Raw genomic sequence first — 142,105 nt, 5'->3', positions numbered from 1 at the left:
TGACAGCACCCTAATAATCACTAATCGTGTTTTTACTCACTTGAAATAGCACCCAGTTCTGCACTTAGGCATGTTAGAGGCACAATGGATCACATCTTTTCCACTTCTTCTTCATACCTCCCCCATAATTACAACAGCAGCTCATATGACACTGCATTGCATCTCCTTTATTTAAAGGCACTTTATCATGCTGCCTTGTAGGTGAGTGTAGTTACTGTCCATATTCTACCAATGTGAGTGCGGTCAAGAGGGCATTTAATCCTGTATTAAACATAAATAAGATGAATACTGGAGAGCTTGATATGCTTTTTCCCTTGATTGGAACTTTACAAAGCTTTTTTTATGCTTGAGTCTCACTCTTACTACACTTTATTGAGGTATTTCCTCTCCTTGGGGGAAGAATTGGCCAGTGAGCAATGTTATCAGTCATTACCATGCTGTGTCATGGTGACCACCTTCCCTGCCAGACCACAAATGTAATTACACCTACCTATAGTGATAGCTTTACTGATTTATCTTGCCTACAGTTGCCTATTGTGCATCTGCAAGCTGCTTTGCAACCCACCTGCACCTCATCTCCTTGTTTTCATGTTGTGCCTGACTGAATAAAACCAATCTGTTATCAGTGATGCCTGCTTTGTTCTGTATGGTGTCACTCATGTTAAAATACCCTTTTCTTTGAAAGACCTCTTTACTATGTTTGGAGCTTTGAAATGTGATTATTTGATATATAGTGTAGCTTTCTTGGACGTTACTGGTTAAAGAATAGCGCTTTCTAACCAAGCTGGCTAACTTTGGCTGATAACTCGAAATCTTGTCCAAATATGGTAGCTTCTGACTCTGACCATCTTAAACAGCTGGCAAATAAAGGAGGCCAAAATGCTAACGTTAAGGTTTCAAAATGGAAAGTTCAAAATAATAGGGTCATGTGATTATAGTGGATGAATTCATCTTTATCTGTGTTTGGATCAAGCATTTAGTGCAGAGATGGCGAAGTGTGGATGCAGTGTATACATCACAAACCTTTGAAGTTACAAAACTGACTTAAAAAATAGTGTCTACATAATAATGTTAAAGTCATGTTTGCTGAAATTAAGGCTAACAAGCAAGGCTGTGAACCTGTGTACTCATTGGTTAATGGCTTGTCAATAATTGTAACCTGGATGTCCCACCTTTCTGACACTAGGAATGACCAGAATTTTCAAAATGGACTTAATTTTTTATAAGTATGACCCAAAACTAGTGACTGTGCCATTAAACTCACTGGAAAAGTGTTTTCTTTGCTTAGGGAAAAGGGCTGGGTTGTTTTTTTTTTGTTTGTTTTTTTTGTAGGCTTCTGTTTTGCAGCCAAAGCTATCGCACCCTGGAGGCCTCTAAAAAGAATGCAGTTTAAGGCACTGCAATGACTTCACTTTTCAGTCCCAGAAGCTACACCCATCTTTTATATTGTCTATCCTTGCAATACAATGGCCTCAGCTGTGTGATGTCAAGATGCAAGATACAGCTGCACTCCACCTTTTCATTCAAGTATGGGCACTATACTGGATCCGAAAAACTAACATAACAGCGCGGAAAATACACAGTCCAAAACCGGTGGGTGACGTCACCGCGGTATGTCCATCATTTATACAGTCTGTGCTTTAGGCAGGCCTTTTTGTCGCTCTGCTGGGGACCCCATTTCCCATAATTCATCTATAGCTCACCTTTGCTCCCATCCATCCATCCCCATAGGCCTGGCCCTCTACTTCCCATGTATGGAGTGTTACATCATTGGCACAGACACCCACCTTTTCCAGTGATGACGCAGCCCGGGAAGAGTGTGTGTGTGTGTGTGTGTGTGTGTGTGTGTGTGTGTGTGTGTGTGTGTGTGTGTGTGTGTGTGTGTGTGTGAGGAGGAGGAGGAGGGGGGGGGAGAAGGAGGAGGAAAGGCAGGGAGGGAGGGAGCGAGGAGAGAGGAGAGGGTGTCCCGTCTGCACGGAGCTCAGACAGACAGCAGGGAACAGCTGCAGCATTAGGTTCGCGTAGGATTTCACTGCATTGCGATTTAAAATTTAAGTAATTTCTTTCCCCAAACTTCACGTAGAGCAGCTCGACAAAGCAACCAAACATCATCTAAAAAATGGTTGATCGCGAGCAGCTGGTGCAGAAAGCCAGGCTGGCTGAACAGGCTGAGAGATATGATGACATGGCAGCTGCTATGAAATCGGTAAGTCAATTCAAAATAACAGTAAAATACAACAAAAGAAAGATGATAACTGTGGCTTACATGTGCGTGAATATCGGTGTAAAGCTGCTGCGTTTGCGTAAAGGCTCGCCCTGCGTAAAGGCTCGCAGCTGTAAAGCTGCGGTTACAACTGGCTCTCGATATTACAGCACTACATCTGGGGGTCATTCTGAAATAACGTTCATTGTGTTTATTGTGCTGTCGCCAGTTCACTGACAGCTCAGAGGCTTTTTTTCTGATTCCCGTCCAAATCGGCTCCTCCTTGGGCGGTGCCTTTCTATCGGCCGTGCCGCTCATTGAGGGCGCGTTACAATGAAACGCATGCAGGCCCGAGCTTTCACTCTCAGGCTAAGAAGAGACTCGAATCGTGGAACGGCTCTGCTCTGACACATTTGCTGATTTCCTTTTTTCTCTCCCCTTCTTTCACCACCACACCTCCCATTCCTCCAATTTGCTGAATTTCTAAGAGCTTCTGCTGCTGGGAGCCATGTGAGGTTGCTCAGGAAAAAGCCTATCAACTGCTCTTGCCCCCCCTTCTCCTCGTCCTCTTCTCCTCCCACTCCTCCTCCGCCGCCTCCTCTCCTCTCTCTTTGTCACATAAATTAAAACAATAAGAATGATGGCGATCATTTTAATGTTTCTACTCGAGGCTTGGAGGATAAATTGGAGCATGATTGCTTTGGACAAAGAAAAAGCTTTCATAAACTAAACGCTCTCCTCCAAACAAACGTAGGAGGCAGCAGAATCTCTCTAGAATATTCTTTGTCATATTGCAGTGAGTCAGTGTGGTCAGATTTGATTACAGGAATTTCCTTCCTATTTATTACTTTATTTGTCAGATATCACCTTCTGTGCATGCTGCTTGTGTATCAAGGGCTGATATCTGGTAGCATTTTAATGCCATTTTTGGTTAATGACCCTGGTTAATGGTGTAATATTTGATGTGAAGAAGATGACATGCTGGCCTGCCTCACTGTAGCTTTCTCAGCTCTTAATGGATGGTGCTGAGGACAGAGCCTTTGTCTGCCTTTTTTTTTTTTGTTTCTCTGGCCCCTTAAGAAATTCTGGGAAGTGGATTCAGTAACAGGTTTTTTTTTTTTTTTAAAAACTGCTGTGTCACACCAGCTCATACTGGAACCAGCAACATCCCGGTAGTCTCAGCACAGCGTCCGTGAGCTCACACACGGATTAAAATCATCCCACACTTTTTAAAACGAGGAACATTTTGCCTTATGCGAGATGGGTTGAGCCCCCGTGGAGCACTTGTCATCGAGGGTTTCTGGTTGCAGGAGGTGGGATGATGTGCGTGCAGGGGAGGGATTCCTTTCTCTTTAAGCAATCTGCCATGTCAGTGCGGTCCAAAGTGGGCCCTTTTGCAGGGGTGTGTACTCTCCCTCTCTAATCAAAGGGAATCCCTTGCCGTTGCAGCCAGAGAAGACAAATGATAGGCTGTCACCGTTGTGTTCCTCGTGAAAAATGTAGGCAGAAATGTGAATAATTACAAGAAATGCCCTTCAAAAGTTTCCCAACCAGTGCTGATAGACAGCCCAAAAGACAGAACTGGCACAGAACTCTTTTCACAGCTGATCTGATTTTTGCCTGATAAAACATTTAAACGACTGATTGATAACTCTGTATCAACCTCAGTCGTTCTTGTCTTGTTTTATGACCATGTTATCAGCAATGAGGTATTTGTTTTATTTTGTACATATATAATAGTATAACTATACTTATATATAGTGTACTAGTGTAGTTCCAGTTGGAAGCATCACAATAATTAGAGCAGTGACCTGTTTCCTTTCTTTTTACAACAAAACCCCCCCACATAGGTTGAGTCATCAGATTAGCAGTAATCTACCTCATTTGACTGTTTTGTGTGTTTTTCATCTGCAGTCTGATGGTATCACTGGGTTTGTGTGACAGTTTTGAACAAGCAGAGCAAAGGCCACTCAATCCCTATGAGTTGAGAGCTTTGCTCTCCATCGCTGTGACATCAGCGAGTCTGCGCCATGTTTGTGCTCCTCTGCCTGAGCAGAGAATGTCAGACCTGCTCAGGAGAAATGTTTGCACAAAACGAAAAGCTTTTTGAGTAAAACCTGCAAAAAAATTGCAATAAGCTCTTTCTTCTTTTCTTGGTGAAAGGTTATGATAAGCCTAAGCACCATGTTTCGTACCGATTATTGATCTGCAAGAGTCCATGTACCGGCACAAACTACGTTTCCAATATAAAAGCCTCGAGTTACATAACCCAGTCTCTTTGAGGACTGCCTGGCCAGCATTCGGATTCATCAAAATCTCAAATTAACAGCCTAACTCAGAGTGATGTCACCGTGTGGTGTTTTAGACAGGTAAAAAGGTCAGTTTCAGTTGGGGAGAAGGTCACTGGGACATGTGAACCGCCTGAGCAGTGATGGTTTTCATTTACAGTGCAGCTGCCCCCGAGTGCTCGTGGGAACATTTTAGCCATCTCCAGTCCTCCTTTCCTCTCCCAACCCCCCACTGCTGCCAACTATCTTGAATATCATTTCTCACTAACTAGCATTAGCTGTCCACGTGGCAGCTGAAGCTACTGGTGCACTAAATGAATGGATTGCCATGGAAACTGGAATTGCACATGACGTGAAATATTGCTCATCTTCTTTGCTGCGGATGGCCCCATTAACCCAGGTTATTTCATGCAAAAGAAGCCCGAGTTGTGGCAATTAGGACTGCAACTAACAGCTGTTTTTGTTATTGGTTGATCTCTACATTTGTTTAGTCTTTAAAATTAAAAATTTCATGGAGTTCTATGCTTCCATTACAAACCACTAAAGAGCACAAAATCACCCTGTTTTGAGAAGATGCAACCGTTAAACAGCAACAGCCTTGTCATTTTTACTAAATCATATTACTGACTTCTTGAGGTCATTTCTTGGATGAAATGTTCTTGCTTTAACTTTTTTTTTTCCCACAAAGTGAATGTAGTCTGGTGCTGTTATTTAACAGTCCATCTGCTTCTTCTTCTTTTTCTTGTTCTTCCAGGTAACAGAGCTGAACGAAGCCCTGTCCAATGAGGAGAGGAACCTGCTGTCTGTGGCCTACAAGAACGTGGTGGGTGCCCGTCGCTCCTCCTGGAGGGTGATCTCCAGCATTGAGCAGAAGACCTCGGCCGACGGCAATGAGAAAAAGATTGAGATGGTGCGGGCCTACCGGGAGAAGATTGAGAAGGAGCTGGAGGCCGTGTGCCAGGATGTGCTCAACCTCCTGGACAACTTCCTGATCAAGAACTGCAGTGACACGCAGCACGAGAGCAAAGTGTTCTACCTGAAGATGAAGGGCGACTACTACCGATACCTGGCTGAGGTGGCCACGGGAGAGAAGAGGGCCACCGTGGTGGAGTCTTCAGAGAAGGCCTACAACGAGGCTCACGAGATCAGCAAAGAGCACATGCAGCCCACCCACCCCATCCGCCTGGGCTTAGCTCTCAACTACTCTGTGTTTTACTACGAGATTCAAAATGCCCCCGAGCAGGCCTGTCATCTGGCCAAGACCGCCTTCGACGACGCCATCGCTGAGCTCGACACCCTCAACGAGGACTCCTACAAAGACTCCACTCTCATCATGCAGCTGCTCCGAGACAACTTGACACTGTGGACAAGTGACCAGCAGGATGACGAGGGAGGGGAGGGCAACAATTAAAAAGAAACCGCACTTCGAAAAAAAAAATATGAAGGGCCGGTGGACTTTGGCAGCCGCTTTTGCCGATGATACTACCGCAGCAGCAGTTCTTTATTTTTCCATGTGTTAAAAGAAAAGAATCAAAAGAGAGGTGAGAGTGGAGGTTAAATCTTAGTTTAAATATATATAGAAATATATATACAGTTGAAAGGGGCCTCCGTCTTCTTGATTTTCTCTTTGACATTTGCCAAAACCACTGATATGTCAGTCAATCAGCCTGAAGTGGTTGTTGTTGGATTGAAATGGCAGCCTCACACTGGCGTAGGAACTGAACTTGTTCTGTCAAGATAAGCTGCTTAGTTAGGTTTTTGCGTGATAGAGATGCATTTGAGTCACTTGAGAGAGAAAATGCTTGAATGGGAATGCCTCACAAAACTAGTTTGCATTGGTTCCAGTAGTAGTCTACGTAAGAGAAAGAGCCCTGAAAGCCACTGATGCTTTAAACTCACACTAGCAAACAAAGAGAAAGTTTCAAACCAGTCAAGTCCCCCAAATTTTAGAGGTTAAATTAGACGGGAGTGAAAATATCTGAGGATTGGTTAGTTAAATTTAATTCCCCTCGTTCTATTAGTCCGTTTTGTCGCTGGAACCATCGATTCCTTTGGAGGTGAAGATTACTAAAAGGCAGAGACTTAACAAAATAAAACGAAAAAAAAAGACAAAAAATACAAAATAAAAGCAGCTTCAGAGTTTGTGGTTTACTTCTGTGTTTGTTTTATTAAATGCACTTGCCTACTATACTGTTTCTTCAGTGTAAGATGATGACAACAATAATATCGATTATTCAATATTGTGCATGCCGGTGATGTATTTATATACAGTAGCTTGACTTTATTAACTTATACTGTGGGTGTTAAGTATTCATATGATTGAGAAAAACAGGCTTTGTCTGATGTTGATTTCTAATTTATTTCATTTTGTTATGGTTTTTGATTTGCTATACCAAAATGCTGATCGTAAAAATTGACCTGTAATGGGCGTTGCTATAGTGACATGCAATATGTGTATTTTAATTTGTTAATGAAAGAAAAAAAAGGAAGATAAAAACCCACCAGTGATCACCTAATCTTATCAGCTGGTGTTTGTCACATTGAAGTATGATTATGATATATTTTGTTCTTTGAACAGTATTTAAGTACTTTTTTCTGTCATGCTATCCAGTTTTAATAATGGTGAAGTTTCCAAGCTCAATGTTTCTGTTATGAATTCACAGACATGGACCATATTTTATTTCTGACAGTATACATTTTTTTTTGTTTGTTTGTTTTTATACTTTTTAGCTGTTCCTGAGTGACAAAATATCTTGAATGTGAGTCATTATGTAGCAGTTGCACAAGAACCGAAATAATAGCTATGATAATAAAAAAAATATGACTAAATTATACATGCACCATTTCCGTGGTGGTCTAGTGTATTGTTGTATCGTCACCCATAAGTAAATTTGTTCTTAAAGAAAACCATTTCATAGGAAAAAAATGTTTCACTATTGTTTTGTGCCCTGAGTACAGTACTGGCTTCTTTTTGTGCGTGCCTGTATTATTTAAGATGCCTCGTTTGCAAGTTGACCTTTAATGGGGGAAAAAAAAAAGATTTATCTGCCAGTATTTTACTTTCCTGCAAGGATGTGTGAAAGATAATATTTTCCCTTCAGTGTTTTCTCATTTTCACGTTTCTGCTGTCTGTACAGCACATGGGTATGAATAATCATCACCAACAGTCACAGGGAGAGCACAGTCAGTTCGCTAGTGTTGGTTATCGATTAGCGACTACACGTCTTCAGAACAAACTTTAAATAAACACTTAGAAGCTGCTTAAGAGGACAGAAAGCTGCTGAACGGGTTTACAGTCACAATGCTGCTAGTTCTTTAGAGTATTAATATATTCACACAGATGGAAGTTTAGTTTTTTCTTAATGCATGGCAGGTTGGGAGACCTTTTTTATTTCAGATGTGACGACTTGAGAGAGAAACCTAAAGCCTTAAGGTCAGTCATACAACCTTGTTCATGTATGCCGGTTATGTCACCATCATGAGTCAGCCTCCATGAGCTCACACTTTATGTTACAGCTGCTTTGATTTATTTTTAACGCAGTTTAAAAGTTGACGGCGCTGAAAAACTCGCCACTCAAAAAGCATGAAATCCTAATCGGCACAACTGCTCACGCATGTCACCGATATTAAAATGGAGTTCAGTCCTTTGCTTTAATTCTTAAGTGTTGTGTGTGGAAATGAGTAGAAAGGGAATTTTGTCACTTATTTTTGTTTGGATTTTTTTGAAAGACTTTCACTCATTGTCAAGAAAACATGCATTGTGTTCCCTTTTTAAATTAATTTGTTTTATTTTCCCAGTGCTTTGTGTTTTTCTTTTTAAGTTTTCATTATTTGGCAGTTGATCTTTGTTTTTATGACATGAAAACATGCAGAAATTACAGATAAATTACAAATTTGATTAAAAATAAAAGAGCTGAGCTGCTGCAAATTAGTCAGAGTTGGGGGTCAGGGGTTGATTACTGAAAACAGTACAAACTGTATCCTCTAACGAATTTTTGGTTGCCATCTGTTGCCCATTAAAGTTATTTGTTTATCAGTATTATTCTATATTTTTTCTTTTTGTCTGTTACACTCATGCCAAAACCACCACAGCTCATTCTTTTTCATTCCAATACTCAACATTTCTGCCCACACATTAATACAGGAAACCAGTTTGACCTTATATAACCTTTTGTGGGTCACATAACTGGTGCGTGTATGTGGTATGTGCAAGTGTTTGCATCCATATCTTGGTGAGTATGCGTGTGTATGCGTGTGTATGCAACTGTGCTGTTCCATGTGCTGAACTTATGAGATGGAGTCTGTATTAGCTGCAGTGCAGAGATGCTGCCAGCACATACAGCTTACTGCAGTATGTCTTATATGAGGCTCTTTTTCAGGCCGCTTTGCTAATCATTAACTAAATTAGGCCATAGATCAAAGAATATTTCTTGAAAAGACTAGAGGTTTTATGACCGCAGCAATAAAACAAAGTCCTGGATCTAATGTTGGGCAAGGATGGAGAATCACCATCCCTTAGGCTTTTAAATTCACCTCCCAGTTGTATTTTTTGACACCCAAAGGTCGAGTTTATCTGAGCATTTATGCACATCTGTCAACCCAATGTCGCTGATAAAGCTGCTGGCTCGCCCACCCCCGGACTGCAGCCTCTCGCTGCAGCTTGCTGCACTGAACCTTTCATGAGATGAAATTCTCTGCTTTGAAAGGTCCTCTTCACCAGCCAATAGCGGACAAGCTTACTCTCTGCAGTCACCAATCCTATTCCTGTTGCTAGGGCTATAATAAGTACCCCACTAGCAGCCCAGTACCTATTGCATCCTGTAAAAAATGAAAGCTCAGAGCGCACAGGAGGCATTAGGATTCAGCACCAACCTATCTTCATGCTGGTGCTTCAATGCACTCAGTGCCACACTTTCAGGGACACCGGTGTCACAGTTGGTGGTAAATGCTGCTGACATTATGCATCCCAAAACACTCTGGGGCCTGCTGATGGACGTGTAATTGAATCTCCAGTAGCTACAAATTCAATTTAGTACCACTCATGGCAAATTCTTTCAAATCTGAATAAAACTCAATAGTTTTACATGCATACATATACATATAGTTTTCCATACATATATGTTCATTTAAATTAGTTATTTACATTAGGTATTAAAGGCCCTATGCACGGGAAACATTTGTTTAACTGTGCATCACTTCCACATCCACAACAACTGCTTTGTCATTACAGGAAGCATCATTTCCCTGATGAGTCCAGGATGACGATGCAGTTAGGTATCATCGAGCCATTGTCATGCCATCAAAATGTCTTTTAAATCACTGAATCGTTATCATCAACAGAGGGCCACAATTAGATTTCCTGAGACGTTTCTGGTGATACAAAAGAATGTATACCTTTGATGACGGATTAAAAATAAACTTTGGAAGTCAGGCTTGTAGTGATAGGGGCAGGTTATTTTTGTCCTCTCTGAATTTCACAAGCTCTTTCAAGGTTGTAGAGAAGTAGCTGTCTACACACTTATTTAGATTATGTACGTAACGCATAGAAGAGGAAACTGAAAGTACAGACACTGAATTTAAAGACATTTTATAAATATGCTTATATGTCTTATTTCACTATTCTCATCTCTTTCCAGCAAATTAAAGCGAAAGAGTTAGCCTAGCGCTATCTTAAAATAACTAAAACTCCCTGCACTGCACTCCCAGTGTGTCCAGTACCTTGGATATTTTTAGTACATCCTTGTGGTATAGGATTGTTTGCACTGCTTGTGCTGTTGGCCATGAAGTTAAAATAATACAATGCTTTTACAAGGTGCTTTACCTTATAAAAGTAGGCACATAAATGCTTTAAACAGGTGATTTTAGCCCCTCTCTAGGTGGTTGCCAGGCAACCTGATGGCATTATCGTATGTCGTTATATTGCAGGTTTTGTGGATGTAAATCAAATGTTACTGTCATGAAATGAGAAACAATGCAATTCTTTTGTATGTAACATTTTCAGGTAAATAAATACTGACACACATCATTTTAGCCTGATAATATATATGATTGTTGGGAAGCACTAATGCAACAAGGTGTTCGCAGGTTGCCTCTGTGGTGGCCATCTTGTTTTCCCTGTAAAGAGGAGGCCGCCTCAGTTGCAGCTCTTTTATAGGCCAGTCTGAATTGAGAAGGTGTGGTCTCTATTGTATTTAAAGCTGGCAGGAAATGCTGTCTGTATGTGCAAGATATTGGCAAGAGACAATAAAGTAATTACTTCGGTTAAGATAGAGTGATGTCTGATGTTTTCCTCACCACACCTCTCTGCGTAACAATGATATAGATAAGAACCTTGGGTGGCCCAAGATTTACCTGTGTGTCAAGTCTGGTTGCTTAATTCCTGATAGGAGTTAGTGGACAAAGAAACAGACAGACAGACAGAGATTTGGTGTATTATAATAGGAATGCTTGATGGGAACAAGAACAAAACCATTTTTAGACTTAAATGTGTAAAGCAGCAACTTCAGGGGCTAACAAACACAGAAGAGATGCAAATGGCAGCTCTTGGCGTAGACCCTTTGAGGCCAGCTTTAAAACAGACTCAGTCCACACAGACACTCGTGTTAAAATTCCAAATTAACCAGCACTAAATTGCATGTTGGTGATGAGCTTTTTTTTTTTTACCTTATCCATTTGAATATTAATTAAGGCTTAAAGTTAGGGATGTTGACCCTTTTGGTTGACAGGTGTGCTGGCACAGGCTGCTGTAGCCAGTCACTGATTGGTAAGGGTTGCTCTGATAATTCCAGCAATCTAACAGGACAAGAAAAGTCAGGAAATTTGTGAAGCTGTGGTTTTTTTTTTTTTGTTGTTGTTTTTTAATCAGATTTGACTGGTGATTCAGGTTTTTATGTCTGTATATAAATACTGAAACTTAAGTTAATTTAAAAGATAACCTGCTAAACGTGTACCTGGAGGCTGCCAAGTGCAAACACATGCACAGAAGGATTTTTCTAATAATCGTGACTTTTATATTTTTAGTTACTAATGCAATTAAAATATGAATGGGATTAATTGGCAGGTTTTCTTGTTGACAGGAAACTCCAGTCTGTCTTAGCTCAGGTAAGGTTTTACACTACTTTTCTTAAACATCAAGAAAACACCAGTTTCTCAAAATCTAAAATTTTGGCTTTTGATACCTTATGCAAGACTTACGGCCTTGAGAAACAAGACTTTTTTCCGATACTTGCAATTCCATGACTATATTGGCAAAAGAATAAACAGCTGTGTCCCTGGAGACTTCTCGATTGTTAACATCTTCATTGACGCTTATGACTCCGGGAGTAACAAAGCCCTGATAAGTAAACTGTACAAATGTATGACTAAGCTCAAAAGGGACTCGACAATTTACATAAAACAGAAATGGGAAAAAGAAATGGGCATTGAGATTACAGAAGATGGGTGGACACGGATTTGGGAAACACAGTTTACCACAACTAACTCCAACATGTGGCGGGACTTTTGTTGGAAGAACATTATACGCTTTTTCATAAGACCTAAACAAAAGTCGAAATTCAGTGCTACACCTGCGCTTTGTTGGAGAAATTGTGGGGAAGTCATGGCAGATCATGGACACATATTCTGGTCCTGCCCATCCATACGACCCTTCTAGACGGAAGTTGCAAAAATAATCACAAAGGTACTGGGATTCAATGTGACATGTACATTCGTATCATTGTATCTGGGATATTTTGCAGAAGATTTAGTTACAGACGATGTTTATCTCCTGAGAATTTTCTTGGCATCTGCGAAAAAGGCTATAACAAAACGCTGGCTTTGTAAAGACCCTCCCACTATAATACTTTTTACCTCTATAGTGGAAGACATCAAATTGATGGAATGTATGACTTTCACCCTGCGACTCCAGGGAGACTTGGGAAGGAGACGTTGGAGAAAATGGCTGGGCTTTACAAATTGTGGCAGCACTCTTTAATGCATAGAACTTGCAATACCAAAGTATTGATATATGTATGTGTGGATGTACAGCTGTATACAAGGGCATATATTGTCTTCCCATGACCTCATAATATTTTGTCTTTTTTGTTTGTTTTTTTCTGCATAAAAATGTTCCTAAATAAAGAAAAAGTATCAAAAAAAAAGAAAAAGAAAAAAGAAAACACCAGTTTCTAGCCATGCTTGCACAAATGGCATTGTTATTTCATCCACAATTTTGAATGAATGAATATTGGATGGTTTACCATTACATTGGTGCATTTGGTTATTCTTGCTCCCAAGAGGATGAGACATATTTGGTTTGCTGTTCTCTGAATTAGCAAATTATGAAGGCAATTTATACCATCTACCAAATCCTAATCTAACATATTAAACATGGTTAGAAAAAAAAAGAAAGAAAATGTCTGCTAAACAGTAGAGTATTAGCACTTTCACATGCTACCTTGTAGATGTTAGGAAAACAGAGCTATTGTATTAACATTGTATTATTTGAGGCCTCACATCTGTCAGTGACTTTAGTCAAAAGGTCATCACAAAGTCTAAGCTTGGTTGCAGTCTATTGATTTCCTTTCACAGGGCTGCACTCTACACTGAGTGCAGCATTTTCTGCTGTCTGCAAATTTCTGCACTAAAAGGCAGTTAACCTCCTGTAGTCCATGCTTCTCACAGTCATTGTTGACCCATTCATTCATCATCAGCCAAACCCCAAAGCTTTCATGGCTCATTTGAGGACTGTGGGACAGACGTGGCAGCTCTGTGAACCAGCAGCAGCAGCAGCAGCAGCAGCACCATGCTAAAAAATAGCACATCACAAATGTAATTAAAACTTAAGACATTCTCTAAAAGAATAGGGAAAGACTAAGGGTTAAGTGAGACTGAAAGACCATAGCTGAAACCTCTCAGCCCAACACCAATAAATAAAACCTTAGATTAATGCTGAATTGAATCACTTTCCTCCAGCAGCAATGCCAGACACAGTAAGAATATATTTCTGAGCAGTTCACCGCACAGACATGTCAGATTTTGAAAAGTTTATGATCCAGCTCAACGTGATCTGCATCTCAAAAGATGCAAAGAAGATAATAGCTGTACAGCTCCAGAAATACCAACCCATTAGAGGTAGAAAAGGAGGAAGAAAAGAGAGATAGTGAGAAAGAGGGGACTGATGTAGAAGGAGAGAACAGAGACAGATCTATAAATAGGCCTCCCTGCAGCCTGTGAATAGACAGTGAGTAGACCAGAGACATCAGTGTGACAGCCCCTCCGCTGTAGAGACTATCTGCCTCTGTTTTAGTGGTAAGAGTTCATATCCGTGGTTAAAACACTCTGATTCATCAGTTTTACCCCCAACCGAGCAAACTAGAAAACAGCTTGGAAATAACACAGACTATACAAACAATCAGCTCTGATCTGTTTTCTTGAAGTTCATTCCATTGTGCTATTATGTTTTCTGGTGTCATTAAGTTATGATAAGTCACAGAAAGCTACAGACTCTTTTGGGCACAGAGACAGCTGTTATGCATGGCTGCTGCAAAATAAATTATTCAGGCTAACATTTAGACTTTGTATTATTTATCAAAAAGTGCCACAGTGTTCAGCTGAAGGCTTTACGCGACTATTTTAGGGAGCACTCGTCCCCAAACAGTCCGAGATACATTGCACCTCTCCATCTGGCTGCAGAACACAGCGCTCTGCTGTCTGGAGTTTTTAAAAAATTATTTGGTTACAGATGCTTTCCTGCAATTTCTTTTAATACTAAGGCATTATTTCAACCTGCAGAGTATAGCATTATCAACAAAAGTTTGTAAAATTAATCCAGTCCATTTGCTGTCTGCATGTTTGGTTAGGGGCTTAAATTTCAGGAACATTACAGCCATTAACATAACTATTCGCTCAGACTTCCTTATTTAAGCTTTACATTTTATTCTCTTTAACTGCAAAGGGTAGAGTTATAATTTCAATGGATAGTTTTCCCATTTGGACTTTCTCAGGGTGGTGAAATGGTGTGCTGGCACTATGGCAAAAATAATACAGTCCTGCTAATGGAGGAGATGAAGAAGGCTCCTCTAAGTGATTGGAATCAAAAGCAAAACAATGAGGGGCTTTAAGGAGCATCTACACATGAAGCAATTCACTTGCGCATGATGCTTTGTTACTAGTGGATATTCCAGGCTACTGTTGCCTAAGTAACCTCTAATGTATTTACCACTTTGTGAATGGTATCTTTTGCTTTCAGTAGTAGCTGATTCAATTACCTCAAAGTTAAGTAAGGTTTAACTTTGGTTGATCCCACTAAATATCATTGACTTTCTATGGACTCTGGTTGCCACGTCAGTGCTAGTTGATTCCTGTGTGATTGCCCTTTTTGGGACTTGGGAAGATATTCAGTTTGCATTATCTTAAATAGGTCGATCAGTGTTGTGAAACAGAAAGCAATCTGGTCTTTGTGAAAGCAGTGCTGGTGTCTGTTGCCACCTAATGATTTATCCATTGTTTGTTAGCAGAAATACAAATTTATGGGAAGTTAAAATAAAATTTTCACTTCCAATAAAAGCTGTTAAAATTCATTACATGGACAAAAATAATGGACCACCTACACCTATAGGAGCTGCTCAGCCAATGAAACAATCCTGGTGCACAACATTTCCTTTGAACTCTCTGTGCATCCATGTGTTAAGTCTGGTTTAAAAGACGTTTCTGGGTCCAAATGGTCCCAGTGATTTGCCTCAAGTTGGCATTAAAGGAACAGCTTTTAGCTTTTGGCATTTTAGAGCCAGTTTACAGCCACAAGCTTGATCAGCACTTAGCGATTGAATCGTGGCAAAGTAAAAGAGCCTTCAAGTCAGCTCAGGATTCAAAGAAGTGACTGATGGAACTACACAGGTATCATTTCTTTTCTAATTTTTATTTATAGTTGTAGAAACAAATTCAACTTTAATTTTGACGAGTCACCTGTTAATAAGGCTCAAAATAACCTTTATAAAACTGTAGTTATCACAAATTCTTGAGGTGAATTGAATTTGAGGTTTGAATGACAAAACAGTCCCAGATTGTTATGTTGCACTCTGTACTGTGAGTCATATATGTTATAGGTCCACGGCGACAGCAGACACGAGTGTATTTACTGTAATGCTGGGCATAATTAAAATGACAAGTTGATGTGGAGGTGACGCTACAACACCGTTTGCATGCTGTGCACTTTTCACACTGTGAAAAGTGTGACTTTTAAAATGTACAGAATCACTTACATTGATATGACACAAATTTTTCTGTAAAGGCAAAGGTTCTCTGTTTCTGGTTTAGGTAGCATTTTTCAGTTTCACTACCACTAGCTGAGAGGTTTGCAAGCATTTACAAACAAGTATGTGGCAGCTTGCTGGGCACCAAAGCAATCACAGGGAGGTCTTCAGTGCAGCACCCACTTTATTACCAATTTCACCTAATGATTGCCAGCAACCACTTGTCAACCGGGGACTAGATATCATCCTCTATCAACCACTGACTGGTCTTTAAGTTTGTGTGACTGGGGACTAATATGTGCAGATTAGCCACTTAGCTGTATCTTAGCAATGTATGAATAAATGTGTTTAGGGTTATTTGGTAGTTAGCTGTTAGCTGATCTAAATAAAAGCAAGCAATTTAACAGCCAGATCAGCCCAGAAGTTTGGATGAATAAACCAATGTTATCCAAGACAGGAGATATTTGGCTAACAGCTTATGTCACTGTAATGTTGTTAGTAACTACAAAATATAGATCAGTGCTTTGTGGGGGCTGTTTTGTGGACTACTGCCACTGAAAAATGCATGCTAAGTTAATGTTGCCTGTCTGGCCAAGGACAAAAGAGATCCCTCCCTTCTTATTCTCAAGAGTTTGACTTCCTGGTTAATTAAAAGTTGAGCATTGCTCACTGCCACCCTGCAGAGGAGAGAAAAGACTGAAGGCACAAATGGCTGGCAATATTTCATAAAGTCTTTTGACTTCTGCATGCTTTTATAATGTAATTTAGATTGTTTGTTTTTTGTTGTTGTTGTTGTTTTTAAAATATCTGTTTCTGATGTGTCTGCTTATTAGAACAGGTTCTACTCAGCACTGCTTTATTACAATCAGCTCTCCAGGTGCCAAATATTTGGTGCCAAATTTGGCCCACAAACACTGTAAGGTATAATTATACCTTACAGTGTTTGTGGGTCTGTCTGGTGTCTGAGCCAGTGAGTCAGTATGTATGTGGGCTCAGGGGATTCCCCTCGGTGTAGAGAAGTAGAAGAAAACCCCCTCCTTCACGGTGCAGCCTCAAGGGGATGTACAGTTCCACTGACAGCAGGGCAGTGGGGTCAGTTGTGGTGAATAAAAGGCAGAGAGCGTGACGTGGAGCTCCCTGGGTCTAAAGGGGTGAAACATAGCATGGCGATAGGAATAGGAGATTAACGGGGAGAGGGGGCTGAAATGCAGCTGGCTCTGAGTGTGGAAACTAAAGGGAGTGTGGGTGTGGAAGTAGACACTGAAGCAAAGTTTCCCCTGACCAGAAATGAAACAATGACTGTACAGTTACAACCCAAAATACTGGCTCCATTACACTCTGAAACAGACAGAATAGAATAGAATAGAATAGAATAGAATAGAATAGAATAGAATAGAAAAACAGATTACATACATTATTTCTCAGCAGTGGGAGCTGAGGAAGATGAGCAGTCATACAGTGAAGTTACTACTCTGTATGAAAGCAGTATTGTGCTGTTGCATGGCAACAGTTTCCACAGAAATCTTTGCTCAGAAACACTCCTCTTTGGTCTTCACATAACTGCAGCGAGCAGAAAAATGGGCTGACTGCAGGAATACAAATGAACCATTTTAGCTTGCAGGGGCTAAAGAGTTGTTTTTACAGGGAAGCTAAAGCAGAAGATGTAACCTGGAGTCTAGCCTTCTGTTGTATTTCACATCCCAACCATTTCTGTATCATGACTGCACTGTATTAGTGGATACAGTCCACATTGGACATAGGACAAAATGTGCAGTTAGGATAATAGGATAAAATGTGCAGTTTCTACAATGAAGGCAATAATTAAAGAAATGAAACGTTCTTTCTAGACTAAAGGCCCTTCGTTATGAACTTACATAACAGACAGAGAATTTGTAAAGCATTAATTTTATGCCTTGTATACTGACCTGACATTAAGATATACAGTTGTGGTCAGAAGTTTGCACACACTCATAATGAGGATGAATGTTATGGTGATTTGGGGGTTTTACTGATGTCTTGAAACTGTTCTTTTACAGAGTGGAATGACTGTACAGCATTCATCTTTAGTGAGTTTAAAAAACGTGATTTTGGCACACAGGTTTTATTTTCTCTTAGCCATGCTGGACCAAAAGTATATATATAGCCTCAAATATATGCATAAACTCACTGAAATCTTTTAATCAATGGAGATGAAGGTTCTACAGTGTGAAGTCAAGACCTGTTAACTTCTCATTAGTGATCCTGATTAACCGCAACTAGTAGTTTGTCATCGCCAGCAAAAAAGGATTTGTTCGACAGCACTCACTGGATTGACCGATACTCCGAACAATGGGAAAGTCCGAGGGAGATTTAAGGAAAAGTGTTGTAGGCCTCTGAACCCTTACTAAATAACCGAAGATCCCATCATCAGTTCAGACAACCGTATAAAAGTACAAGTTATTTGGATCTGTCACCACTTTGCTAAGATCTAGAAGAAGAGCCAATCTGTCACCCTCAGGTGAGAGGAAATTGGTTAGAAACAACCCAGGAACCACCAAGACTCAAGCATGCCATGAACTGGAAACTGCTGTAGCACCACAGTGCTACCTCTCTGCTCCAAAATCAAAACCTTGAAGCTCGAGTGGAAATTACAGTAAGGGTTCTCAAGTAAGGGTTGCTAGCATTTAGGAAGACTGTTCTTGGTCTGCATTATGATTTTAGATTTAGCTATTGTTTGTTAATATATTAGGAAACCTTAGTTTCAAAGATGTTTAATCATAACTGGAGATGCAATTAAATGGTTTGTTGTTCTACCATCCATACTATTAGTGTGTTTAAGATCACTGTCCCGCTGAAGAATGAATCTGCTGCCAATCAGATGGTTTTTTAGATAGTATTGCATGGTGGATCAAAATCAGATACTTTTCCGTGTTCATAACTCCATCAGTTTTGACAAGATCTCTAACACCACTGACTGAAATGCAGCTCCAATCCATGACAGAGCCTCCACCGTGTTTTACACCTGGCTGTAAACACACGCACTGTTGTATTTTATCCTGACCTCCTCCGTACTGATGACAGTGTAAATCAGAAATTAAAAATTTGGATTTTCCAAGACATCTTGTCTCTGACTTTTATTGCAGTTCTTGTATAATTTGGTGTGCCTTCTTTCTTAAGACTGGCTTGTCTCTTACGGAAATTTTCCTACTCCACTTCTATCAAAGTTTGGATATAATATTCTCAACACTAAGCATTCCTGGGAGGGGCTTAGCTTTGCTGCCAACTTGGCACTTACTGCTAACAGTGGTTTTTGAAAGATCCTGTAGTCAGTGACCACTCTCTATCATGTGTTTAGGGAGTCACCGTCACATGAAAAAAAGTTTCCACAGGACTTTATGCAATCCTGTGTAAAACAAAGTACACCAATGATTCAGTAGGTTGTAGAACCACCTTTAGCAGTGATATCTTGAAGTAATCAGTTTCTGTATGACTTTATCAGTCTCTGTGCATTGTGCAATATGGCCAAACACTTTGGCCTTATCTGTCCAAAGGACATTGTTCCAGAAGTCTTGTGGTTTGTTCAAATGCAGCTTTGCAAATCTCAGGTATGCTTCCATGTTGTTTTCATAGAGAAGCCATACTTCCTCAGTCTGTTTTCTAATTGCAGTTTTATGAACTTTAACATTTAACTTGCTAACTGAGCACTGTAGAGTCTAAGTTTGGATAGTAATAGTTTCTCTGAGTATTGCACAGTCTGAGCTGGAATATCCACATCTTTGAAGATTGTGGGATTGTGTAACACACCTGAATGCTCCAGACCAGCAAACTGACAACATTTCTGCTTTTTTAGAGGTGCTCACTTGCTGAAGACTAATTAATCGAGTGGATTTGATTTTTAGCACCTGGTTGCTACTTACCCTCCTAATACCTCTCGTAGCTGTAAGGATTTCTTTTAACACAGGGTGCTGTGCAGATTCTCTCGTTTACATGGCTGTATATGTTGAGTGCTATACAGGGAGTGCAGAATTATTAGGCAAATGAGTATTTTGTCCACATCATCCTCTTCATGCATGTTGTCTTACTTCAAGCTGTATAGGCTCGAAAGCCTACTACCAATTAAGCATATTAGGTGATGTGCATCTCTGTAATGAGAAGGGGTGTGGTCTAATGACATCAACACCCTATATCAGGTGTGCATAATTATTAGGCAACGTCCTTTCCTTTGGCAAAATGGGTCAAAAGAAGGACTTGACAGGCTCAGAAAAGTCAAAAATAGTGAGATATCTTGCAGAGGGATGCAGCAGTCTCAAAATTGCAAAGCTTCTGAAGCGTGATCATCGAACAATCAAGCGTTTCATTCAAAATAGTCAACAGGGTCGCAAGAAGCGTGTGGAAAAACCAAGGCGCCAAATAACTGCCCATGAACTGAGAAAAGTCAAGCGTGCAGCTGCCAAGATGCCACTTGCCACCAGTTTGGCCATATTTCAGAGCTGCAACATCACTGGAGTGCCCAAAAGCACAAGGTGTGCAATACTCAGAGACATGGCCAAGGTAAGAAAGGCTAAAAGACGACCACCACTGAACAAGACACACAAGCTGAAACGTCAAGACTGGGCCAAGAAATATCTCAAGACTGGTTTTTCTAAGGTTTTATGGACTGATGAAATGAGAGTGAGTCTTGATGGGCCAGATGGATGGGCCCGTGGCTGGATTGGTAAAGGGCAGAGAGCTCCAGTCCGACTCAGACGTCAGCAAGGTGGAGGTGGAGTACTGGTTTGGGCTGGTATCATCAAAGATGAGCTTGTGGGGCCTTTTCGGGTTGAGGATGGAGTCAAGCTCAACTCCCAGTCCTACTGCCAGTTTCTGGAAGACACCTTCTTCAAGCAGTGGTACAGGAAGAAGTCTGCATCCTTCAAGAAAAACATGATTTCCATGCAGGACAATGCTCCATCACACGCGTCCAAGTACTCCACAGCGTGGCTGGCAAGAAAGGGTATAAAAGAAGAAAAACTAATGACATGGCCTCCTTGTTCACCTGATCTGAACCCCATTGAGAACCTGTGGTCCATCATCAAATGTGAGATTTACAAGGAGGGAAAACAGTACACCTCTCTGAACAGTGTCTGGGAGGCTGTGGTTGCTGCTGCACGCAATGTTGATGGTGAACAGATCAAAACACTGACAGAATCCATGGATGGCAGGCTTTTGAGTGTCCTTGCAAAGAAAGGTGGCTATATTGGTCGCTGATTTGTTTTTGTTTTGTTTTTGAATGTCAGAAATGTATATTTGTGAATGTGGAGATGTTATATTGGTTTCACTGGTAGAAATAAATAATTGAAATGGGTATATATTTGTTTTTTGTTAAGTTGCCTAATAATTATGCACAGTAATAGTCACCTGCACACACAGATATCCCCCTAAAATAGCTCAAACTTAAAACAAACTAAAAACTACTTCCAAAAACATTCAGCTTTGATATTAATGAGTTTTTTGGGTTCATTGAGAACATGGTTGTTGTTCAATAATAAAATTATTCCTCAAAAATACAACTTGCCTAATAATTCTGCACTCCCTGTATGGTGAGCTCATAGCTAAACTGAGAAAATACTTTTGACAGTAATGGGACCAGTCTCTCTGTGCCATAATTTATATCACTGCTATTGCATTTTTAAAATGTAACAGATTAGTGTCAGCTAAAAATATATAAAGATTACCATACATTTTTATGAATAACAGGTGATAACAAGGAGTATAAATTGTCATCAAGTGAGCAAAAAGATTAACACGATTAATCGGGCCAGTCTTTCTTTTGGTTACAAACTGAGATTCAGCTGTTTTTTGTTATGTAATATTAAAACAGAGTTACTAAGATTCTGGAGCATTAAAGTATCTTTATTAATTGAAAGAAAAGGGGGTTAATTAGCTTTAGCTGTTCACGCTCTGGTGACAATTTCTCTCTATTATTCTTTAAGATTTAACTCTTATTTATAATGTTGTACTTTAAACTGTGCCACTTTTTTTCTGCAAGTCAGGAAATAGAATAATCCACTTGAAATCAAGCCTATTTAATGGACAATGACAAACTCATCCTGATATTTAATTTTATTATTCTTGTTTTGAAAATGGAACTGTTAATTAGATTTGACACTCATGGCATTATATCACTGTCTGATTTAACTTTTCCTTTGTCTGACTCAAAATAATTGGTGAACATGAATGGGGTTTTATTGAGAAACACGTACAGGAACATCTTTTTTATTTGAAATAAAATATGTTAAAAGATTATCAATAGCTCTGATGTTCATCCTGTAAAACATGGGTGCTAAATCAGGTATTCTACCACAGCAGTGTAGAGGGAGAATAAAGAGATGCGAAGAGTATGTTTTGTCTGATTAACATGGTCAGACAGATGAAGATGAGAGAGACAGATGACTTCATAATCTATTGAAAGAGCCAATGTAACATCTCATCATGTAGTTAGAAGCAAGCAACAACTCATCAAACCCGAGCTCTACACCTTTATCTGGAGCTCCTTTGACAATGTGAGCTCTGTGTTCGAGCTTCTCCACCGCAATCACATGGTACCAGCTCATATCTCTTTTATTGGTCTTTACCTTTTCCTTTTTTTTTTACTCTCTACTTGTTGCCTTTGTATCTTTTCCATATTCTGCTGTTCAGACTATCAGAGATATTGTTCCACCTACTACACGCAACCCCAGAAAAACCTTCAGCCCACCTGTACTACGGTGAAGCCTGCCTCTCTAAATCCAGCTCAGTGCGATAAACTTGAAATCTGTGCTGATCAGGGCGTTGTGCTGTTACTGTGAAGCTGTGATGGTGATTGGCAGTGGCACTCTTGCTCAGGAATTTTAAATTTTGCAGCATCACGCCTCGTCCTCACTACTGAAACATCTATTTTTGCTGCACAAGAAGAGAGGAGGGTTGTGATATAATACACTCCGGATAAAACATCTTAACAGTGGCAAATAAACGTGATTGATCATTTAAGAAAAAATGATTCTCCCTATATTTTTCAGCTTAAGGATATATGTGTGTGTGTGTGTATATATACACACACACACACATATATATATTCACGTTTATGTGTCCATAATAAAGTGTCCAGTTCAGCGCTCATATAACCGTATAAAATTTTAGAAAGCTGTTTTTGAACTACTGTAATGGTGAGGTGGATCTGCGGCTGATTGTTATAGCAGTGTCCATGGTGCTAAATCGTCTATAGCTTAAGGGTCCTTCAGCAGGGCAGGTTGTTGAGTTTGAGTTTGTATAATTGCTGCATAATGCTTCCCTCTACTGGTCAAAAGCATGAAGAGCAGCCGATATACAGAATCATTAGAAATAGTGGTAATGAAGAAGTGTGCATTCATGCGTGCACAGCTGTAGCAGCCACTGATAGTCAACCTAGAAACATTCAAATAAAAGTCATTATGAAATAATAGGTTTTCTCAAGGCTGCCATCTAGTGTTTAATAGTCAACGCAACAAAACTAAACGTGACAGAAGAAACGTGATTCAGTCATTGTTTCAATAGTTTATATTTTGTTATCTTCAACAGCTGTAGGAAAATGTAAAAATATCTTCATCTTCATGGAGTATATTTACTTTTTTAAGCCTGGATGGAAGATAATATCATCTTTTTCTGTATTTTCATGCACTACAAATCTTTACTTGAATATTCAGTAAATTTACAAAATGACCACAATCTTCTCCTCTAATGTCAAAAGCAACAACGAACAAAAGAATTAAGAGAAAAAGACACAAATAAATGTACAAAAACATACTTTCTGTGTTTTAAATCCATGTGAGCCAGATTAATCAGCACTCTCTGTAAAAGCTTCATCTTCATACAAGTCCTCCAACTCTCCTTCTCTGCTTCCCTCTCTGCTGACTTTCCTGCAGGCGACAAACGCTCAGTCATGTCGTTGAAGGTGCAGCACTATGTGAGATTGCATGTGAGGAAGAGGAGGGAGGAGGGGTCACACTAGACTACAAATGTTATGGCGTACTCGTCCTTCACAGCAAAGCTTATCACTTGCCCCCCAACATCAACCTCAATAGGACGCAAGAGGGAGGAAAAGCCAACACAAAGCAGTTGTCAACAACGCCATGTGTCCTTTTATTTTTGGTACAGCTCGTTGCTGAGAGATTTGTGTTGTCTTGTTCCTCCTAAATCCTCTTAAGGTTGAACAAACAACCGATGAGCTCCACTAAGTATGAAGCATCTGAGCTCAGCCTAAATGCTTAAAAATTTACCTCAAGGAAGGATGAAGGTGAGACGAAGACCCCAGTAAGCCCCAAGAACCACTGTAAGAAGGAGATGTGACGTAAGAGGCCTGGTTTTAAAGTTTGTAATGCAGTTTATGACAAACACAAATTTTACTTTAGAAACGCAGCAGTTGGTTGTGGACAGAAATTTTGGGGAAAATTGCTTTTTTGCTTGAGAGTTAGATCAAAAATTTGATGACAGCTATATGTCTGTTTATATTTATGAATGTGAAGCTACAGCCTGATACTGGCTTAGCATAAATACAAGAGAAGTGCAGGAACTGCTGATCTTAATTGTAGCCTTAATCTTTAACAACTCTTTCAATCTGTACAAAAGAGCGTGTTGTGGATTTTGGGTGTGTTATGTGTAGAATGAAAGTCATTCATTTGCAAAGTTTTGTTTTTACATTTCAGTTTTTACATGTATTGTGTTACTGTGTAAGATTGTGAGGTGCTGTTATCCAGATTTTGAGTGATGGTAGCTGTTTTTGCTGCTGGCTAGTGCTTCATATTTTACTGATAGACATGTTCTCTGCAGAAAAAGATCAGTGAGTTCAATTCATTAATTTTGTGGTTATACGTAAATAAGATGAATAAGATCACTTTTTTAAGCTATTTTTGCCCACCAGGTTTTTTTTCCAATGACTGAAAAACTTGAGCGTACAAGCAGTCAAAATAAAATCAAGCAATAGACGAAGAAACAGAATAAATCTACTTCTGTGATCATCCATTAATAATATATTGTAATTTGTGCTGGAATTTTTTTTTAAATGTCTAAAAAAAACAACCCCATTTGTTAGTATTATACTATGATAATGCGTTGGAAGATTAACCTGGCTCAGGCTAAACATGAAGTTAATTCTGACCTGGATCAAAGTGCCGCACTACGTCATCCCTCCAAGAAGATCAATCTAAAAAGTTTTGATCTTCTTTAAGCTGGCTGGAGCGCCAATCAATACCTTTCAGAGTGTGGAATATTTCTGCCTTTAATTTGATTTAAAAAGCGTTGCCATTATTAGCTCAAATGATCAGAAGATTTCAGTATTTACTCATCACATGTGTCAGATGGGCTTCACATATTTTGCTGAGTGGGAGACTGCAGCTCTGTGCTGTAGTACTGCTGGTAGCTGGGTAAGTGTGGAGGAGGATGTAGCTTCTCATCTCTTCTCATGGAGGCGTAATTAGCTGTGCCCCCCACAGACCGTTAATGGAAAACAAAAGCAGCGCAGCCACTACCGCTGCCACCGGGGGCTCCCACTTAGCTTATCAGGAGAGGACAAATGCTTTTACCTGCCTGCTGATCGTTTAAGGACACAACAAATACAGTGTAAGAGCTACTCGGTATTTGAAGATTAATGCTCTTGATATGCTGGAACTGTAGATCTCCTATGTGTAATATGGGAAAGAGACTCTACATATGAACTGATCTATTTTTATCCAAGCATCTGCTCGCTGCTTTGCTTTGTTAGAGGCCTAATCGCAGAGCTGGCAGTCTGGCAGAGCGGCGCAGGCAGGATTTGCAGAGTAGGCTACTTACGTAAGAAGACCTCCAGGGGCAGACATGGACCTCTCCGCCCGTCTGCCCTGACACTCAAAGGGATTACTGAAAGACCGCTTCCTCAGCATGGACTTCACAAGAATCTGAGGGACATCAGAGAGAGTATCAGTGAATTCCCATTTGATTTACATTTTTGGTAAACTGTTGAGCTGCAAATCTTAGTTTTTAATTCTATTATATAATGAAAAAATAATTTAAAAAAATTATCCCATGCAATGTTAAGCATGCAATATGTCTTCTAATGCATGCTTCTGGAGGCAGGAGGTCTGAGCACTTCAAAATCATAATAACCCACTGATTTTTTTAACCATTTTACTGTTACTTTTGTGTTCTTTCTCTCTTTTCTCTTGCGTGGTTTTGAAGCATAAAGGACTGAAGTAATTGAGTTCTACTACCAGATTACCATTTAAAACATGCAGATGAGATGTTTTTGTTTCTTTTCATTGTTGTTGTTGCGTTACTTTAACACATTCAAATTACATTACTTTTTTTTTTTTTTTGCAAAGACCACAGTGCCAGCTGCAGGTACTGTGGTCTTTGCATGATCAATCAGATGTGTGCGACTCACCACAGTGGAGAGGCTGGGGATGAGTTTAATGCTGTTCTGCACCTCCTCCTCAGTGACCTCAACAACCGTGCAGTGCTCCTCCTCCAGAGGGAGAGGATTTGCACCGTTCTCTGTCACCCACGGATGGAGCTGCATCCGGACCACATATGTTCATTATAATTGATGTTGTTTCTGTGATTCTAGGATGTAGATGTGATAGATTTTCCTTCTCACCTTAATTTCTGGGATGGTGATTCTTGTTTCAGGGTTTTTATCCAGCATCCTTTCAATGAGCTCCTTCAGTTCATTACTTATTAATGGCCTGTCAAAATAAAAGAGTCAGAAAAATAAGTGGATAGGAATTAAACACATTTAGGTATGTTAACATGTGACATGAAGCTACTGATGAATAATAATATATTATACAATAATATTAAATATCAAATCATTATAGACTGAATGTCAGTAAGTTCCAAAATGCTAAACAAGTGAGCACAAGTTTATAAAATATTTAAAGCGCCGATGAAAAAAAACAGCTAGCTGACAGAAGATAAATGAATTAAAGTAAAAACACAAATTACTGACTCCTTACCTTTAACTAGATTTGATAAAACACTTATGAATAAAGAAAATAACAAATTATAATCAAATAAATGATCAGAGACCAAAAGCAAATAGATTTGTTCCCATTTTTTGCTTGATCTCAGGAGAAATCTATTCAATGAATCTATAAGAAACTACGATTTTAACCCATACTGGTCCTACTATATTTTAGTCTTATGTATCTACATAGAACATTTACACAAACCTTGAAAGTCAAAATCTGATATTGTCTACTGAACAATCCTACAGTTTGCTTACGTCTCTGGAAACTCCACAGGTTTGTTCTTTATCTTGTTGTGTAGAGAAACTATGTATTCATCATAAAAAGGACACTAAAGCAGGAAAAATAGAAGAAAAGGGATTCAAATGTTAAACGACTGATGTAAAAGTGTATTAATCTACAAGCATCATGCTGCAAACATGCTTACCATCCCAAAGACGAAGCAGTACAGTGTGACTCCCATCGCCCACACGTCTAATGCCTGGCAAATAAACACAAATGATCACCGTGACACCACTGAAAGGCTCTCAGCTGGTTCGCTAAGCATCACTTCTTGATACTTTCTCTCAACTAACACAGCCTGATATGTAAAATCAAAGCATAGTTAAATCACTGATGACCAATAGGGAAAAGATTGTCTCACTTTTCCACTGAAGCTCTGCTCGTGTTCGGTCATCATCTCCGGAGCCATGAAGGCCGGCGTCCCCGCTGTGCTTGACAGAAGGGCGTCTGTCCCCTCAAACTCTTTGCTCACACCAAAGTCTGCTATCTTGACGTGGCCATCATCTCCCAACAGCAGATTAGATGGTTTAATGTCCCTGTGAATAATCCTTTGGTAGTGTACTGCACAAAAAAATATAGATTTAACATTAATTTACATTACATTTACATTTTTCCTGTTAAGTTTATTATTTATGTACAGTTTTATATTCTAAAGTTAAAAAACAGCTTAAAATTAACCTTTGAATATTTTCTCAAATATTTTTCTTTTAAAGTCAAATATTATCCAACAGCTTATCTGACCCAGATCATGGGGCAGCTGTCAAAGCAGAAACACCAGACTTCACTGCCCCAAAGACATCCTCCAGCTTTTCCAGCAGGATACTGAATCATTCCCAAGCTACTGAAGAGACACAATTGAGGACATCCTCCTGTCCAGGGTGTCTTCCTGGATCTGAGACAGATCCTGACTGCTTTTGGTCTCCACACACCTCAGCTTGATATTGTAAAAGCTCATGATGAACATATTTGCAGTTAGTAAAATCAACTTAGTTAAGCTGCTAATCGTTTTGAAATGTGTAGCTGTGACAGGAACGATCATTTGGGCTTAATTTCATATGGAAACAAATTGTAGACACAGATATTCACCCATTCCTGCCTTGAGGCTTATGAGTGAAGTGAATGCAACTGAACAGATATGTAAAATCAGATAGAAATGTGTCAGAAAGTCTGTGTACTTACAGTACTCTATTCCAAGGACAACGTCTCTGAAGTAAAAGCGAGCCTGCTGCTCCGTTAGAGGGTTGTCAGTAGGCACCTCCATCACCGGTCTGACCAACATGAGAGGTGCACAAAAGCAGAAACTTACATTAAATAGTCATGCTGTATCTAATCATCATGGTGGCATCCCCAACTCAATAAAATCCCAATTCAGAGCTCAATAGAATACATGAAAGCACAACAACATACCCTTTTGTCACCAATTCGAAGGCTTGAAGACAGATTAAAATGAGATTTTAATGACTTCTTGCCTTCTTATTGAAAACAGTATTGCAGCAAAATAGATTCATAAATTATAATAAATATAAATTATTGCCTACCCATGTGAAGTCCATCTTCATCAGGATCATCCAGCACCTGGAAGACACAGTAACTGATGTTTATAATAATAGTAATATTATTATTATTATTATTATTATCATTATTATTATCATTATTATTATCATCATTATTACTACTACTACTATTATCATCATCATCATCATCATCATCATCATCATCATCATCATCATTATTAAAATAATAAGTCTTTGGCTCCTTTCCCTTTGCTAGTGGAGAAAGTTTAGTCTTTTTCTAGTCTATCGTTCTGTCCACCACAAGCACATTTTAAGCACAAGGAAGCAGCACAAAGGCCAGTGACACAGTTACAGTGTTTGTTTGTTTTTAAACATCTTTTACAAAGACTGACTCAAACAGGGATAGAAGAAATAGATGGTTTTGGTTTTCTACATTAATACAACCAGGAAGTGTAAATTATCAGATTAATGATGGGATGACACAGGCACAGTTAATCTGGCATGTTTTTCATCGGCAAGAGCAACCAGGGCTCAGGCACAGGGTGAACATGCAAACTCCACACAGAAGAGCGGTCAGTACTCGGGTTTGAACCCACTGCTGTGAGGCAATAGTGCTGCCCTCACCTGGTAACTAGCCTCTGTTAAATCTACACTGTAGGTACGTTTTAACCCCAAGACGCTCTAAAATCTTAAAATGTAACCTGACGTCCAGCGCTCTGAAAATGTACCTACACCTCTCATTGATTCAGGCTGAATTGGCCTATTTTCTACTCCTCCTGTGCATTTCCAGCCTCAGTTTTTGAGTGTATCAGTAAGAAAATAACAACATTGCCTCAGCATAATATGTCCACAATTCTTGAAGGGAGATTTTGAAAAACGATTGACGTGAATGTGAGGGAATGTTCAAAGATGTGGAAAAACCTGAGCAATAGATATGTTTTCCTCCAGAGAAAAAAAAAACACACAAAAAAAAAAAACCTGCCCCACCAGGGAAATACATCAGAGGGTTTTTTTTATTTGTTTCTATTGTGGCTGGCACCACATAAAATACTGGGCCGTGACCACAATGTAATTAACACTACACACAGGGATGCATGCTGGCAACCGCGTCAACCACATACATAGGTTACGTCATAAGCTCTACGAAGATTCACTGCCGAAGTCTAAATCAGCCGTGAGATGTTTCCATCACTGCAGACTGGAGTTGGACCTTACACCAGTCACTAATGCAGAATCATTTCACCCAGCAATGTTTATGGTACCGAACGGAAGACAAAAACCAGATGTGAGCAGATTCTTTTTAGTCCATTGCTGGAGGTTTGAAGCTGCCAACAGCAGGGACAACTTTAGAAGTTGCTCGTTATGTTTTCTAGAAAGAATAAATATCAGTGATTACTACAGAGTGAATCCACTGGGAGAATTCAAGACAAAAGCCTGATATTAACATACATTAGTGTGTACCATTGCGAAGGGGCTTAAACCACCCACCAACACTATCTAATATCTGCCTTTTTCCTGGATCAAATAACAGCTCATGATACGAAGCATGTTGAAGATGTCACTTCTGTGGGGAATCACTCTGTGACTCTGTGTAAGCCACCATTTCCCTGCATCTCTGCTTGAACCTTAATCCAACATATTATCCAATCCAAAGTTGCATTCCGCTCTGTATTAAAAGCAGAAAAAGACTTTTCTATTATAAAGTGTTTATTGCATTCAATATCGTGCATACTTCAGCACAACTTTCATTCAAAGCTGAAATGTTTGTCGTGTTTATTTGTGTTGTTCTAAGCTTCCAATGAGATTGTAAGACTGAGTCCTCGTACCAACCTCGATCAGTTTGACAACATTATGATGGTCCAGTTTCTTCAGGATGGCGATCTCCTTGTACACGCTCTCCAGAGGCAAGGCGGCTTTAGGGAACGGATCCTGCTGTGACTTTGACCCTGAGGTTGGCAGGCGGCCTGGAATGTATACACATACATACACACACATAACCACTAAAACCACAGCAAAAATGCCAAAAGGGAATTAATACTTATGACTAAGAATACTTATTCACTCACGCAAAAATCCACACTGCCTCATCAGCTTCTTCTTTGAAACTACTTTCATTGCCTAAATGAATTAAATAAAGCAAATTGTGGTAATAAAGGCAAACTGACATGTAAATTCTTCAGTATAGTTTAATCTTTTGACTTACATAGTGCTCTTCTGAATCTTCATTATAAGCCAATTTCACTACTCCATACGAACCCTGGAGTGAAACACCAAAGGTAAAAAGGTTCATAAATCGCATTCCCTCACTTCTGTATTACCAGAGTATATGCTATATCATGATTTTAATTTACCTTTCCAATCTCTTCCTTTAGTTTATACTGGTTAAGCTGGATACAGTCCTACATAAGTGAAGGATAGAATTCCATTATCTGATCAGTAAAATATCAAATTATTTAAAAATAATGTGAAAATAATGTAAGAATATCTCACATCAACGCCAGTGATTGACACACGTTTGGTCTCAATGGTTGGCTGTCGGGCCATGCGACTCCCTCTCTCCTGCAGAGACATTTTCCTGTCTGAGAGGCGAATTCGGTTGGTGTTGGTGGTCCTTGGACCACCCGACCTGTAGCCATTAGGAGGGGTTAAACGGTTGGCGGCCACGTTCATGGCTGCCACCAAGTCAGCAAGCTCGCCGTTGTTCTCCAATTCCAGCTCTGGCCTGCTGACGGTGTCAGCGCTCATGGTGGTTAACTCTGACTCACTCACAGCTCAGCGTCCCAGAGATGTTTTGGTGAAGAGCTAGAGGACGCATCATGGTGCTGACAGGTTGAAGCAGAAACAGAGGCATGACGAGATTTTGATACTGAGATCTTTGACTGGAAGAAAGTACTACTGCATAGCCTCTGTCAAATATGTTGCTTCGATTTTTTTTGAGTAGTACTTCTGTGTTGACATTTGCATCAGCTCTGATTCATACAAAAATGTTCTGCTGCATTTTAATACAATATTAACATCTTAATGCATAATATTGCTGGCTGTGACCGCACCAAGAGTCAGTGCATCTACATCTGTGGCGATGAGGTTCAATGTTGCCTCTCATTAAGACACACATTAAAGGAGCAGGTTTTCCAACCTTGTTAGAGTCTGTACAGACAGATTGTGGGATGTTGGCTAACGCCTCAGGGTGACACTGTCACTGTAGATGTAACTATGACCTTCTGACTGTCTTTGTATTTGTTTTTGATAAGACTACAATGCTATGGCATTTCCGAGCATCTGGTTACATTTTTGCCTTAAATTCAATAGAGACAGAAGATTAACTAAAATAATGACTGATTTTTAACATTTATAGTAAATCTTAAAGGAGGCACACAGGTAGGATTAAAACTGTTATCTCTTTATTTGTATGCAAACATTTAATCATATAGTACACCATAATGCAGCCAGGTCACCACAAGATTTATCACCTTTATCACTTTTTTTGAAAAATTTAAAGTTGAACTATTGAAATGTTGGGTTTAATTACTTTGCACAACTGTTCTTAAGTGTTCTGTTATTGAAATATACAAACATGCAATAATATCCAAAAATCTCCTTATATGATTTTTGTGACTTTAAAACAGCAGGATGCCTTGATATTTTTAGATTTATTTCTGCACTAAAGCCGCAGCAACTGTTGCATTGTGGGTAATGTAGGCACCAGAATTTGTGGAATAAAGAAGAAGCCCAGCAATGTTGTTGTTATTTGACTGCATAAGAGTTGAGGGTAAAATATAAACAATCTGATGTTAAAGTGTCACGTGAAGATGTGGTAAATTTGGTCTTCAGTAGTAAAAGGAGAAAAATGCAGTTTCAAGAGTCCAAAGGTGTAAAACAAAATTGGGCTCTTATGATCTGGATGAGGTTTTCAGATCATAAGAGTTAGCGGGAGCCAAAACAGACTTGTTGACAAAGGACAAAAGGAAAGACGTGACTAATTATACAGAGGACTGATTACACAACAAGACAATTAAGACAGGGCGGGCAATCGCAAACAAGGACACTCAGACAGGAGAAGACAAGTCACACATGGAAAAGGAGTGAGTGAAGACGATGAGATAAAGTACAGATGAGTGAGATGAATCACAGGGAGGAGAAACTACCAACGTAAGGCAAGACAGAGAGGAAAAGACAGAAACACTGGGACACTACAAACACAAGAAATGAATAAGAATAAAATCCAACCAGGAACCAGAACCCAGAAACAGAAAGTAATGTTTGTCCTGTAACACTGAAAACACATGAACATTAACTGTCTCAGGAGTCTTTGCAGTCTTAGCAAAAAACTGCCCGTAACCAAAACAAGTGACTGTTTACTTCAGGTCGGTGCAGTGATAACTAATGAGACAGTGAATAATCACAATACTTCAAACTACAGCTCATGTACTGTGAAAGAAAAATCACAATTTCATGGAGGGACAGAAAAAATGAAAAGAGATGTGCTGAAAAGTGAAAGGACAGCTTTTAGCACATCGTGTCAAAATGAGAGTTTCACATCAGTGATTTTGTTTTAATAACTAGCAAAATTAAAATTCACGTGATTGCTCTGAAGCCATACTTCAGAGGACTAACTTTTAAACTTACGTACAAAAAAACTCGAAATATCAACCTAACCTTGTTTGTTAGTTGTTGTTCATCCCCTCCATGCCATAATTATTTCTTATTTACTCACAACATGCAGCAATCACAGACTCACAGGACTCTTTTCACACTTTTTCTGCAAACTTTTGCGAACAATAAAATGTGTTGTGCTTTTTGTGCAAATAGAAAGTCTGGTTAAGAGAAAGGCCCGTTTGTGGTTTGTGAGTTGAAATAATCCTTTGAGGAGTTTGGAGTTATATAAATAATGACTTCTGCAAACTCCAGCACAAGCATAGATAAGATAAGAAGTGATGTGAACAGAAACAAAGGCAAAGACACAGAAAAGGAGAAATCCTAACAATCAGAAGGTGCAGATAACCATTAACTCTTTATGAGCAAGACTTCTGTTGCCCATAATGCAAAACTGAGAACTGCAAAGCTTTTTGTGAAGATCTGTAATATTTCAAGACGACACAATTTGCACATTTAAAAAGTAATGTTGTTATAAATTTTTAAAAAGGAGAAAAGGACCTAAGAAATGCAAAAAAAACCTAAAATAAAACCCTATAACCTCATTAGAGCCGTCTTCAGCATACCACACACACAGTAAAACACATCACTATGCAAAATTTTAAAAAATTAAGTACAAGCAGAATCGCTTCCTCACCCAGTGGACATGTCCTGTGTTCAGAGCTGTGGTGGTAAATCTGAATGTTGTCTGGACATGAAGCGCCTCTCAGTCTCAGTGCAGGACTTTCACTGACGGACGGCAGCGCTGGACTTAAGGATTAACTGAGGCTACATATAGCCTCAGTTATTCTGAGGGCAGCAGTGGTCATGTTGACAGGGTGATCAAGACAGGACAAGGCTAGACAACAGAGACACACAAAACCAAGAATAATCCCACAGTGATAGCGACAATATGTCAACAACACACACTCTCACAATATGCTGTGCACTGCCGTTTTCTTTTCATCCTTTACTGTGATAAATACAGCAGATTTATATAAAAAGTATGCAGTATATAAATACTAAGGTCTTTAATCATTACAAGTTACAATTCTTTTAAATTATTTTGAAATTCTCTAGAACTCATCTTGAACAAATATTAAGCATGGCAAGGAAACTATTTATGTAATTTATTGACAAGAATAAATAACTACCAGCATTATCTTCAAAGGCTTTTTCCCAAGTCTTTGATTCATTAATAGATGATGTGTTTCAGTGATTTTTACACATTCAAACTCAGTTTTAAGACACTCCCAAAGAAAACCACACAGACCTTTTTGTGTGAAAGGTTCACACAAGCTTAAAGAAGCATTTTTACCAATTTAGTTATTGGATATTATTTAACCAATAACTAAAGTTATTATTTAAGTTAAACTAAAACATAAATATGTTTTAGTTTAACTACTTTCGGCAGAAAGTAGCAAAAATTACAAAAAAAAAAAAAAAGCAAAACATTTCTTTCTCCAGGATTTCAAACTTTCAAAGGAAGATTCATGTTTACTTCCACAAGTTCTGCAGTAGTATAACCTCTGACTGTCTTTGAATGCAGCATCAACAGCTCCCGAAGGACGCTTCAGGAGCCAGCAGGTGTTATACTGAGGAGACAGAGAGCATCCAGAGCACGGACGGTCAGCATGTCTCTGCCGGTCCGGTTTCACTTCGGCGTCCGCAGAACCAGAGAGCTGCGAGAGCTGCTGGAAGACGAGGACAAAATAACTCACATGGCCAGGAGCAGTGAAAAGGTGAGTGAAAAAGATGTTTAAACTAACACGAATAAGAAGTATTCGGATTCTTTTAAAAGTGCAGCGCTTAACAAATTCATTAGACCACGTTTCCCAAATTTGAGCCTGCACCCTTGAGATCTCCGAGAAGTAAATAAGTGAAGTAAATAACTGTAATTTGGCATCTTAATAAAAAGAAAAATGTTAATATGCTTTATAATTTGTTACTCCAAATTTATTCCAAAATTGATGGATAAAAACAATAATTATATGTTAAAACTACAAATATAATGTGCACACATGTAAATAAAGACAGGGAGAAAATTATTTTCGTAATTACCAACATGGTTAATTGAGGGCATTGGGTGGTAAATGTGTTAAGTAGGTTACTCTACTTCTGCGAAGTATTAATGACACACAGTAAAATACTCTAAGAAATATTAAAAATATTCATACTTGTTACATAAAAATGGTCCCTGTCAATGTCCTACTATTCGTCAGTGTTATAAAATCATCAACTAATTATTATTATCATCATAAATTCACAGTAGGACCTCTTCCATTTTATAATCTTTGACTATCAAGCATTTAATATTTATTGCTTTAAAAAGAGATTTAAACAAACATTATAATAGCGACTAATACATTCCTCCCAGTTGATTAATCAATCAAACATCTTGGGTCTGCTGTTGTTTACTTTTGCACATATAAGGGAAAAGCACAGCACTAATTCATTTCTTGTTTCTAAAACAAGATGTGGTGCTTTTTTAGTTTCAGAGGCTCCAGCAGGCTGCGCAAAAGACACGGATTTCAAATCAAAACCTGGCCAAAGTCAATCTTAGCCAGAAACCCAAATTTAGAGATGCAAAGCTGCTGCTTGCAGTGAAGTACAAGGAGCTGAAGAAACTCAGAAGCATCATTCAGGCCAAACAAGATCAACTCGGTAAGTGAACGCCCTTCTGGTCTGATTTTCTTTGCCTGTCCAAAAACTATTTAGACAACATGCTGAAACACTTTCATTTCTCATTATAGCAGAAAAATACAGTGTTCATTATGCTCACTGGTGTCTCCTGAACAAGATCAGACATTCAGAGGAGGAGTCTGAGGTGAGGAAACAATGTTTTTGGGTTGTTTTTTTTTAATAATTTGCAGAGCCACTTTGTTGATCTGTGATCAGTGAAGTATTTTCTTTAATAACACACTCAAATACCTTGTTGTTAATAAGACGATAGTAACTAAATCTCACTGCATTACATCAGAAAGATCTGCAGGATCAAGATCTGTAGGAATGAAAGGTTTGCCAAGTAAATAAAAAAAATAAACAAAACACAGGATTCTTTTGTTTTTTTCACATTTATATTAATTCAGGAGTAATATCCCTGCGTTGGCTCAATATGTTCACTCTGTCTGGCAAAGTTGTGGCAAACTATTATCCCATTATAAAAATAGTCCTAAAACACAATAAATATATAGAGTTTGGTCAAAAAGTATTTGGACAGAGACAATGTTTTTCTAATTTTAGTTTTGTACAAAACCACAATTTTTCTATTTTAGCAACTTAAGGATGGCTTGTTTCACCTGCATTGACCCATGTTGTCTGTTCACAGCTAAATCTTCCAAATGCAAGCACCACACCTCAAATCAACTCCAGGCTTTTTATCTGCTTAATTGACAATGACATAATGAAGGAATTGCCCACACCTGCCCTTGAAATAGACTTTGAGTCAATTGTCCAATTACTTTTGGTTCTTTTAAAAAGAGGGTGGCACATGTTAAGGAGCTGAAACTCCTAAACCCTTCATCCAATTTGAATGTTGATACCTTCAAATGAAAGCTAAGAGTCTAGACAGTATGCCCATGTCCATTATATAACTTCCATTGGAATATGTTTCATTAAACAGTTAAAAAAAAAAAAACTTGTGTCAGTTTCCAAATATATATGAACAGCAAGCTACATTTTTCCCACTTTAATACCCACAAACATTTCAGATTGATGCTGGAGCCAAGTTGTGCTCTGCAAAACGCCTTCTGTATGTGTTTCTGTCTCACAGCTACTGTTTCAGAGGTTTACAGATGGAAAGACAGCAATACAAGATTTTTTGGAGCTCTTTGTCAGCTCCCAGAAACTCCACCACATCAGGTTGGTCCTGATGAAGAACCTGCAGGAGATAATCCGAAATGAAACAAAAACAGCACAAAGGCTCAGTGAGGCTCACTATTTGTCTCTGGGCCTTCCTGAGCAGGTCAGTTTGACCACAGCTGCTGTCTTACCTCCATTCCTACTGGTGCTTGGCGCCCACATAAACACTGTCCCCTGTATCCAGCCTTCGCTGTTTTGCTCTGATGAGGATGAGCTCCTTCGAATGGGAGTGCACCTCCGAGGCCGCAAACCCATCAGTCTTCAGCCACTGAACGTGCAGCCGAGGAGGCACCAACCAGCACCGCACTGAAGTCATGGATTTTTAATCAAATTTAGTCTGGATTAATGTGTTTGTTGTAATAAATAAATAAATAAAATGAATATTGAAAAACAGTAAAGCATGGGTAGAAGAATATATTCAGTTATATCAGAAAAAAACTCAGCAGGTTTATTGTTTATTCTGCAGAAAGGGGTTCTTTGGGGACTAGACCATTTATTTAACTGTGCAGGGACCAGAATTAGTTAATTTTCAGCTTGTTTGGACTGATGACTGACCAGCCACTTAAATCACCCTCAACAAACTTAACATGGACATTTTAAAGAAGCTACCAAATGCAAAGTGACTAAAGATAAAGCGCTTCATAGCTCAGAGTTTTATTTATTTTATTTTATTTTATTTTTTTTTTGGGGGGGGGGGATCATCCAACTCCCCTCAGAAACAGTTCCTAATGTATTTACTCTGCTGCTGTACTTTGAGTTACACATTTTTTGAAGCCTCACAACTCTATGAAGACCTTGAAATCTTTGAAAGGTAGCGTTTTCTTTTCTTTTACTGTAAACGCCGTCAGTAATTATAAACTGGTTAGAACACAGTAATGTTTTCTCTGTGGTGAACTTGAACTGCTCACTGACACTCGATACCTGCAGCCATTTATGCCCAGAGACTCCTGCCAAGGTCAGAGAAGGAGCACAAACAACGCTTCCTTCATGATGATGTCCACGCTCAAAGTCTTTTGATAAAAGACCAACGAGTCCATGTCCTGCTTTGGCTCAACATGGACTCGCCTGAGCGGACATTAGGGTTAGCCTGGGTGCCATGTGGTCCACCACACTTTGCCATACCAGTTCAGCCATGGAGATGATTAGCAAGGTGGACCATGTATACGGGCTTTTGTTCCAGCACAGACTTCAGTTTCATCTTTGTCAGCAGCGTCTTTTGTCCTGCAAGACTCAAACTGGGCAATTTTCTTGTCTGTCAGCTGGTTGTTTTGTGCTGTTCACCTCCGTGTCTCTGCATTGTTTGGCAGGAAACTCGATTATGTTTGAATATGCGGATACTTTTGTTAATAAGCTTGTATACACACCAAGAATGATACAAATGGCATAAGAAAGATGAACTATCATAAAATATTTGTAGGAGCTTGCATCCTCTAGCCTGAAAAGTCTTTTACTGGCTTGAATCTCACACTTAGGTGGTGTTTTATCTCTGTATTGTTTCCCTGAAAGGTCTCATGGGGGATTATACAGAAGAGTATCTGTAACAGCATCCAGTAGTACAGCAGGTATATAGTAACACATGATGAGGTTCATTGTGTACGTGTGTGGGTCAACATTTGCCCCCCTATAGAAAATCTTGTCCTTTTATTTACTGCCTTCTTATTTCATCTACATTTTATTCATATTTTTAAAACTTTAAACAGGACAGTCCAGTTGGTCAAAGCATAAACCATACATTAGACATAACTGACAGGCATACAAGTGCAACAGACCAAGTGAACCAGTATACTTATACATAGAGTCTAACTCACACACAGTCAACCTCGTATATGAGGTTAGAGAGAGGTTAAGAGATAAAAATGCCCTGACCCAGCAATACATTCACTTAAAAAAAACCCAACAAAAGTCACAAAGCAATAATTTTACCCAAAATACAGAAAATATATGAGGCTTACAGGGAGTTTTCCCACAGTAGCTTAAACCCAGTGAGCAAACATATGCTATGAGTGCTGAGTTCAAGTTTTCAATGAAGACTGAGACATTTTAGAAGACAAATATTATGTCGGATTTAATGTAACCCATTTAATCTCATCTGTCACAATACTGATCTGAGTTATATAAAGGTCTAAAACTATGTCGGAATTATATATCTATGCATTTTGAGCAGATATTGAAATAATAACACTTTAGCATAACTTGTCATATGACCAGAGAAGATGGTGGGTTCAAAGCCACCAAGCAAAAGGTTATTGATCACGGTAACTAAAAGAGGCTTATTTGTTTTGGTCATCATTATCCAGCACCCACTGAGAATGAGCGACTTATTGCTGGAATTGTGAAGCAGCAAACCACAACAGTTTGCTCAACACCCTTACTCCTGATTTACCTCCTACAAAACACAGGTAGACTGGGTGGGCAAATGTCTATGCACCTCAGGATGATATAGAGCTGGCCCACCATTACACAACCAGAATGAAAGCTGTTGTTCCTCCTGAATCTGCAGTTATAATAAACAATTTGCCCTTTTCTCTAGTATCCAGGAACATGCCTTTCTGAAGAGTGTGAGTAGAGTATACATGTTATCTCAGTAGTTTCAATTATGGCCTAACATAAAACAAACATTTCTACCTTATCCATGAAATAAAATAAAAATAAAAATAGGAGCTGCTCATTCCAAAAGGTGTTAATTGTATGCTTTGGGAAAATTCAGTATGAAATGGGATAATTACTCTGGGCTACATATTTACATACATTTGCACTTCCTATATTCTTTTTTACAGCCTCAGAAACATGTTCGACCTGTTCTGTCAGTATATATCCAACAGTCATTTGTTACCTTGCACATCTAAATTCAGCTTTGTGCTTCTCCATTCATGCGTGTATTACTACACTTGGAAGCAAAGGCAATGAATGCATACACTTGCCTAAGAAAGATACAACTTAAAGAATGCACTGTGGGCATTTTGTCTTGTGCGTCTGTTCAAGTGTGCCAGTAAACATTAAAATGCCTCGTGTGAAAAGAGGGCTTTTGGAGATATAAGAAAAGAATTAGTAAATATTTAAATAAATGCTTTTTTTTAAAAAATCAATCATCACTGCAGTTTCTCCTTGTTAGATGTGCACTTTTATTCCTGAGGTTGAAAAGGTCTAAACCAACAACAATAGCTGTGCTACAATGGCTTCAGTATCAAACCAACAGGCAAACAGGTCCGAGCAAAGATTTTCAGAACTGCTGAAACCTCATCACAGCTCTCTTTATCTGCTCGTAGCTCACAAACATCACAATGTTCCAGGAACCCAGGCGAAGGAATGAGGGCACAAAGCTGTGAAAGAAATCAGATGAAACAAGAATGTGTGTAGGAGTCACTCTGTCATGCTTGGTTTTCAAAAATACATTCCTTACCCCTTGTAGAAAGCTGTTGGTCCTTCTTTAATCAGCATGGTTATAGCACAGTTAACAGCACCGCTGTACTGCCCAGGCACTGAGTTCATGAAGCGTGTCTTTATCACATCCACAGGGGATGCTACAATCGTGGTGCAGAAACCGGCTGCACATGCTGCGGTGAAGTGGCACGGCATGTTGTCTGCAGGAAAAACTGATTTGTTATTTAAACAAACAAACACGACGCTGGAGAGAGCGTTAGAAAGATTTGCACTTACCTGTCATCAGGTTATACTTCAAGATGAGCTCTTTCATTATGTCATAGGTCACAAGCTCAGAGCAGTTTACGATGGCGTTACGAGTTATATTTGGAAGACAACCTGTAAGAACAGCAAACATATAGGAACACTTTTCTTTCTCTGGTGAACTCAGTCTTAAAAAACATCCTGCGCTGTCATCAAACAGTCATGAAAATCAGTCATGATTTTCACTTTGCTATAAAGAAGAAATTCTTCTACTGGCCTCAACAGTTAACAGCATCTCATTTTAAATCAGTTTCAGCAGCACACTCATGTCATTATCAGCAGAAATTTGCAATTTTTTTTTCAAAAAATGGAGTGAGAGGATAAAAAACAAAAGTAAATATAAGTTTAAATTTGTGGCATATTTGCTTATTCCTTAAAAATCTATTGTGTAACTTATTTAGGGCTTTCAGGGGAAAAAATGATCATGTAGAAGTTTCACTGGCTGCTAATTTATAAAAAATATCCACAAGTCCCTCTGGAAGCAAGTCTTGCCATTCAACAGCCATCGTGGTAACATCTCTGGGTACTTGCTGTATTTGGACTGTTGTTTTGAAGCATTGTCTAAATTAATTCTAGTTTTAATGGTTAAAGGACACAAAAAAATGCATATATTGAACTATTAACCCACACTGATTAAAAAAAGCACATAGAAATGTAATGACTTCACCGCCAAATAAGGTTTAGGGTTAAAAGTTAAAGCTGAGAGTCTGCACTCAAGAATGTAGAGTTATGAAAAATGTGTCACTGTCCAAAGATTTCTAGACTCTACTGTATGTCTTATTCACTAATAGAAATGGGAAAAATAATTGTCAATTGTGGGATTATACAGATTTGTCTTCCTTGGGGAAAACCTTGTGATTTGATTACCAACAATTCCAGGGAGTTTGTTCAGTTCTGTTATGTTGCAAGCAGCTAACGTAGTTTTAAGCCCTTTTTTTAATTAATCTTAATTTTCTTCACCAAAACAAATTCAAATCACTTGTTGTGTTTTTGTCAGTCAATAGAGGAAGCACTTTTTTTCTGGAGCCACACAGTATTTTCCCAAACATACAGTAGTTTCATGAACACCTGAAAAAGACTCACATGTAAAATCACTGTGGTTCCCCTTTAGGAAGACTAATCTGAAAATGTGCTGGTTTATCCAGAGGTCATTGTGGGCTCTCTGTCAGATGCCTGAAGTAACGCAAGCGTCACATCTTTGTTTTGCAACATAAAATCTGCACATAAGGCAGCCGGTTTCTCTGAGAAATGCTCGGCCAACAGAAGACTCCGTAAAATTCTGGGGACAAGTCAGTTGAAGTCAGTCACCTGTGGTCTAATTTGTGACGTAACATAAGTGTTAGGCTGCAGAAACCATAAAAGCACCACTAACTTGTGTAAGTATGATTTTTACTTTTGTTTCCCTCAGAGCTTATATTTTTAACATGACCCTAAACCCTTGCTTTTTGCTTTTTTCCTTTTTGTTGACCATGATGTTACAGCTCAGAGGCTGACATGAATCATCCCTGTGGCAATCTATGAGAAATATAATGATATAAGTCATAACTGCTACAAGATGACCGCTGCTCAGTGGTGTTAGGGATGTCATGTTGTGCAATAATAACACCTAAACCCTGTGGAGTGTATTTTAATATACCTTTCCAGAGGCCTTTAAAACCTTCGTCCCTGGCAATGGTCCTGTAGGCATCAGTCGTGCTGCTGTATCTCTTGACAGAGCCGCTCTCAGGCCGCAGGGCCTGAGCCTGGAACCTGACTTTCACCACGTCAGTGGGCTGAGCAAAAGCCACGGCCATGGCTCCTGTGGTGGAACCTGCCAGCAGTCGACTCCCGAGTCCAGCATCTGTTACGCAAGCAATTGATTTATGACATGTTGGTGCCTCAAACAAAGACACACACAGCAATTAGAGATCAAACTTGGTGCAGTTCGGATAATCATAGTGAAACCTGGATGCACAAAATTTTTCAGTTATGCTTTTAATATGAAGCGAGTTAATATTTCACTTTCTATTTGGTAGATCCTCTTCTCTCAGGTTTCAAGCATCATTTCCTACTGGGGTAGACATACACTGTTTTCTTTGGTAGAACATTATTCATTCAAACTGGTTTAATTGATAATTTCACTAAATAAAGCAACAAGCTAGGCCAGAGATTATAGTTTGGAGATGTCCTCATCAAGGTCAGGCAGATGTCCTTATGCCTTTGGGAGAGTTTAAAAACCAGAGAAAAAGTGAAAGAGAGGGTTGGACATGGAAATGAGAACAAGCGGGTGTGTTGTTGTGTCTCTAATTTCTGAAGTTTTGTTGATCTGGGTGGAAATCTGGATTGCTTAATAATGCCACAGCGGCATAGTTAGAATAGGTGAGGCCTCCAGCATAAACACATTCCTTGAAAGAGGACATTTTGTCCCACACGCCATCAGACTGTTTAACTCCTCTCTGGAGGGGAGAGGGAGGGGAAACAGGAGGACAAAGGAGGGGGGAACAACTAAGCTGCAGTGCCTCTGCACCTCACTGTACAATACCTTGTGCAATACTTTTTGTAAATAGTCAACAGTGCAATAGACTCAATACTTGAAATGTGCAATTCACTTGTATTTTTATTTTTTATTCCTATTTATTCTATTTATCCCCTTTGTATATTTTATTTATATTTGTCTCTGTATTTATATATGTGTGTGTGTGTGTGTGTGTGTGTGTGTGTGTGTGTGTGTGTGTGTGTGTGTGTGTGTGTGTGTGTGTGTATATATATATATATATAACAGTTCTGTAACTGTAACTTCGGTCGTTGCTGTGCTTTTTTTGGAAGTGGAATTTCCCAGAGGAACCCACCCGAGGGATTAATAAAGTTCTATCTTATCTTATCTTATCTTATCTTATTTTTTCTCCATGGCTTACATCATGGAGGCATTTTCTGCAAAACAAGTTCAGGCGATTACGGTTTAGACTTATACTCATTTTAGTCTGAGTCTGATTTCCGGTTAGATGATCAGGACTTTTCAATTTCTGAAGTTTATTTTCAGATATTAGGAAGGGAGTGTTTGAGCTCATTAGCCCCTTAAGAAATCTTAAAAAAATCTAAACTAACCAGTTGCTCTAAACATCAGTTAAACGTCTCTTTCTGAACATAATTTCTTACATGTTTATACCTGCCGACTGGCATGTATTTCGTAACAGCTGTGAAACACTGACATCAAACTCACAGTAAAGGAATTTTTGCACATCTGGATCACCTGCAAGGATTTTATCTGTTTTCCATCTGTACCACCTTTAGCTGTGATAATTTTAATTATTAATCAAAACAATAAGACAGTGAGTCCTTCATAAAATAATTGTATTTGAAGCTCATTTTGGGGTTTTTTTTTTATGTTTATTTTTACTTTAACCAGGAAGTGCCGTAAATTAAGATCTCTTTTACCAATGGAAACCTGGCTTTAAAAGTTCACCATTATAAGGTTTGTTTAAAAAAAAATCTAAATTATAACATAAAGAGACATCGGACAGAAACAATAAATCCATCCAAACAAGGCAAATAATACAAAGTCCAGCTCAAGACCAGCAACAGGTTTAACAGGTTAAATTTGTTTGGTAGTTGTGAAACTCCTGAGGTACACTGGCTGTAAACTGCTGTGTACTGAGTTGTGGGATGTGGTTTTGATGCAGACATACTTTCTGAGCCTCGCGTGTAGAGCTGCTTCATGGTGTCATACATGCCGATGCGGATCGAGGCAAAGCTCATCTGCCTGTGCAGCCCTGCCACCAGGCCGCTGTACAGACTCCTCGGCCCCTCTGTCTTCACCATGGTGAAGATGGTGCCAAACACACCTCGGTATTCCGCCCTCTGGCCTTTCAGTAAGGGCTTGGATTCACCTTGCACCTGAAGAAACATAATAACAGGTTCAAGATGTGCCATCAGCCTCACTGCCTCACTTAGAGGGAAAATGTCCACATATGTCTGTGATCAGGCTGCTTTCTTAATTGTTAGGTTACATTCGTGTAACATGCAGCCGTGTTGAGATATTTCTGAGCATATGCTTGAACTAGGGGGTTGGACAACATGAAAAGCAGTTTATCTTCTAGTCAGCCAAAACACAGGTATTGGCTGACAACAATCTATATCTATAGTATCCTAAAAATGCTCATGTGGTAACATTATGAATAAATGTTATTTTTTATGCTCTTAGACAGATATGGCAACTTCAATGATTTTGGGAAAACTGACACTCACTGGTAATTTTGTTAGTTACGCCTGTAAAAAAAATAAAACAAACAACATTGTTTTTAACAGGCGTTAACAGCCTGTTTCAAATAACTCCCAAGCATCTCAATAAGATTTCAGTCTGGAGTTTGATAACGCCAGTTCCTACTTTGACAAGGCCATTTGGGGTGGTTATAGCTCAGGTGCTAGAGCAGGTCATCTGCTAATCAGAAGATTGGTGGTTCCATCCCTGGCTGCTTTAGTCTACATGCCAAATATCCTTGAGCAAGATACTAACCCCAAGTTGCTCTCCGATGCATCCATCGGAGTATGAATGTGTGTGAATTGTAGATAGAAAAAGCATAGCAAAAATTGCTTGCTTGAATGGGTGAATGAGGCAGAGTAAAAAAGCACTATATAAGAACCAGTCAGTTTACCATTTAGGAGCAGGATAAGGATCCAAAACACTAGTGTGTTTCTTGCATAACTCAAGTGTTTTTGGGTTTGAAGGGACAAACTTATTGCTGGACATTCTCCTTCAGGATGTTCTGGTAGAGAGCAGAATTCATGGTTCCATTAGCTACAGCAAGTCGCTCAGAAGCATCAAAGCAGCTCGACACCATCACATTCCCATCACCTCTATACCTCTGACCCTAGCTGAAGTGAGGCCTGCAGTTCTTCAGATGTTGTACTGGGTTCTTTTCTGTGGTTCACTGGAGTCCCAAAGCCTTAGAAATGACTTTCCATTTCCATTTCCAGACTGATATCTTTCAGTGACTTTTTGTTTTACATGTTTTGTTTTGGTTTTTTGTTTCTTTGAATTGTGTCATATTTTAGCCTACTTCACTTTTTAGACTGGCAGTAATCACACCTGGGTGTGGCTAGTGAAATTGAACTTTGCTTTCTTAAAAATGTGAGTGGTCACAGTAAATTTTACATTTTCACACAAGGCAAGGTAGGTTTGGATATCTTGTGTAAAATGTGGAAGTAAATTTAAAGGTAATTTGATATACAAAAAGAGGTGTTTACAAGGGTTATAGAGCTAGTTATGCAGCTATTTGGTGGTTACCTGTTTTGGTATTTACATGTTTACACATTTGAATGTTTACACATGCATGTTCAAAGCAGTAATAAGTATGTGTTATATCTACCTAGTTGGTTTTTCTGCATTGATCTGAGTATAACATTTCCTGGCTTCTTAGAGCCCAGTGAAATATTGATGACGGCGGCACACAGGAAGTGTTGGTTTTTGTTGTTGCTGTGTGCTGAGAGTAAAGAGGCTGGTAAGACAGTTAACTGTCTCCATCGTGCTGTTCCTAATTATTCAGGGAGATTCCATCAAGTGAACCCTCACGTTACACTTGTTTCTTTAATAACTCAAATCATCAGTTAAAAACGGACTTTGGGGTTTCGGTAATTTGGTGATCTGAAACATTTGAGTGTGACAAATATGTTAAAAGAAAGAAAGAAAGAAAGAAATCAGGAAACAACACTTACACGATAAGCTGAGCCGGGTCGGGGTGAGGGGGGTGTCCCTGTGCACCAATTTTTCCACTTTTTTTATATTCTGAATTGTGTTATACTTTTTGTTATAAAATATAAAGCTCTTAATTACCGAGAATATTTTGAGGTGGCTATAGTTGCAAATACCATGAGGTGGGTGGGGCTTCCTGATGCCTCACCTGTAGCCGGACTTTGGCGGTGTCCAGAGGGAAGGTGACTAGGTCCGCCACGCAGCCTGCTGTTCCAGCTGAGAAGATTTTAACAGCAGTTGTGGGCACCAAATCAGCCGCTCTCCCTCCAACCATGATCAGTGCCTGAGCTCAACAGCAAGCCTCAGCAACAACAAAACTTAAATAACAAAGTGCGCATTGAAGGACTAATCATCATTTCATCCTTCGTGTACGGAAACGAATAAAAGCGATGTAGGTCAAGCTCCATGCAAAAGAAAGTTTGGAGTTTGAAGGGAACAGCGTCGTTGTGCCATTACACAGAAACGCTCACGACAAGAAGTCGAAAGCAAACTGAACTAAGTCGGTATCTTTGCATGTCAACAAACACCTGACTGCGCAGCCGACGAGTGAAGCCTGGCCCATATGGCGTTATTTTTGTGCCACTATTCTGAGCGCACGTAAAAAAGGTTTGCAGGTGCAAGTGTTGCATTTTGAGGAGAAATTTATTTTGAGCGAAGAAAAGCTGAATTTGAGTGAACAAAATTCATTGCTGCATGCAAAAAATGTATATCCGTGTTTGCTATTATCCATATACACACGCACAATAGCAGCCCCTCTCGCTCAGTTTTTGTATTTGCGCTCGCAATGTGTCGCTCACGCTCTCAACATTTCTGCCCGTGCACGCTCAACTCTTTCTGTACACCGTTATATTTGTGCCACAAAACCAGCCAATCACAGACTTGGATGCAAAAAAATCTGATTGGCTGTTTTTGTCTCCAATCAGCTCGAAAGGACGAAATGCAATATCCCAGAATCCATTTCGTCCAAAGCTCAAACGAGGCAGTGGCGGAGGAACACAGAGTGGCGGAGTTTGAAATATTACTCTTTCTGGGACACAAAATAAACTTTTAAGATATTTTCATGTTAGAATGTAGCTGTGTGAACTTCAAATATCTGCTCGATTTATCAAGACATCACATATTTGCATAAGTGCTCCAACGTTTTCGGAGATGCCTGTTACCCACCAGCTGACCGGGTGGGAACTCGGGTTAAACATAATATATAAGGCTGAACTGACAAAAAAATCACCAACTACACCACCAGGTATTATAGGAAAAACCATAAAGCCTTTGAACGAAAACAAACGCTGTTGTGACAGTGATGTACACTGTCTTGTTGGTATATATGTATGATTTGTATCACCTTCATGTTTCCAGCTTTACAGCTGTGGCTCCAGCAAACATCAGCTGATACTAGAAATTAATTTTAAATAAATTCTAACAACAGCTGATCAATTTTGAACGTGCTGCTGTTGTTGTTTAGCGCAACATCCGCTGGTTTCCTGTTTCTGGTGCAAAGTGGGAGATAAACAAACAAGAGAGACGATCAGCTGATCATTGATCAGTTTCATGATTGAAGTAGCAACAGGAGAGGGAGGGAGAGAGAATGAGGAGAGAAGAGGCAGCTAAGACACAGAATAACTCCAGCTTTGTGTCTTTTTTATTCTCGCTGAAGTCTTTTCCCCTCAATACGGATGTATTGTAATTGGTCCAGCCCAGAGTTGATTATTACCAGCTGGCTAATCCACCACCTTTCATTGTTTATACCATTACAAAAACAAACAAACTAACATAAAAATGAAAAATCACCATTGGCCCACCGGGCAAATGCCGGGTAAATGCCCAATGGCCAGTCCAGGTATTCGGTCAGCTGGTGGGTAACAGGCATCTCCAAAAACGTTAGAGCACTTATGCAAATATGTGATGTCTTGATAAATCGAGCAGATATTAGAAGTTTACACAGCACCATTCTCGCATGAAAATATCTTAAAAGTTTATTTTGTGACCCACAAAGAGTAATATTTCAAACTCTGCCACTCTGTGTTCCTCCGCCAATGCCTCGTTTGAGCTTTGGACGAAATGGATTCTGGGATATTGCATTTCGTCATTTCGAGCTGGTTGGAGACGAAAACAGCCAATCAGATTTTTTTTGCATCCAAGTCTGTGATTGGCTGGTTTTGTGGCACAAATATAACGGTGTACAGAACGAGTTGAGCGCGCACGGGCTGAAATGTTGAGAGCGCGAGCGACACATTGCGAGCGAGCGCAAGTGCAAAAACTGAGCGAGAGGGGCTGCTATTGTGTGTGTGGATAATAGCAAACACTGAAATACATTTTTTGCATGCAGCAATGAATTTTGTTCACTCAAATTCAGCTTTTCTTCGCTCAAAATAAATTTCTCCTCAAAATGCAACACTTGCACCTGCAAATTTTGCGCTCAGAATAGTGGCACAAAAATAACGCCATAGGTCCACATTTACTGACTTTGAACGGACCTGCTGCACCGCCCTGCAGAACTCCAGATACTCATCACACACATGCGCGGAATACCCCGGATTGTTCTTTATCGGTGTTCTCTGTCATGATCCACCTGCTTTCAAATAAAAAACAATTTCAATGTCAGCGGACAAGAGCTGAGGCGTCATCAGGAAAGTTTTATGTATCTTAGTACGGATAATGTCCTCCCATTCTTATGGGAAATAATCCTGCTTTTGGTGTTTTTATGATGGCAATGGCGACCACCAACTCACAGGAGTTCACGTGGGTGTATATCTGATAAATGACCTGTATTTGTATAGCGCTTTTCTAGTCCCTAAGGTCCCCAAAGCGCTGTACACAACCAGTCATCCACCCATTCACACACTGGTGATGGCAAGCTACATTGTAGCCACAGCCACCCTGGGGCGCACTGACAGAGGCGAGGCTGCCGGACACTGGCGCCACCGGGCCCTCTGACCACCACCAGCAAGCCGGGGCTCGAACCGGCAACCTTGTGATTACAAATTGAGCCACGATCGATAACTATGAAGGGAAATAATATGAAATAATAGTCTTTTATTATAGAAATTGCACTTTCTCTTGATTGGCAGTGACATTTTCCTCTAAGAGGGACAAGAAGACTCAAACCATGGCAAAAAAAAAAAAAAAAAAAAATGCCCCCCAAAGTATAACAGAACCTCACAACATCCTCAGTACAGGAGTAAATGGTTCAGGATTAACTTTAACTGAGTTATGTTACATCCCCAAAACTACCCTGCAGTGTCATTTGGGTGTTGTATCATGGATATGTGGTTGTTTTTTTGTTTTTAGATCGATTCAGGTTTCATGTTTCTGCTATCATACATCTTAAGGATGATGTATTTAAACCCTCTATTTACAGGAATTGTAGGTGTGTTAATATTTCAGTAGGACCACTATCTGAAAATATTAAAGTCTGGAGATCACACCTCCCCACTCTTCCATATTTGTTTATCTTTTATATAGTTGTTTATTATCAACGAAACGTTCAACTTTAACTGCCACCACATATTCCATAAATATTCCCAGTTATCCTGACTTATGCCTCATTTTTGCATTTTTTTTATTTGATGCCAATTACGTGTATCACATTTCTCATATAAATACCCACACATATGTACAGGTGCCCTTCTGTTATGTCAGCTACTATAATGAGGTGAAGAGGTGATGTGGACTAGCAATGGCATTTTTAAACTGAACTTCAATGTTTTATTTCTTTAACAAATCAACATGATGGGAAACCCAAAAACATGAAATTAACATACACAGCTGTCTTATTCAAGAGAGAACCTGAAACAGTTACATCACCAAAACTTGTGGCCACCAGCCTGCAGACATTCAGCTTCAATAAAACATTTAAAAAAACAAAAACAACAAAAAAAAAAAAACTTCAGTAGTGAAAATGGTTAATATTTATTTATAAAAATACAACATGTTACATTTAATATACATGATTATTGTTGCAGGCTGAAACCAAACGTCTCTAATTAGTCTCATCAAAGTGAGCTGCAAAAATTTTTGCTATTCTCTCCGTCTCTTTCTTCATGGATGACGGTGACATGTTGGGACGCTGCCGAGGGCCTCTGGGAGGTGGGGCGCTGTGAACCGATGAGTTCTGGTCCTGAAAACATGAAGCGTTAAAGTTAAAAAAAAAAAAAAAAAAAAAAAAAAAAAAACACAAGACAGCTTAGTTGCAGGGGAGGCTGAAGACAAATAAGTTAATTGATCTGAATTTTTTTTGTGATTATATGACTCACAATTCACACACAACAAACCTTTGTTTGGTTAGCCTTCATGTTGTGAGACTGTCAGCTGCATGTATCAGCAACAAATGGCATGCCTGAACTAGTTTCTTTGAAAGGTCTCGTCATCATGCAGGGAGGAGAGGTGGTGCCAACAGTCACACCACCTCTCCAAATAAGTTCTAACTCTCAACTTCTCTGTTTTATTGTGCTCTTCAAAAAGTTGTAAAATTAAAAAAAACAGGAGTGACAGTCATCTCCATTGATTCTTCTTTTTTGCATGTGACAGCATCTTATTGTATTGTACTGCAGTATTATATTGTGTTGTATATAAGACTTTTATTTTATTTTTATCTTTATATTGTTTTAGTGTACACTGAGGGCCGTGGGACCGTTTCAATTTCAAATTCTTGCGTATGGAATGTACATATGGTTTTTGACAATAAAGCTGTATTTGATTTATTATTTTTGTTTGTTTTAAATTGCATTAAAATGATCAATTACATTAGAAGAGAGATCCAATCAGTGGTTTTAGAATTCATACTTTTTACTTAATCACATCCAAAGTTTGCAAAAATACAAAAATGTGTTGTTGGTTTAAAAAACAAAACAAAAAAACCCCAACATTTAAATGCTGGGCAAACACTGTGAATGAGATCAGAGAAAGTCAACCTGTTAGTGCTGCAGAACTGAGTGTTAAATTACACCGAATGTCAGTCTGGCATCACGCACATCACACATCATGCGAAAGATTATTCATAACGCTGTGTGTACAGAAGGTTGGGCAAGTATATTTGCAAAACCATTAAATTATGCAAACATGAACAGATACATCAAAGGTAAAGGTTAATCTCTAACACCACTGTAAAAGTAACAGGAGTGGAGAGAGTGAACATATAAGCAGGCGTGACGGCCAAAAGCACTGCCCGTGGACAAACACTCACCGGGTTGCTGGATGCCTGGGAGAACGTGGGTGCTAAACGTATAGCTCTCATCGACGCCTCCAGTTGGTGGGAGGGGAGGAAGAAGTTTAGAACCTCTGCAGGAACAGAGCTTAATGGATAAAGTTAAAGAAAACACGTTCTCAGTGTGTTTTGAGGCAGTTACAACTGAAGAGGAGGGGAACTGTGTTTAAACACTCCCCAAAAACATGAAAGTAAATGTTCAGAAAAACAAAACAAAAAAAAAATATCTGTTTGACCTCCACGGGAAAACTATATTAAGGGGAAGCGCATCTGAAGGTTGCCGGTTCGATCCCCGGGCTCTCAGTCCTGGTCGTTGTGTCCTTGGGCAAGACACTTCACCTACCGCCTACTGGTGTTGGCCAGAGGGGCCGATGGCGCGATATGGCAGCCTCGCTTCTGTCAGTCTGCCCCAGGGCAGCTGTGGTTACAACTGTAGCTTGCCTCCACGAGTGTGTGAATGTGAGAGTGAATGAATAGTGGAATTGTAAAGCGCTTTGAGTGCCTTGAAAAGTGCTATATAAATCTAATCCATTATTATTATTCATTATTACACAGACTGTGAGCAACCACATGGGATTTAGTGTGTGTGAGTTTATGTTCAGCCTGCTCAGCAGGAACGTTTTCGCACTTCCACCTGTCAGTCTCCTTATGTCTAGATTGTTGAGATGAATGTTGAAATAAAACCCTAAAGACGCCACACAAGATGAAGCATTTACACACCTAACACAAGTTTTATAATGAATCACTGATTTGAACTGGCTCAGAAAAGCAAAAACCAACAGCATAACCTAACGGCCACAAATGAATCATGAAACACATTTAAAGATACCGTTGGAGGTGTGGCTCGTCTGAGGAGGCGGAAACACTGTGGGTGTCTGTGGTGTGCTGTTTGGCTGGTGATGAATCTGTGTCATGTGACCTCTTGTTAGGGCTGTTTAGTTCTTGTTGTTGTCTTTCACCTCCAGCATGTTGCGACGTTTCATCACCTCTCTCCAGATCTGAAGCATCTCCTGTGGAACCATTTAAGCTGCAGTCGTCTTCACTTTCCTCTTCCCTGTGCTTCCCACTGGGGTGACCCGATTCCATATCTACCAGCAGTTCCTTCTTGCCCTCATCTTCACTCAGGTCCAGGTGCTCTGGTCCCTCCAGGCTCTCCAGAGAGGCCAATTCAGGATCTGACAAGATGCTGGTCCAGGGACTGGTTTTGTCTGTTAATGAGGTCACCTCATTTAAAGGCCTCAGCTTCACTACAACCTCCTCATAATCCTCATCTGTCTGCTCATCCACATCATCGTCCTCTTCCTCTCTGCAACCTGTTTCTTCTTCATCACTCTCAGTCATTTTAGCCTTGCCACTTCGTCTGTCCTTTTCTTCCTCAGGCTCAGAGTCTGTGAGGTCCTCAGACACTTCTGCTGGTGTAAATGACAGAGGAGACGTGACTTCTGGGGAACAATGTGAAACTCTGTGAGGACTGGACGATCTCTCAGTGATTGCTTGTGTATTGCTGTCTCCAACAGGTGACACTGTTGAGCTACTCTGTGGGTTTGAAGGAATTGTTTCCAAGCGGTGTCGTTGTAGACCTGTGTAAAGAGACAGACAAAGTTTGAAGGGTTTGAGAAACACACATGCATGCAACATGTGTCTAAACCCAAAGCTGAATCTTTTTAGTTTTGTCTGGCTCACACAGAAGAAGTTAATAACATAAATGTAATTTGCATATAAAATAAATATAATGGGATATGAGAAAAACTGTACAATGAGCTCATTTAAATAACAAGCAGCAGAAGACTGTCAGTCTGCCCCAGGGCAGCTGTGACTACAACTGTAGCTGCCTCCACCAGTGTGTGAATGTGAGAGTGAATGAATAGTGGAATTGTAAAGCGCTTTGAGGGCCCGAAAAGTGCTATATAAATGCAATCCATTATTATTATTATTATTATTATTATTATTATTATTATAATAAATGGACTGGTTCTTATATAGGGCTTTTCTATTCTGAGCACTCAAAGCGCTTTACACAACTCGTTCATTCACCCAATCACACAAGCACTTTTCTCTTTTCTTAAGTTTTTTAGTTCTGTCTAACTAACATTCATACACACATCCACACTCCGATGGATGCATTGGAGAGCAAGCTGGGGTTAGCATCTTGCCTAAGGTTATTTGGCATGCAGACTGGAGCATACTAGGACCGAACCACCAACCTTCTGGTTAGGAGGTGACCTGCTCTACCAACTCTGCCAACTATGCATAAAAAAGCAAAACAAGAGAAATTAATAAAAATCAGATTTAAAAAGTTTTGTTTTTAACTGGCTTTTAAAAGAGTCCACCGATCTTAAGACTTGAGTCTGTGGGCCACTAAACAGAAGAATCTGTCTCCTTTTGTTTTCAGCTTAGTATTGGGCACCATCAGCAGGCCCTGGTCACAGAACCTCAGGGGCCTGCCATAGACATATGTTAGTAGAAGCCCTCTGGTATAACCTGGTGTCTGTCTGTGAAAAGCTCTCCAAGTTTGCCAAAGAACCAAGAGGTTCTAATTATTTCATTTTTCTCTTGATTTAGCTGAAGAGAACTGCCTGCCATCCACTGTTTAACAGTGTCTAGGCACTTCAATAAACTGCTAAGTTTTCAAATTTCATTTGGGTGAAATGAGGTGTAGAACCAATTATCATCTGCAGAGCAGAGATAAGAGATGCCCTTAAAGGTTGACAGAATGTGCCCAAGGGGGACCAAATACAATAAAAACAGCAGAGGCCCCAAAACAGAAACCTTGAGGTACACCAAAATGAACTGGATAAGGGGAGATCTGTGCTTTGAAGTAGCTACAGAAAATGATCTGTCAGACAGGTATGAAGAGAATCCCTCCAACCAGATACTGATATACCAACCTAGTACTTCAGCCTATTAAGCAGAATGAAACGTTCAGCTGTATCAAAAACTGAGGTAAGGTCCAACCTGAGCAGCAGAGAACAGTTTCCCCTGTTGCTCGGCCTCAAAATGTCATGTGATACTCTCAGAAGAGCCGTTTCAATTCAATGAAATCTACAAAAACCTGATTGAAAGTGGTCAAGAATGCTGTGCTGATCCAGAGCAGCAGTTAACTGGTTGACCACAACGTCCTCTAGGACCTTAGCAGTAAATGGATGAACTCACCACTGATGATGTTGTGGACTTCTCCGACTAACTGGTTTGACTTTAGTAGAAGCTGAGATGAGCTGTACTCCGAGTCCCTCCGTTTCTCATGTTTATTGTGACTTTCCTGCTCTGGCATAGGTGGGAATGTAGGAGTTGAAAGTTTGCGGTTGAAATATTTCTGAATGTTGTCAAGCTCGCTCAGTTTTTTCCTGTAAGAAAAGAAACAAAGCTCAGGCTCTGCATCAGTCATAAATGGTTAAACAATGCAGTGTCCATAAACTGGTACCTGAGTGCTGAGAACAGGATCGAGCTGGAAGGATTGATGTCACCTGCACTGCTGCTGTGAAAGGACTGAGACGCTGTTTGCTCCTGCAGACTTTGATGGTACAGGCGTACATTGTCCATGTGCTCAGAATGACGGTCACTCTCACTGGACCTGCAGCAGTCATTACAATAACATATAAATACAGTTGCAGACTTTATATTGTAGCATGTGGCAATGAATAAAACTATGCAAGGACCGGTTCTGCAAAGCACCAGTTCTGTGCCAATACCAATGTTTAAAATAATCTGATAGCAGACGCTTGTGTTCTTTTGTTTTGTTGACATTTTGTGACAGGAAAACGAATTAATCCCCATTGCACAAACACAGTATTATACACAGTACTTACACTACACTCATTTATTTGTATTTTGTTTCCAAAGGGGTCAGACTTGTAATTTTTTGAAGTGGTCTTGTGCAATAGTTCTCCAGACTTTCTGAAGGTTTTTGGAGGACATTGGCTGCTTTAAACTCATTTTCAGTCCATATCATTTTCAGAGACCAGTGTTTTTTTAATTTTATTTTTGTAAAATATTATTTTATTTTACACAAGAAGTGGAAACTAAACTAAACTGTGTCACCAATGTTAAAACGGTTTTTTTGCCTAAATGCTTAATTGTTTGTTTCCAGATTTATACGTTTCAACAAATCGCTGCACATATTTCTGATTTTCATGGCAAAATACAAAGAAATGAGGGGAGGCTTAAGGCTTACTTACTTACTGTAGATATACAAAAACCTGCCCTAATGTTTTTCAGTCCTCAATGTGTCTAAACTAAGTGATACACATTTATGAGACTGGATCTCAGGAATAAGGACCACAAAAATGATGAAACACAGCTGATGAACATCTTCCATTGCCTTACTGGCTGCAAATATTCTAACAGATGATCGGCACAACCATGGTGTGAATAAAAACCTTTCAGAGAACAGCCTGTTCGTGTGGTCGGGTGATGAGATCTTCTGCTCAGGGAACCTGCTGATGTGAGAGGGAAAGCTGCTGTATGTGGCTGTAGTCTGGTAGCTGAGAGGAAAGGCCTGGAACAAACCCTGCCAGACAAACACCTTCTGGTTTGTTTCAAATTTTGAGAAAGCCATCAAGAGTAAAAAAATCTGTTCAAGCAGTCTGAGTTCTCTCACCAATGAGTTTTTGGCAGCTTCTTCACTCACAGATAGTCTCTGCCAGCGTAAATCTTGGACCCCCTTCAGTGGAGTGATGGACACTTTAAGCTGGCCGTGACACTGGCCGCCAAAGTCTGTGATGTTGTACCAACCGCACACTGATGGGAAGCCACAGACTAAAGGGGACAGGTCTACAGAGGCAAATCCAATCACCCTGTCCAGCTCTATGGAAGCAAAATGAAAATGAATAAATTAATCCTTCAAAAACATTAAAGCAACACAAACAACGGGGTGAAACAGCTCCTGTACCTCCTTTATGCCAGACTTTAAACACAAGGGATTGTTGTGGATCAACCAGGAGCTGCTTTGATAGCCTGGAAATTTGAAACAAACACATTAGCCTGATGTTTGATCAGTAGGTTATTTAAGTTGAGGTCTGTGAAGTTATTCAACCTGCACTCGTGCTGATGGTCCCACACAGGGGAGTCTGTGTTAGCTATCACAGCCGTGGACACTGGTTCAGCAGAGTCAGCAGTGGCGTATGAAACACAGCAACATGGCATCCCTTCACTGCGTTCTGCGAGGGGACAGCCTGATGGAAAAGACAAACATGTTGTTGTTAGTGAACTGTACGTTTTGTTTCTGTTTTGCTTTCTTTTTTTTTAGAAAAAAAAAAGGCACAAGACATCAGGTCACACCTTTCAGGTTCAGGTGCATGGCCCGATCCACTGTGACTGTCACAGGGAAAGATTCATCTGTACTCTGTTCCGTGTGCTGCACAGATGAGATGTCTGGAGTGGCTCTGGAGGATTTATACTTGTGTTTGCTCTGTGCTGATGATTTTCTGAGTGTAGATGGAGAAAGGACTTGATCTCTTTCTTCCATGTCCTCTGATACCAGTTCTTCCTGACTGTCAGAGTCCACCTGAGTCTCAGCTCCAGTAGGTATTTCTCCTGGATCTGAACCGCCTGTCAAGGTGATGTGTACCCTGAGAGCTGCTCCTTGTAGATCTGCTGCTGAGCGCCTGAACAGAGGGTACACTCCTGTGAAAATACAAAATTTATTACACTCTGAAATATGGAGACGATTTTACTAAAGCATTGCTGAGCAGTTATTTCATACCACTTAGCGTCAGCTTCTGCTTGGAAGTCTTTGCAAGCGAGGACAGATCGACGAATGCTGAGCCCACCAGTCGGTCTGTGTCACTGGGCCTTCTGGTTTTATTTTTCTTAAAGGCAACCCACACCTGCACCTCCAGCTTCTCCTCCCTTAGATACCACATTAAAGGCTGCGTACGTCTCAGTTCAACAGTCCTACTTCCTTCAAAACTCACTGTGGCCTTGTCTTCCCCTGCGCCTTCATCAGCAGATGGGTGTTTCAGGTGAGAACAGAAGGCGTCTCGGTCATAGAACTTGTACCTGATGTAGCAGTAGGTGGAGCGCAGCAGCTCACTGTGCCCAGGTAGCAGCAAACAGTGGATGGGTAGCCACACTCTAGGCATGGTAAAGGTCAGCGAGAGTTTTCTCATGCTCTCTTCAAACAGTTCTTCTTCATCCTGCATCATGGAACTGTCAGTCAGGGTATTTTCCCAGCCTAAACCCTGAGCAGCTTTAATGACCCTTTCTCTATCAGAGTGGTGAGCGAAGCTAATGGAAAGCTCTAGGCCTCCGACCAAGATGTGCTGGTGCTGAGAAGAACTTGCTTCAAGACTTATATAAACTCCAAACCAGCCAGAAATACCTACATATGTGGAAAAAGAAAAACTCTGACAAAGTCTTAACAAAAAATAACTGCTTTAACTATTTTAAGCCCAACATACCTGTTCTTTTGTTGATGAGCTCAGACAGAGGTATTTTCACAGTCCCCAACATTAAATCTTTAGATTTGGAAACGTTCACACCTACAAAAGAAAAAAAAAAAAAAAAAAAAAAAGGACAATATTAGAAACAAATACTGCTAATAAAATTTTTACACAATAATGTTTCAAAAATTTTAAATACATGTTTGTTTGTTTTTTAACTTGACATTATGCTGCCAAAAAGCAAAGGTATCCTCCAATGTCCCATCCTGGATCAGCTCTTTTACAAACTTTTCCAACGCATTGATGTTTATCTCACTGTTAAATGGTGTATAACGAAAAATATTCACAAACTAGGGCTAACATTCATGACGATTCTTAATATCTAGATCAGTCAGTTATTGCACGGGTGTATATGATATAATATTAAAAAAAAAAAAAAAAACTATGACAATTTCTTTAAGGCTCCACTGATGGGTAAAGAAAAGATAAATAAAAAGTAAAATAAATGATTAATGGTCTCAAGTTAAACATAATCAGAAAACTGTAACATAATATACTTTAGGCAAGTTAAATGTAAGAGTAACCTCATTTCACAAAGAGTGCACTGAGCTCACTTAAACTTTTACGATTGTCTCGGTTCCACACAGTGAAGACAGCAGAAGCCTGTTCCAGCTGCTCAGCAAGGCTGAAGGTTTCTCCGCTGCTGGTCTGAGCAAGCAGATCACAGGACACCTCCATGTGGTGGTCGAACTCGGGGCAGAAAGCCTTTGCTGCTGTGCGGGTGCACCTCCTTTCACTCTCGGGCAAGAAAGAAAGCTGGACTGTGATGAAAGTGTTCAAACCAACGCCGACAAAGTAGCTGAACCTCTCATCTTGTTCTGATAATATCCTGAAATAGCAGAGGCAGTATTTCTAAATACTAATTTGGGCATTATGGTTTCAATACACATAAAGAAGAAATGAGCGAATACTTTTATTTTGATCAGATGAAATTTGCCACCAATCTCAGAATGAACAAAAATAAAACAGCAGAGTCTCAACAACTGTAGATTTGGTGCACATCATCAGCTCTTAATCCTACATCCTAACCCAAATATTTTTATCAAAGTGAGCAGGTGTACAGAAAATCTGTTCTAATTAATGAGCTTTATCATACATAGATGAAATAAAAAAGGCAAATTGTCCAGAGGTCAGTAATAGTGATGTACCTTGCGGCAGCCTTCAGACCACATGCTCTGTACACTTGAACCACGAGTGTCACAACTCGAGAGGCAGCTCCTCTTCCAGTGTGTCCTTCAGGTCTCACAGGCCTGTGCTTGTATCGAATGCAAACATCTAACAGTCCTACAAAAACAAAAGCAATAACATTCAGATACGGCCTGTATCTATATATTCCTATTAGCATGCGTGCATAATTATGTGTGTATACCTGAAGGCTGAGGTTGGTGTACTGTGGGACTCTCTGTCCTGGGAATCAGGGGCAGAGAGAACATCTGAGCCTCATCAGGAGTTTGCCTCTGCATGGTAACCATGGCACACAGCTTGGACAGTGGAAGCATTCCTCTGGCCACGAGCTGATCTCTCACATTTGGATAGTAATATCTACAGAGAGACATTATATTGATCACAAAAAGAAAACAAGTTGAGCCAGTTACAATTAAGACTGATTACTTTCACATAAATTCTGATTTAAGTTAGTGGATCTCAAAATTCTGTCTGGCATGCCCCCACTACACCTGGTTGTCTGTACACACACATGCAGCTTGAGAATCACTTCACTAAAGACACTAAAGAGTAATTCTGCAGACCTGTATATCATTACCGTATGCACAACTGAGCATTTAGAAATAAAGTATTTTCCTTAACAGGATACAGTGTGATACTCACTGATTAAAAACATACAAAATGCACTAGATTTATGTAATGAAACAAAATTTACAAAAGCTGCCAAGGAAGTAAAGTTTTCTGTGCTCCTTGTACCTAATGAAACTTTAAGTAAAGTTTAAAACCTATTTTTACAGAGGGCACTTCAGCTAAAACAGGAAACCAAAACATTACCATTCCTGGGGTAAAAATATTAGGCTTATAATCAGCATTTTAACTGTGGTAAACATCATTTCATTATTTTATTAAAGTTTAAATGATACATGGATGACATAACAGCATCCACAAACCTGCACCACACTTCAAACTGGATGCCTCCACCGCTGCTGAGACCTTGACTTGAGAGAGAGCTGAGTAGCAGCCTCTGGACAGGAACTCCTTCAGGAGCCAGGAGCACATGAGTCTCTGTGTGACCAAACACCGGGTCAGGAACACAGAGCGTTGTGGTGGTACGAAATGGTTTCAGGTTCACAGCTGTTGGGATGTGATTAAGCTTGGAATGATTCAGAGGGAATAGAAACATCTTATGATGAAGATTTGAAATGATTAGGTGGCCTTACTGCTCTCTATGAGGTTTTGGTCCATGTCTGCAGCAGAGTTGCCCTCCTGACAGGGGAAGCTGTACTGGATGTAGCAGTCTGCCTCACCCCACACTGTGGACTGCAGAGGAGTCATCCCACTGACCCTCTCCACCCTTACCACAAAAACATGCTCTCTCATAGATTCTACATGTGCTGCAGTCACCTGAGGGAGCAGAGCAGTTAATGTTTGTTTGTTTTCATACCAACACATTAGAGAAAGAAAGGGAACAAACAAGTTGTGTTGAAGTTTGGTGTTAACGTTTTCATGAATATTTATTCTACCAAGTCACATTCATGAGTTGTGAGGTTTTAAGGATCTAAATTAACAAAAAACAACAACAACAAAAAAGCATTGCAGCGAGTTTCCATAAAAACTCAATAGGGACAAATGTAAATTGTGCAGATTTATTTATATTTATATTTTGGTCTGTATTGTGTGCCAGCACATATTTAAAGTGGAATTTTCTCTATACTTTCTATTAAAATAAAATAAAAAAAACTGCCAGACTAATCTATTTGACAAGTATTATGCAGCCAATGGTAACACCAACCTTTGTTTGTGAATGTGGATGGTGATCAAGCAGATGAACTGGTCTCACAAGATGAGGCAACGAGTCATATTCTTCATCTCTCGTACGCTGGAGGGAAACGATCTGCTCTGATTGGCCCATAGCCAAAACAACCCTGAGGTTTCCTTTACAGCTCCCTGAGAACACATCAATGACAGGCATGTAGCAGTCCACCCCTAAAACAGGGTACTGCGCCTGCAGGAGGAGGTGGGTGATCTTTGGATCCCTGAAGGGGACAGACATATTTTAGTAAACATGTTAGTATGTTCTATACTTTGTCATATATTTTAGGAATCCACTTAGTGACTAGAATGTAGGGTAACTGCCTTTTACAATACATTCTTGGTGTATGTAAACCTGGGATACTAAAAGTTTTCACTGCTCTTCCCTCTCAGATATTATTATTGTGATTCCAATTTATAGGACTGTCAGCTAAATAACAATTACAATTGTTAATCAGTGGATAACGTTCTCAAAGCGTTGGTATATGAACAGTCAAAAAAACTAAACATCAAAATATAATTCCCAGGCACAAATGGTGTAGCATTCACATTTAACTAATTCCTTCAGTCAAAAACTCAGAGATACTTTTTGCAAACAAATAAATGGTCAGCTGACCAGCTAGCAACTGTAATATTTCATAATTATCCTATATTATTGTTTACCTATCTTACCTGAATGACATGTAGAACTGATGAAGAGGCAATTTAACTAGGCCAAGGAGTCGATCCTGCCCTGAGCTTCTAGTCTTCTGCCACACTTCTATGACCATCATATTATTTTTCATCCTCTCCAGCAGCTTAGCTGTTAAGGCCACAGGTGTCACCTAAAACAGAGAAATGTAAAGAGTGTATTTAGATCAAGCTGCAGGCACTGAGAAATCATCAATGATCCCGACAACTAAAAATGCCAGACTAAAAAAAAGGATTAAAGCCTGGAACATAAAACAGTTTTAAAGATAATAATAATAAGTAATAATTATAATAATAATAATTATAATAATAATTATATTATTATTACTACATTTAATTAATCTACATTTACTTTTCACTAATTCTGAAGTGTCTGTTTGTTGCATCCATGTAGTTTTAATTGATTCAACAAACAGCTTCCAAATCTGGTAGCTTCTGGAATAAACAAATAAACAAAACGCCTGCCAGGTAAAACAGACTAATTTATGCATTGATTTTTATGTCAGATGCCTTTACTGAAGGAACCCCAAGAGGATTTGTTTCTCCTCCTGGTCTCCAACCAGGGATTTTTCCCATGATAGACAAACAGATAAACCACTACTCTGTGAAGCCACAGAATAATTTCTAATGCTAGTTTATGCTAATTTATTCTTATGTTAATTTTACTACTAGTTTCTTGTAGAATAGCACAGTATCACGTACATAAATAAAATATTAAAAAAACCATGTAACAATATGTAAAGCTTTTAAAACAACAGTCAAAAATAAAAAACTCATAATGCTCCCATATACTCCTTTATTACAAAAAACAGCTTTGTGCAAACTCTTTGTAGATCCAGAAAAAAGACTTAAGAGAAAAAGTAAGTTTTATGTCTTTTGTTTTGTGGATTCAGTTTGCAAAAACATTATAGTAATTTCCCTTCATAAATAAGATCATTCCAATGACGTACAAAGCCAGGCAGCAAACTTTAAATGTGGTGAGAATAATGGACCTGCAGCACTTACCTGAACAAAGTTAAACGTAGGGTTTGGCTGACCCCAGCTGACAACAGATCTTGCCGGCTCATCACACCAAAACAGTTTACAGTTCAAATAAACATTCGGAGCCTGCAGAGGCCCACAGTTGAAGTTCTTCCCATCTGGTACCATGAGTAAGGCATGCAGCAGGGCCTCAGGTTCCTCCTCCACCTGCTGCCACGATTTAGGGGGAGATGTTTGATAGCCGGAAATAGGAGCAGGTTCCCTGGAGGGTCTCTGAGGTGTCCAAACATTCAGCCTGGCTTCTTCAAAAGAACTAGCCGGTAACTCCTCTCTGCCATTGGTAGCATGCTGGGTTCTGAGGCCCACCTGTCTCTCAGGACTTTGTGACGGTGACATGTCTCTCCAAGTCACCTTGCTTTTACTTTTTTCAGAGGAGAAACCTTTACTGTGTGCTCCAAGTTCTAGTGAAACCTGCAAAACACATCAACATTACTTCTGTGACAGTTGCTTCCAAACATTACTTCCTGAGTAAAAGAAGCAAGCCAATGAAAATATATTGCCTTGAGAGGTCCAAACTCCCATGTTTCACTGTTGCCTTCTCTCTGAACACGCAACACGACAGACTGACTCAGCTGCTCGTTCTGCAGCAGACTGCGCAATGGATGAATTGCCTTACCAATGGCAACAGGCTGCAACACAGGATATAGTGATTTAACACATAGTACACCCGAGCATTTAAAAGAAAACAGCAATGATCTTTTTTTATATTTAATGGAATCACAGCCATGTGTTTGTAGAACATGTTAGAAATACAATAACAGACTCTTCAATATTTTAATCACACTTGTGTTATTGTCTGAAAATGTGTATGTCAAAAATATTTTAACTTCAAAACAACCAGTTAATTAAAAATAATCATAACGTAAAGCCTTTGTTAAGAAAAACAGTAGCTCACATATCATGAAATAACTGACAAATTTCAACAAAATCAAATTACTAATAGTCAGCCTGAAGATACTTACTTTCCTTTGGTCACTCTTTCGTGAGTAAATCGTGAAAATCAGATCAGTTCTCCACCACTGTTCAACTGTGGCTGTACTGAAGTTGACAGGAAACACAGAGAGATGATGGAAGTTCACCACTAAAAAACATAATGTTTGTCAGTCACAAACCTGAAGCACCACAAGCAGCACTTTTCACTTGGGATGATTTCATTAAAGCAGATTCTCAATGGTCATACCTCTTCCTGTGACTTTACTGGAAACAACTCTGGTCACTTCCCCATCTCGGCTTGCCTTACTGCGATCATGTCGATTTGAAGTCACTGGGAACGAATACTCAACAAAATATGTACTAAAAGAAGAAAATGACATACGGTTTTGTCCCTAAAAGTTTGTATTTTTTATAACAAAGTCAGTGATTTGCATCATCATCATTATTATTATTATTATCGTTATAATTATTATTAGCATTATGATCAACAAGATTTTAAATGTTTTCCTAACCATTTCCTGGCAATTAATGGCCGAAGTGGTTTTCCTTTATTTGAGGTTTTTCTGGGTGTTGTGGGTGAGCTGCCAGCTGGTACAGTCAGAGACTCAATCGTCACTCTTGCCAGCCGCACCGAACTCAGCAAAGTCAGCTGCTCTGCACTCAGGAGAAAATGGATATTCCCACCATCTCCTGACCGCTGATTCTCTGAATTGTGGCTGGACACAGAAAAACACAGTTCCCAACCATTTCATGCATCTAAGAACAACCTGAGCCTCTGAAAGAAGCTCTAGCTCTGACTTAAAAAGAATACGTAAAGGCCCTCACCCTTCACTAATCTTGGGTGCAGACTCAGTCAGCTTTTTTGCCTGATCTTTACTTGAAGACACGATCCCTTGGCACTCCTCCTCAGTGTCAGCTAATGTGGTACCTGTAATCTGAAAGAATGACAGTTATACTAGAAAATCTGTTAAACTGACAAAGCTTACTTTACCAAAATTTAAAAAAACAAACATATAAAAGTCATCTAGTTACAGGAGTTTTGTAGAACAAATTTTCCAGCAAGCTCTGATCATACTGTGGATCATTGAGCTCGCTATCGCTACAGACACTGCTATGACCAGAAAGAGAATCAGGGCAGGGGCCTTGTCCATCCCAGAGAGGAAAAGCAGAAGTAGAGCTTTAAAGAAAAGAGAAAAAAAGGGAAAACTTTAAGTAAAAATACAACATCGTACATCTGCATCTGGATATAAATTCAAACATGGATACCTGCCAAGTACCAGATCCACAGCTCTGTTGTCTATGTCAGCAGGTCCGTCCAAGCCACTGTCTGAGATTACAGTAACATCATCAGAGTGCTTCAGAGTTAAATCAGTGTGAAGGATATTTTCAAGAAACATCCCAGAAGGAGAAGACAAGGGCCTGCAAAGAAAAGAAGAAAGTCTTACAGAAAGTGAATTGGTAAGAGAGAGGAAGCACTATTTTTTTTCAACACTAACTTTGGCAGAGGTTGGATGTTATCCTTTGGTAGAAGCAGTGGAGTATCTTTCAGAGCCGCCGCACTATCGGTGTCAGATTTCAAAGCTGATATAACCATTGCATTTCTGAGTTTGTTTCCACGGTGGAGAATAACTGAGATGAAAGAAATAAAATTTCAAAATATAGATATGCGTTTCTGCAAACTGATAATGCATGGATGCTTAAACAAACCTGAAATGATATCATTAGTTGGTTGATTTAAAGGATTCACAGCTGTTTGACTGTTCTGAGATCTGTTTGTTGTTGGCATCTGATTTTCAAGCGTCTCTTCTTCGTCCCTCTGTGCATTTTGGAAATATAAGTGGTCCTTCCCTCTGAAAATATTATAGCAACGAATAAAGTAAGATCACTGTCCTCTGATTTAAAAATGGCACTGCGTATGCCAAGATATGAGATGCTGTGCAGGTGTTTGAATTCAACTCTAAACCTTGGTGTGTTTCCGCCACTGCTCTCGGCTGATTCTTTCCCGTTGTTGGCTGAAAGCAACCTGTGCTGTGAGGGCACGGTCATTGGGGTGACTTGTCGTCGCTCGGTGCTGAGGTCTGTGTGGGGACCGGAGCCGCTGCTGTCATAAGCTTCTGTCAGTGGCTCCAAACTAAGAGCTACCTGATGAGGGGTGTAAGAAAAAGCTTAGATGTGGACTGTCCTCAATGTCACAAACTGAGTGAGCAAAGCCCAATTTCAATACAGCCAATAATACTCAGATCCAAATAAGCACTTGGCAAGTAAATATGATTTTAAGTCTACACTCACCTGTAGCTCTCCCAGCTTTTCAGACGTTGGAGATACAAGAGTGTAAAATCCACTGATTGACTGTGATAGTGACAGGTGGGAGATGCCAGTGACCTGAGCTCGTGCAACTGGCAGATGATCTGGTTTAGTTAGGGCTTCCAGCACCAAAGAGCCCATATCTGTTGATGAACAGCATAATGGAGATTAAAAGGAAATCGAAGCAGCATAGCAAACTCAAGAGCATCAACCTCTCCTAACTACCTGTAAGGTAAGAGGTGAACTGTTTTGGGCCACAGCGGATGGGGAAGCGAGCTGTGGTCTTGATAGTTTTCTGTGCCAGCTGTGATCCATCTCTGGGAAAGAAATGTGTACCGTCGGACGACTCTCCCCACCAGCGCAGCCTGATGAACGTTGCAGATGGTGGCTTGTGAACTGTCCATAAAACTCGGCCTATGGTCACCTTCAGGAAGCATCTGAGCTGGCCCTCGACCAGAGGTGGGAGACTAGTGGATGGGGACACATCACTGGGGACTGCAAGAGATAAAGTGGAAACACAAAGAAAGTAATAAAAAGAATGGGATGTTCAGTTTACCTATATTTTCTTTTATTGGCTTGAAAAACATTGGACAAATATAACAGATTGGATATGACAAATTATATCAAGCCTTCCTCTAGAAAGAAAAACATGTACTGAAAGATTTTACCTAATGTTTTTCTTTAAACGAATGAAAAATATTAGGTTAAAGAGGGAAAATTTTACTGTCAAAGTTACTTTAACCCAAACTAAAAATCACACTGACAATACTGTTCTAACTTCAGCGGGATATAACTGGTTATATGGGGCTTTCAGTTAGGTCGTATGTTACAACATAGATCCACAGAGATTTAAATCAGACCTAAATAAATTTACAGCAAAAAACACCAATGCTTATACGTTCAATGGATATTTTATAAGTTCTTTTAATATCGCCCATTGCTCTATTAGATTGAGATCTAATGACTGTGAAGGCTAGTTACGTACAATGAACTCTTTGCCATGTTCAAGAAACCAACATTAGACAATTTGAGCTTTGTGACATTGTACCCATCAAAAAATGGATACAATGTTCAGTAAAGGGATGGACATGGCCAGCAACATTACAAAGGAAGGCTGTGTTTTGTTTTTTAAACAGTTCTCAGTAAATACATACTAAGGGGTTCAAAGTGTGCCAAAACAATATCCCCACAGCCTTACACCACCAGCAGCAGCCTAAACAGGCGTACTTTAATCTTACACCAACTTGCCATGTATTAGCAAGTATTTTGGTATCTCTTATGAAATCAATACAGTCTTGTTTATGCATAAACACCACAAAAACGAAAAAGGAATAAAACAGAAACCGATTGAAGGCGCCCGTTTTAAAGAGAGATTGTATACTTTGCCTTTAGCTTTAGCATATTTTGACAAAACCACAAACAAAGGTTGCATAAAGTTGACTGCTAGAGCTACACGTAAACAAACAAGAGATTTGTGAAGACCGGCGAAACAAACCGAAAGACAGTGCATACAAAACAGACAGTACATAGAGAAATGTAACTAATAAGTAAGTAAACATTTGAGGCTAATCTGAGGCTGACAGCTGTCGGTAACATTACAGTAGCTAACGGCTAGCTAAACTGAGTTTACCTTTCTTTTTGCTGCCTGCAGTTCTGGCGGACCTCTGCTTTCTGCTCTTCATCCCTCAGCTCAGTAAGCATGGACTGTAACTAACAGCCAGGCCAAAGCACAGTCAGAGACGTTAGCAGGCATGTTATCGCTCTGCAGCTAACTTATAATCCGTTAAACGCAGCTGAGTGAGCGGCACACACACACACCCACAGACACTCATAATACAAACAGCAGCGCGGAAAACTGTTCCCGAGCAACGAACTACCCCGCTTCCGCTGCCGCTGCTTTTCACAGAGGCATTCTGGGAAAGTGAGTTAATTTTTGCTGCGATGTTTTTTTTTTAGAGCTATTGAATAGATTCATTCATAATAAAAATGTGGAAAACTACGACTACACAATTACTGAGCAGCATGATAACCGCCACGAGGGAGGATTTATTACACTTATATTTATGGCATTTACATTGTGTTGTACTAATACAGTAACTAACAGTGTACAATGTCTATCTTAATTATGAGGTTTTTAAACCATAATGTTTAAATAATTGCTGAAATGGAAGCAGGAATACAGAGATTAATCGGGATGGGCGGGGGGGCAAATAATATTCTGTTTTAAGACTTTTCTCTGCCATTTGCTTTTTAGCCACAGTGGACACTTTTACTTTTTGCAGCTCAACCATTACATTGAATTGAAGCGATTCTAAAATTTGTGAAATATGTATCACAATGTATGTGACACACACATATGAAAGCTTTATTTGCAATCATTTTATTCAGAAGTGTATTTTATTGGCACAAAAGTGTTTTTTCTTGTACCCAGTGTCCAACAGTCCTTTAAAACAACCATAAGTGCAGCTTCAACAATGAATCCAAAACTGTTCAACTGTGTAAAAGCAAATAAACAATAGATTAAAAAAACAACCAAACAATATATATTACTGTAAAAAATTACAAATACACCTCCGAGCTGTCTACCAGTAGAGGGAAGCCCTGGTCTTTCAGTCAAAGCTGTTCACTAACACAAGTCTGTAATGCTCCCCCCCCCCCCCCCCCCCCCCTTTCTTGAATCTGAGATTAAAAAGACTTGTTATTACCTATGATTTGCTTTTTATGTTGCTACTTATCTGTATTTTCCATCAGTTGTGCAAACTCACTGACTTTAAAAAGTGTTCGTTTAGTTCTCAAAACTTAGAAAGACCCATAAGGCTCTGAAGAATTTGTTTTGTGAGGAACAGAATCACTGTGTGCTCTTGACAGTGTGCCGAGGAAGACCTACGCATGACCTGATATTATGACCTCTGGTTATGTGAGCTTCAAATAGTTTGGACTTTACGCTTGCAGAGCAGCAAGTCCATCTGCAGCTATATTTGCTGTGGAAACAGTGAGAACCAGTGATAATGAGTACATCCAGAGTGCAGATTAAAACTCCTTCAGTTCTAAAAGAAACAGTAAATTTTAAAACAGACAGAAAGAAATGATTACTTTAAACCATTCTGATTATTGAGATGTTTGATTTGATGAAATAAAAATAATCTTTTTATTAATTTAAAAAATAGATGATTTAGATGATTTTTATAGGTAAGAAAATGAAACTAAATACCTAACCCAGCTTGTAACTACAGTGTTTTTTAATATAGTAGTATTTAGTTATTCTTTAAATGAAATAAATTTGTGTTCTAAGATCTTTTTGCTTTGAGCATTTCCTGTGACTTACACATGACAAGCAAAGCGTTATTAGAGCTTCAGAGCAGTCGAGCCTGTCTATCCATCATCTCCCTGGGAAAACAATCCTGCTCTTTACTGTGCATGCAGGAATGTGAAACAGGCTGGTTTATATACTTGGAAGTACTGTCTGTGTACACTGCGGTGAGCAAAGGTATTATTCAGAGATCCTTTCCACTCAAGCAGCAGGGCATCTCCAAAATGTCACATACATCCAATCCTGCTTTTCCTACCTCATATAGTGAATTTCAGCACTGTTTTATGATGGGTTATGACCTACTTAGACACTCATATCTGAATAGTATGCAGTCAGGATTGTTCATGTGAGTTTACACAAGTTCCAACATTAATGAAGAGCAGAATCTGAACCTCAACTCTCTACTCTTGCTGGTTCATTTGTTCCATGAGACATTCAGTTAAATCCAACCAAATTCAAAGAGTCTCCCACAGACAGCAATGACCACATCATTCAGCCAGCTGGGAATGTGCAGGCACATTCACAATTTCTACTTCCTTTGACTCACTGGCACCACCCTGAACTTCGAGCCTGAGCTCTGACAACATTAATCTCTGGTGACTCGGATTTTAACCTCTTGAAACCTGATTCTTTCTGAGACACTGATTATCTCTGTTGACTTAGTATTTATTATTAATTTACTATTTATATTTCAAAATAAAGTTTGATTTGTAAAAGCAGATCCCTGAGTGAGCCCAGTGTAGGAACAGGGCTGTATAAGATCTCTGTTTAAAGCTGTCAGGAGGTAAACAGCCTTGCACAGTGTACTAAAGCCAGCACAGTGTGCAAAGGCAAAGGCCTCTATCCATCTGCAGGAACTGGCCAGAAAGAGCATTTCGCCCTTGGGGGCTGGCTGCCAGATGCCCCACTCCTCCTCTGCCTCCTCCTCCTCCACCATGTCCACTGCAGCAGTGTCCGCTGTACACTCCAGGATCCCTGGGGCTTTAGGGCTCCAATCACAGATGCATGCTTCCCCAGCTCTCGCTGCCCTTGCTTGTGCATCAACTTTCCTGCTGCCTCCTTCTCTCTCCCTGTAGATGTGGCTCACAATTGCAAAGGCTTGCACTCCAAAGGGGCCCAGCAATGGCTCCACCCCTTCACTCTTGAGGATTCAGACTGCAGCGATGTTGGAACTCTTGACCATACTCATGGATCCATTTGTTTGCCACTGGAACACAAAGACAGACACAAATCATGTGAAATTATCTTCTACAGAAAAAAAAAACAGTATCATGAAAGTTTTTTTCTTTTTTTTTTTGCTGTTGAATATTTTCAACTTGTACTTGGAGTCATTGTACTTGGAAAGTGTAGCCTGGAGGTTAATATCTGGCGATATATATGGCTGCTAAAAACAACACCTTCACTAAATACTTCTGCAGCTGTTTTTCAATGATTAATATCTTTCTGTCAGCTTATCTGAGTCCTGAACACACGTGTGATGGCCTGGTTCCAGGCATCAGCAGATGTTTACATTCCAAGTGTCTGAACTGCTCTCTGCCACATCTCTAAATGCCTAATGGGGTACAGATGTGCACCAGCATATCAGGAGAGCTGAATGCTGGATAAGTGATGGTGACTGATTTGCTACTTTCCATATTTACGCTACTTTTTCACAGCCCTGTCACATCATAATGCACCTGGGTCTTACCCCATTTGTCTCCAATAAGTACGGGGCAGCCAGCATGCAGTGTGTCGTCGTTTCCTTCACCATTTCTGTGCAGGTTCCACCAGAAGATAGCAGCTTTCTGTGACATGAAAAACAAAACAAATCATTTTGAGTATCTTAAAAAAAGAAGTGTGGTTTAAACTATGGTCAGTAACTATCAGTTATTTTAAGTACTTAATAATAAGTTCTATAGTCTTAATTTTTGGCCTATATAATATTATTAAGTAAACAAGTTTAAAAAGTGGGTATTTTATTGCGTAAGTATTTTATTTTTCCTAAAAAAAAAAAAAAAAAGCGCACTGGATTCTGCTGTTGTGCGAGGCAATTTGCTGACATGGTCCACTTGTCCCCTTAAACAGGATGTCTGCAAGTCAATACAGTCGCAGGAGGACGATATTACATCCTAGAGGTCAGTAAATGGTTTATTGTGTCTAAAAATGCTTTAAACCGTGCTTGGCATTCACAGTAACCACAGCAAACCAAATTTAAAACCTGTGGTAGATTTGGACTACCATGTTAGACCTTGTCTCCCCACGGCCATAATTAAAACACCAAAGGGGGAAATTTCTTTTCAAAGAGCATTTTTCAAAGACTTCCAGAGAGTTGAAGAATCAATGCCAAGGTGTTGGCATTTGAACACCTTGGCATTGAATATGCTGGCATTGTTTCCTAGTATTTTACTTTTTATGGTGGTGTTTCTTTTAATTTGTCACCAATGTGTATGGCTTCTCTTTCTTACTTTTTTTTTTCTTTTTTTGGTCACTTTATCTTTTTCTGAAGTTTGGACAAGAAATGAGTTCTAAGGTGAAAGGTTAAACCCCAGGAATGGCCTGTTAAACTTTACACTGCAGCTCATTTATCAACCAGAAAAACATACCAAAAAACAAAAGATAAAATAAAACCTCCACTGACTTTGCAAAGTAAAGTAGTAGTGAAATAAAGTAGTAAATTCATCTCAAGGCTATTGTTTCTGTGATCGGACATTTAGTATTTTGACACCAAACTTATTTAAATGTGTAAAAGGGAAAAATATGAAATAAAAGTAACAGATACTAAGATATTTGCAGTGTATTTACCTCCACAACAGGAACGCTGAAGTTGGCGTAAATGAACGCTGTGGACCCACCTGCCTCCACCGGGCTGAGCTGTGGAAAAGGACATTCCTTCAGAGCTGTGTCTTGTGTTTACGTGCTCATGTTATGAAAAGCCGCTCTGTCTGCTGCAGTGTTTGAAGACTCATTCTTTTTCAATCACCACCCAGTTTTACTTTTATTGTAAGGACAAAAGCACTCAGCAGAAGGACAAATTGGTTACATGAACACAAATAAAGGTTCAAATAAATGTGTTCTCCCACCAAATATTTCCTGAAGCCACCGCATCAGGACAGATAAGAAGGTGACTGTGAGAGTTTGTTTCAAGTTTGTTGCGTGGCAGAATATCCCTAAAGTGTAAATGTAGTTACTGTTGTCAGTTTCTCAGGCTTGCTGTCCAAGTTGGCCAGGTTCTCCAAATGTGTTTATTTTTAATTTAGACTTTTGGACAGCTGAAAAAGAACTGCCAAAGAACTTTTAGCTACAGGGTCAAATAGGGTCAATAGATGGTTCGGCTTTACTCACATATATCATAAATGTAGCCACCCGATTCCCAGTTTTCAACTTGAACACGGGGCTTGAAGGTGACTGTTTTTACAGAAATGCAAACAGACATTATAAAGGCAATTAAAATATCCACGATCACCATGTAAATAAGCGCTAATCAACTAACGCAACAAACTTACAGTAGCATGGTCAAAATGAGGTTCATAATGGCCACCAATCCCATAATTCACCACCTGGAGGTACTCGCCGTATGGATGCTTCACATTCAGACCTGTGAGCAGTGAGATCCTCTGGTCCAACTTCCCAACAATAGACTGTGCTGAGCCCTTCAGCCATGCACTAGCAATAAAAGATATTGATTAATAAAATGATACGGTGACTGAAAAGAAATACCAGCTGCATGTAGTAGTAAACCTGCAGCAGATGTTTTTATTGTTATGGCAGTAGTAGAGTAACAAGAGGTGATGTTTGTACCTCTTACTGATCCGATAGTCTGCTGTTGCTTGTTTCTCTCCAGCTGCCACTACAGACCTTCTCAGCTTGTTAGCAAAGACAGAAAAAAGCATCTTAATTTTGCGAATGTTACAGCAGCCAAACTTTAATGCATCTAAGGATGGGTTTCCATTAATCCTTCTTTCTTTTTAGGGCTTCGGAGGAAAGTGAAGCAGAACCTGAGAAAAAAGCACCGCAAATATATTTGTGTAAACCACAGAGCTTCTCCGGTTTTCATGATTGTTTTCCAATTTTCCAACAGGTATACACAAACATTTCCATGCTGAGAATCAGTAGTGAAATATTCAACTCAATATATACAGTTCAAACAATTAATCACCAAGAAAACCTATTTAAACTGTTTGTTAACAGACCTGTATTCTGGGATCTAGCAACAGCAAGCTGGAAACCATGCTCCATTCCACTCTCTGCTCCAAACTAAGACCAGGGGCCTGTTTTCAATCAGCCTACAAGCTGACATAATGATGAAATAAGTACAGGGGTTTCCATCTGAGCAAGAGATGGAAAACCCACTGAACAATGCCAAAACCTCACAGAAACTATAGGGGCAGCAAATGTGTTATCCCACCAAATATTTCCTGCATCAGAAGACTGAAGAGCTCTCAGGACGATCCACTGCAGTAAAGTTTCACTTTACTCATTGGATATTAAGACTCAGCTATCGTGGACTGAACATTTATCGGCCCCAGCTCTGTTGGTTTATTTGGACAGTTTGAGGAATTCAGCCAAGTTTTTGTAGTAATGTATTCCTCTTTTCCTTAAGCTTTGCTAAACGTTTGGAAGCACGCCAACTCTTCCGCTATATGATCCCTCCAGAATCTTCCCAGTAGGAAGTCTGGCTTAGACGCCAGCAGTCAGAGGCATTTTGTAACACACCTACACACGGTCTAGATTCAAGTCTTGTCTTTGCAAAATTAAAGAATGATCAGCAAAAAGCACTAAAATTAATAGTACTCATTATGACCTACATTTCTATTCACAGCATTTTATATACATCTATATTAAAATATTAGATTCCCTCTACTCATGCATTAATTAAGTGTACCAAATTTTAAAAACTAAATGTATTAACTGTTTATAACAATTCAGCATTTGATGTTTTTCACCATCAAGAAACATGACTTAAAAGTTTACTCTGAATCTTTATCTGTTATAAATAAAAGCTCCAAAGGCCGAAAGATGTGTTTCGTTAAAGAAAAAACTTGTCAAATGATAATGTTTGTTAGTGACACACACATATACATATATATTGATTTAGTCTATTAGAACATCTATTATATGCTTCAGTTTGGCAGTCCCACACCTTAATGTGACTTTGCAAAGGAAAAAAGTGTTCATTTAGTGCTTTTGTTGATTTGACTTCTTGTTGCTAAGTTAACATTTTGCAGATTCATGTTTTGTGAGTCCCATGTGGGAAACCCCCTCCCTTTGTTGACAAGATTCTCCAAAAGTTTGGATTACAAAACCATTCAACAATCTGACGGAATCAACTAAAACACAAGACGTTAAGACACTGTTTGTTTGTTTTTTAATTCCCAAAAATCTAACGTATTGAAGGCACATGGGTTGTTTGACCACATGCGATGAGCACTCACTCCTGGCTGGGCGAGGCTCTTGATGTCTTCAGCCTCTGTGTCAGTAACAAAGTCATGGTAGAGGACCACATACGGCTGCAGGCTCACCACCTCCCGTTCTGCAGGCATCAGTATCAGTGCAGGATTGTTGTTGGTGAAGTAGTCACAGAAGAGTTGGGGATTTGCAAAATGCCTGCGCTGTAAGAAGCAACGACCATATGAAGTCTATTAACAAGATCAAAACATGGATATCCATCTACAGTTACTCATATAATGGATCTTGTCACCACATAAAAGCTTAAAAACAAAGACGACATTTAGAGTTTTTGCGGTGCTTTTTAAAGCCAAGAAAACATTTTACAGACCTAAAAATGTAGAAATTAAATGAAGTTGTTAGAGTATGCTAGGAGCGAAGCTTTATGACTTCAGATCGGCACTTTGGTCAAGACTTACATTTGTAAACTAATTTGATGGATTCATGTGTTTTTGGACAGAAATTAAGGATCCTCAGAGGATAAAATCAAATCAAATCACTGAGATTTTCCTCTGTTAGTACTGGTGGTGTTTTGGGTTTTTTTGTCAGCAGTATCTTAGTGTCAATTTCCATGTTTGTTGTTTTTATTTGATGTGAAGTTTGTGCTTGTGCTTTTATCTTGAAAGAGGCTATGTAAATAAATACGTATTTACTTTTGATGAAATAATTTCATGAGTGTGACAGGCATGTTTCAGGTGAAAAAAGGTGAAAAAATAATTATTTTTATTGGCATACCGATGTGAAGATTTTAAAAAAGGCTCTCCAAAATTGCCTCAACTTTTATCTCACATGACATCTACATACACTGATGTAAATATTTAAATTGTAGTCCATGTAAAAATGAAAAAACAAAACATCCTCTTAAATAAAGTGCATCCTGAAACACTGAACATCCAGTGACATAAAACCCTGTAACTCAAGGCTACATTACTGTATATACATTTAAAAAGTTTGATGTGTTCCTGTCCTGATCTGCTCCTCATTATTGCAATACCTGAGAGCCTCGAGTCCGGCAGAGTCTCTCATAAGTGTCCCTGGTCCTTAAAAAACTGGAGGAGGGTCTCGTCAACCCAGTGCCTCTGGGTGGACCAGCAGCAACCAGGAGCTTCTCGTATTTCTTAACATTCTGCAAAACTCTTCCATTCATTGGATCTGAGAAAGAAAATGTGTAAACAGTCTGAGAGAGGGATGACACAGTTCACTGAGAAAAGGGGTTTTAAGAGCCTTACTGTGATGCAGTAACTCCTGAGATAGATTCAGAGCGTAGGAGACGTTTCCTGTCTGAGACAAGAAAAGGAATTCAGAGAAATCTAAATCATCAATCATGCAAATTTCCTCAGTCTGTCTGTTTACTTACTTTAAAGTGAGAAAAGGCAAGGTGATCCAAAGCATCCTCCAAAGTGCCTTCATTTTCAGGGCTCCACTCCTCTCCTGCTCCCCTGAAAAGGCGCGCAGACTCCTCCAACCACTGCACTGAGTGATAATAGTCTTCTTGTTCATAGGCCACCTGGGTACAATAACACCAAAAAAAAACAAGTACTTCACAATTTAAACAGAGTCTGTCTAGAACTGAAGAGCTGAATACTGCATCCATGTCAGCCAGAATTTGTGAGGTTTTGTGGTTGCAGGGATGATTTCAGTAAGGATCACACTAACAACTGTAAGACCAGCCAGAGTCAGAGTCAGCAGCCAGAGTCAGATAGTTTCTCATGATAGTCAGCTGATATATGTTTGTGGCTGGCTGAGCCATTTTAGCCATTTCAGCTTGACTTGAATTCTTTTCTTTTGGATTTACTGGGTTAGGATCTTGTTTCATTTTTTTGCATATCACCGCCATCCTTTTTCTTAGGGTTTACTCTTCTGTGTGTCCTGTGGTGCCTTGTACCTCCTCAATTCTTCTATATGTGCTTCTTGTTAATTGCTTTCCTTTGTTCTTGTTCCACACCTTTATGGCTATTTTTGCTTTTGTTGTCTCTCCCTCACCTTCACCCTATTGTCGGCCCATCTGTTCACCCACCTGTGTTTATTCCTTGTGCTCTTCCACTTTCAGTTTTTGTTTAGTCCCCCCTTTTATCCTGCGTGTATCATGTAGCAGCTTATGTTCTACAGCTGCCATCAAGGCCCAGTTTCAGAAACCTTTCGCAGCACACTGACACCTGGAATCAAATCTCTGATAAACACACACAACCAAAATAAATGAATTCCTTCTTTGTTCTTTCAAAAACTGACTTTGTCTTTTGAATTTCTCTTTTCCTTGGGTCTCATGATTTTAGAGAAGCTCTGCAAAATCTGATAAAGTACTACAAAGTGGTGTCAGCTGAAAGATATAATTGGGAAAAAAATCTAGGTTGCAGAGTCAATAAAGTAAACCTAACAGACCTCTGCAGCCTGATTCTCATCAGTGCCTGAAGCAAGTAGATAAAAAAATAATCTGGACATTTCTGTAACCGAATATGGGCGGTAGATTTGCATTACATGTAGGCATGTCTTCCACAGAGTGTGTCCCTGCATCACATTTTCATGTATGATGTGGAAATATAAAACTGGACTACAGCATTTTTAGATTTTGAAAGTCACAAACACTAAAGGTCTCCTTTACTTAGGTTCAAAGCAGTTTAGCAGTTGACCTGACTTGATGAAGTAGGTGCTGACTAAAGGGCTGACAGCACCCACACTGAAAGTGGGTTGTAAGAGACTCCTCCCGTCACAGATTACATCCACAACCACAGCTCCATGTGTGCTATTTAACCCCCACAAACACACACAGAAGCCCACCAACTCATCACACATGCTGAGTTAATCCACCACAGGTTTACACCCACATTTCACTCTTTAATTTAAGATCAGCTATTCTTAACAGAAATAGCCTAAAGAGCAATAAATGTGTAAAAATACTCAGCTGATGAGGTAATGAGCCTGAGGGAAGCGTCAGCTGGCAATTACCTTAAAGGGCCCTAAACCTCTCCCCACTAAAACTGAGACACTCAAATTTGTGTTAAATGTGTCTGGTTTTGAAGATCAGTTTAAAAACTACATGATAGCACATGCATGCAGGAGCTCTGTTATAGAGAAAACCCTAAAACTAAGCATCTCTGCTGACTGACCGCCTCACATAATTTCAGCCCTGGTACAAGTGAAGACAAGCTTCTGCAGCATGACTTAATGTCTTTTCCATACAAGAGTATGTCTCTCCCACACAGTGCCCTACCCTTACACATAACCACTGCATGAAAACAGTGGAATTTATTGTGGGGAAAATCTCCTTTTTTTCCCCCTTCTATAGAATATTATATTCATCTGCGCATGAAAAGAATTCCCAGGCACACAATGGAAAGAATCCCAGTTTTCTAGTCTAGGTTCCCACAACAGAACTATTAACAAGTCTGGGATAAAACTGCAGCCCTCTGGAATGGGATGTTAACCAGAGTGAAAACTTTTCAGGACACCAACTTCCAAATACGTTAATTTCCTTCAGTGACTCCTCCTACCTTATGTTACTCTGACAGCTGTTCCAGAAAGAAGACAGATGTGTACTTGCACCACACTTCCTTTGTTGTGCTTTTAAGAAATACAGAGTTGGCACAAATACTGTATACTCTACACTGCTTTCATTTTATGCTTCGTCACATTTTATTTGAAAACATTTATAACACAGCTATATTTTCCTGTTTAAAAGAAAACAATAATCTTGCATTGTTAAAGATTAAAGCGGGTGGTGCAGCCAACACATACAGCTGAAGCTAACAGCTGCCTGTTTAGATGTCATCTCTACTAAATCAAGTCACTGAACCTTCTCTCTCAACTTTGTTTCTGGTATTGATTTTGGAGGATTTTACTGCAGTAATCGGACAAATAATATGGCCTGCTCTGTGGTTAACTGCACTAACAGCCTGCCAAGAGGTTTGTGCACCACTTTTATGGTTTTCTCAGTGTTTGCACTAACTGAAAGTTAAGTGCAATGCCCCTTTACAGTCCACAGATAATTTAACTTCAAATTCATTTGTTCACTTCTGGCTCAAAAAACCCCAATATGGAGATGGTCAAAATGCCAGACTCAAAGCTTTAAACATCAACCCGCCAACCTTTGAATGATGTCATTGTGGCTTTATCCATCTTTTATGTAGGCTTAGGTAGTTATTAGATTCACTGATGAATGGTTTGCCTTTCAGGCAATTTGGTAAAAATTACTTTTTGATCTAAAGTGTAAAACTTAGACAAATAAGACAAAATTGTGAACACGTATTTGTGTAGCAGTAGAAGATTTTCTTTCCCAACACATTAAGCATAGGAGGAGAACATACATGGCATCGCCCATCACATGACCAAACCCTGGGCTGGGAGCCAGACGTAAAAAAAGCTACATAGTAAAACAGCACCATTATTTTTGTTACTTAAATTTTCCAAATATTTCTGTTCTTTTACATGCAGGATTGTGTTTTTTCCAAAGTACATAATTTTTTCAGTACCTTCCCAACCAGAAAGCAGTCATCACCAGAGAGCTGGACAGATACTGCAGGCATGTAGACATCCACAGACTCGCCATTAGTGACTCTCTGGAAACGGCCCCTTACAAGGCTGGAAACTTGCAGAGCATATACATCCTGCAGCCTCATTAGCCCCTTAGCAGCCCCTTGGAGGTCTTCCAGATTGGGGAGATCAGCCTCTTCCTCCTCGTAACTGGACCTGAGAGCTGGACAGCAGAGGGGCAAAAAGGTGAATGGTGAGGGGTTGGGTGGTGACAGTAGAGGGGGGTGGATGCTTAGATATCACCACCAGATGTGTCTTTGAAGAAGGCAGTGGGGCAACCTTGTAGGTTCTCGAGGGCTTCATTGCTGTAGACGACATTCAGCCACTCTGAATGAAGACGTTTGATCAAAGTAAAAGCCACCAGAGGGTTGGCCATTGTGACCGCTGGGCCTTTGTAAAGTTCTGTGTGCAGGTTGGATACTTTGGCATAAAAACTGTGTGAAGATACAGAATTATTAAACAGGGTCTTCAGACTGGAAACAATAAAAACTCAATAATTAAAATGGCATTTTATGCACAAAACATTATTTTCACCAGAAGAAAAATTAGAAGCAATTCTACAAAAAAACAAACAAACAAAACTACAGTTATTTGTATAAATTAGCGGGAGGTGACTTCGTTTTGTAACAGTGATCCTGCATACAACATTGTGAAATAAAGCCACGAAAACCTAGTCTATTTTTTCTGCTTTTTAATGACATACATATAAGGTTTATGTAGTTCATTATATGATCATTTCACTATCAAGCCTCACATCTGCAACGCTTGTTCTATTACTATTTACTATGTGTGTGTGTGCATTACCACCTCTGGAAAACTCGAACAAACCGAGATAACAATACCTATGGGGGTTTCTTTTAATTCTGTGTGATATTTTCCAAGATACACATCGTTTAAATCCTTTACAATCAAATCTGTTTCCAGTGTTTCACCATTACTCACCGTTTGATGTCTTCAAGTCTGTCCAACTCGTGGTCAATGTAAGTTCTCAGGTAATCGATCAGCTTCCGTTCAACTCTGACCGCCTGCTTTACGTTCAGCAGCGATGTATACATTTCCCCTCTAACGACACTCAGGAGGCCCGAGAGAAAGCAAACAAGAACACAAAACTTCATCTCCGAAAGTGAGCTGTCCGCTCTCTTCCTCGGCAGATTCACCAGTTCTAATTGCGTCTCTCAGTTTTGCTGAACAGCACCGCTGAGCTTCAGCATTTGGAGCAGGCTCTCAGCTGATCTGAGATCAGCCTTCGCCCTCTGTTCATCATATCATACGTACAGCCTGGATTCATTCAGAACAATTAGTTTGCGCTCATGTACTCACCAACATCATCTGATTTATGGGGTTTCGCGGATGCTGATGAAATGAGTTCAGTTTTTGCAAATAATGCGATGTAATATATTTGCAATATTTTGTTTAGTTTTACTTTGAAGTCAATTTTCTAAAATGTGAAAATCAACGAGAAATCATCTGCTCTTCAAAAACTGAGTTTGGAATCACAGCGACATCTGCAGGACAAAGCTCTGCGCAACAACCAAGCTGCAGCAGCGAAGTGCCACAGCAAGGATCCCTAAAAGACGGACTGCGCCTCCCTGGTGGTGATTTTTGATCAGTACAGTGGAGGAGGAGGCCAGGAAACTAGCAGTGAGAATGGAATAGATAAGGAAGTGTCAAAAGCGGAAGATGGCATGGAATATAATCTGTGCAATCTAGGCTAAAAAATAACTGATGAGAAGGAACTCAGTGATGAGGAGAATGGCTATGTTGAGGCTGTTGTCACTCAAAGAAGGGGAAATCCCCACCTGAGAATCAAGTTTGGCTTTCAGCTAAAAATGTCATCAGGATGATCACAGAACCAAAAAACCATGACGTATCCTGGACTGATGACATCAATTACTGCTTTGACCTATTCTTGACTGAGTCCAATAGTGTTTATTGCAATGAAAGTGGAGGGGAAACAGACTTATAAAGACAACTGAAAGCAAGTAAATCAGAAAGACATCAAAGCATACATGCCTCTTTTTATTCTGAGCAGTGTGTACCTTTCCAGAAATGAATCTACCAGCAGTGTACAGTATGGGATGCAAAGTCATTTCAGAAATTTTATTAACACAACAAATAGTGATAAAATATTTATTGTTATAATTTCTCTAAAAAAGAAAAAAAAAACAGGTCACCTGCCTAAAAAGATCATCAAAGAGGGAAAACACAATGGGTTTCAAAATTTCCATGCAAATCTCACAGTAGATTTTAGAACTGATCCTGTGTTTAAAAGTATGCATATTTATTTATTTTATCTCTGTTGTCCTCTATAATAAAATTATTCCCCATTTGTTTCTTTATTTTTTGTTTTTTGTTTTGGTGGAGGGGGGGGGGTTCTTCTAAAGTGAGATTATGTGCCGAAAATATGTATCAAACATGCTAAATTATTAATATTTTTTTAAGTTTGACATTGCTGTAAACGATCTATTTAAATATTCAGCCTGCAGTTAAAAATGAGTTAAACCGAACCAGAACAAACTCAAATGTATTTAATTCATTGTAAAGACTATTTTAGTCTTGTGTAAAGATTTTCTTTTATTATTAATATGAAGATATTTTCAGATTGCCATTGAATTGCGATGCCATGTGCAGCAAAAGTAACAAGCAGGAGACAATGACTTATTGTAAAGTAAGGAAGGCTGTAACTGTGATATTAATGATGAAGAGATTCATCTGAAAAAAGGTGTTTTTTTTCTCAGATTAAAAATTTGTGGAATTACGTTTTTAAGACTAATCTACAACAAATTTGTTGGGTAACCGAGAAGAAAATTTTTTATCTACTGCTGTAGACTTTCAACAGCTCTATTCTGTGTTCAGTTTTATTAACATCACGTGATAATCATCCTCAAAGAAATGCAGTAAACATCAAAGTCTGATAAGAAACAATATCATTATATGCATTCAAATGTTCTGCATCCAAATACTGTTGCAAGGATTTCTTTATAATACTGACAACATAAGATTTTAAACATGTGATTACTAAATGTCAAACTTATCAATAATGCTTAAATTAAAAGGTCAAAGCATTATGGTTCGCAAATTTCAGATTAAAACGGCAGAAAATGTTCACAAAGTACAGCTTTTTAAAACAGAGTGCAGTTTAAGATGATTTAATGATAATACTAACCAAAGTGTTTAAGAATAAAACTGAGATGATGAAGGCATTTTATCACAATTTTGTAGAATTTCCTTTCAGTATAAAGTGACATCTTTTAATAGTGCAGTTATTTTTTAACAAAAAAGTATTTTCTGAGATTCACTCTAAACTATTGTAGGTTAGAGATGTAATGGAGCTGTCAAACATTTATTAGTGCAAATATCTGACACAAACACATGACCAACATGAGGAGTTTCTTATTAAGATTTTAGACACCATTTATTAGCCTTTTTAAGGAAAAGAAGTCAAATCAATATTTAAATTACCACTGAAATTTTTTTTTTTAAATTTACTGTAAATATTTACTGATAATTACAGAGCCCCTATCATGAGCCAGATTCTTTGATCTGTGCAAAAATATGTGAAGGTAATATGAGGCTTTAAAAACATTAGTCAGACAAATAAACTGGATCTGTTAGATATATTTTTAAATATATTGCCTGTTTGTGTTTCCAGATTGAGCTTTAGAGGAGGAACAGTAATACAAAGAGTTTGTTTTCTCTCCAGTGTAACTTTTTCCACTTACTGTCATTTCATGAAGACTGGTTTTAGGTTATTAGTTTGTTCCACGTGCAGTATAAGAAGGAATCTGTTATTAGCCAGTGTGAATGGAAAAAATAATTACAGCGTAAAAAAAATTGCTCGGTGTTCATTCGGGCAACTGACAGACAGAGATGCAGATACTCTGAACAGGTTTTCTGCAGGAGTCTAAACTGTTTTTTTTTTTTCAAGAAGCAGACAAGCTGTCCTGCTGTTTGCTTCTGAAATGGGGCTTGACTGTGTCTAAGCAGCAGAGGAATGTTTTCCCAATGTAGCCCCTCAGACTGTGATCTCTGAAGCCGTAGATGAGCGGGCTAAGAACGCGTGGGATTAGGATAAAACAGAAAAAACAGAAATAGGTAACGTCTTCTACTGGCCAGTTAGTGTACAGCAATATGAGAGTTTCAGTGATGGGGAGAGTGAAAGCCAACATGCACAGAAGCAGCTGAAAGCCGTGCAGCAGCACAGTGTGCTTGGCTTTATTCACAGATACTCTGTCCTGTCTCAGCTTCCTGGTTTCCAGCAGGATTCTCACATATGTGAAGAAGATGACAACAGCCACAACTGCAAAGAACATCACACTCACAGCAGTTCTGAATAATGCTTGGATTGGAGATGAATTGATAAATAAATTTTTGCAAAGTAGAGGTGTAGAGAGGACATCTACAGCAGGACGCTGCTTTCCGATGGAGTACTCGATTATGAGGAAAATGCAGCTTGTAAGCCACAGACAAAGATTAATGATCCAGATACGGCCTGAGCGCCAGGCGGCCGGGCGCTGCAGGGGATAGAAGATGGCAACATAACGCTCCAGGGACATTGCAGCCAGGATTAAAGGTGTGTTCTGATAAGTAACAGTGGATATGAACAGCAGAGGAAAACAGTAGAAAACGGGAAATTTTACCTGACCCATTACAAGTAGGAAAAGCAGCACAGAGGACAGAAGCTGCAGGGTGTCATTGATCAACATGTGGGCAAACAGGATGTAACGTGGAGTGTTTAGGAACTGCCTGTGAGATGCAAACACATGCAGCATGACAACAATGCAGAAGAGGAAGGTGCAGAAGAAGGGGATAACTGCACATACTTTGATGATAACAGACAGGCTTTTCTGGGAAGTTGCATTAAAAGGAAGTTCAGTCAGATTCTGCATTCTGCAGCTTTAAGTTGCAGCACACCTGTTAAAAAAAAAGCACAACTTAAACTTCCATATACAGAAGATAAAATAAAACATAATGCATACTATCATTTACATTTACAACAGAAATTAGCTGCCTCATGTTAATAAAATAATCAGTAAAGTCAAATCACCCTGTAATACAAACCATTTACCCATTAAAATGAGACAGTGCCTCGCTCACCTAATAACAATGACTTTGTCTGTTAGAAGAGCTCAGATTTCTCTTCTTCTCAGCACACAACATGTTTTCAACAATCAAAGTGTCAAAGATGGTCTTCTCTTGTCTGATCTGTTTGGCATCGGTTATCTTATGTTTGACTCAGTGCTGATTCCCCAGAGATAAATTAATTTCATGCTATCGTCATTAAGCATCATGGTTCTCATTAACTACAGATTACTGTAGGGAAAAGGATAAAGCACCTTTTATCACAGGATCCATGAAAGGAAGTTAAACAGACAAGTGATTCTATATCGCAAGGCATCCAAAGCAGCAGTTGCAACAGTCAAATTAGGAAAAATGTTCTCAATTTGTATTTCTACAAATTGTTTTTTCCTTTTCAGAGCACCAAGCTCCATCTCCACCTCCAGTTTCATGCGTCCTCTTCTCCTCACCTGCAGTGCATCGTAAGTAATTAGCTCACCTTTATTTAGGACCAGCTCACACCTCCAGTCTTCACCAGTTTGTCAGCTATTCTTTAGCAGTAAATCAGCCTCAATGCTTCGTTTAAACTTTGTAACATCCTGTGTTAACCTATTGTTCTCTTTGTCTTCAGTCTTTGGCATTTCTGGATCACTACCCACACTAACCAGTTCTTTCCTTGGATTTCCTGGTGCAGATCTGCTACCTGTGACTACTCACCTGCCCGTTGCTGCTGCCAACCCATTGCTCATTGGAAATCTGAAAAGGATCAAAGAACTCACCTGCCTGCCGTCCTGCCCGCCGACACACACCCAGCAATATCCTCGATCTTTCTCAGTGCCTGCTTATAACCCTCCTCACCTTCTGTAACAGTTGCTGCTGCACCTGCATGATTACCTTTCAATGCCCTGCTCTTATCCCAGACCTCTTTGTGTTGAATAAAGATTTCAGTGTTTGGAAATCTTGGTCTGTTGTGTCTGCTTTTGGGGCCCAACTCTCTCTCTTGGCCCTCACATTACACTGACTTTGCTGAATGGACACCTTGCAAATGATCATGGTTAATTGGGCCAGCTGTTTCTTGTATAAACTGCGGCTATGTCCACACATACCCGGGTATTTTTGAAAACGCAGATTTTTCTATGCGTTTGCACCTTTCGTCCACACGTAAACAGCGTTTTTGGTCACTGAAAACGGAGATTTTTAAAAACTCCGGCCAGGGTGGATATTTTTGAAAACTCAGTTTTTGCATTTATGTGTGGACTAGAAAAACGGAGAAAACGCAGCGTCAAAGGTGTGCGCATTTTTTGACATCACACTGTGCGCCACGTTATTGTTTCGGTGAAATGAATTTCTACAATACTGTTACTGTTAATTCTACTCTCTGCAGTGTTTAAATGCTTACAAATACACACAGTTACTGTCCCTCCACACATACGACTCGGTTCTGCTTCTATGCCCCAGCTTTGTTTACTTTTTCCCACCGAGGCTTCTAGACTTCTGATCAGTGTTGCCAACTCCTCAGTAAGGAAAATCGCTATTGGCTGTCCTAAAAGTCGCTAGAAGTCGCTAAATGACGTCATCACCTAATTTGCATAATTGGTCATGCTAATATAATTGTAACCTACGCTGTTGGAGAGAGAAATAACATCGTGGAAGAGACATAAAGTGAGCAAAAAACTTCCTAAATGCATTTAGAACTACAAATTAAATTTCTTTTAGCAATTATTGTTTTTTAATGTCACAATTCCAACCCTGCTCCTTTATCCGGGCTTTGACCGGCAAAAGTGACCCGAAATAGGCACTCTGGTGGAGTTACTTTGTGTGTGTGTTTATAAGTAGTTTTAAACCTTGTGATCCACAAAACAGCATAACAGTAAAAGAAGAACTGACTGGTTACAGACAGTGCGGAAGCAGCGGCTTCGCTCATGCGCGATTCATTTGCAGTTTGGACGCATAGGTGTGGACATCTCCTGCAGCTGGAGGAGGACTATCCTCCGCCCGTGAGTGCTTTAGCAGGTGAGGTGCCCACGGCAGCACCGCTGCTTGTTGAGAGTAAGAGCAACACGCTCTTTCACGTCAAAAGTCGTCAAAAATAAGTCTCCAATAACAGCAGAAAAAGTCGCCAGATTTGTCGCTAGTCGCTTTTGAGAAAAAAAGTCGCTAAGGGGCCTGAAAACTCGCTAAATATAGCGACAAAATCGCTAAGTTGGCAACACTGCTTCTGATTGGCCAACATTTCTGCACGGTTAGGAATATATTGCCACCTGTTGCTTTGGCATGTTCATAGCAGTGTTTTCCTTCATTTCTGCCTTTACGTGTGGACGGGATTATTTTTTAAAACGAAAACGGAAAATCGCCGTTTTCAAAAATACCCGTGTAAGCATGGACGTAGCTTGTGAACGTCTGGGCGATGGCATTTGACCACATTTATGTACAATTAAATTTTAAGAATGACTGTGGAAGTCAGTGTAGAGACAGTTTGTGATGTGGGGATGTTGGTGAGGCCTCTTTCATAGTGAGCCTGTCAGTGTAGGGTTATTGAAAGGTTAATTTAAGGCAGACTTCTGTATCATTTTTTATAATTATTTTCTACACGGTTGCATCAAAGTATTTTTAATTTGCCTGTTCATAGTTTTTCCTTTTAGTTTAATCTAGCTTTTAGGTTTAGTACGCCTAGTTAATGTTAATATGAAACAAGTTTACTATATCATCATATTCACTCTGAGCTAAGAGTAAAACATGGGCCTTTAAGTGTTTCTTACTAACAATGTAATAAAGCAGGACTCATTTTGTGCCACATGCAGTGCAATTTTACCTGGACCAGCAAAGCAATTCCCTCATAATACTGTCAGTGTTATAGTCACAAAGTTTACATTGTCTTGATGCATGTTCAGTCATCCAGGTATGGAAACCCCCTCTAAATTATTCTGTTTATCTGGATGGGAGAAAAGTTTTGTTGCTCAGCCAAGTGACTTCTTCAGTCTCAGCTGACTGCAGGTTTCTCCAACTTTATAAACAATACAAATTCAACAGTTGCTGTGAGTGCCACTTATATTACTCTGTTTCCTCTGCTTTCCAACCCCAAAACACACTGCAGCAAAATCTGGTCCAAGGATCTGGCCTCTAATATGGTAATATAGCGTATGCTGTTGCAGTAAGTGCCAGGAGGATTGCAGTGATTTATACATCAGGGAAACCAAACGACCTCTGGCTAAGAAGATGGCACAACACAGAAGAGCTAACTCGTCAGGCCAGGATTCCGCAGTCCATTTACACCTACAGGCCAGTGGACAGTCTTCCAACGATGAGGATGGACACATGAAAAGGGAAAGACCATCTCTGAATCGAGGAGGGGCCTAAGGGTACATCTTTCACCATCTTACAGTACTGTGATTGCAGCCATTGAGTACAAGTCACTCTCTGTGAATGGTACTCATGGCCATTGATCAGTGGTGACTAATCAATTTGCATTTTAATGATCAATAAACTGACCTTCCACCCATTATTAATCAGTGGTGCCGGTTTCAGTCATTATCCAAATGTTCTGTTTATAAAGTTGGGGAAACCTACAGTCGGCTGAGACTGAAGAAGTCCCCTGGATGAGTGACGAAATGTTTCTCCCACTGAAAACGTCACGACCAGATGAACAGACTCAACTTTTTGGGAAGACTTTAGGGAAAAGTCTCAAGGTCTTCCAGTTTCAAGATTAGCCTCTTCCTCATTGTAACTGGACCTGAGGACTGGACAGCAGAGGGGCAAAAGGTGAATGGGGAGGGGTTGGGTGGCAACAGCGGAGATGAGGGGACAGATGTGTCTTTGAAGAAGGCAGAGGGGCAGCCTTGTAGGTTCTTGAGGGCTTCATTGCTGTAGACAACATTCAGCCACTCTGAATGAAGAGTTCTGATCAAAGTACAAGCCACCAGAGGGTTGGCCATTGCGCCTGCTGGATCTTTGTAAAGATCTGTGTGCAGGTCAAATACTTTGGCATAAAAACTGTGTGAAGATACAGTATTGTTAAACAGGGTCTTCAGACTGAAAATAATAAAAACTCAATAATAAAAATGGCATTTTTATGCACAAAACCTTATTTTCACCAGAAGAAAGGAACAAAATGAAAAAAAAAAAGATAAGAATGTATTAAATTAACATCTGCCAAAGTCCTCCATGGGCAAAGTATCAATTAGAATATTAGACTGATTTAAGGAAACCCGTATCTCATATAAATACCATAAATATTGAGCTTATTCCAGCTCAAACACTGCAAAAATCCACCACAATCTGTCACGGCCAAGGCCGAACCCGACAACCAGACTCAAATGCAGATCATACACACAGGCATGGACGAGCGTAATAAACAGAACTTTATTTCCTAGGGCCTGACTACGGAAGAGGATTAGGGCCACTGGGGGAAAAAATAATAATAAAAAAAATAATTCTGAGATTAAAGTCAGAATTCTTTTTTTTTTTTTCTCTCCTCTCCAGTGGCCCTAATCCTCTTCCGTACCTGACAAATACTGTGAGCTATGAGGAATAACATGGGACTTCAATTACGGTGGTAAACAGGAGTGACGCTAAACTATGAGAAACACTAGATTTACGAAAGCACTAGAGAATTGTGACGAGGGGATATGTACAGGGGCAAGGGGCAGGAAACATGACCTGGAGGCTCTGAACACTAGAATGAGAGGAGACAAGTTTTAGTGACCGAGTCTGTAAATCCTGGTGAGTGTGAACCATAAAGAAACATTCTTACTTTGGCAGGTGGAGGAATGGCAAGGAAGGGGTGAGAGGTCCAAGTGAGCAGTCTTTGGTCTACAGGAGATGGTAGTCTGATTGAGTACTGTGACAGGAGGGCAGGCAGGCGAGTGAATCCGAGAGGTGCTGTGACGCAAAGAGCTGCCAAGCACAAACCAGCTTCAGGATGAAAGTGTGTATTGCCAGGAGATGGAGGTGGCAGACAACAGGATAGCTGATGGAAGAAAAAGCACAGGTTGAAGATAATCCTCTTGCAAACAAAATCTCTTTCAGTGAACCACTATGGTGACCCGCACTAACTGTGATTAGCTGAAGGCTTAGCGAAGAGGAGTGGTGATCGCTGGTCTTAAGTATTGGCAGCTCAATTGCCAGCAGGTGTGGAGACATGCAGGAAAGCAGCGAATCCACCCAGGGGTGGAACTGTGACTCAGTGGAAAAACCCCAGCACTCACCCAGACCACGACACAATCAAGCCAAAGTTTGATTTCTCATGACCAAAAGATTCCTTCACAAAATTAGAAACACTTCCACAGAAGAACTATTGAGTCATTTGTATAAATTAGCGGGAAGTGACTTAGTATGTTTTGTATCAGTGATCCTGCATCCAACATAGTGAAATAAAGCCACAAAAACCTTAAATCTATTTTTTCTGCATTTTTTTAATGATATCATACATATAAGGGTACGGGCCTCTCCATTGACTTTAATTGCGTCTCTCAGTTTTGCTGAACAGTACCGCTTCTGCATTTGGAGCAGGCTCTCAGCTGATCTGAGATAAACCTTCGCCCTCTGTTCATCATATCATACATACAGCCTGGATTCATTCAGAACAATTAATTTGCGCTCATGTGCTCACCAATATCATCAGATTTATGCGGTTGTCAAGGATGCTGTTTCTGATTAAATGAGTTCAGTCTGAGCAAATAATGCGATATATTTTTGCGATATATATATATATATATATATATATATATATATATATATATATGCAATATTTTGTTACATTTTACTGTGAAGTCAGTATTTTAAAATCTGAAAATAAAAGAGAAATCATCTGCTCCTAAAAACAGTTTAAAAACCGTTTTTGGAATCACAGCGACATCTGCAGGACAAAGGCAGTGAGCCTGAATGAGCTGTGTGAGATTGTACAAATGTGTAACGACGCACTATGTCTATACACTTGCAGTAAAGGCAAACTCACAAAGCTACACTGGTTTCGATTCATCTTTGCAATATATGCATTCAAAAGTTCTGCATCCAGATACTCCTGCAAGTATTTCTTTTTAATACTGACACCATGCAATTTTAAATATTTGCTATAAAGTCCAACTAACTCACAGAGAGCCAAAAAGCATTTAGAGTTACCTTGAATGCAACTCAGTCCCTGTTAATCATAAATCCTCACTGAAAGAATGAGAGGATGTGTCCCTTCAAACGTCATTAAAGTTACGTTAAATTCACTCCCACAATTGAGTAATCTTGTCTGATGGTTCTGGCACAGATTTTTAGTCTCTGCTGGTTTATGTTTAACAGCCTTAGATCTCTAAAACATTTGGGGTCATGATTGTTTTCACAGACAGTCCGAGAGATTTAGCCAGTTCATTTTTTGAATCTTATTTACATATTAAATTACTAATGTCAAAATTATCAATAAATCCTTTGCTCAAAAGGTCATTTTCACTAATTTCAGATCGGGAACATTTTCCCCAGTGCTGATCAAGACAACTTTTTAAACCAGAGTGCAGTTTAAGATGATTTCATGATAATGTGTTAAAAAATGAAACTGAGATGATGAAGACATTTTATCACAATTTTATAGAATTTCCTTCCAGTATAAAGGGACATCTTTTAGTGTTGCACTTATTTTTGTTAACAAAGTGACAAAATTGAAACAAGAATAAAAAAGTATTTTCTGAGATTCGCTCTAAACTCAAACAACTATTGTAGGTTAGGGATGTAATGGAGTTGTCAAACATTTATTAGTGCAAATATCACACTTTTAGTCAAACATGCAATCTGACACAAACACATGACCAACATGACGAGTTTCTTATTAAGATTTTAGACACCTTTTATTGGCCTTTTTAAGGAAAAGAAGTCAAATCAATATTTATGTGCTCAAATTACCACTGGAATTTTTTTTTTTATTCACTGTAAATATTTACCTGATAATTACAGAGCCCCTTTCATGAGTCAGATTCCCTGTTCTGTGCAAAAATATGTGAAGGTAATATGAAGCTTTAGAAACATATTAATCAGACAAATAAAGTGGATATCTTAATTTAGCATTTATATATACATGTATATATGTTGAGCTTTAGAGGAGGAACAGTAATACAAAGAGTTTGTTTTCGCTTCAGTGTAACTTTTTCCACTTACTGTCACTTCATGATATTAGTTTGTTCCACGTGCAGTATAAGAAGGAATCTGTTCATGGCCAGTGTGAATGGAAAAAATAATCACAGCATAAAAAATTACTCAGTGTTCATTCGGGCAACCGACAGACAGAGATGCAGATACTCTGAACAGGTTTTCTGCAGGAGTCTAAACTGTTTCTTTTTCAAGAAGCAGACAAGCTGTCCTGCTGTTTGCTTCTGAAATGGGGCTTGACTGTGTCTAAGCAGCAGAGGAATGTTTTCCCAATGTAGCCCCTCAGACTGTGATCTCTGAAGCCGTAGATGAGTGGGCTAAGAAAGCGTGGGATTAGGATAAAACAGAAATAATTGAAAAAGGCAATGTCTTCCACTGGCCAGTTAGTGTATAACAATGTGAGACTTTCAGTGATGGGGAGCGTGAAAGCCAACATGCACAGAAGCAGCTGAAAGCCGTGCAGCAGCACAGTGTGCTTGGCTTTATTCACAGATACTCTGTCCTGTCTCAGCTTCCTGGTTTCCAGCAGGATTCTCACATATGTGAAGAAGATGACAACAGCCACAACTGCAAAGAACATCACACTCACAGCAGTTCTGAATAATGCTTGGATTGGAGATGAGTTGATAAGTATATTTTTGCAGAGTACAGGTGTAGAGAGGACATCTACAGCAGGACGCTGTTTTCTGATGGAGTACTCAATGATGTGGAACATGCAACTTGTAAGCCACAGACAAAGATTAATGATCCAGATACGGCCTGAGCGCCAGGTGGCCGGGCGCTGCAGGGGATAGAAGATGGCAACATAACGCTCCAGGGACATTGCAGCCAGGATTAAAGGTGTGTTCTGATAAGTAACAGTGGATATGAACAGCAGAGGAAAACAGTAGAAAACGGGAAATTTTACCTGACCCATTACAAGTAGGAAAAGCAGCACAGAGGACAGAAGCTGCAGGGTGTCATTGATCAACATGTGGGCAAACAGGATGTAACGTGGAGTGTTTAGGAACTGCCTGTGAGATGCAAACACATGCAGCATGACAACAATGCAGAAGAGGAAGGTGCAGAAGAAGGGGATAACTGCACATACTTTGATGATAACAGACAGGCTTTTCTGGGAAGTTGCATTAAAAGGGAGTTCAGTCAGATTCTGCATTCTGCAGCTTTAAGTTGCAGCACACCTGTTAAAAAAAAGCACAACTTAAACTTCCATATACAGAAGATAAAATAAAACATAATGCATACTATCATTTACATTTACAACAGAAATTAGCTGCCTCATGTTAATAAAGTAATCATTAAAGTCAAATCACCCTGTAATACTAACCATTTACCCATTAAAATGAGACAGTGCCTCGCTCACCTAATAACAATGACTTTGTCTGTTAGAAGAGCTCAGATTTCTCTTCTTCTCAGCACACAACATGTTTTCAGCAATCAAAGTGTCAAAGATGGTCTTCTCTTGTCTGATCTGTTTGGCATCGGTTATCTTATGTTTGACTCAGTGCTGATTCCCCAGAGATATATTAATTTCATGCTATCGTCATTAAGCATCATGGTTCTCATTAACTACAGATTACTGTAGGGGAAAAGGATAAAGCACCTTTTGTCACAGGATCCATGAAAGGAAGTTAAACAGACAAGTGATTCTATATTGTAAGGCAGGGGTGTCAAACGCCAGGCCTCGAGGGCCGGTGTCCTGCAGGTTTTAGATCTCACCCTGGGTCAACACACCTGAATCAAATGATTAGATCAATACCAGGTCTTTGGAGAATTTCAGGACATTTCGAGGAGGAAATTTAGCCATTTGAATCAGCTGTGTTAGATCAAGGACACATCTAAAACCTGCAGGACACCGGCCCTCAGGGCCTGGAGTCCGACACCTGTGTTGTAAGGCATCAAAAGCAGCAGTTGATACTGACTAAATGTTATCAATTTGTATTTTTACTTTTTTTCCTTAAATTCACTTTAATTTCACTGCTCATATTGACAACAAAGATCATTAAAATTTCACAATTACTGGTGCTAAAATATTAGCGTACATTAAAAAAGTAAATGTTCTTTTTTTTAAACAGTACAAAACACAAATACCCTGAATATAAACTATATTATATTTAGTGGAGGGGTATGTGAGCCAGTGAGCTTTCCTGAGCAGCAAAATACAATAGCAAAAGTAAAAATGTATTAAGTAAAACCACAATAAATGTAGATCATTATCATCTGAGCTTTGCAGTATTTTTTGGTGTAGCAATGTCTTAGTAGGATGAGTTTTTTTACCTAATAAATTTTGCTAACAAAATTATATACAGTTAGACCTTAATCTGGGTGTGACTAATGAGGGTGTGGCTGCATTTGTTTACAGTACAAAAAAGACATAACTTCTATAGATTTTTCTAAATTGACTAAAAGGCACAGTTCTTACTCCGATTATAAAATAAATGTAGCTACCTTGACCTCACCTAGTGACCCAAAATGTGGTTTTGAAGCACTGATATATCATGCCTTCTAGCACAGATTGTATGAAAAAGATGGCTGTAGCTGTTGTGGTCCAATCCAGTGGTTTTAGATAATAGGAAGTCTCAGCATTAGCTTTTCAGTAGCTGCTATATAAAGACAGAAGAAATTATGCTGGGGTGTCAAGCCTGGCTTGCAAGCACAGGAACAAATGTCTACTAATAATGGTTAAGTAACAAACAGTATGCTGTCATCATTATTTTTTTACTGGAAAGTTTCATTTTAGCAACATGCTTTTGGGACTAGCATTAAGATCATCAGGCCTCAGTCCTACGCTATTTCCTTTAAATGTCCTCCTGAAAAGACTAGGGATGGGTATCGTTTAGGTTTTATCCGATACCGGTGCCAAACCGGTACTTTTGAAACGGTGCAGGTGTTTAAACAGTGCTCAAACCGCTGCTTAAAGAATGGAGAACACAAACTTTGTCCAAAAACCTCTCATGTTTAGCTGTTTTTTTGTAAAAAGATAACAATGTTAGCCTTTTCTGCAGCTATGGGGCATATATGGTATCACTTTTGGCTGGAAGCAGTGCTTAAACAATGGAAAAAACACAAACTTTGTCCAAAAACCTCTCATGTTTAGCTGTTTCCCACTTTTTCTTTGGTCATTTTTGGCCAGGGTGAAGGGAGTATCTGCCATCAAACAAGAGGACAGCCGCATGTAACTACGATGGTGTTTGCTAGTTCACCTTACATGCATTAATGTAATAACGTGGTGAGCCTACTCAACGTAAATTACACACGAACAACATTAAGCTACTCACGCAGAGAAGAACGGCTGCTGCTGCCATCATCATCCGTCATCATTTCTGCTACACTGGCAGGGCTAGGGGCCAGGACTCTCCTCTTCGGGTTCTTGGGGGATGTTGCTAACTCCGGGTCCGATAACAGGCACCACACCCGCAGTAGATGCGCTCGGTGTGAGGTCTCGCAGCAAGCTATCAAATACGGTGCATTTCTTGGCTTTTAAAAAAACGCTATGCGTCGTCAGGTGTTTCATCAGATTCGAGGTGTTACCTCCTTTGCACAGTATCAGCTTAAAGCACTTGTTGCAGGCTGCTGAGTTTGCATCTTTTGCTGTGAAGTACAGCCAGACTTTTGACCACTTCGCCTTGGGCATTTTTAATCTGTAGCTTTGCTCTAAAAGAATGTACGTACCTGGGCCTGCCTACTATCCTTGGAAAGGTAAAATGATTGGCTAGAATCCAAAGTGACATCTCAGTAAAAAAAAGCACCGAAATAAAGCACCAAAATGTGCGCTGCTTTTCAGTCTGGTTACTATCCGGTGCATACTGGTACCCATCCCTAGAAAAGACTGTAGGGTCAAAGAATTTAATGTATATGTTAACCTTCATAATCAAGATATATAAAATATTTAAACCAACAGCCAAGAATTAAAAAACACCTAAATGATCATAAACCAGAACAGTAATTACCTTCCTAAGCTCAGTGTTTTTCCATCCCACAGGCTTAAAAGTTTGCTGAACTTGGCTCCATGTTGGAAGCCTCTTATGCAATGAAGGTTCATGTGTACCAAAAGCTGTACTTTGAGGGCACGGAAAAAGGCTCGAACACAGTAGAAAAGCCACAAATGCTGATACTGATGAAATGTTTCTCCCACTGAAAACGTCACGACCAGATGAACAGACTCAACTTTTTGGGAAGACTTTAGGGAAAAGTCTCAAGGTCTTCCAGTTTCAAGATTAGCCTCTTCCTCATTGTAACTGGACCTGAGGACTGGACAGCAGAGGGGCAAAAGGTGAATGGGGAGGGGTTGGGTGGCAACAGCGGAGATGAGGGGACAGATGTGTCTTTGAAGAAGGCAGAGGGGCAGCCTTGTAGGTTCTTGAGGGCTTCATTGCTGTAGACAACATTCAGCCACTCTGAATGAAGAGTTCTGATCAAAGTACAAGCCACCAGAGGGTTGGCCATTGCGCCTGCTGGATCTTTGTAAAGATCTGTGTGCAGGTCAAATACTTTGGCATAAAAACTGTGTGAAGATACAGTATTGTTAAACAGGGTCTTCAGACTGAAAATAATAAAAACTCAATAATAAAAATGGCATTTTTATGCACAAAACCTTATTTTCACCAGAAGAAAGGAACAAAATGAAAAAAAAAAAGATAAGAATGTATTAAATTAACATCTGCCAAAGTCCTCCATGGGCAAAGTATCAATTAGAATATTAGACTGATTTAAGGAAACCCGTATCTCATATAAATACCATAAATATTGAGCTTATTCCAGCTCAAACACTGCAAAAATCCACCACAATCTGTCACGGCCAAGGCCGAACCCGACAACCAGACTCAAATGCAGATCATACACACAGGCATGGACGAGCGTAATAAACAGAACTTTATTTCCTAGGGCCTGACTACGGAAGAGGATTAGGGCCACTGGGGGAAAAAATAATAATAAAAAAAATAATTCTGAGATTAAAGTCAGAATTCTTTTTTTTTTTTTCTCTCCTCTCCAGTGGCCCTAATCCTCTTCCGTACCTGACAAATACTGTGAGCTATGAGGAATAACATGGGACTTCAATTACGGTGGTAAACAGGAGTGACGCTAAACTATGAGAAACACTAGATTTACGAAAGCACTAGAGAATTGTGACGAGGGGATATGTACAGGGGCAAGGGGCAGGAAACATGACCTGGAGGCTCTGAACACTAGAATGAGAGGAGACAAGTTTTAGTGACCGAGTCTGTAAATCCTGGTGAGTGTGAACCATAAAGAAACATTCTTACTTTGGCAGGTGGAGGAATGGCAAGGAAGGGGTGAGAGGTCCAAGTGAGCAGTCTTTGGTCTACAGGAGATGGTAGTCTGATTGAGTACTGTGACAGGAGGGCAGGCAGGCGAGTGAATCCGAGAGGTGCTGTGACGCAAAGAGCTGCCAAGCACAAACCAGCTTCAGGATGAAAGTGTGTATTGCCAGGAGATGGAGGTGGCAGACAACAGGATAGCTGATGGAAGAAAAAGCACAGGTTGAAGATAATCCTCTTGCAAACAAAATCTCTTTCAGTGAACCACTATGGTGACCCGCACTAACTGTGATTAGCTGAAGGCTTAGCGAAGAGGAGTGGTGATCGCTGGTCTTAAGTATTGGCAGCTCAATTGCCAGCAGGTGTGGAGACATGCAGGAAAGCAGCGAATCCACCCAGGGGTGGAACTGTGACTCAGTGGAAAAACCCCAGCACTCACCCAGACCACGACACAATCAAGCCAAAGTTTGATTTCTCATGACCAAAAGATTCCTTCACAAAATTAGAAACACTTCCACAGAAGAACTATTGAGTCATTTGTATAAATTAGCGGGAAGTGACTTAGTATGTTTTGTATCAGTGATCCTGCATCCAACATAGTGAAATAAAGCCACAAAAACCTTAAATCTATTTTTTCTGCATTTTTTTAATGATATCATACATATAAGGGTACGGGCCTCTCCATTGACTTTAATTGCGTCTCTCAGTTTTGCTGAACAGTACCGCTTCTGCATTTGGAGCAGGCTCTCAGCTGATCTGAGATAAACCTTCGCCCTCTGTTCATCATATCATACATACAGCCTGGATTCATTCAGAACAATTAATTTGCGCTCATGTGCTCACCAATATCATCAGATTTATGCGGTTGTCAAGGATGCTGTTTCTGATTAAATGAGTTCAGTCTGAGCAAATAATGCGATATATTTTTGCGATATATATATATATATATATATATATATATATATATATATATATATATATATATGCAATATTTTGTTACATTTTACTGTGAAGTCAGTATTTTAAAATCTGAAAATAAAAGAGAAATCATCTGCTCCTAAAAACAGTTTAAAAACCGTTTTTGGAATCACAGCGACATCTGCAGGACAAAGGCAGTGAGCCTGAATGAGCTGTGTGAGATTGTACAAATGTGTAACGACGCACTATGTCTATACACTTGCAGTAAAGGCAAACTCACAAAGCTACACTGGTTTCGATTCATCTTTGCAATATATGCATTCAAAAGTTCTGCATCCAGATACTCCTGCAAGTATTTCTTTTTAATACTGACACCATGCAATTTTAAATATTTGCTATAAAGTCCAACTAACTCACAGAGAGCCAAAAAGCATTTAGAGTTACCTTGAATGCAACTCAGTCCCTGTTAATCATAAATCCTCACTGAAAGAATGAGAGGATGTGTCCCTTCAAACGTCATTAAAGTTACGTTAAATTCACTCCCACAATTGAGTAATCTTGTCTGATGGTTCTGGCACAGATTTTTAGTCTCTGCTGGTTTATGTTTAACAGCCTTAGATCTCTAAAACATTTGGGGTCATGATTGTTTTCACAGACAGTCCGAGAGATTTAGCCAGTTCATTTTTTGAATCTTATTTACATATTAAATTACTAATGTCAAAATTATCAATAAATCCTTTGCTCAAAAGGTCATTTTCACTAATTTCAGATCGGGAACATTTTCCCCAGTGCTGATCAAGACAACTTTTTAAACCAGAGTGCAGTTTAAGATGATTTCATGATAATGTGTTAAAAAATGAAACTGAGATGATGAAGACATTTTATCACAATTTTATAGAATTTCCTTCCAGTATAAAGGGACATCTTTTAGTGTTGCACTTATTTTTGTTAACAAAGTGACAAAATTGAAACAAGAATAAAAAAGTATTTTCTGAGATTCGCTCTAAACTCAAACAACTATTGTAGGTTAGGGATGTAATGGAGTTGTCAAACATTTATTAGTGCAAATATCACACTTTTAGTCAAACATGCAATCTGACACAAACACATGACCAACATGACGAGTTTCTTATTAAGATTTTAGACACCTTTTATTGGCCTTTTTAAGGAAAAGAAGTCAAATCAATATTTATGTGCTCAAATTACCACTGGAATTTTTTTTTTTATTCACTGTAAATATTTACCTGATAATTACAGAGCCCCTTTCATGAGTCAGATTCCCTGTTCTGTGCAAAAATATGTGAAGGTAATATGAAGCTTTAGAAACATATTAATCAGACAAATAAAGTGGATATCTTAATTTAGCATTTATATATACATGTATATATGTTGAGCTTTAGAGGAGGAACAGTAATACAAAGAGTTTGTTTTCGCTTCAGTGTAACTTTTTCCACTTACTGTCACTTCATGATATTAGTTTGTTCCACGTGCAGTATAAGAAGGAATCTGTTCATGGCCAGTGTGAATGGAAAAAATAATCACAGCATAAAAAATTACTCAGTGTTCATTCGGGCAACCGACAGACAGAGATGCAGATACTCTGAACAGGTTTTCTGCAGGAGTCTAAACTGTTTCTTTTTCAAGAAGCAGACAAGCTGTCCTGCTGTTTGCTTCTGAAATGGGGCTTGACTGTGTCTAAGCAGCAGAGGAATGTTTTCCCAATGTAGCCCCTCAGACTGTGATCTCTGAAGCCGTAGATGAGTGGGCTAAGAAAGCGTGGGATTAGGATAAAACAGAAATAATTGAAAAAGGCAATGTCTTCCACTGGCCAGTTAGTGTATAACAATGTGAGACTTTCAGTGATGGGGAGCGTGAAAGCCAACATGCACAGAAGCAGCTGAAAGCCGTGCAGCAGCACAGTGTGCTTGGCTTTATTCACAGATACTCTGTCCTGTCTCAGCTTCCTGGTTTCCAGCAGGATTCTCACATATGTGAAGAAGATGACAACAGCCACAACTGCAAAGAACATCACACTCACAGCAGTTCTGAATAATGCTTGGATTGGAGATGAGTTGATAAGTATATTTTTGCAGAGTACAGGTGTAGAGAGGACATCTACAGCAGGACGCTGTTTTCTGATGGAGTACTCAATGATGTGGAACATGCAACTTGTAAGCCACAGACAAAGATTAATGATCCAGATACGGCCTGAGCGCCAGGTGGCCGGGCGCTGCAGGGGATAGAAGATGGCAACATAACGCTCCAGGGACATTGCAGCCAGGATTAAAGGTGTGTTCTGATAAGTAACAGTGGATATGAACAGCAGAGGAAAACAGTAGAAAACGGGAAATTTTACCTGACCCATTACAAGTAGGAAAAGCAGCACAGAGGACAGAAGCTGCAGGGTGTCATTGATCAACATGTGGGCAAACAGGATGTAACGTGGAGTGTTTAGGAACTGCCTGTGAGATGCAAACACATGCAGCATGACAACAATGCAGAAGAGGAAGGTGCAGAAGAAGGGGATAACTGCACATACTTTGATGATAACAGACAGGCTTTTCTGGGAAGTTGCATTAAAAGGGAGTTCAGTCAGATTCTGCATTCTGCAGCTTTAAGTTGCAGCACACCTGTTAAAAAAAAGCACAACTTAAACTTCCATATACAGAAGATAAAATAAAACATAATGCATACTATCATTTACATTTACAACAGAAATTAGCTGCCTCATGTTAATAAAGTAATCATTAAAGTCAAATCACCCTGTAATACTAACCATTTACCCATTAAAATGAGACAGTGCCTCGCTCACCTAATAACAATGACTTTGTCTGTTAGAAGAGCTCAGATTTCTCTTCTTCTCAGCACACAACATGTTTTCAGCAATCAAAGTGTCAAAGATGGTCTTCTCTTGTCTGATCTGTTTGGCATCGGTTATCTTATGTTTGACTCAGTGCTGATTCCCCAGAGATATATTAATTTCATGCTATCGTCATTAAGCATCATGGTTCTCATTAACTACAGATTACTGTAGGGGAAAAGGATAAAGCACCTTTTGTCACAGGATCCATGAAAGGAAGTTAAACAGACAAGTGATTCTATATTGTAAGGCAGGGGTGTCAAACGCCAGGCCTCGAGGGCCGGTGTCCTGCAGGTTTTAGATCTCACCCTGGGTCAACACACCTGAATCAAATGATTAGATCAATACCAGGTCTTTGGAGAATTTCAGGACATTTCGAGGAGGAAATTTAGCCATTTGAATCAGCTGTGTTAGATCAAGGACACATCTAAAACCTGCAGGACACCGGCCCTCAGGGCCTGGAGTCCGACACCTGTGTTGTAAGGCATCAAAAGCAGCAGTTGATACTGACTAAATGTTATCAATTTGTATTTTTACTTTTTTTCCTTAAATTCACTTTAATTTCACTGCTCATATTGACAACAAAGATCATTAAAATTTCACAATTACTGGTGCTAAAATATTAGCGTACATTAAAAAAGTAAATGTTCTTTTTTTTAAACAGTACAAAACACAAATACCCTGAATATAAACTATATTATATTTAGTGGAGGGGTATGTGAGCCAGTGAGCTTTCCTGAGCAGCAAAATACAATAGCAAAAGTAAAAATGTATTAAGTAAAACCACAATAAATGTAGATCATTATCATCTGAGCTTTGCAGTATTTTTTGGTGTAGCAATGTCTTAGTAGGATGAGTTTTTTTACCTAATAAATTTTGCTAACAAAATTATATACAGTTAGACCTTAATCTGGGTGTGACTAATGAGGGTGTGGCTGCATTTGTTTACAGTACAAAAAAGACATAACTTCTATAGATTTTTCTAAATTGACTAAAAGGCACAGTTCTTACTCCGATTATAAAATAAATGTAGCTACCTTGACCTCACCTAGTGACCCAAAATGTGGTTTTGAAGCACTGATATATCATGCCTTCTAGCACAGATTGTATGAAAAAGATGGCTGTAGCTGTTGTGGTCCAATCCAGTGGTTTTAGATAATAGGAAGTCTCAGCATTAGCTTTTCAGTAGCTGCTATATAAAGACAGAAGAAATTATGCTGGGGTGTCAAGCCTGGCTTGCAAGCACAGGAACAAATGTCTACTAATAATGGTTAAGTAACAAACAGTATGCTGTCATCATTATTTTTTTACTGGAAAGTTTCATTTTAGCAACATGCTTTTGGGACTAGCATTAAGATCATCAGGCCTCAGTCCTACGCTATTTCCTTTAAATGTCCTCCTGAAAAGACTAGGGATGGGTATCGTTTAGGTTTTATCCGATACCGGTGCCAAACCGGTACTTTTGAAACGGTGCAGGTGTTTAAACAGTGCTCAAACCGCTGCTTAAAGAATGGAGAACACAAACTTTGTCCAAAAACCTCTCATGTTTAGCTGTTTTTTTGTAAAAAGATAACAATGTTAGCCTTTTCTGCAGCTATGGGGCATATATGGTATCACTTTTGGCTGGAAGCAGTGCTTAAACAATGGAAAAAACACAAACTTTGTCCAAAAACCTCTCATGTTTAGCTGTTTCCCACTTTTTCTTTGGTCATTTTTGGCCAGGGTGAAGGGAGTATCTGCCATCAAACAAGAGGACAGCCGCATGTAACTACGATGGTGTTTGCTAGTTCACCTTACATGCATTAATGTAATAACGTGGTGAGCCTACTCAACGTAAATTACACACGAACAACATTAAGCTACTCACGCAGAGAAGAACGGCTGCTGCTGCCATCATCATCCGTCATCATTTCTGCTACACTGGCAGGGCTAGGGGCCAGGACTCTCCTCTTCGGGTTCTTGGGGGATGTTGCTAACTCCGGGTCCGATAACAGGCACCACACCCGCAGTAGATGCGCTCGGTGTGAGGTCTCGCAGCAAGCTATCAAATACGGTGCATTTCTTGGCTTTTAAAAAAACGCTATGCGTCGTCAGGTGTTTCATCAGATTCGAGGTGTTACCTCCTTTGCACAGTATCAGCTTAAAGCACTTGTTGCAGGCTGCTGAGTTTGCATCTTTTGCTGTGAAGTACAGCCAGACTTTTGACCACTTCGCCTTGGGCATTTTTAATCTGTAGCTTTGCTCTAAAAGAATGTACGTACCTGGGCCTGCCTACTATCCTTGGAAAGGTAAAATGATTGGCTAGAATCCAAAGTGACATCTCAGTAAAAAAAAGCACCGAAATAAAGCACCAAAATGTGCGCTGCTTTTCAGTCTGGTTACTATCCGGTGCATACTGGTACCCATCCCTAGAAAAGACTGTAGGGTCAAAGAATTTAATGTATATGTTAACCTTCATAATCAAGATATATAAAATATTTAAACCAACAGCCAAGAATTAAAAAACACCTAAATGATCATAAACCAGAACAGTAATTACCTTCCTAAGCTCAGTGTTTTTCCATCCCACAGGCTTAAAAGTTTGCTGAACTTGGCTCCATGTTGGAAGCCTCTTATGCAATGAAGGTTCATGTGTACCAAAAGCTGTACTTTGAGGGCACGGAAAAAGGCTCGAACACAGTAGAAAAGCCACAAATGCTGATACTGATGAAAATGCAGATGTAGGTCCAAAATGCACACCACTTTGTTCTTAAAATTTCCACATTTTGTAAACCATCCACTATGACAGATTGGACATTTGGTGGGCCAGTTCTGGTTATATGTTGGACATAATTGTTAGAGAAAATGCAAGAAAATGTAGTACAAGAATCTAATGCTTTAAGATGTTTTTTTATATTTAAAAAAACATTTGATAAAATGTATAGTTAGCTGCAAGTTAAAAATAATTTGCTTGATTATCAATAAAATAAAATGTTTTAGAGTTTGAACCCCTTCAGTCAGTATTTTTAACAAAGTGGAAAATGGAAAATGGTTGGTGGGCTAGATGGCACACTATTGCTCACATTTGGTCTGGCAGCTCTAAATGCAGTATCACTGGTAAAGAATTTAGACATCTAGCTAAGATTTGGCTTTGGGTTTTTACCAGAATCTAAGTTTACTCTACCTGGTCATACTATCTTAGTTTGTAGTGGATTGTCCAAAACTGTCAATGGCTCAAAGCTACTTAAACAGACCATCAGACTCTTGATGAAGTCCAGGATTATGTTCAGACATGTGATTAAGTGTTCAGTAAGGTTTTAACGATGATAATTGCTGGTATCATATGAGAAGTAATGTTTTTGCCAGATAGGAGGACAAATATGTGGACCTCTGTATATCAGAACTCCAGCAGGAATGGCCTGAATGTTTTGAACACAATGCACCATTTAATTTTTGTTTATCCTCCAACTGTGATTTTCAGGTCTGTACTAGTATATGCTGCTTAGATTTTTGTCCTGGTCTTGTAAAAATGGCAAACACCCTACTGGCACAAAACCTGTGGTATCTTTGACATAGTGCATTATCTTTTTGTGACAATGTTTAACATTCTTGCACAACATCACTCAAGTTGGTAATCAGAGCATAGAGCTGCAGGTGCAACAACAGTATTGTTTTTTTTAAAAAGGTGATGAAATCTATTAAGAGGTTTTTCTTCATTGAGTGTTGAATCTCCAGAGGGCCGTTAGAGGGCATGTCCCAAGTCCCCCGCTTAGTAATTAACAGACTCGCTGATTATTAACACAAAGCTCTCGAGTCCCATTGAGCAACCCGAAGTTTTCTTTTGTTTGGCAAACCAGTTGACTCTATAGAGAGCAGCTCATGGGGGTTTGTCAGCTGTTTACGTAAGTTCTGCGTCAGTAATGAGGACCCCAGAGGACTGGGCCACAGTTCTGTCCAAAACAAACTTTCTGTTTTTTGAACCCAGCTCAGCAAATAACTTTCATTGCATCAGACAAAGGGCAATTGCCAGACTTTTGGCCAGTTGAGTTTTAGTGGAACATTAAATGGCACACAGAGAGAAACGCAGAGAAGGTGAAGTATGTGTGTAATGCAGATTTGACGAAGAAATGATGCATTATTTTGCTACAGTGTTGGCCCAATTGTATGACCATCCAATGTGCTCATCATGTTGTAAAGTTTTCCTGAGATTCAACACCTAAGTATATAGTTTCTCCAGTCATTTTCCTCAAAGTAGTTTTAAACCTGTTGAAGTCAATTTATTATCTGATCATATCAGCTTATTTAATGCAGTACTTACAAAGAAAAAAAAAATTAAAACCGAAGCTTATGACATCAGCAGTTCCTCATTTCCCAACTGAGGCCCTCTTTCTCCACCATAAACAACTGTAGTCTCTTTTTGGATTCCAACACAAAAAGTTTATTTTGGAAAAGAAAACATTTGTAATGTTTTGTGCATCATTTTGAAAAACTACCTGCCAAAATTCATCTTGGCATATTTGATATCATAAGATTTGCATTAGTAATTAAAACTTTCTATTTTAACATTGTTTGTTTTGAACACAGTTTAGATGACTTGTACAAAACAATGGACTCAGTGCTGCACTTATGTCATATTGTTCATACAAGATTAACTTGATCCAAAAGGGGGGGGAGGCGAGAAAGTGTCTGAAAATAGTGCAGCAGAAATAAACCAAATATCTGTTTCAGTTATGTTCTGTATTTTTTTAATCGTTGATGTTTTTGCATACTTTTCACATTCTTAGTGAACTTCAATATTGCTCTCTTCCCTATTTCAGTCCATTTGTCAACCGTTCGACTGATGTATAGGCCATTTACACTCAGTGACATGCAGTTAGTGAAAACCCCTCTCCCTATGAGTCTGTATGGAAATCTGTATGCAAAGTGATAGATTTGCAGTACCATAAATTACACACAACATAGTGATTTTCACAGTGGTAGTTGATGAAGAAATGCTGACGTTAGGCACAGACAGCAAATGCACTACATATGCACCACAGTCTACCCGAATTGTGACAAATCTACCTCTTCAAGGAGTATAGTGTGCCATGACCAGATGTGGTACACAACTTACAGTCACTTCCTTCTATTTTGGAAAGTTTCCCTTATGCATCTTTTGTTTTTTTCTTGCTACCTTTGTCTTGCTTTACCTGTAATTCCCTAATTATTTTCACTCAATCCTTGGTCTCTCCTGTCTCATTTCCTCACCAATGTGAGCATGCACAACAGCCCTACTTCCAATCTTTGGCTCTTGTGTTAACCTGGGGTGGTTTCATTTGAAGTTACTAGCTTCAATAAGCCTGTTCAAAACACCTATATTACCCACAATGCAACTCCCAGTAGTTTGTTGTTCTAGGTAGTGGCTACTGACTTTCGTTGTAGTTATGCAACATTACAAAAAATGATAATGAAAAATGAAAAACAGAGTTTGGCCCTTGTGCTTTATCAATCTTCTGCTCTGCCCTAACCCTAATTGTACATTATGAAATAAAAGCCCCTTTTCAGGTGTGGGAAATTGTATGAGTAAAAATAGTTGTTTTGCTTTTTTTTTTTTCAAATTAAAATGTAATGAAAGTTGGTAAACTTTTTGCCATTAACTACATCTAGCCATACATATAAACCCTAAGCAGTGATAGACATAGTAAAAGATAGAAAGTCCACAACCAGCACAAATGGTCTCTAACCTGCACGTATCTACAGGGTTTTAGAGATAACACCAAATACGCACATTTGCAGGGACAGTCAACAGATCAATGCCTTTTGCGTAATTGAGTGGTGCTGAGTCACTATAAATACTGACAAGACATGATAGTTTTTATTCACAGAGCAGATTCAAACCTCTCTAGCAGCAAGTAAGACTTTTACTAAGGAAAGGCAACAGTGAGAAAAGTGCAAGGTTTAAACTGAACAGAAAAACCTCCAGCCAGGAACTTATTTTACAGATTAGATAAATAGACTCTGTAAGTGCAGCAGATCAAATTAATCTGCAAAATGCAAGCTGTTCGTCAGTGTTCAGTGTGTGCGAGCCGTGCCGCTACAGGACTTGTGCGGAATCAGATAGATATTTCAGTGCTGCGGACCAGCAAGAGCGTGCTGAGGAGAGGAGCAGCCTGCATTCGTTTCCTCGGGTAAGTTAAGAATAAATATTCAACAAAATGCTTTGCAAAGTTAAAGCCGGACTTTGATCTTTGGTACTAATTGATATTTACCACAAGTTGGTCCAAATCAGATCATAGGACAATAACTCACAGCATTTCAAAATGAAATATCATTAATTTGTTTGCTGGTCCTACTCCTAACGTTCTGCACTGTTTCTACAGCAGCTCTGAGAGCAGGATACCTGGAAACCAGAAGTTTGGGGAACCGATAAAGCCTTCACACATGAGCATAGCATCTTTAAGCGTTGCCCGTGGGTTTTGCACTGTCCGTTTTACACAGGTGGGTGAGTCTCCAAAAATATCATAGAAGTATGAATTAGTACAGTCACCTACAACTAGCACTAATGTTGACTCTTCAGGAAAATTTCTTCTTCTTATAGATAATATACATATGGAGAAATTAAAGAAAAGACTAAAAAACACTGATTTGTTTGCAGCAAGTGGAAAACCTCTCACATGACTCTCTGATCAGAAGAGCTGCCTCAGTGATTACAGACAGCTCATGTACTTTCCTCTCCCAGACCACCTTGGCTTACTTTGATGCCCTTGCAGACTATTCAAAGGTAGGTTTTTACAGTGTGTAAGACATGGTTTGTAAAATTTCATATCCCAAAAGATTTAAAAAAGCTTCTTTTAAATTCAACACAAATATGAGAAGACAAAAACATCTGGACACATCTATTCAGTAATATACTGCAGCAGTTTTCAGCCTAATATTAAATATGGTGACAATAAACTTTGGAATTTAATTTACTTGGACCAATTTACAAAAACTGAGAGACAATGGATAAAATTTGCAAAAAATCTAAAATAAAGTCTTGTATGTCTGATTTGAATTTACACAAGTAGCCCGAAATACTTTTCAGTGTCCTACAAACTCTTCTGAGTTTGTAATTCAAATGTTGCTGTGTACTGTAACTGACTGCTTTTGTTCCCTCTGTTTACTCACAGGCTGTGCACTCACGCATTGCTTTTCAAAGACAATATTTGGCCTCACTGGGAAAAATTACCCCAGCAGAGGAGGATTCACTCCAGCAAGCGATCAATGGCTGGCGTGCAGAGGTTGGTGTGTGTTGTCCTCTTTGTTCTTAACCTCTTAAGCCCCAAGCCTACCTGATCGCCTGCCTTTTGCCCCCGTATCAGCGGGCGTTGGGGCTTAAGAGGTTAAAACAAATGTTTAATGTACTTTTGTGTTGAGTTTATATTTTGGAAATTAGCTTTTACACCACAAAATTATTGAGTTTGTCACTTCTCTCTGTCTTAACAGGCTAGTGAAAGACTAGTCGAATGCAAACGTTATGAATCAGCTTGGATCAATGCCATCAGCCTGTGTAAAATGGCAGCTGAGGCAGCGTGCACTTCAGGTGAGAAGAATATTTTCCTGAATTATGGATGAATGAAGTCATTACAATCAAATTTGAAACATGTGCTGTTACTTTATAAAGTTCTGAGAATAGTTGCATACACCTATATTTTTACTTAGAAATCTGACAAAATGAATCTGTGTTTCCAGGAGCTCACCAGGCATCCATCTCAATGAGGACAAACATCCAGGTGGCCCAGTCGCAGGTGGAAGAAGCACAGAAACTTTCTGCAGAGGCAGATAAGAAGCTGGCTGAGACAAAAGTAGAAGAGATCCAGAGGATGGCAGAATATGCTGCCTTCCTTGAGGATAGTGATGGGCCTGAGGTGCATGAGGCTTATCTACGAGAGGACTAACACAGACATATGGGAAAACAGGAAAACAATGTGCAAGTGCTATTGATTTCAAAGTAATATGAGCTCAACTTTGAAAACTTTTTCTACTCTTTTTGCTGTAATAGCTTTCCTGCTGTGAGATATTTACATGTTTACTTTCACAGAAGAACAAAGCACAAAAGGCTAATTTTGAAAATAAAATTAACAATAAACCACTTGCATATATTTTTATTTAAGACTATTTATTAGGGTTAGTAAATGTAGGAAAACGATGGAATCACTAATATTTTGTTCCAGTGATTCTTATCCATCAGTGGATTACAATATATGTTTTGCTGTAACAAAGATTTTTTTTTAAATAAAATGACTGTGTCCTCCTCCTTGTTTTTAAAGATTTAATTTCAATTCAATTTTATTTATAGAGTGCCTAATCACAAAAACATCAAGGCTCTTTATATTGTAAGGTAGGCCCTACAACAGAACATACAGACAAAAACCCAACAATCATATACCCTATTATCCCCTATTATAACTATCACGACAGTGGGACGAAATACTCCCTTTGTGGAAGGGAGCCAGAGATTAATAGTAATTAATGATTCAATGCCGAGACTTCTATTAACAAATGGTGAATGAGAAAGGTGACTGAAAAGGACTACTCAATGCATCATGGGAATCCCCCAGCAGCCTATGCCTCTTGCAGCATAACTAAGGGTGGATGGGGATCACCTGATCCAGCCCAAAATATATGCTTTAGAAAAAAGAAAGGTTTTGAGCCTAATCTTAAAAGTAGAGATAGTGTGTGTCCCCCGAATTCAAATTGGAAGCTGGTTCCACATAAAAGGGGCCTAAAACTGAAGGTTCTGCCTCCAATTTTACTTTTAAATACTCCAGGAACAACAAGTAAAGTGCTCTAATGTAGTCATATAGTAGGGCTGCACGATTTTGCATAAAATGAGAATTACAATTTTTTGGCTTAGAATTGAGATCACGATTCTCTTTTCCAGTATAAATATTTATTGCACTTATTAACTGCACATCAACTTCGTAACAGTTGAGACTGAACATAAAAACAATAAATAAACATAAAAACAACAAATGTCTCACGTTTTGTTGTTGCCGCAAAATGTTGTACTGCTTGAAATTCCGTCTCCACCATTGCTCGACACTGCGTGTATAGAGCAGGTAGTGCAACAATAGAAAAATAGTTGCGGGACGGCACTGTGTAGCGTTTGTCTAGGATGTTGATCATTTTCCTAAATCCCTCGTTTTGCACAGTGTTGATGGGAGCCGTTAGCTTCGAGCTAGTGGGTGTCAGATCTCCAAAAACGTCGGAGCACTTTTGCAAATATGTGATGTCTTGTAAACTGAGCAGGTATCTGACGTTTACACAACTACATTCACGCCTCAAAATATCTTAAAAGTGTATTTTGTGACCCAGAAAGAGTAATATTAAAACTAAGTAGCTGCCGCCATTGTTGGAATTCAACTTTTGCGAGATCTCGCAAAACTTTTGCGAGATCCCGAGTTTGTTTTGCGAGATCTCCCAAAAGTCCGTCTTAATTTTTTTTTCTCCCATGTCCCCTGTGGGGCTCCGTACTAAACCAATGTTGTCTGCAGTTTTGGTTGTAGCATGCAACAAAGTTATACTGATTTTGATGATACTGCTAACAGAACTTCAGCTCTTTTCAAACATCTGCAAGACGGCATGCTAACGCAAAGCTAGCCAAGAACCCCAAGTGATAAGATAAGATAAGACTTTATTGATCTTATGGCGGGAAAATTTATGCTTTACCTCAGCTCAGGTACAGAAGAAAAATACAAAAATACAAATAAATACAAACAAATACAAAATAAGTAAGATAATATTATAAACAGTAGTATACACAGTATGTGATTATGGATATAGAGTTCTGGAAATATGCAAGACGTAAATGATATTAAAGCTGAGTGTATGGACACCACTGCCCAGCAGCCAGAGCCTGATTGCTAACAAGTAACAAAGGCAGTAATGAGCAGTCAGGCTTGCAATCTCCATTTCTACCTGTTCATGTGTCTACAGTAAAATCATTGTGGTGTCTTTAAAGTCTCTTTGAGCTGGTTTTCAACTTCGCTTGCTGCATTACTTTTAAGAAAAGTAACACAAACTCACCAACAAGCATTTATTTCATTTGTTTACTTGAGGTTTGATACAACCTTTAATGAAGCCAAGTGTATTAATGATGAGTTGAACCAAGAACTTTCTAAGTTGGATAAATCGTTACAGCTTGTTACTATTAACTTTCAGTCCCGTTCTTATGTAATTTGGCATACTTCAGCCTTTTCTTGCTGTTTTTCTTCCTTAAGAATGACTTCTTGACAGACACCATTCTATCTAATCCATAAGTGAAATATAACATGTGTTTTGCTTTAATAATATAACAAAATTATTGTGTGTTCCATTGTTTTATGACATCTACATAACAGTAGTAAAAGAAAATGTGTATTTGTTACAATTTATAATTGTTATGATATCGGTTGTGCATCCACATTTGGTGCCCTATCACATAATGCCAAATTGCGATGACATGATTCAGGTGTTTTAATAATGAACATATTAGATCCTGGAAAATTCCATTTAGTTTTATTTATATTGTGATAAATAATCATGACGTGTTTGATCTTGCTGATTAAATATGTCTATGCCTAAAGACATTAGAGAAATAAATTTGTTCAAAAAGACATTTATTCTTATTTAGCCTCTTATGTTAGACTTGATAAGTGGAAAACACCACACATACTTATTATTTTGTTTATTGTTCCACATATTGTGTAGATATTCTACAGTAAATTCTGTCAAATGAGATGAACTAACTCTTATTATTTACATTTTTTTTTTAAAACCTCAGTGTAAATTGTACCTGTTAAAATATATGAAGTTAATCATTACATGCTTGTCGATATTGTCCAAATTAATGAATGTTTTGATTAAATATGGATGTTACCATTATTAATAGTAGTGATGTACTTTGTCAAATCACATGTTTTTTTGAACAGGATGAAGTAGGCATGAGATTTTTCAAAGAAAGATAGAAAGTTTCATCCCTGAGGCCATAGATGAGAGGACTCAGACACCTTGGAACAATACTAAAAAATACATAGTTAAAATATCTGAAATCTCTAAACAAGTTGACGTCAATCTGAAGGACAGCTGTTTCTATGAATGGACTCCACAGCTGAACAAGACAGAGAAACAGCTGGAAAGCATGAAGGATCACTGTTCTCACTCCTTTTTGTGTTGACTTCTTACTCTCTCCTGATGCAGCTTTGGCCACTTTCATTATTTGAACATATGAAAAAACAATAGTGATGCCCATAGTCATGAAATAAAACTGACTTACAGCTGAGCGAGCATGATCCTGCCATCTATAAAGCATAAACATTTCAACAGAGCAAATAGTGTATTGATTGTAGAAGCTAAGTGAAGCAGTAGCAAAGAACATGGAAATGATAACAATGCATGGCCCAGAGCTGAGGCCATGAATAATCAGGATACAGTACATAGTGCTGCGTGTGGAGCACAGCTGTCCATGACGAAGGGGCATACAAATGGCCACATAGCGCTCCAGAGTCATTGCTGTCAGAGTAACTGGTGTGACAATAGAATACACAAGCACAAAAAGACAGATAAATATACACAACCAAACTTGCACTGAACATCTGGTTAAAATAAGCAGGATATCGGTCATGAGTAACAAAAAGCTGTCTGACAGTAAAGTGACAAAAAATAAAATGTAGCGAGCAGATGTGTGAAAACATTCCTTTTTTACAAAGGTCACAATGAGCAACATGTTGATACAAAGAAAGATTATGACCAGGGTGTGCACAATCATGACCCGGACTGTCAATAGTTGGTGCAAGAAAGCACAAATTAGTGAGCTGTTACCTGCCATTGAGAACAAACACGAGTATTTAAATAACTTCTAAGAGTCAATCATTGTCATTATAAATGTAAGATTTACTCTAAAGACTGAAACCAAAAAATCAGTCTAGTGGAGAAACCTTTCGTCCTTTTCCAAACACAAATTTCCTCTTCTGACCGCTGCAGTTCTCTTATAGATGACAGTGGAACATTATTTTAAAGGTTATATGAAACTGAAGTTGTCATATGGTGTCATCATCTTTCCTAAGAGATCATTCCCCTTGATAGCTGTACACTGTTGATAGATGGAGCACTCAGTCAGGAGAGTCTACAACTAATTAAAGTTTTGAAAACTTCGTTGCTTGTTGACAAGTTAATCAATTGGCATGGTTATTGCCAGAAGCAAGACTACATCCCATTATTTTTTTAAGGTATGTCTTATTATGCCCTACAGTGACATGACCGTGACAAGCAGTAGGCCTATTTTGTGCAATATTCAAACAAGTCAATAGGAAAAATTATTTTCTTCCCTACTTATTGCCTTTAAGGTATTTATTGCACACTGGGCAGCGTAAATGATTTGTTGTTGTTTTTTTAATAAATTGCCAATACGTAGGGAATAGGACTCAGACACCTTGGAACATATCCAATAAATACACTATTCTCTTACATGTTTGTCTGAAATACCCTTATCATGGTGGCGGGGTTTGTGTGTCCCAGGGGATCCCAGGGGTTATGTTGTCTGGGGACTTCTGCCCCCTGGTAGGGTCTCCCATGTCAAACTGATCATCCTCTGTTGTTGACTTGGCTGTCTCTGACCACTACTGTGTGTTTTTTAACATCACCGGTTTTATTCAGCGGGAGACCTCGGTGCAAACTGTGAGGAGGCGCTATCTAACCTCTGAAGTGGCTGCAAATTTTACCAGGGTTTTAGACGAATGCCCCCCTGTGATTTTATCTGCACCCTGCGATTTGATTTTTAATCATTTCAACAGCAAACTGAAGAAAAGCCTTGACTCCGTTGCTCCACTCACCACCAAAAAGATTAACGTAAAACACGTATCACCCTGGAGAAACGAAGAAGTCAAAAAACTCAAAAGAAATTGCAGGGCAGCAGAAAGGAGGTGGAGGAAAAATAAAAATACTATCAACCATCAAATATTTTGCGAGCAACTTAAAATGTACAATAATACATTAAGGAATTCAAGAAATTCATACTTCGCCAAAATAATCAGTGATAACAAAAATAATCCCAAGGTCCTCTTTTCCACCATAGATCATTTATTTAACCCTGATTTTAACAGCTCCCAAAGAACCCCCACAGACTCACTCTGTGAGCAGTTTGCAGACCACTTCAGGGGAAAAGTAAGCGCCATCAGATCTGATATTTTATCTAATCGCGATATGTTTGTATCTGAGGGCTCGATTGTACCTGAGGAGACACTGGACAGCTTTGTCCTGGTTAATGCTGAGAACCTTCAGAAAGTTTTCTCCACAGTGAGACCCACCACATGTCTTTTAGATCCAATCCCTTCTTCACTCTTTAAAACACTTTATGGATTTTTTGAGGCTGAGCTTTTATACATGATGAATTGCTCTCTTCAGTTGGGTGTCTTCCCTGCTGCCTTTAAAACGGCGGTGGTGAGGCCCCTTCTGAAGAAGAGCAATTTGGATTGTAATGATTTTAATAACTACAGACCTGTATCCAACTTACTATTTTTAAGTAAAATCTTAGAAAAACTTGTTTTTACTCAGATTAATGATTTTCTAAATGATAGACAGATCCTGGAAATATTCCAGTCTGGATTTAGGGTGAACCACAGCACAGAGACTGCTCTCCTAAAGGTTTTAAATGATCTTAGATGTAACTGGGACTCCCAAAAGCTCTCAGTCCTGGTGCTACTGGATCTAAGCGCAGCCTTTGATACAGTAGACCACGCTATTCTTTTAAACAGACTGAAACACATGGTGGGCCTCTCTGGTGCTGTACACAACTGGTTCACTTCCTATCTCTCTGACAGAACTTTTATGGTGAGTATGGATACATGCTCCTCTAAGATCCATAAAATGACATGTGGTGTGCCTCAAGGGTCGGTTTTAGGCCCTGTACTTTTTAATTTGTATATGCTCCCTCTCGGCGGTGTCATCAGGAGGCATGGAGTGAACTTCCACAGTTACGCTGATGACACGCAGCTGTACATCTCTGTGTCTCCCGATGACACCAGACCAATGGATGCCCTTTTTAACTGTATTTTAGATATAAGATCTTGGATGGCAGAAAACTTTTTACAGCTTAACCAGGACAAAACTGAAGTTTTAATCGTCGGTCCTGAGGCTCAGAGAGAGAAACTCTTGTCTAAATTAGAGGCATTTTCACTATGTCCTTCGCTACAAGTGAAAAACCTGGGTGTTATTTTTGACTCTGAGCTTGGCTTTATCCCACATATTAAACATGTAACCAAAATTGGATTTTATCATCTAAAGAATATAGCCAGAGTTCGCCCTATTCTCTCTCGGGCCAACACGGAGATGCTGATGCATGCTTTTATTACCAGTCGCATTGATTACTGTAATGCCCTGCTCTCTGGTCTTCCTAAGAAGAATATTTCAACTTTACAACTTTTGCAAAACTCGGCAGCTCGTGTGCTGACGAAGACCAGAGGGCGGACCCACATTACACCGGTTTTAGAATCGCTGCATTGGCTCCCCGTGTGTTTCAGGATCGATTTTAAAGTTCTTTTATTGGTTTTTAAATGTCTTAATGGTCTTGGGCCTTCTTATCTCTCAGATCTGCTTTTACCATATGAACCCTCGCGGACCCTGAGGTCCTCTGGTACTGGCCTTTTGATTGTCCCTAAAGTCAGGCACATACTCACGGAGAGGCAGCTTTTCAGTGGTATGGTCCTCGTCTGTGGAACAGCCTGCTGGAGGAGCTCAGGGCCGCAGAGAACGTACATGTTTTTAAGAATAGGCTCAAGACTCACCTTTTTAATTTAGCTTTTACTTAGCGTTTATTTATTTTATGCTTATTTATTCTATCCTGTTATTTTATTATTAATTTAGGCTTTACCTAATATTTATTGATTTTATTCTTATCCATTTTTTAATCTTCTTACTCTATTTATATTTATATTGTATCCCGTTCTTATTTATTTTATCATTTTACCCTGTATATAGCCTATTGTGGCATATCTCCAGTGTTTCCTCGGAGGGGGCTCTCTGCACCGGGGCTGTGATCGACCGTGGCTGCTGGGTCTCCGGGGGTCCTCTCAGCCTGGCTGGGGGGCTCCTTTGCCTCCCTCCTGCTGTGTGCCCAGCCTGGAGGCTGCGGTCTGTGACCGGCTCTCGGTGCAGACGGCTCCCTGTTATAGTGTTTCCTCACTTGGCTCATGTGAACCCAGCCCAATTTTTACTCTTTAAGTGTGCGTGTGTGTGTGTGTGTGTGTGTGTGTGTGTGTGTGTGGGTGGGGTGGGGGGGTGGGGGGGGGAGATATGTGTGTATTCACATCATTTATGTTAATGAGAGTGTGGGGAGTGAGTTGGAGGGTGGGGTGGGCTGCTTTTAACTATGTAAAGCACTTTGTGCTACATTTTTTGTATGAAAAGTGCTTTATAAATAAAGATTGATTGATTGATTGATTGATTGATTGATTGATTGATTGATTGATTGATTGATTGATTGATTCAGAAGACCCCTATGAGCACAACACCAAGGAAACCGTTCACCCTGCCTGGGAAGGGTGCCAAGAGTGAGCGTCTGGTGGCCAGTCCTTAGTCCATGGGAACCGGCTGGGCAAAGCCTGAAAAAGGCAGATTCGGCCATCCTCCTTCAGGCCCACCACCCACAGGAGGCACCATAGGGGTCGGGTGCACTGTGTGCCGGGAAGCGGCCAGGAGCAGAGGCCCTGGCGGGCCTACCAAGACTGGCAATTAGGACATGGAATGTCACCTCTTTGGTGGGGAAAGAGTCTGGTGGGGAAGGTGCCTGAGTTAGTGGTGAGGTTGAGAGGTACCAGTTAGATATAGTCGGGTTCACCTCAGTACATGGCTTGGGTTCTAGAACCAGTTTCCCGGAGAGGGGCTAGACTCTGTTTTAGTCTGGAGTTGCCGCTGGTGAGAGGCAGCAGGCTGGGGTGGGTATCCTAGTATCCCCCTGGATTGCAGCTGTTATTTTCTTAACGTGTTTTGTAAGTTTAAGTCTGCGTCCATCACTACACCCAAATTTCGTGCCTGGTTGGTGGTTTTTAGGTGTATAGATTGAAGTTCTCTGGTGACCTCTACTTGTTTTTCTTTGGCTCCAAAGACTATTACTTCAGTTTTGTTTTTGTTTAGCTGGAGAAAATTGTGGCAAACCAGTCACTAATTTCCTCAATGCATTTACCAAGAACCTGTACAGGGCCTTGGTCTCCCGGTGACATTGTGATATTTATTTGTGTGTCATCTGCATAGCTATGATAGTTTATTTTGTTGTTCTTTATAATCTGTGCCAGTGGGAGCATGTAAATGTTAAACAGAAGAGGTCCCAAGATGGAACCTTGGGGAACCCCACATGTGATACTTGTCTGCTCAGATGTGAAGTTACCTATTGATACAAAGTATTTCCTGTTTTCTAAGTATGTTTTGAACCAGTTTTGTACAGTTCCTGAAAGACCTGCCCAGTTCTCCAGTCCTTTGAGTAATATGTTGTGGTCAACTGTATCAAATGCTGCACTGAGATCCAGTAAAACTAAGACTGACATTTTTCCACTGTCTGTATTCAGACATATGTCATTAAACACTTTGGTTAGAGCAGTTTCAGTGCTGTGGTTCTGTCTAAAACCTGACTGCAAGGTATCATAGTAGTTATTCTGTGTTAAGAAGTAATTGAGCTGTTGAGAAACTGCTCTTTCTTTTTTTTTTTTCTTTTTTCTTTTTTTTTTTGCCTGTCCCGTTTGGCTCTTTTGCCATCAGAATTGTTGTCTAAAGGCAAAGAAAGATGCCCAACGGATTTACTTTACCAAATTGACCATCCCAGCCTTGCCATAATGGTCCATTTGATTCACCTTTTATTGTTTATTTTATTTTCACTTACTGAACATGGGACAGACTTGACTGGGGGAAAGAAGGGGAGAAAGAAAGAGGGAAAGAGAAACAGCTGAGAAGAGGGACGGGGGAGAAGGGCAAAAACCAAAAACCAACAGAATGAGCAGAAAAAGAAAAAAAAGAAGAAAAAAAGAAAAAAAAATGCATATATCAATCACCTGGGTCACCTGCTGAGAAAGAAAAAAGAAAACAAGCAGAAGAGAACAAGAGTAATAGAATAAACAACATCACAATGATATATGGGAATATGACAGTATATACTAAATATTAAACATTATTGTGCAGCACATAAGATCAACAGAACCAACACGTTCTCACTCCCAACTCGTCAAACGTGTGACGCATGGTCAGGCTCCCTCTGCTGCACTTATGGACGCGCAGGGTACCCCTCTCGCGTCGGGAATTGACGTGAAGGGTCCTCCGATTGAAGAGATTGCCGCGGAAGTGCCTTTTGTCGGTATATTAAGACATTTTCCAAATCACATTGTAGTGACGTATACAGAACACAATAAATTATATAATGTAAACAACTACCTGAAAAACAGGTAGAACGATACTTATGTATGGTTTATTGCATTTACGGAGGGAGTGATGTATGCTGGGTAATGGCACAGCTAGCTACTGGGTGACTTTATTCACCCGCTTCGGCTGTTATCAGTCCATACAATGGGCGTTATTAGCACAAATCAGTCCCATAGATATGGGCCATCTCCTGCTAGATTGTTCAGAAGGTTGTTCTCATCCATCCAGATGGAGGATCACTAACAGGAGCGTGGAAGACTCCAGAATCCACTCTGGCTGCAATCCGGTGGATATACAGTGTTTACAGGTAAGACCATTTAAACGGACAGCATTTATAGAATGACTATTAAAAGTCAGCGAGTGTCAGTAATGTTAATGTGGTTATGTTAGTAATACACAGAGTGCTAATATAACAGCTTTACGATGCATTTGTAGATATTATTACGTGTTTTACCGTCTTTATGGTGCTAGCTTAAAGTTACGGTGTAAACGTTAGCCTATATTGGAGTAAAGCTGTTGCTGGTTAAACGATGTTAGCACAGAAATATTAGCTTCTGTCATGACTGATGAAGTTACTAGTTAATAAAGTTTCCAGTAAAGTGTTTAATCGCAGCCACAGATTGACAGCAAATATCTCGATTAGCTTCAGTGCATCTGTAATAAATATGTGCAAGTTTCAGTGCTTCGTTTAAACTGTATGATACTTATACTGACCCAGGGTCAGTGTAAAATACAATCCTAGCTGTGTGAACAAAGCCTGGCTCCTTTAATCCTGCATGACAAACCTCAGGATGCAGGCTATTATTACTCTTTACTGCTGGCACACCTGTCACACCTGAGAGTCAGCTAGAAACTTACAGTGACGTGGACATCATGCAAAGACTGCCAGACTCTGTAATACTGCAAATGATCAGTGACTCAGGTTATCACTAAACTTTAAACGGTACCTCTGTGTCTCTGTGTGCTGAACATCTAGGATTGGGTCAGGCTGCATCAGCTGAAGCTGTTATTTGTATATATCAGTATTTTTTATTCAGGTGTGGGGAAAATACGTAAGACTGCAGTGAAGCGATGCACCAGATTAATCCCTGGCCAAAGGTATCGTACTTAAATCAGACTACTGATCCAGCCACATCAGCCTTTTGTGAGGTCTGTTTAAAGTAGACTAAAAGTGAACTTTTGTTTTAGATAAATATTGAAATATCTTTCGAATTAGTTAAATGTCAGAATAAAGAGAGACAGAGCTGTCTATTTTTTATCACTTTGATCAAATTTAGGAGTACATATACACTAAGTTTATTGTTAATTAATAAGAAAACTCCAGACGATTCCATTCTGAGCTGAAGAAGCTTCTGATAGGTTAGTAGAGTCCATGTGAGTAAATTGGTGGCACAGCTGTGGATGCATATAAGGCAAAACACAGAGTCTGTTTCTGTGACATGGGAAAATCAAGAGATGTCAACCAAAACACCAGAAAAAGAACTGTGGAGCTCCATAAGTGTGGCTCAAGTTTGAATACAATTTGATGCCATTTGCAATTAAGAAATACAGATAGTTTCTCTCTTTACTCTTAAAGTTAACAAATATGTTTTTTATATTTAGCAATCTAAAAAAATAAGCATTTAGTCTGATTTGATGTTACAATTAAAAAAGTGTTTGTGTTTTGATCTGAAGAGTACATAAATACAGTGGGGCAAAAAAGTATTTAGTCAGCCACCGATTGTGCAAGTTCCCCCACTTAAAATGATGACAGAGATCAGTAATTTGCACCAGAGGTACACTTCAACTGTGAGAGACAGAATGTGGAAAAAAAATCCATGAATCCACATGGTAGGATTTGTAAAGAATTTATTCGTAAATCAGGGTGGAAAATAAGTATTTGGTCAATAACAAAAATACAACTCAATACTTTGTAACATAACCTTTGTTGGCAATAACAGAGGTCAAACGTTTACTATAGGTCTTTACCAGGGGCCCGTTCTTCGTACGTCGCTTACTACATCCAAGATCAAATGACACATCCAAGATCAAATCATCGCGCTAACCGTGAGCTCGCTAATCCGGTTCCCCGAACACACTTGCTGTTGACGATTACTACAGCTGGACGCAGGAATGTGACATCACTGGGCGTCGTAAAAGGGGCTACGCATCGATAGTAGAAACATTGATCGGCAACCCGCTGATTGGTCGGCGAAAATGTCGAAGGGGCGTGCTCGGTATTTTCCGGCAGCAGAGCAAGAACTCATGAGTGAGGGATTTCAGGAGTTTCAGAGTTTAATTAAAACGCAAGGGAACACTGCAAAGGCTGCAAAAGCAAGGAGAGAGGGCTGGCAGAAAGTTGCTGACAAATCAAACTCGTAGGTAATTTAATAATAATAATAATAATGGATTGGATTTATATAGCGCTTTCCAAGGCACCCAAAGCGCTTTACGATACCACTATTCATTCACTCCCACATTCACACACTGGTGGAGGCAGCTACGGTTGTAGCCAGGCTGCCATATCGCGCCATCGGCCCCTCTGGCCAACACCAGTAGGCGGTAGGGTAGATCTATCATATGACACTATATTGTCCAATATCATATGGCATTATATTATATTATAATATGTTATATTATATCCCCTTTCACATTAGAGCCACAACAGGACCCACAAGAACATGGGAACAAGTAAAAGTGGAATACAGGAGTATTCTACAGAATGGTAATATTTATCTCTTAGATTGCTTTGCGTCTCTTGGCAAGGTAATACTGGCCTGTAATACTCTGTTAGTTTGTTCATAACAGCAACCAAGAAAAGGGCAGAGGAAAAAAAGACAGGTGGTGGTCCTGCACCCCCTCGTCAACAAGTTGGTTATGTAAATAATACCCTCACGGGAAAATCGATATCTCTCTATGAGCACACTGTCGCGCTGAGCTAAAGGATCCTGTCTATCCCACAATATACGCTGAATTCTGAGGACTCTCCTTATCAATCTTGCACCTTCCGCAATGGGCTGCTCGCGTATACGGACAGGATATGGCTGCGACAGACTTCCCAAATCCACCTTCGCTTTTATAGCCGTGGTCTCTCATCTTGATTACACAAAGTAATTTACTATTACTACTCTGAAATATGAATTACATCTGTAATAATCACATACATGTAATAGAATGTTAATAGTACATTTCCCTTTTTTAGGGAATGACCTGTATGTATCTGTGTGAAATCAATAAATGGATCAGGTGCTGCATTGTCTTTAGTTACATTGATAATATTTATTTATGGTGAAACAGTGGTGGAATATCGCTGTTGCTTTCGTATAAATGAAGCGGACATACCTGCGTGGCCGCGATCTAATCCTGTTTACATAAAGTAAACCTGCTCCCGAGCAGGTTTACGCTTACGGCTCTGTTGCTATGACAGCAAGTCCCGGATGAGCTTCGGGGAACCGACTGATCCAGGATCACGCGAAATCGTCAACAATCTAATCCGGCTAACCTACTTAGCGAGGTACGAAGAACGGGCCCCTGGTTTGCACACACAGTAGCTGGTATTTTGGCCCATTCCTCCATGCAGATCTTCTCGAGAGCAGTGATGTTTTGGGGCTGTCGCCGAGCAACATGGACTTTCAACTCCCGCCACAGATTTTCTATGGGGTTGAGGTCTGGAGACTGGCTAGGCCACTGCAGGACTTTCAAATGCTTCTTACGGAGCCACTCCTTTGTTGCCCGGGCGGTGTGTTTTGGATCATTGTCATGTTGGAAGACCCAGCCTCGTTTCATCTTCAAAGTTCTCACTGATGGAAGGAGGTTTTGGCTCAAAATCTCACGATACATGGCCCCATTCATTCTGTCCTTAACACGGATCAGTCGTCCTGTTCCCTTGGCAGAAAAACAGACCCATAGCATGATGTTTCCACCCCCATGCTTCACAGTAGGTATGGTGTTCTTGGGATGCAACTCAGTATTCTTCTTCCTCCAAACACGACGAGTTGAGTTTATACCAAAAAGTTCTACTTTGGTTTCATCTGACCACATGACATTCTCCCAATCCTCTGCTGTATCATCCATGTGCTCTCTGGCAAACTTCAGACGGGCCTGGACATGCACTGGCTTCAGCAGCGCAACACGTCTGGCACTGCGGGATTTGATTCCCTGGCGTTGTAGTGTGTTACTGATGGTGACCTTTGTTACTTTGGTCCCAGCTCTCTGCAGGTCATTCACCAGGTCCCCCCGTGTGGTTCTGGGATCTTTGCTCACCGTTCTCATGATCATTTTGACCCCACGGGATGAGATCTTGCGTGGAGCCCCAGATTGAGGGAGATTATCAGTGGTCTTGTATGTCTTCCATTTTCTGATGATTGCTCCCACAGTTGATTTTTTCACACCAAGCTGCTTGCCTATTGTAGATTCACTCTTCCCAATCTGGTGCAGGTCTACAATACTTTTCCTGGTGTCCTTCGAAAGCTCTTTGGTCTTGGCCATGGCGGAGTTTGGAGTCTGACTGTTTGAGGCTGTGGACAGGTGTCTTTTATACAGATGATGAGTTCAAACAGGTGCCATTCATACAGGTAACGAGTGGGGGTCAGAAAAGCTTCTTACAGAAGACGTTACAGGTCTGTGAGAGCCAAAGATTTTCCTTGTTTGAGGTGACCAAATACTTATTTTCCACCCTGATTTACGAATAAATTCTTTACAAATCCTACCATGTGAATTCATGGATTTTTTTTTCACATTCTGTCTCTCACAGTTGAAGTGTACCTCTGGTGCAAATTACTGACCTCTGTCATCATTTTAAGTGGGGGAACTTGCACAATCGGTGGCTGACTAAATACTTTTTTGCCCCACTGTATGTGATTTCAACTGTATATTTGATGATTGTCAGCACAGAGAGGGAGAGAGAGGAACAGAGAGGGAGATGGAGAATGAGGACAGAACAGAGATGGAACAAGAGCAGGTGAGACACACATGTTAGTCAAATGGTTGTTTAGCAAAAGTATCACCGTATCATAGGTACTCATGTATCTAGTACCTAGTGTTTCTTTTTAGGTTTGCTATTTTTCAAATTCGATATTTATTAAGTTATGCAGGCTTGTTTGCACAACAAGGCTAAATAATTATATGAACTTTTCTCAATCTAAATAGTGGACTTTGGTAGAATTAAAAAAATAATTGTAGTGCAGGCCTATGATGATTTTTAGTGCTACTATCATCTAGTTCTGATTCTGGTTCTGTCTTGGTTAAATACCAAGTAGTCCTGATTTTGAACTGTTGTAGTCCTGTTTTCATTCCGGATCAGTCTTGGGTCTGGTTGAATTGGGGTTTAGTCCTCATGTCTTGATAAAGCCCCGATTTTGTTCTGCCTTGCTGCTTAATTAAAAAACCAGTTTAAGGTGTCCTGCACATGTGATATATATTTTTCTCTATATGAAGTCATTCTTTTTTGAACAAAACTCAAAACGGAGCCAATTAATCTTTCAGTCATTTCTAACCCCCCCCCCCCCCCCCCCAAAAAAAAAAAATCCCACATACATACTACCCTTTAGGGCATAGGTGTCAAACTCTGGCCTGCGGGTCAAATTTGGCCCGCAGCCTAATTACATTTGGCCCGCGAAGCCATACCAAATTACTATTAGAGCTGGCCTACTGGTATTATACAGCTGATATATATATTGTTTAGTATTAAGCTTTGCTTGTTCCATATTCAGTTTTTCAGCAAAGCTTGTTTGAGTCCATAAGAAAAGATTCATTCTTATATCTGGAGGAAGATTTTTTTTTCCCCAATAAATATTAACGTTAGCCCGCGACTTTGTTCCAGTTTTGAATTTTGGTCCACTGTGTATTTGAGTTTGACACCCCTGTTCTAGAGTAATTAAGATAACCAAAACACACTGAAATGTTTTTTTCAGCCAGGATTTTACCTGTCACGTATGTCTTGGGATATTTTATTTTCTTGAAACTTGCAAATATAACTTCAGGACTGTTGTGTTTTTAAAGCTCATCAAAAATTGAGGATGTTGCAAAATGTCTGCTGGAATATTTACTTTTCGTTTTAATGTGTTTGACATTTCAATCCCGGGTAAAGGCCATAATTTTAACACTTTACTGTTGGATGCTCATTATGAGTTTTATAAGCAAGACCAGTGTGTATGTAAGATACTAACCCCGTGTTTGCCTACTGGTGGTGGTCAGAGGGCCCGGTGGCGCCTGTGTCCGGCAGCCTCGCCTCTGTCAGTGTGCCCCAGGGCAGCTGTGGCTACAATGTAGCTTGCTATCGCCAGTGTGTGAATGTGTGTGTGAATGGGTGAATGACTGAATGTAGTGTAAAGCGCTTTGGGGTCCTATGGACTAGAAAAGCGCTATACAAATGCAGGCCATTTACCATTTACCATCTGGAGGAATAAATATATTTCAATAAATATATTTCAATAAATATTAACGTTAGCCTGCGACTTTTTTCCAGTTTTGAATTTTAGCCCACTGTGTATTTGAGTTTGACACCCCTGCTTTAGGGCTAAGCCCCGGGTGTTTCAAATGTCTGGCTCCGCCTCTGGATGTGTCCTCTTGCCACTGCTCTACTCCCTCTACACCAGCGGTCCCCAACCCCCGGGCCTCGGACCAGTACCGGTCCGTGAGTCGTTTGGTACCGGGCCGCGAGAGTTGAGGCTCAGGTGTAAAAAGTGTATGGTTTTCAGGGTTTTTATCGGTTTTCAGCGTTATTTTGTTATCGTTTTTATCGTTTACTCGGTTTTCCTGGTTCTTTTCACGTGTGTTATGAATAAATTTTCTTTTTTTCAGTACCGGTACTAGTTTTATTTCGTTGTATTTATCCGCGACATCTTAAAGGCATAAACCGGTCTGTAACGCAAAAAAGGTTGGGGACCGCTGCTCTACACTTCAGACTGTGTAGCCGCCCATCGCTCCAACAGCATTGTGAAGTTTGCTGACGACACAGTGGTGTTGGGCGCCATTCAACAATGAATGAATGTATATGAATAGATTAGATTAGATTAGATTAGATTAGATGAAACTTTATTAATCAACAACACACAAATTAGTGTGTTGTTACCTGCCATAGAGAGCACTTCTAAGAGGGCATCGGAGTGTCATTATTAAATATAAGACTTATTCTTTTCAGGTTTCCTGTTCTGGTTTTCTGAGAGATGACAGTGGAACATTAATTTAAAGGTCATATGAAACTGAAGTTGTGAGATGGTGTCATCACCTTCCCTTAGCAGCCATTCCCCTTGATGGCTCCACATCAATGATAGATGGAGAACTCAAGAGACTCTACACTGAAGTCTAGTTCTGAAAGTTCTGAAAAAGTTTTTGCGTGTTCAGAATTTAACTGTCATAGTTATTGCCAAAGAGAACAAGTATATCCTGTTATTTTACATTTGTATATTCCTACCCTCATATGTCTGTAACAAATAATAATCAAAACCTATTGCCTCTTTTAAGGTATTTACTGCATGCACAGCACTGTAAATTAGTAAAAGAAAATTGTCTTCTCTGTTTCAGATACTAATTAATTTTTTAAATTGTTCAGTTTTATTGTGATAATATGTAACATGAAGCATGCCACATGCCATGACATTCCAGCAAATTTGCTGCAATAGCCCAGTATAACTCTAGATCTTAACCCTGAAATGCTGAAAGCTAAAAAAAACAAAAACAAAAACAAAAAACAACTTTCCATAGCATGCATGCTTTCTATTATAGGATGCACCAAAATACTATAGATGTGGAAAAGTCTGTACAGACTATCCCAGAAGGTTGTTTCTGTTCATCTGAAAGTAGTGTTTTCAATGGAAGAAATGTTTCATCACTCATCGAAGTGACTTCGTCAGTCTCAGCTGGCTGCAGGTTCCCCCAACCTTATAAACAGTACATTTGCACAATAACTGAAACCAGCCCACTGAATGAAAAATGGGCTGGGAGGTCAGTTAGTACAATTAGTTAGAACAAGACAATGCTATTGACCAGACCTCATACCACAGGCTATACCCAGGCGAATCTACACCTAAACTGAATGGTTTACACAAATAGGGTGTTCCTTTAAGAGCAATTGTCTGTATGATAACTTGGTCACCTATAGCATCTCAAAGTTTCTGGCCTCAATCTTCAACCTGTTGGTAGACAGCTCTGAACACCAGATCCAGAACACCTTGGACCTTGCTGAGAAGGTGAGAGATGACATTATGGAGGCAGGTGAAACAATGGACTTGCATGATGTTACATCACTCTTCATTTGCGATCCAGTCACTGAAGCGTTGGAGATAGTCCTTGAGAGATTACAGGATGACCACAACCTCAGCAACAGGACTATTATGACATGCATAGGTTCTTTCTCTTCAGCACCCTCTGCTGGTCATACTGGGAATAGTCACCAGCTTATATTTTGGTGGGGTTTTTCTGTGTTCCTGTGGGTAGAGGAAACAGGAAGCTGGTCGCTTGTTAACCTGCAGAATATGTTGTTGCTCTTTAAAACGTTTTATTACTGTATTAATGTACAACATGTTTACAAGTTTATTTGGTGCATTTCTATTACAGAGATTTGTTTAGAAACCAGTTATTTCATCTGTTATGTTTATCTTTGAGGAAGCTAAACTCACTAAGTTGTATTGTGATCAATACTGAGTCGCTGTTGATTACACATACTATATAACAGTACAGTTCATATCCTAGAAGTGTGAGTTAAAAGGAAAAGACATCTTGTAACATTTACTTTGCGTTTGTTTTTAGTTTTACGGAAAGAAAAGGATGTCAATCATTGAACTACTGACGAAGTAAAAAGCCTTAAACTTACTTCCGCCTCCAATGTTCATTGAAACCGTTAGCTGTCTGTCAAGTTGGGCAAAGGGACGCACAATAAGGACAGAGCAAGGACTGTGTCTTAATTCCACCTACAATGGCTTGCAAAAGTATTCGGCCCCCTTGAACTTTTCCACATTTTGTCACATTACAGCCACAAACATGAATCAATTTTATTGGAATCCCACGTGAAAGGCCAATACAAAGTGGTGTACACGTGAGAAGTGGAACGAAAATCATACATGATTCCAAACATTTTTTACAAATAAATATCTTAACAGTGGGGTGTGCGTAATTATTCGGCCCCCTGAGTCAATACTTTGTAGAACCACCTTTTGCTGCAATTACAGCTGCCAGTCTTTTAGGGTATGTCTCTACCAGCTTTGCACATCTAGAGACTGAAATTCTTGCCCATTCTTCTTTGCAAAACAGCTCTAGGAACTAGGTCAGTTTTAAAAACAACAACAACAACAACAAAAAAACCTTCCCTCAACAAGTGAGCTTCTGTAAATACTGTTCACAAAAATACAATAAAAAAGAAATCATTCTTATTATTAATGATAATAACAATTTATTTACTGTTTAATATCGTTAATATTTTTGTTGTCATGATTGTTATCAACGGATTATGATCAGTACTGAAGATGTTTTTCAAAATAATATTATTCCAACATTCATCATTGTTCACCGCAGCAATAAAATGATAAAAGTTGTATTTGTTGTATATGTATATATCATTTGTGGATCTGTATTTATTACCCTATCAGATAATACTGAGTTACAATGATATTCTTTAGGGCTGCCATGTAACACATACTAAATCATTTGTATATTTCAGATAAAATAAATGTATGTTGCACCAATTCATAACAATAGATCAAGCTAAACCGATCAAGCTCCAACATTAAGAAAACTCAACAATTCATTCTGAGAAAAAGTTAAGCATCTCATATTAGGGGAAAAAAATTCTCTTGGACAAATATCGTAGATAAGTACAATAAACAAATCCCTTATTTAAAAATACGATAAACACAACATTTATTTTAATTGTATTTTCTGATTTTAAGATTTTGTGTAATTTGCACCCATACAATTCACTGTTCACTGCACCTGAAATTGCTGTTTACATCTCTTAGCAAAAAGTCCCTGGAGCGCTTGCAGATTTTCCAAAACGCTGCAGCAAGGCTTCTGACCAAAACATCTAAGAACTCTCAGGTGACACCATTGCTAATACAGCTGCACTTGCTCCCCATGGAATTTAGAGTCCATTTTAAGATTCTGGTTCTGACCTTTAGAGCTCCAGCCTACATCATTGAACTTCTACAGCCCTATGTCCCTTGCAGGCCCCTGAGGTCATGTGATCAGGGCCTACTTGTTATTCAGCATACAAGGCTGAGAACTAAGGGAGACAGAGCTTTTGCAAATGTGGCTCCCAGACTGTGGAACTCCCACTGAGCTTAAGATGTGTGGACTCAACAACTAAAAACACATCTTTTAAAAATTGCATTTTGTTAACTTTTGTCTGTTTTTGATTTATACTTTGTCTTCCCTGTGTGAAGCACCTTGTCATCTTTTATCTAGAAAGGTGCTATATACATAAAAATTTGACTTTACTTATTCACTAAACAGTGACGTAATACACAAAGCACAGTTTGTTTTAAATAAAAAAAATGCAACCACACAGAACATATACAGAAAAAAAACTGGAAAACTGGAAAACTACAAATAATTTAATCATCCATACATTTTAACATGAAATATAAATGACAGCATTTATATTTCTATTGTGATTCAAATTACATTTATTTTGAACAGGATGAAGTAGGCATAAGATTTTTCAGTACAAGAAAAATATTTTCATCCCTGAGGCCATAGATCAGAGGACTCAGGCACCTTGGAGCAATGTTAAACATGATGTAGTTAAAATATCGGACATTTAGAATTAAACTGAAATCAATCTGAAGCACTGCAATTTCTATGAATGGGCACCACAGTTGAATGAGACAGAGCAGCAACTGGAAAGCATGAAGGATCACTGTTTTGAGTCCTTTTTGTGTCAACTTCTTTTTCTCTCCTGATGCAGCTTTGGCCACTTTCATTATTTGAACATATGAGTATGCAATGGTGATGCCCATAATCAAGAAATACAATTGATACACAGCTGATCGAACATGATCCTGCCATCTGTAAAGAGAAAATGTGTCTCCACTACATATCATGGATTGCTTGTAGAACTTAAGTGAGCCGGAGGCAAAAAACATGGACAGAATAATTATACAAGGACCAGAGCTGACACCATGAATGATCAGGATACAGTACATAGTGCTGCGTGTGGAGCAGAGCTGTCCATGACGCAGGGGCATACAAATGGCCACATAGCGCTCCAGAGTCATTGCTGTCAGGGTAACTGGTGTGACAATGAAGTAAAGAAGTACAACAACAGAGATAGTTATACACAACCACACTGGCATTGTAATTTCAAAATGGGTCAATATAAACAAAATATCTGACACCAATAACAAAACACTGTCTGACAGCAGTGTTACAAAAAACAAGATGTAACGTGCAGATGTGTGAAAGGATTCCTTTTTAACAAAGATCACAATGAGCAACATGTTGATGCAAAGAAAAATTATTACCAGGATCTCTACAATAATGACCCGGTAGCTGACTGGTCGTGGAAAAAAACCATAATTCACTGAGTTGTTACCTGCCATAGCAAACAAACCTGTTTGAAGTACTTCTAAGAGTTCATTAAAGTTTTGTTTGATAAATGTAAGATTGTCAAAACTCAAAATCAAATCCAGTGGAGAATCAAATCCAGAGCCAAATGTCTTCTGCTGCGTTCCCTGCAGTTTTCTGAAAAATGACCGTGCATCATGAAATTGAAGCTTACAGCAACTAAGAATAACAATTACACATGAAACTTCGTTCTACTGTGTTGTCATCGTGCTCTAGTACCCAATCTCCTCTGATCAATGCCTCTAAATAGGTAATTGATGGTATACTCAGGAGACTTTGCAGTAAAGTCAACATAACAGATCTGAAAGAACTGAAAAGTTGTTGTTTGCTGTGAAGGTAATCAATTCTGTAATTAGTGCAACAAGTGAGACTAAATCCCATTATTTTAGTTTTATTTGCTTGCATTTTATTTGCTTATTTTGGCGCTCATCTACATCTACTATCTGACTCCTGTTTGAGATTTGAAGGTATTATTTTGAAGGCACGACTACCTGTAAAATTGTTGTCTGTGCAGTTATCGGGCAGTTTGGAGGAGAGTGTTGTAACGGAGCACGTGGAAGTTTATTTTGTCATTAGCAGCCCCCTTGATAGAGGCAAAAAGGTATGGTTATGATGTAAATAAGTACATCTTTAAATATTTTGAGTGACAGAAACGGCAATTGTTAAGTTTGTCATTGTGGGAAGGGATGCTTGTGTGATATGTTGATTATGTACTCATGATTTTATATACAGTGGCTTGCAAACTCATAACACATCTATGTCTTTGCCTGTAGAAAACTTCCTCATATTTGAAATACAGTGGCTTGCAAAAGTATTCGGGCCCCTCGAACTTTAGAAGACTAGCAGCTGTAATTGCAGCAAAAGGTGGTTCTACAAAGTATTGACTCAGGAGGCTGAATAATTACGCACACCTCACTTTTCAGTTATTTATTTGTAAAAAATGTTTGGAATCATGTATGATTTTCGTTCCACTTCTCACGTGTACACCACTTTGTGTTGGTCTTTCACGTGGAATTCCAATAAAATTGATTCATGTTTGTGGCTGTAATGTGACAAAATGTGGAAAAGTTCAAGGGGGCCGAATACTTTTGGAAGCCATTGTATTTTCATTGTAGGCAAGATTAGAGAGCTAGATTTAAACTTGGGTGATTTTATTTATAGTGCTGAGATGAGGAAGACCGGAGGCAGGACAGGACAGTGTAAGGGGGTGGTACAATGGGCGGGTTGTGACCTAGACCTCAGTAGACGTAGTTGAAGCAGGCTAGTTAGCTCCAGATGAATCTGTATTTTATTGTGAAGTGTAAACACAGATGTCTGACTTTATAAGTAAAAGTTTCCACCTGATCGCTACCATCATAAAGAATCTGTGAAGTCGGTGTACTTCAATATCACGTAGAGTCATTGGTTAAGTTATTTGTTCTAAATGTTTACAGTTGTAAGAGTATGGACTTTTAACTTACACGCTGTTTTTATGTACACTTTCCCAGCTCTTATGGTGAAACTGAATGGTTATTACCAATAAACCTGAGGATTCATCATTAAAGTGTCATCCTTCATTCTACAGCATTAGTTTATGGTAGCTAACTAATAACAGAACCAATAACTCAGGGGAAAACAATGGGATTTATATTAAAAGTGAGTCTAAGGGGGGCACTTTCGCACTGCCACTAGCTGTAACAGTGAGGTTTATGTTAAGAAACCAAGGATATACTGTCCACTCTGATTGGTCTCATTGATATGCTCTTCCCTGGGCACTGTAAGTTCCAGATCAGATCAGATCAGGGGCCCGTTCTTCGTACGTCGCTTACTACATCCAAGATCAAATGACACATCCAAGACCAAATCATCGCGCTAACCGTGAGCTCGCTAATCCGGTTCTCCGAACACACCTGCTGTTGACGATTGGATGAAGTAATGTGCGATCACTGGGTGTCGTAAAAGGGGCTACGCATCGATAGTAGAAACATTGATCGGCAACCCTCTGATTGGTCGGCGAAAATGTCGAAGGAGCGCGCTCGGTATTTTTCGGCAGCAGAGCAAGAACTCTTGAGTGAGGGATTTCAGGAGTTTCAGAGTTTAATTAAAACGCAAGGGAACACTGCAAAGGCTGCAAAAGCAAGGAGAGAGGGCTGGCAGAAAGTTGCTGACAAATTAAACTCATAAGTAATTTAATAATGACAATAATAATGGAGTGGATTGATATAGCGCTTTTCAAGGCACCCAAAGCGCTTTACAATGCCACTATTCAGTCACTCTCACATTCACACACTGGTGGAAGCAGCTACGGTTGTAGCCACAGCTGCCCTGGGGCAGACTGACAGAAGCCAGGCTGCCATATTGCGCCATCGGCCCCTCTGGCCAACACCAGTAGGTGGTAGGGTAGATTTATCATATCACACTATATTATCCAATATTATATTACATTATAATATGTTATATTATATCCCCTTTCACATTAGAGCCACAACAGGACCCACTAGAACATGGGAACAAGTAAAAGTGAAATAAGAATATTCTACAGAATGGTAATATTTATCACTTATATTGCTTTTAGTCTCTTGGAATGAGACCCTGGAATACTCTGTTTGTTGGTTCATAACAGCAACCAAGAAAAGGGCAGAGCAAAAAAAGACAGGTGGTGGTCCTGCACCCCCTCGTCAACAAGTTGGTTAAGTGAATAATACCCTCACGGGAATATCGATATCTCTCAATGAGCACACTGTTGCGCTGAGCTGAGGGATCCTGTCTATCCCGCAATATACGCTGAATTCTGAGGACTCTCCTTATCAATCTTGCACCTTTCGCAATGGGTTGCTCGCGTAAACGGACAGGACATGGCTGCGACAGGCTTCCCAAATCCACCTTCGCTTTTATAGCCGTGGTCTCCCATCTTGATTGCACAAAGTAATTTGCAATTACTACTCTGAAATATGAATTACATCTGTAATAATCACATACATGTAATAGAATGTTAATAGTACATTTCCCTTTTTTAGGAAATGACCTGTATGTATCTGTGTGAAATCAATAAATGGATCAAGTGCTGCATTATCTTTAGTTACATTGATGTTATTTATTTATGGTGAAACAGTGGTGGAATATCGCTGTTGCTTTCGTATAAATGAAGCGGACATACCTGCGTGGCCGCGATCTAATCCTGTTTACATAAAGTAAACCTGCTCCCACATCGCCGTGAAACACCAGATACTCGATGAGGAGTTGAGGGGACAATGTCTGATTGGTGTATCACCACATGGCCAGAGGGGGAAGTCGTTACAGTCTCAGACAGAGGAGAAGGGGACAAAGGAGAGTGGGAATGGGGTTGTGACTGGTTTAGAGGTGGTGGCTGGCAAACCTGAGGGTCTGATGAGGTTGCAGGGCGGCCCTGAACATTCCAGCTCCCTTTAGCTCCAGATTTCTAAGCTGTGAAGGGCAAAGCACCTGATAATGCAGTCAATTGTGGAATCTGGGGCTGTACAGGTATGTCACCAGCAGGCGAGTTGGTTCCACCAGGTGCATTGTAAGGCCTGAGATGATTGTAGTGAACAATTTGAGTCTTGTCTGATTGGTCCAGGAGGTAACAAATCTTGTACATGACACCAGAGTTTTCTCCATCTGTTCCAAGGCACTCCAATATCTCAAAGGGGTCCTTCCAATGTGGAGCAAGTTTTTGCTTTGCTGTAGTGGGGTCATTTAACCACACCAAGTCACCCGGAAACATAAGGAGTGTGTTTGATGCCCCTATCGTACAGTTGTTTCTGCTGGTTGCGGGCCCAATCTCTGTTCCATGCAGCAGTGTTGAAGGCAGACTGAAGTCTCTGAGTCAACTGGACGTAGTCAGCAGGAGAAGCAGAAGTAGATGATGCTGGCATGGTGGTAGGCAACAGCATATTAGCAGGCATCTGTGCCTCATGTCCATGTGTGAGAAAGAATGGCATGAACCCCGTGGTAGAGTGAGGACTGGTGTTGCCAAAGCAACTTGATTGAGGCAGTCATCCCATTCGCCAGGCTGCTGAAGGAGTAACTTAGCTAACTGGTCAATAAGTGTTCAGTTGAACCTCTCGACCATCCCATCACATTGAGGGTGATATGGGCTGGTCCGTGTCTTCTGGATGCCTAGCAGCTGAAACAGGTGTTTCACCACGTCAGATTCAAATTGACGTCCTTGGTCTGTGTGCAGCATTTCAGGGACGCCGTGCTGACAGATGAAGTTGTCAAACAGGCATTTTGCAACTGTTGCGGCACGTTGGTCTGGGATAGCATAGAGGTTGACATATTTCGAGAAACAGTCTTGAATTCCCAGCGCATACCTGTTGCCATGACTCGTAATGGTGAGTTCAAGTATGTCAGCTGCCACCTTTTGAAATGGTTCCGCTGCAACAATTGTTTTCATTGGAGCTCTGTGATGAGGTGTGGGATTCCATCTGGCATCACATGGAGTGCATTGTGTGCACCATATTCTGATGTCCTGTGACATGAATGGCCAGTAATATAGCTGCTGAGCACGTTTCAGGACCATCTCTGCTGATACGTGACCGGACACTGGGTTGCCGTGCAGCAGCTGTAGGACAGTGTCTTTTAAAGATTCAGGAACAACCAACTGATGCAACACTGAATTTTGGGATGGGTTGAAAGCTCTACGACAGAGTAAGCAATTGTGAAATGTAAGTCTAGAGTACTCATGCCATAGCACTTTTTTCTGAGGTGGGCATTTTTCATACACCAGTAGGGTGGTTTTCGACCCTTAGCTTTCCAGCCAATGACTTCTGACAGTACAGGATCTTCTTGTTGTTCACTTTTGAGATTATCTTCAGGCAGCTCAAGCACAAATGTGGAAGACACAGATAGCACTGCACACAGCAGTCGTGGATCAGGAAAGTCATTGCATGGAATGTGTTTTTCGTCAGTAAGGCAAAGGCAAAGGCAAATTTATTTGTATAGCACAATTCAACAACAAGGGGATTCAAAGTGCTTTACAGAGACATTAGAAACAAAAACAAATAAAAAGCATGATTTAAAATTGATTAAAACAAGCTAACAAACAAACTAACTAAACACACACATTTCACACCTGTTCGCGCGATCTGAACCCTTATCGTAAGGGGATCTACCAGTCCTTCTGTGGACGAGCTACTTTCTATTTTAAATTCCCTGAATTTAAAATACTCTCTAGACCCAGTCTAGACCCAGCTGGGGAGCTACCCAGAGCTCTAATCCCACACCTGTTCGCGCGATCTGAACCCTTATCGTAAGGGGAGCTACCAGTCCTTCTGTGGACGAGCTACTTTCTATTTTAAATTCCCTGAATTTAAAATACTCTCTAGACCCAGTCTAGACCCAGCTGGGGAGCTACCCAGAGCTCTAAACCCACTTAACAAACAAACAAACAAACAAAACAGTATATAAAATCAAAACAGATAAAATCAGAACAGTAGATAAAATCAGTAGTTAATGTAAGTTTTGAAATTTAAGCTTAACAAACAAACAAAACAGTATATAAAATCAAAACAGATAAAATCAGAAATAGATAAGATCAGTAGTTAGTGTAAGTTTTGAAATTTAAGCTTAAAAGTGTGGATTTGGTGCTTTATTCAAATGCAGCTGAGAATAGGTGAGTCTTCAACCTGGATTTAAATAAACTGAGTGTTTCAGCTGATCTGAGGCTTTCTGGGAGTTTGTTCCAGATATAAGGAGCATAAAAGCTGAATGCAGCTTCTCCGTGTCTGGTTCTGACTCTGGGAACTGATAAAAGACCGGATCCAGATGACCTGAGGGATCTGGAAGGTTCATACTGGGTCAGGAGGTCACTGATGTATTTTGGTCCTAAACCATTCAGAGCTTTATAGGCCAGCATCAGAACTTTAAAGTCTATCCTCTGACGGACAGGCAGCCAGTGTAAAGACCTCAGAGCTGGACTGATGTGGTCCACTTTTTTGGTCTTAGTGAGGACCCGAGCAGCAGAGTTCTGAATGAGCTGTAGTTGTGTGACTGATTTTTTAGGTAGACCTGTAAAGATGCTGTTACAGTAATCAAGCCTGCTAAAAATGAATGCATGGACTAGTTTTTCCAGGTCCTGTTGAGACATCAGATCTTTTATCCTTGAAATATTCTTGAGGTGATAGTAAGCTGATTTTGTTATTGTCTTAATGTGTTTTTCTAAGTTTAGGTCTGCATCCATCACTACACCCAAATTTCTCGCCTGGTTTGTGGTTTTTAGATGTATAGATTGAAGTTCTCTGGTGACCTGTAATCGTTTTTCTTTGGCGCCAAAGACTATTACTTCAGTTTTGTTTTTGTTTGTTGTTAGCCTGTCAACTGTAGAAAATAAGACCTGAGCATTATGGCTGTTTTTAGTATTTGGGGTACCACTTGGGAACCTGGGAGGTGCATCCACAGATGGATAAAACTGCAGCCGTCACATTCTGATTGCACCCCAAGTCCAAAAAACACATGAGTCGGTTCTTGAGACTGGCTGGTTACTACCCTGGTTCATGCCAGGCTTTGCAGACCTGACCAGCTCCTTGACTGATCTCACCCGTAACAGTGCCCCATATCTGATCCGATAGACAGAGCAGTGCCAGGCGGTGTTGTGGGGAACCCCTCCTCTACATGCGCCGACCGACACCTCGCACAGAGGGCTGTTTTGTCCCAGCAGGTAAGGGGGGGTCGACCGACCAATTCCGCATGAAAATAATAAGAGCAGGAGGCCAGTGGAGAAAGATGAAGATGATGAAGAAACTTTTATTTATTTGTCACTTGCAGTTGCCTGCAAGAAAGAGTGCCTGGCCATCCGGTGGGCAGCCGATTCTCTTCATTATTACCTCCTGATTCTAGACAGAATGTGCTGATGTTTTGTCACCTTTGTTGTGCATTTTACATCTTACAACTTGATAGTGTTCATCCAGCTGTTCTACTATGCTAAGCCTACTAGAAAGGTGTAACTTCATGCTACTGTCCATATGGCTACAGCTAGTTTATTTTGTGTTTTGCACTTTTCTGTTAAGTGCTTTAAGTGGTGCACACTCGAGGTGGTCCAAAATGTACTGATACCAGAAGGCATTCCTCACCCATGTCTAATTAGTCAACTGCGCTTCCCATATGGTGTGCTGGAGAAAGTTAGTATATATGCTCTCCAACAATTCATGGACTGCTGCTGAATATTCAATTTTCAATGGTCAGGTCCAAGCACTTTATTCTTTCATTTGTTTTGATAAACAGCCTTAATATTGGATGTTGCCATAAATAAACAACTGAATTTAACTTTTCTATTACAACAGCACTTGAATTTGCTATCCTCAGTCAAATGTGCCTTTTCTCTTTTGGAGGACAAGGGTGCCTTCAATGTGGCAATGTGTAAATGGCATTGTACTATCCAATCAAATACGTAAATGAGGCATATTGTCCCTGCCGGTAGACCTGCCTTTTGTGTTCCTGTATAGTTTTTTGTGTTTTCTTCTCCTCCCCTCCCTTCCCTGTGTCTCTGTTTTGATGTGGGACGTTTAGGACCAGGACGTTTGGGCACCGAGTGCTGTTCACCCTGGAAGTGCTCCCGCGCTGGAGATTGCCCCATCTGATGCCCATCAGCCACTGCCACGTGTAGCTGATTAGAGTCTTCAGGGGCATCCCTTTTTATACTCGTTAGTATGGCCATGGCTGGCTTTTTGTAAACATCTTTTTTGTAACGATGTTTTTGATTTGTTTTCACTAAGAGTCGGGAGCGGAGTGTTTCACGGGAGAGGAGCCAAAGCTGGGCATTGGAGTTTATTGTTACCATGATACATGCCACGCACACTTGCACTGTGAGTGATTCAGGAGGCATCACCTTGGGAGCCCCAGTGCATTGCATCCAGCACATTGTTTATTTATTGTTGTTTCATTTTCATTCATTTTCACTGTTCATAAACACACTGTCTTTTGAAGAGTTCAGCATTTGGGTCCTCTGCATACCTCAGACGTTACACATACGTTACACAGACGCACACACCTGCCTATACATACAAACGTGGACACAGACAGCAGAACAGTGCAGCAAAAACACATAATAATAATTGAGTGGCCACTTTCATGAGTAAATCCTATAAGGCTTACATGATTTACTCATGAAAGTGGCCACTTTCTCATTACTTTCATATATTGTTTTAGTAAGTATCCAAAACATACAAGTTTCATTTATATAATTTTTCAAGGGATCTTATATCTGTTTTCAGGGGATATAAGATCTGGGGGCGGGGGGTCTGCTTTAGCTGGTACAATGACCTCTAACCTCTAAAGGTTGGTAGAAACAAGAAAGAAACTGTGTGTTTTTAAGAGCACAACAGGCATCCATCTCAGTTACTATAAAAAACATTCACGTGAACCAGTTGAATGTAAAAGAAGCACAGAAAATTTCATTGGCATTAAACTTTGTCCAGAAGATGGAAATTATGCTGCCTTTCTAGACTATGGAGAAAAGCGTTAGGTGCAAAAAATGAAATCTTTTTTGGCAGCCACTCTTCACGTGTACTATAGGTGGCTGCTTCCTGTCATTCTGCATTTCTGCATTTGGAATATATGTACACTGTGCCAACTGTGTTGAACTTTGCAGAACATGCAAATCCTCACTGAGCAGCACCTTTGTGCTGTGCTTTGCTCAAGGCAGCAGGAAATTGTTTTTGTGTGGTGGAAGCAGTAGAAAACAATGGACTTCAATGGACAGTTATTTAAGACAAAAAGAAGAAGAAGAAAGAAATGGGAAAAGAGTAGAACGAAATGCAAGCACTGTTGATCTCATAGTTATATTTACAGTGGGGCAAAAATGTATTTAGTCAGCCACCGATTGTGCAAGTTCCCCCACCTAAAATGATGACAGAGGTCAGTAATTTGCACCAGAGGTACACTTCAACTGTGAGAGACAGAATGTGAAAAAAAAATCCATGAATCCACATGGTAGGATTTGTAAAGAATTTATTCGTAAATCAGGGTGGAAAATAAGTATTTGGTCAATAACAAAAATACAACTCAATACTTTGTAACATAACCTTTGTTGGCAATAACAGAGGTCAAACGTTTACTATAGGTCTTTACCAGGTTTGCACACACAGTAGCTGGTATTTTGGCCCATTCCTCCATGCAGATCTTCTCGAGAGCAGTGATGTTTTGGGGCTGTCGTCGAGCAACACGGACTTTCAACTCCCGCCACAGATTTTCTATGGGGTTGAGGTCTGGAGACTGGCTAGGCCACTCCAGGACTTTCAAATGCTTCTTACGGAGCCACTCCTTTGTTGCCCGGGCGGTGTGTTTTGGATCATTGTCATGTTGGAAGACCCAGCCTCGTTTCATCTTCAAAGTTCTCACTGATGGAAGGAGGTTTTGGCTCAAAATCTCACGATACATGGCCCCATTCATTCTGTCCTTAACACGGATCAGTCGTCCTGTCCCCTTGGCAGAAAAACAGCCCCATAGCATGATGTTTCCACCCCCATGCTTCACAGTAGGTATAGTGTTCTTGGGATGCAACTCAGTATTCTTCTTCCTCCAAACACGACGAGTTGAGTTTATACCAAAAAGTTCTACTTTGGTTTCATCTGACCACATGACATTCTCCCAATCCTCTGCTGTATCATCCATGTGCTCTCTGGCAAACTTCAGACGGGCCTGGACATGCACTGGCTTCAGCAGCGGAACACGTCTGGCACTGCGGGATTTGATTCCCTGCCGTTGTAGTGTGTTACTGATGGTGACCTTTGTTACTTTGGTCCCAGCTCTCTGCAGGTCATTCACCAGGTCCCCCCGTGTGGTTCTGGGATCTTTGCTCACCGTTCTCATGATCATTTTGACCCCACGGGATGAGATCTTGCGTGGAGCCCCAGATCGAGGGAGATTATCAGTGGTCTTGTATGTCTTCAATTTTCTGATGATAGCTCCCACAGTTGATTTTTTTCACACCAAGCTGCTTGCCTATTGTAGATTCACTCTTCCCAGTCTGGTGCAGGTCTACAATACTTTTCCTGGTGTCCTTCGAAAGCTCTTTGGTCTTGGCCATGGCGGAGTTTGGAGTCTGACTGTTTGAGGCTGTGGACAGGTGTCTTTTATACAGATGATGAGTTCAAACAGGTGCCATTCATACAGGTAACGAGTGGGGGACAGAAAAGCTTCTTACAGAAGACATTACAGGTCTGTGAGAGCCAGAGATTTTCCTTGTTTGAGGTGACCAAATACTTATTTTCCACCCTAATTTACGAATAAATTCTTTACAAATCCTACCATGTGAATTCATGGATTTTTTTTCACATTCTGTCTCTCACAGTTGAAGTGTACCTCTGGTGCAAATTACTGACCTCTGTCATCATTTTAAGTGGGGGAACTTGCACAATCGGTGGCTGACTAAATACTTTTTTGCCCCACTGTATACTGGTTCAATTATATTTTTTCAACAGTGGTTCCTATAACAGCTTTCTTATCGCATTCTATTAAATGCAGAAATAGTCGAAAGCAATTGTGATTTTTTTTTTACTGTGGTAAATACTGTTCCTAAAAATACAGTTTTTTAAAGAAATTATTATTAGTATTATTAGTAGTATAGTTATCACTAATAATAGTAACAATTTATTTTATTGTTAAATATCAGAACAGTTATAAAATACATTTAGAATTCATATTTTTGTTGCAGTGATTCTTATCAGTGAATTACAATCAGTACCAAATATGTTTTTAAAAATATTAATTATTCCATCATCCGTTCATGATAGTAATACAATTAAAGTTGTATTTGTTGCTATATATTGTGCATCTATGTTGATTGAATTCTGAGGAAGTTAACCATGTCATATCAGAGAAAAAAACAATTTTGGTCAAATTGAGCACATACCCTAAAATAAGTGAATAAATTATAATAAAAAAAATAATAAACACTTGACAATTATTTTCATTTAATTTTCTGGGGGGGGAGGGGGGGTTAATGCATAACAATATAGCATCATAGAGCATGGAAAGCAAGTTGCACAATTACTAATAAATTGAAATTCATCATTATTTACATGAAAATTTTCTTGCATATTGAAGCAGTTTCCCTGTATAGATTTAGAATTTAGTATTTATATTTCTGATGTAACTCAAATTATGTTTATTTTGAACAGGATGAAGTAGGCATAAGACTTTTCAGTACAAGAAAAATGTTTTCATCCCTGAGGCCATAGATCAGAGGACTCAGGCACCTTGGAGCAATATTAAACACGATGTAGTTAAAATATCGGACATTTCGAAATAAACTAAAATCTATCTGAAGTAGTGCAATTTCTATGAATGGGCACCACAGCTGAATGAGACAGAGCAGCAACTGGAAAGCATGAAGGATCACTGTTTTAAGCCCCTTATGTGTCAACTTCTTTTTATCTCCTGATGCAGCTTTGGCCACTTTCATTATTTGAACATATGAGTATGCAATAGTGGTGCCCATAATCAAGAAATAACATTGATACACAGCTGATCGAACATGATCCTGCCATCTGTAAATAGTAAATGTCTCTCCACTACATATCATGGATTGCTTGTAGAACTTAAGTGAGGCGGAAGCAAAGAACATGGACAGAATAATTATACAAGGGCCAGAGCTGAGAACATGAATGATCAGGATACAGTACATAGTGCTGCGTGTGGAGCAGAGCTGTCCATGACGCAGGGGCATACAAATGGCCACATAGCGCTCCAGAGTCATTGCTGTCAGAGTAACTGGTGTGACAATGAAGTAAAGAAGTACAACAACAGAGATAGTTATACACAACCACACTTGTATTGTAAATTCAAATTGGCTCAATACAAGTAAAACATCTGACACCAATAACAAAACACTGTCTGACAGCAGTGTTACAAAAAATAAGGTGTAACGTGCAGATGTGTGAAAGGATTCCTTTTTAATAAAGATCACAATGAGCAACATGTTGATGCAAAGAAAAATTATTACCAGGATCTGTACAATAATGACCCGGTCATAGACTGGTCGCTGCAAAAAAACATCATTCACTGAGTTGTTACCTGCCATAGAGAACAAAAATATGTACTTCTAAGAGTTCATTAAAGTTTTGTCAATAAATATAAGATTTTCTTTTTAATAAAAATCAAAAATCAAATCCAGTGAAGAAACCGCCCATTCTGTTCCAGAGCCAAATGTCTTCTGCTGCGTTCCCTGCAATTTTCTGAGAAATGACTGTGCATCATGAAATTGAAGCTTACAGCAACTAAGAATAACAATTACACATGACACTTCCTTCTACTGTGTTGTCATCTTCCCTTAACACCCATTCTCCTCAATATAGATGCTTTTAAATTTTTAATTGATGGTATACTCAGGAGACTTTGCAGTAAAGTCAACATAACAGAACTGTAAAAGAACTGTAAAGTTGGTGTTTGGCGACAAGGTAATCAATTCTGTCAATCAATAAGACAACACCCCTCTATTTTAGGTTTATGTCTTAAAAACTCCTAAACTGATGTGACTTTGACATGTACTATTTCTGTTTGTGAGGTATTCAGTTAAATGAAAACTGTCCTTTTGTTTTTTCCTCAGCATTTTCTCTTTTAATGTATTTACTATAAAGAAGGAAGTTTAAATTTCAAGAAAATTTCTTGTATTTCATTTTTTTCCCTTTTATTATTTTAAAATGTATAGACAGAAGTTAGTAACACATGACATGAAAAACATCAGTTATTTATATCCTAAAACTGACCACATA

General features: G+C 39.6%; 10 protein-coding genes and 3 pseudogenes across 15 annotated transcripts; 3 read left to right on the top strand and 10 right to left on the bottom strand.

Moving 5' to 3' along the window:
* Positions 1–1,837: 1,837 nt before the first annotated feature.
* ywhag2 (3-monooxygenase/tryptophan 5-monooxygenase activation protein, gamma polypeptide 2) lies at positions 1,838–7,325 on the top strand. The gene is made up of 2 exons (XM_026193131.2): positions 1,838–2,206; positions 5,246–7,325. Exons 1-2 carry the CDS (start codon positions 2,120–2,122, stop codon positions 5,900–5,902), a joined length of 744 nt encoding a protein of 247 aa, XP_026048916.1. The 5' UTR covers positions 1,838–2,119; the 3' UTR covers positions 5,903–7,325.
* A 15,915-nt stretch (positions 7,326–23,240) lies between these two features.
* Positions 23,241–33,941, bottom strand: camkk1b (calcium/calmodulin-dependent protein kinase kinase 1, alpha b). Of its 2 annotated transcripts, XM_026193600.2 has the most exons (17): positions 33,782–33,941; positions 30,982–31,313; positions 30,843–30,890; positions 30,695–30,748; positions 30,558–30,609; positions 30,322–30,455; positions 28,516–28,552; positions 28,385–28,406; positions 28,157–28,245; positions 27,339–27,538; positions 27,123–27,176; positions 26,953–27,026; positions 26,326–26,413; positions 26,113–26,241; positions 25,524–25,627; positions 23,975–24,025; positions 23,241–23,614 (listed from the first exon to the last, which is right to left on the bottom strand). In XM_026193600.2, exons 2-17 carry the CDS (start codon positions 31,234–31,236, stop codon positions 23,533–23,535), a joined length of 1,473 nt encoding a protein of 490 aa, XP_026049385.1. In that variant the 5' UTR covers positions 31,237–31,313; positions 33,782–33,941; the 3' UTR covers positions 23,241–23,532. The 2 variants fall into 2 exon arrangements, with proteins under 2 accessions (XP_026049385.1, XP_026049386.1); XM_026193601.2 differs by lacking the exon at positions 23,975–24,025.
* Positions 33,942–34,678: 737 nt separating this feature from the next.
* Positions 34,679–37,377, top strand: LOC113036891 (vacuolar protein sorting-associated protein 37D-like). The gene is made up of 4 exons (XM_026193476.2): positions 34,679–34,865; positions 35,616–35,787; positions 35,877–35,950; positions 36,896–37,377. Exons 1-4 carry the CDS (start codon positions 34,758–34,760, stop codon positions 37,292–37,294), a joined length of 753 nt encoding a protein of 250 aa, XP_026049261.2. The 5' UTR covers positions 34,679–34,757; the 3' UTR covers positions 37,295–37,377.
* A 2,705-nt stretch (positions 37,378–40,082) lies between these two features.
* On the bottom strand, positions 40,083–46,962 carry LOC113036968 (dicarboxylate carrier UCP2-like). The gene is made up of 6 exons (XM_026193616.2): positions 46,545–46,962; positions 44,334–44,541; positions 42,305–42,508; positions 40,642–40,743; positions 40,385–40,565; positions 40,083–40,304 (listed from the first exon to the last, which is right to left on the bottom strand). The coding sequence occupies exons 1-6, from the start codon at positions 46,668–46,670 to the stop codon at positions 40,205–40,207; spliced, it is 921 nt and encodes a 306-aa protein (XP_026049401.2). The 5' UTR covers positions 46,671–46,962; the 3' UTR covers positions 40,083–40,204.
* A 3,116-nt stretch (positions 46,963–50,078) lies between these two features.
* Positions 50,079–67,852, bottom strand: c2cd3 (C2 domain containing 3 centriole elongation regulator). Its single transcript, XM_026192373.2, has 33 exons — positions 67,614–67,852; positions 66,209–66,478; positions 65,969–66,126; positions 65,643–65,821; positions 65,387–65,529; positions 65,176–65,308; positions 64,946–65,098; positions 64,712–64,856; positions 64,505–64,614; positions 64,192–64,395; positions 63,927–64,039; positions 63,709–63,827; positions 63,247–63,375; positions 62,711–63,157; positions 61,688–61,839; positions 60,996–61,239; positions 60,424–60,607; positions 60,154–60,337; positions 59,409–59,581; positions 59,188–59,323; positions 58,594–58,868; positions 57,998–58,078; positions 57,301–57,918; positions 56,877–57,221; positions 56,632–56,770; positions 56,488–56,552; positions 56,197–56,402; positions 55,976–56,106; positions 55,021–55,170; positions 54,753–54,943; positions 52,429–53,179; positions 51,579–51,687; positions 50,079–50,513 (listed from the first exon to the last, which is right to left on the bottom strand). The coding sequence occupies exons 1-33, from the start codon at positions 67,663–67,665 to the stop codon at positions 50,376–50,378; spliced, it is 6,627 nt and encodes a 2,208-aa protein (XP_026048158.2). The 5' UTR covers positions 67,666–67,852; the 3' UTR covers positions 50,079–50,375.
* Positions 67,853–68,347: 495 nt separating this feature from the next.
* On the bottom strand, positions 68,348–80,868 carry p4ha3 (prolyl 4-hydroxylase, alpha polypeptide III). The gene is made up of 13 exons (XM_026193259.2): positions 80,187–80,868; positions 79,524–79,678; positions 79,184–79,407; positions 76,075–76,224; positions 75,947–75,998; positions 75,712–75,869; positions 74,705–74,881; positions 73,071–73,135; positions 72,776–72,935; positions 72,615–72,677; positions 72,075–72,143; positions 70,981–71,077; positions 68,348–70,500 (listed from the first exon to the last, which is right to left on the bottom strand). Exons 1-13 carry the CDS (start codon positions 80,357–80,359, stop codon positions 70,430–70,432), a joined length of 1,614 nt encoding a protein of 537 aa, XP_026049044.2. The 5' UTR covers positions 80,360–80,868; the 3' UTR covers positions 68,348–70,429.
* A 363-nt stretch (positions 80,869–81,231) lies between these two features.
* Positions 81,232–87,240, bottom strand: LOC113036613 (odorant receptor 131-2-like). The gene has a single exon (XM_080288354.1). It carries the CDS (start codon positions 84,131–84,133, stop codon positions 83,168–83,170), a length of 966 nt encoding a protein of 321 aa, XP_080144480.1. The 5' UTR covers positions 84,134–87,240; the 3' UTR covers positions 81,232–83,167.
* Positions 87,241–90,850: 3,610 nt separating this feature from the next.
* Positions 90,851–95,495, bottom strand: LOC145420044 (odorant receptor 131-2-like). 2 transcript variants are annotated; one of them, XM_080288789.1, is made up of 3 exons: positions 95,375–95,495; positions 94,703–95,253; positions 90,851–92,605 (listed from the first exon to the last, which is right to left on the bottom strand). In XM_080288789.1, exon 3 carries the CDS (start codon positions 92,578–92,580, stop codon positions 91,615–91,617), a length of 966 nt encoding a protein of 321 aa, XP_080144915.1. In that variant the 5' UTR covers positions 92,581–92,605; positions 94,703–95,253; positions 95,375–95,495; the 3' UTR covers positions 90,851–91,614. The 2 variants fall into 2 exon arrangements, with proteins under 2 accessions (XP_080144915.1, XP_080144914.1); XM_080288788.1 differs by having other exon boundaries at positions 90,851–95,253; positions 95,375–95,494.
* A 3,001-nt stretch (positions 95,496–98,496) lies between these two features.
* Positions 98,497–103,141, bottom strand: LOC113036323 (odorant receptor 131-2-like). 2 transcript variants are annotated; one of them, XM_026192599.2, is made up of 3 exons: positions 103,021–103,141; positions 102,349–102,899; positions 98,497–100,251 (listed from the first exon to the last, which is right to left on the bottom strand). In XM_026192599.2, the coding sequence occupies exon 3, from the start codon at positions 100,224–100,226 to the stop codon at positions 99,261–99,263; it is 966 nt and encodes a 321-aa protein (XP_026048384.2). In that variant the 5' UTR covers positions 100,227–100,251; positions 102,349–102,899; positions 103,021–103,141; the 3' UTR covers positions 98,497–99,260. The 2 variants fall into 2 exon arrangements, with proteins under 2 accessions (XP_026048384.2, XP_080144912.1); XM_080288786.1 differs by having other exon boundaries at positions 98,497–102,899; positions 103,021–103,140.
* Positions 103,142–106,251: 3,110 nt separating this feature from the next.
* LOC113036951 (diablo IAP-binding mitochondrial protein-like) lies at positions 106,252–108,735 on the top strand. 2 transcript variants are annotated; one of them, XM_026193585.2, is made up of 6 exons: positions 106,252–106,627; positions 106,820–106,937; positions 107,095–107,220; positions 107,609–107,719; positions 107,925–108,021; positions 108,171–108,735. In XM_026193585.2, the coding sequence occupies exons 1-6, from the start codon at positions 106,491–106,493 to the stop codon at positions 108,374–108,376; spliced, it is 795 nt and encodes a 264-aa protein (XP_026049370.1). In that variant the 5' UTR covers positions 106,252–106,490; the 3' UTR covers positions 108,377–108,735. The 2 variants fall into 2 exon arrangements, with proteins under 2 accessions (XP_026049370.1, XP_026049372.1); XM_026193587.2 differs by having other exon boundaries at positions 106,299–106,627; positions 106,823–106,937.
* A 2,354-nt stretch (positions 108,736–111,089) lies between these two features.
* Positions 111,090–112,287, bottom strand: LOC113036578 (odorant receptor 131-2 pseudogene; annotated as a pseudogene).
* Positions 112,288–128,251: 15,964 nt separating this feature from the next.
* On the bottom strand, positions 128,252–129,373 carry LOC113036577 (odorant receptor 131-2 pseudogene; annotated as a pseudogene). Its single transcript, XR_013901442.1, has one exon. The product of XR_013901442.1 is annotated as an odorant receptor 131-2 pseudogene (transcript).
* An 11,115-nt stretch (positions 129,374–140,488) lies between these two features.
* Positions 140,489–141,414, bottom strand: LOC113036726 (odorant receptor 131-2 pseudogene; annotated as a pseudogene).
* Between the last annotated feature and the right edge of the window lie 691 nt (positions 141,415–142,105).

Source organism: Astatotilapia calliptera, chromosome 14 (genome assembly GCF_964374335.1).
Source record: "Astatotilapia calliptera chromosome 14, fAstCal68.1, whole genome shotgun sequence".
Lineage (NCBI taxonomy): Eukaryota > Metazoa > Chordata > Actinopteri > Cichliformes > Cichlidae > Astatotilapia > Astatotilapia calliptera.
Note: the sequence above shows the minus strand (reverse complement) of the source record. Positions and strands in the feature narration are given on the sequence as shown.

Excerpts from the sequence above, each read along its gene's own strand:
- LOC145420044 (XM_080288789.1), bottom strand. The coding sequence starts at position 92,580 with ATGCAGAATCTGACTGAACTCCCTTTTAATGCAACTTCCCAGAAAAGC.
- camkk1b (XM_026193600.2), bottom strand. The coding sequence starts at position 31,236 with ATGAGCGCTGACACCGTCAGCAGGCCAGAGCTGGAATTGGAGAACAAC. Across the intron at positions 28,407-28,515 it reads TGAAGATGGACTTCACATGG|CCTTCGAATTGGTGACAAAA; the intron begins GTAGGCAATAAT and ends TCTGTCTTCAAG. Across the intron at positions 27,539-28,156 it reads TGTCCTTGGAATAGAGTACT|TACACTACCAAAGGATTATT; the intron begins GTAAGTACACAG and ends TTTTTTGTGCAG.
- ywhag2 (XM_026193131.2), top strand. The coding sequence starts at position 2,120 with ATGGTTGATCGCGAGCAGCTGGTGCAGAAAGCCAGGCTGGCTGAACAG. Across the intron at positions 2,207-5,245 it reads TGGCAGCTGCTATGAAATCG|GTAACAGAGCTGAACGAAGC; the intron begins GTAAGTCAATTC and ends TTGTTCTTCCAG.
- p4ha3 (XM_026193259.2), bottom strand. The coding sequence starts at position 80,359 with ATGAAGTTTTGTGTTCTTGTTTGCTTTCTCTCGGGCCTCCTGAGTGTC. Across the intron at positions 79,679-80,186 it reads AGACTTGAAGACATCAAACG|TTTTTATGCCAAAGTATCCA; the intron begins GTGAGTAATGGT and ends ATCTTCACACAG. Across the intron at positions 70,501-70,980 it reads ACTTATTGGAGACAAATGGG|TGGCAAACAAATGGATCCAT; the intron begins GTAAGACCCAGG and ends TTTGTGTTCCAG.
- LOC113036613 (XM_080288354.1), bottom strand. The coding sequence starts at position 84,133 with ATGCAGAATCTGACTGAACTTCCTTTTAATGCAACTTCCCAGAAAAGC.
- LOC113036951 (XM_026193585.2), top strand. The coding sequence starts at position 106,491 with ATGCAAGCTGTTCGTCAGTGTTCAGTGTGTGCGAGCCGTGCCGCTACA. Across the intron at positions 106,628-106,819 it reads GCCTGCATTCGTTTCCTCGG|CAGCTCTGAGAGCAGGATAC; the intron begins GTAAGTTAAGAA and ends CTGTTTCTACAG. Across the intron at positions 107,720-107,924 it reads TCAATGGCTGGCGTGCAGAG|GCTAGTGAAAGACTAGTCGA; the intron begins GTTGGTGTGTGT and ends CTGTCTTAACAG.
- c2cd3 (XM_026192373.2), bottom strand. The coding sequence starts at position 67,665 with ATGAAGAGCAGAAAGCAGAGGTCCGCCAGAACTGCAGGCAGCAAAAAG. Across the intron at positions 64,040-64,191 it reads CCATTAATTGCCAGGAAATG|TACATATTTTGTTGAGTATT; the intron begins GTTAGGAAAACA and ends TTCTTCTTTTAG. Across the intron at positions 60,608-60,995 it reads ATCCACATTCACAAACAAAG|GTGACTGCAGCACATGTAGA; the intron begins GTTGGTGTTACC and ends CTGCTCCCTCAG.
- LOC113036968 (XM_026193616.2), bottom strand. The coding sequence starts at position 46,670 with ATGGTTGGAGGGAGAGCGGCTGATTTGGTGCCCACAACTGCTGTTAAA. Across the intron at positions 44,542-46,544 it reads CCGCCAAAGTCCGGCTACAG|GTGCAAGGTGAATCCAAGCC; the intron begins GTGAGGCATCAG and ends ATGTTTCTTCAG. Across the intron at positions 42,509-44,333 it reads CTACACGCGAGGCTCAGAAA|ATGCTGGACTCGGGAGTCGA; the intron begins GTATGTCTGCAT and ends CTTGCGTAACAG.
- LOC113036891 (XM_026193476.2), top strand. The coding sequence starts at position 34,758 with ATGTCTCTGCCGGTCCGGTTTCACTTCGGCGTCCGCAGAACCAGAGAG. Across the intron at positions 35,788-35,876 it reads GGCCAAACAAGATCAACTCG|CAGAAAAATACAGTGTTCAT; the intron begins GTAAGTGAACGC and ends TTCTCATTATAG. Across the intron at positions 35,951-36,895 it reads ATTCAGAGGAGGAGTCTGAG|CTACTGTTTCAGAGGTTTAC; the intron begins GTGAGGAAACAA and ends TCTGTCTCACAG.
- LOC113036323 (XM_026192599.2), bottom strand. The coding sequence starts at position 100,226 with ATGCAGAATCTGACTGAACTCCCTTTTAATGCAACTTCCCAGAAAAGC.